Below are 144,179 nucleotides of genomic sequence, written 5' to 3' on the forward strand. Positions count from 1 at the left end.
ACCGTCTGAAAACACAAAGCACAGCAGGCCTCTTTGGTCAGCTACTTCAGACAGGGTTTCCAATGATCAAAGCCTGTCACTAGTCACCATTCAGAGAACAAGGAGAGAGAGGAAGAAAAAAAAGTAGTAGTACGCAAACACAAAAACCTCTATCAGCTTTTTGCAGATTTCACATTATTTCATGTGTCAGTTGAAGAACAGCGGCACAAGACTCTGCTTGTATATATTTTTCTATTTTTGTCTCCCCACCATCAGAGGAAGATGAATGATTAATGCTCCGTAGAAGTTATGGCAACAGCATTCACACACATGAATGGTGAAGTGATGACATGGGACAGCAGTATAAAAGGACTCTTAAACATCTCTGCTGCCACTGCATTGTGGAATTGACTCTTTACAAAGAAACATCAATAAAGCAACCTAACAATCATTCAATATTCATTAAACCGACATGAATTTGCTCATTTGTTTTCCACAACCTTCCAAAACATAAAGATAAATAATATAAAAGCAGCTGTTGGATAAAAGATCAGAGCAAAACAATAAAACATTCTTAATGGATGAGTGCAAATTATTCACTTTTCAACTTTTTTTTTTTTACTTCATCGTTTCGCTTCCACAAAATAAAATTCAAATAATGGAACAAAGAAAAAGTATAAATGACAGAAAGAATCAATCATTTCCTGGACGATCTGGTGTCAAGAAGCAAGCATGATAAAAAAAAAAAATACTTTCAATAAGAAGTTCCTGCACAGCAGAAGATAACTGGAGAAGGAAAAGAGATATCGCTGCTCTTCCTTCCTGTATCGTGGCAAACACACGAACACACAAACTCTCCGTCCTCCATTTCTCTCTTTCATCATCTATTTCTTTCACTCTTTTCTGAAACCCTATCATCCTCCTCCTCCTCCTCCTCCTCCTCCTCCTCCTCCTCCTCCTCCTCCTCCTCCTCCTCCTCCTCCTCCTCCTCCTCCTCCTCCTCCTCCTCCTCCTCCTCCTCCTCCTCCTCCTCCTCCTCCTCCTCCTCCTCCTCCTCCTCCTCCTCCTCCTCCTCCTCCTCCTCCTCCTCCTCCTCCTCCTCCTCCTGCATCCGCTCTGCATGCAACCAACATTTCTTTCTCACCAAGAGGATTAACTGCAAAACTGTTGTGCTGAACTTCGTCACCGCGTTCAAAGTGTTTTCTGGCTTCTGTCCACATCAACACGGCGTTGCCACCGTGACGCCCTATCAACACTTCCTGTTAAACCCGAGTTCACAGCTGCTATACTCTGCACAGAAAGGAGCTCACAAAACTCTTCCGTTACTTCTTGTGCACCCACACCGACGAGAGACTACGAGTTAAATGTAACACTTCCAATTAATTCAGAATGCGCGATACTCCTGTTTAACCATTAAGCCTCGAGGACACTTATCGGCTACAGCAGAGAGAAACATCCAGCATATCGACAACCATTGTTGTTCTCTTCTGGCATTTCCCACAATGATGAACTGCCACAGTACCAACGTACATATCTGCTCATATCAGCCATGAATTGATAAATAAAACGCCTCACATTCACCGCGTCCAGCTTCTCCAATACAAACATCTGCCTTTGTTTTAGTCTTCCATGATTATAAAGTGTTATAAATCTTTGGGTTTTCAACTACTGATCCGACAAAACAAGATATTTAAATTAATTAATCAATTACACAGAAAATAGCTGATTACTTGATAATAGAATAATAATTGGTTGCAGCCCTAATAAAATTATTTAAATATATATATAATTTAGAAAGATAATTTCTCTGGTTTGCCAAATTCTTACTCAGAAAATCACCAATAACAAGTTCCTATAGTGTCAAGTTCATGTGTTTTTCAGGATACATCTCGACGTTATGTGGATGCTCAAAGCTAAACGTGTACGACAAACGTGTGACTCAGCTCAAAGTACTTAAGCTCTGATAACAATAATAATACAAAACACTTTAAGGGTCGTCTGCATTCAGTTTTCACAACAGGTCATGATGCAGGAATGAAATGGCACTAATCTTTCTCCGTTAAAACTCCTTTGGATCTCGTTTTGGGAAACAACAGCCCTTTGTTCTGCTGTGAGCAACACCAGCGTCTAAAATAAGGTGTAATGTCCCGCTCTATGTCACAGTCAAAGGTCATTGGGAGAGATCCACAACTTTCACTGCATCAGCAGCATCACATTGTTACACAATATTTACAGGCAAATAGCACAAACACCCACGGAGTATATTGCTACCTTATGGACAGATGTGTCTGTTGAGTTTTTTGTATTTCTTTTTGTTCTTTTTTTTACAAAGGAAAACTACAGCCCATCCTGAACTGGCTTTGCGTCCAAGAGCGGATCCAGTATGGGTTGCCAGGCTTAAAACTACAATTCCCAGGCACTTGATTGTAACAAAATGTACAGTAAAGTTGTCCACTGGGTCAGCATGCCTCTGATGCGCAGAGAGAAGGCAGCAACATTCAAGGTTAGACCCAAAACACAAAAAGCCCTCAACCTCCCATAAGAAGAAAAGAGCGAGCATCCTCAGCATGCATATCAAAGTTATAGTACTCTGTGATATACTGTACATCGACAAATTAGCTAGTGGTTGGCACTTGCATTTACACACTATCACATGCTGCTAGACCTCTGTGCAATGCTACAGTAAGGTGACTGACACACAGCTTTAAGCAAAACTAAGAGAAACTGGTTTTCAATTACCAACAAAACCCTAAAATAAATAAAGACTATATTACAATGACGGCAGATGCCAGAGAGGTGTGGAAGCGAGCGGAGCGAGAATGAGGTAGAGACAGGGATTTACCACAAGAGGAAGTGAGGAAATGTAACTGAGAGATGTGTGGGGGGGGGGGAGAAAAGAGGAATGAGGCAAGAGCAAAAGGGGAAAACAAGTGGAGGAGCAAAAGAGGGCGTGTCAGGTACGGGTCGTTTGCTCAATAGCTTGGGTCAGTCAGAGTCGGACGGTCGTCTGGGTCTGCGTTGAAAGACTTTCTTCACATCCGCAAGCGGTGGTGGGGGTCCGTAAAGGGCGGGTCAGAGTCATCCATGGGCAGCACCAGGCGCGTGCCCCTCATCACCAGCTCGTGATCCCCGCACGTCAACTCTCTGTCCAAGTCGTCAGAGATGGCGGCGCCGGCGAAGGCCGGACCGCCGCTCGTGTGGGAACCTGACGCGTCTGTGCTGACTGTGATGTCGCCGTAGGTCAGGTTGATGTCGCCGTCGGTCAGGATGAGGTCAGAGTCGTCGTCCTTCAACTGGCACTCGTTCTGGTGAGAGGGAAGCGGAACGATGCAGATACTCAAACCAGAATACAGCAAAGGATTTACCAATAAAAGATCGATTGTTATCAATTCAAAATCTTAAGTTTCAAACTGGACTTCATGATTCATCAAAATAACTTTTTTTAAATCGGTTAATTCTGGATAATTCTTAACAAAACACAGCCAGAAATAGCTTCCGTATGAACCAGTGTCTGACCTCATAGGCCTGAGGGCTGGTGAGGAAGCGGGCGAGGGGGCCGCAGCAGGGAGGCAGCGTGGCTGTGAGAGGGGGGCCGCTGTGAGTCAGGATGGGCTTCAGGTAGCTGGAGAGGGGGCTCGAGTCAAGGACGCATTACAGAGAAAACAAGCATAGAGAGCGAGTGGTGAGATGCAACAAACATTCCTCAAAACTTAGGTCATTTACCTAAAATACACGAATGACCTTCATAACACACAGCTAATAAAAGAGACCATTTGTCTTTCAGTCTGTACATGGTGCTCCCCCTGCTGTCGGACACGGTGAACTACAGTAGTCGCCACTGCACTGGAGCAGGTTTGATGCTACTAGCAGTTATTTTCTGATGTTTATGACATTGATTAAAAACTAGACCGTTGCTGCCAAAGGATACTTGTGGTCGAAGTTGTACCAAATTCTGAAAAGCCAGGCACTTTCTTGTTTGGTGCTTCTTCTCTCTGAGCCTTCAGTGATGCTCACCTGTAAAAACACAGAAAATGCAATGTAGGTGTTTTTCTTACAGTCACATTACAGCAATAAGGATTTCACAGGGGCCACACTTACAGGGTTATCTTGATCAGAGTCCACTCCCACTCTGTTTGAGGAAAACAAACACAGTTATAAACTGTCGGAGCAGAACACAGTTGTGAAGCATGTTTCCCCTGTTTAGCGAGTTCCTGAGCAGCAAGTTTGCGTGTAAAGGTGGTCGTACTGTAAAAAGCCTCAAGCTGAATGATTCTTGGAGTTTTAACCTGATGAACCAGTTAAACATGGAAGTCATTACATCTGGACAAAAAAAAAAAAACATTTGATAAAGTAAATTTCTCTGACATTATCTAAAATTCAACCAATGTTAACTGCAAGTCCAGCTTTACCCCTGGAACGGGTTAGATGGTTGAAGGAGAGGCCTACCGAATATGCTGGCAGGACAACATCTGGGTGGTGCCACCTCCACAAACCCAAACTGTAAAGAAGACCACGAGCAGAGTGGTGGAAAACATCATCTGACGGGCGTATGTCGCCGTGTCTCTGATGGACAGGGCAAACGTCATCGCGCCTCGCAGCCCTGAAGAGCAAAGTACGGAGAATTTTACTCACAAACAAGTATGCAAGTTCCTATAAAAAGACAAATCTGGTGATCTCTGTTTACAAAACTGTGTCGGTTATCTTTCTATCTACTCACAGTGAGCTGCAAGAAATTAGAAAAGTGCATCCACAGGGTGCCACTAACCCGCAAACATCATCATGTGCTGGAAGTTGGATCTGATCTTGTTGCGTCGTCCCAGATTAAGAAGGAACGAGAGAGGGTAGATGTTCGCAGCTCGGCCCAGGAACACTGCCACCTGAGTGGGAACGAGGTCAAGGAGAGGACAACAAAACAGAGAGCCAGTGAAGTCTCCTCGGCCTGTATCCTCTACGCTGATACTAACATGCAAATAGGCAGCTGTTGCAAAGGGTTATATCAGGCTTTGTGTGCCCCAGATAGTTTCACATGCAAAGGATACAAAAGCTCCGACGATGAACATGGGATTAAAGACATGGCTCTGGAAGGTGAACAGGGTCAGACCCATGTAGGAGAAGATGAAGTTCTCTGCCAGGAAATTTAGCACCTCAAACAGCTGCAACACAAGAGAAACATCAACTGATTAAAGAATTCTTGACACGGTCACTGATAAACTCCACCGTTAACCTTTTTTTTTTTTTTACCGTCAAAATAAAAGCACAGACTTTGAAAAAGAAGAGAAAGAACAGTGGTGTGGTTGTAGTGCAGGTCTGACCTGTTTGGTCCTGTCCTGGGAATCAGGAGACAGGTTGTTGAAGGTGTAATGAGCCTGAGTGATGCCACAGAACAGCACAGCGACCACACCTGCAACACACCAGGAGGGACCGAGATACAGGGTAATCAAGTCCTTTATCTGATCATTTCTTATAGACTGGCAGCAGATTAAAGTACAGTGAACCATCATAACCATGTCTGTTTCAGCATGTTTCAGCATGTTTAAGTGTGTGTGTGTGTGTGTGTGTGTGTGTGTGTGTGTGTGTGTGTGTGTGTGTGTGTGTGTGTGTGTGTGTGTGTGTGTGTGAGCGCGCTACCTGTGAAGCCACAGGCTTCAGCCAGCAGGAATGTGCTCCATGACATGAGGAAGAACAGAGCCGTCTCCAACAGCGGGAAATCCCTCAGCTTGGTGAACTTAGTCACGTACGGACAAGAAGTCAAGGAGCTTAACGAAGACACTACAAAATGAATTCATATTATAACAGGTTTCCTTTTCTTTCAAACAAGTGAATTTGGAAAAATCTTGTTTCCAAAGCAAAGTGATTTTGTTAAATTGACTCACGGCTTCTGATGGAGCAGTTGTCCATATTTCTAAGGAGGAAGAGGATTCCTCAAACAAGAAGAATACATTGTAAACAAGTCCCATTATCGACTCATTGTTATACCATTAGTTCTCGAAATACAAGGTGGTTTTAGTGATGTAGCATTGTTTACGAAACATCATTTATCAAATGGTTACACTAACAACTGAGCAATAAATTCAGACTTAATGTAACATGTAACTACTTATGCAGTGTATGTATGGATAAATAAATAAATGAATAAAAGATATGAGAGCAGTGACGACCCCGGTGGCCACTCCCAGAGCGAAGGAGCCGCTGAAAACTCCGAGGAACATCCCTAAAGACTTCAGCAATGCCATGACCTCAAACGTGTTGTCCCCTTGTGGCTGGTAAGCTACTATAGACCTGAAAGAACACAAGCGTACAGAGAATGTAAATCATGTCAAACATTACGATTAATAACTGCACACTGGAGGTTTACAGAGTTACACATTAAGGTCAGGAACTAAAACTAAAAACACAGTAAATGTAGAAGGCACTTGTATCATATGATGTAACTGCCTAACATGTACTGTAAATAGTCTTTATAAATACAAAGTCCACCCCTAGAGCAGGTCTCCTCGTAGAGGGCCCTTTTTTGATAATATTCATGTATTTAGCTTCTGTTGATGAAGAGCAGGCTTTCACAGCAAACAACTCTCACTCATGCAAGTTAAGATAAACAGAAAAGCAGAGTGATGTAGAGAAACAAACGAGTCTCTCTCTATTTAGATAGTTCAGTGTTAGTACTCAACTTATAACAAAGTGGCTGACTTGAGAGTCTGCTGAAGTGATATTACAGTAAGTAGAGATGAGTAGAGATACGTAATCCATTCGTTAGACTGCACGCAGGTTAGTTTGAGGTCAAGCTTTCTCTGCAAGGGACACGTCACTTGGTAGTTAAGTAGCGACACTGAACAATCCCAATAAAGTCTAATTAAAAGAACAAGATGATACCTCTCAGCAAACTGCTTCGAAATTGGAGTTTGGGATAAAAGGGATTTTGTGGCAGCAGAATTATTTAAAGTTCAGCAGCATAGCTGTCAGTAAGAAAAAGTTATTCTTCAAATATTTTGCCGTTTTGCGATAAAATATACTGAAAGGGATAAATTCCCCCTCATCATTCACAGCCCCCACTCACACAACTAACCAGCAGGCATTTTGTCTTTCAGCGTCCTGCCTCCATCTTGGCTCTTTTAATAAACAGAATCTTAAAAAAAATAATGGGAACGTGTTTGTCGCTGACTCATCAACTTAAAAAAAACGGTTTACCAAAAAAAGCAAAAGAATGTATGAATAAATAAATAAATAAATAAATAAATAAATATTCTGGATCTCTGGTTGAATAAGGCAGAGTCGAAAAACAAATGGCCGTTGATTCATCATGTTTGTCCCAAGGCACTGCAAAGGCACACAAAGCCACGCTCTACTTAGTTCACCCCGTTCAGTGGGCTGGTCAGAGTCTCTCCACAGGGACCGGCCCCTCCACTCTGCCTGCTATTATGATTTACAATTCTGTGGAAATAATAAACAGTCCCATGCAGAGGAGGAGGGAAAAAAATGCGTGTTAGCTTAGAGACCACCTTGTGTTTAGCATTGGCGTTAATGAGAAGCTGTTATTAGGTTAGTTAAAAAGGTCACTGGCTGATCGATACAAAAATCATGACTTGCACTTTGCCATGTCTCTGGGCACATTCAAGCTGGTTTGGGACGGATGCAGACTCATGGTTTGAGTGTGACGTGATTTTAAGGAGGACTCACGAGGACAGAACCACGGCCACTGCATCGTTGAGCACACTCTCTCCAAACAGCAAAGCGTACAGATCCACGTCGACCTGCAGCTCGTTGAAGATAGCCAGGACCGTCACTGTGAACAAAGAGCAACACGAGCCAATGAATTTGGTATTCGTCCATGTTAGAACTGAAGCCATTAATGATCCACATCACTGAGCAAGACTGAAGCTGTGTTTCAAGTCTATACTACATAGTAACACTGTGAAATGTGAATGATTAACATATAGATTGCTTTTACTTGTACTTTGTAGAAATAGGAAATAAATGAACAAACTGCAATCTTGGAATTTAGAATGACGAGAAACTTAAAGCAATAATATTTTTCATTTATTATTTATTGAATATATCTTTTCTAAAACATTTCCCGAACCAGCTTCTCCAATGTTTGTTTTTTCCACTTTTTCCCAGCTGTGGATCACATCTCCATGTCAGTTATACTTTGTGTCGTGTGTCATTTCTCCAGTGAACGAATTATTCTTAGTCTATTATATTAAACTGGTTTTCTGATGAGTTGTTTGTGTCCTGTTTGCTAGAATGTGTGCTACAAGCTTTTAACATTTCAAAAGTGAATCCAGGTTATAATAGGTGTTAGGCCTCCTCCATTTGAAAACGCATATGTTTTGCTACGTTTACGCTGAGCGTCCACAACTACGCCGGAGTTTTTCCAGCACCGAGGAGTTTGAAAACGCTCCCGAGGACGGAAACTCCGGGTTTGCCTCTTCGTGTGGACGGTCTGAAACGGATACGTTTGGAAACGATGACGCCCACACACGCGTTCGCTACTTGATTGGTTCTTAGCAGTCACGACGTGTCCTTCCCTGATTCGTCACGAAAATCACAAACAACAACAGCCTGATCGACTACCAGGTTAATTCAACATGCACAACTGATTACAGGTGTTGCTGACCTTGTTGTCTTTACAGCAGCTGTTGAGCAGTTAAAGTCTGCATTTTCGCAGAGAAAGCAGCTGTTATTGGAGCAATTAGTCGTATTTTTTTTACTAAGCAACCAATCTGCTTCCTGTTTACACCGGCACCCACCTGCATGCCCAGAGTACGTGAATAGTCACGTGATATTCGTTTTCAGGCGTTTTAGTACGGACGGAGATCATTTAGAAAACGATGCTGAAACAGCCGCGTGGACGGAAATCGTTTTCATTTAACACTAGTGTGGATGTAGCCTTACTTGTAAGTAACTTGAATGACTGACATCGAGCATACATACCGGGGTCGGTGGCTGAGACAATGGCTCCAAAGAACAGACAATCGGTGAAGAAGAAGTCTCCACCCAGCTGTCCCACCCGCTTCATTAGCACCACGCAGCCGTACATCAGCAGCCTGATGGAGCAACAGCAGGTGGTTTTACACATCATCATAAACAACACTGACTTCAGTGGCATTAAGGGAACTTTACCACCAAAGTAATTGAGATGTATGAATACTGCTCTGCTGCTGGCTCTTTTGTGGCCATATGTTAGTTTACTATTCTTACCCAATAACAAAACAGGAAACAACTGTCCCCATGAAGGCGTAAGCCAGGATGGATCCCATGTTACGGAAAAAGTGTCTCTGAAAGACAAAACGATTGAACAACAGTCATCTGATCTGCATCGAGACTATAATCACCATTCGTCTCTCAAGACGTTGGATTTGAGCAAAAGAGGACATCAGGAGTCAAACGTGTTAAAAGTTTACACATTTTGTCTTCGTGCAGCGGCAGAGAGAGAGCCTAAAATACTACTGTACCCTTTTCAAGCTGTAGCCAGCGTGGAAGATGATGGGTGGGAGGAGAATATTGAAGAACACTTCAGGGTCAAAGGTCACCTGAGGTAAACACAAAACAAGTGGTATCACATTACAGAATTAAACATAAAAAGAGAGAAAGTTGTTTGATGAATACTTGGATTATTGGATGAATTAAATAAGGTGACAGATCATAAATTAAACATTTGTGTCAGCATGAAGTAGCTCACATGACAGTCGGCAAAAAGTTATTATAATAGCATTTAAAATGTTTATAGTACATCTCTCAGAGGGCAGCATCCTGCCACTTATTTCATCAGAAGTAATACACTTTAAAAAAAAATAAAGGTTCCTTATCAGGCTTCTATAAAAAGAGAAGATGTGGAGAATTCATGCTGCATAAAGATACAAAACCACATCATATATTTTACTAAGGATGCAACTAATTATTACTTCCATTCTCGATTAATTGATCAATACTTTTGTGGTGAAAATGTAATGTTATCGAATTTCCCAGAGCTGAAAGTCTTCAAACTGGACGTTTTGTCCAAAAACAAAAAAAGTTCCAAATCATTTCCAGTTTAGTTGATTAACTAATCAATGTATCTAGTGATTGATTCAGCTCTACAGTGTACAGTTGCAACATGACCAGCAGAAAACCCTTAAAGTTGACAGATCTATAGTAATAGTACAGTAATGTGGAGACTTTACAGTATAATAGTGTAGTCAGTTTTTGTGGTCAGACATAATGAAACATTTCAAACATTATTGACGGTCTGTACCTTTCTCAGCATCTCATTATCTTGTATATCGTTCACCTCGTTGGCACCGATCTCTCCTTTCAGAGTGTACTCGTAGAATTTGCCGCTGACGTTGACCAGCAGGGTGGCGGGGCTGGCGTTAACGTGGCAGCTCATCGTGACGTTGCTGATGTCCCGAGGAACGTGGATGCCATAACGCAGGACCACGCCGACAAGTACGCCTGTGAGAGAATAAAGGCAAGACGGAGAGGATACAGAGGGGAGAGGCGATTAAATGTAACGCCGTCTATGGTTGCAAAAAAGAAGGCCAACATTGATGAGGAGGTGTCACTAAGGGAGAAAGTTAATGGTCCTGTCAAATATTACCAGACAAATTAGGAATATTGTGTTGGGATGAGGAATTCTCCATTACTCTGGCTTAACAGGTGATTAGACCTGTAGGAAGAAGTTGAGTGACATGTCGCCAAAAACCTGACACAAATACAGTAACTGGAAGGTATAGGCGCTGACAATCAAGCACAGGTTGCACATGCCAACTGTTATCAAGCAGTCAAATGCCAACACGGTTCATGATGACTCTGTGCCATTTAAGTGCTCCAGTAGGCCAAGCCAGTTAGCCTGGACACATTTAAATAGACACACACGAAGAACAGAACATTGGATCGGGCAGTGGTGGCCTAACGTGTGTTTGTCCTATCAGGTGTAGGAAGGTTTGTATGTTGGTGTCTGAGTGAAGGAGGGATCAGTCAATCACATATTGTGCAGCCTGCTCGACATAACGTCCTCCTCGAGCTCATGCATCCTTGGCCTCACCAGACCACAGAGTGGAGAAGTGAAATTTTGAGGGTGGCTTTTTCATGGCACGGTGGCCATAAATACTTGACTGCTTGTGTGTGTAATGTTCAAGAACGAGCAGCCAGGTGTTCATATTACCGTAAATAAGCGTGTTGCCTAAAATGCGCCACAACGTAGCAACGTATTCGGGTTGGACGAATGCACACAGACACGCAATCGTATTTAAATCTAATTATTAGCACAAAACGACAGTGATGACACTGCTGCATTCCCTCAGTCACGCTGTGCAGCGTCTCACCATAAATCATCGCCAGTCCAGTCTCGTGCAGGAACCTGAATCTCCGGTGTTTGAACAACCAGATGGTCAGGATGGTGAGGGTGAGGAGCATGATGAAGATGAGCAGGTCCGCGCTGTCCTGCCGGTGGCTCTCCTCAGCCCTCTTCTCTGTAACGATGTTCTCCATGGCACTGTCCTCCTCCTGAGGTGAAGATGCTCGGCACACACAGATGCTCACAGACAGACTCACGAGCACGAGCAACCACAGCGTCCTCGTGGCCCTCCTGGCACTGTTGACAGTCAACTTAAACACCATTTTCGGCTACTCGGCGCTGAAATGCTGCAATGTCGTCGTAGATAAAAAAGCAAACTTTGTGCTAAAATGATTCACGGACTGGGGGAGAGCAGGAAGACGACAGCAACAGAGGTGTCGGTTCTGGCCCGGAAGTGAAACTATCTTTTTCCAGAAAGCGTACTATGTTTATTTCGGTGTAAAAGCACCATGGCAGGATGTCGCTAGTTTAAAGAGACGTTAACAAAACAGAACGTACCGTAAATAATTGTGTGTGGTTCAAATTAACAAAGTTAAAATTGATTTTGCTGTTTTTCACGAAACATTTCCATAGCGGATCATACTAGTTACAACTGAGGACTCTTATTATGAAATTGCAATTTGTCATCATTCTCAACAGGAAGTGAGATAAATATATGCATTTCTGTTATATTGTTCAATTTGGCACTTATGCGAGATTACAATTTTAAATTAAACTGAATTAACGATACGAAGGCGTTTTTGTGATGACGGATTTGTTTAATTTACAATACATAAAGCACAACTATAAAATAAAACAGCTAACTATAATTAAAATGAGTTGTCAAATAAATAAGTGAGATTTAGTTGAGTATCATCTATTTTTTTAAACGTTTTCCGTTTGTTATTTTCCCCGCCAGAAAGTCTGGCGATACAAAGTACAAGATGGGAATTAATGTAACGTTCGGGTTTATCGGACATAATGTATTAATAATGGCTATATACCTGAACCTGAACTATTGATAGTCCTTAACCATTTTTCTGTAATACATAACATTTATAGATTTGATACAAAACCTAAAATAAGGTGTATGCTAGTTAGCTAGTTTGCCAGTCAATTAAAGAAACACCAAAAGACTTTACAGGTGAAGACAGACAGTAGTCAGTGACGTTACAAATTTCCGAGGAGTACCTGAATGTAGCAAGTGTCCACTGTCGGCCATGCCCGTAAGCTTCGTGCGACGCTAGCTGGGCTGTGTTGTGTTGTTAATCACAAACAACATATCTGAGGATTATTATCATCGTTTGAGAATATTTATGCACCTGCACCGTCAAAATTACAAACACAAAGATGACATCTAAACTGAAAGGTACGTTTAAAGCTTGTGCCGTCTAAATAGCCCTACTACTAAGCTAACGATAGCTAGCACTCTTTTGTAAACACTGCCTCTGCTAATGCAGTTTTTAACAAATGAAGTCATTTTAATAAGAAATGACACGGCAAAATGACAAGAATTTTGTTGCTTCAATGTGTGAACAACAGTGTTCACAACTCAAAGTTTTTAACGATAGCGGTTTTATCAATGTCGTCTGTAGAAATATACACAGGTCGCTACAACCCTGCTGACGTTATAACTGGTTATTACCTAATATTTATAATTAATTATCTAAATTCACCCGTCGTTTGCTCTGACATTAAGTTAGTCGTATTGCCACTTCATAAGGTGTAAATCAAGGTAATCTTACTGAACTAGTACTTGATTTAACGTTACACACTGCAAAATACACAGCTAAGTGATTAATACTAAGATATATCAAACTAAATGAGTCTTATTGAAATATTACTAATGTGTGAGATGTCTTAGTGTTGGTTGTACATATAGTGGTTTTAGTTGGACGACTTTGTTATTTACCAGGAATCAAAAGTGAACTAAAAATAAATATGTGATGTTTTTGTATGTTCTTTTATATTATCCCACAATGCAATAGACTGAATGTATACCAAGAGGATGTAAAACAAGAATCATGCATGTAACAATGCAGAATATACATTTATCAAAAATGTAAAACAAGACAACATTTCAAATAAGCTTTCCAGCAGTATTTCTTATGTTATTTCAAAATAATCAAAGAGTTCCCTCATTTTATTACAGAAACCAGATAGACTGAGCTGTATTGTTTGTTTATTTTGTACTCTGTATTTTTATAAATGCATACCAACCATCATGGAAGCTACTTCACCACTTGGTGTGTTTTCCTCCTACCAGGGAAGGTCGGCTCAAAGAATAAGGAGGACGCTCCTTATGAGCTGGAGAGCCAGTTTGTCCTGAGGCTTCCATCGGTGAGAAACATGCTGAAACATTTTCTAAATTCAAATGTGACCGTTTGCTGAAAATGATGTGGATTCATCTTTTTTTTTTCTTATACAGGAGTACGCCTCAACAGTGAGAAGGATTGCCCAGTCGAGCAGTATGAACATTAAAGACAGACTCACCATTGAGTTGCACCGTGAGCTGATTTATTAGTAGTCGTAGTACCGCATCACTGTCAAAACACCAGTTTCATTTGTCTTACCCGATCATCATCTCATGAAAGCTGATAACGTTTTGAAATCTAGTCCAGAACATGTCAAATGTATTTCTACAGTGAAACTAAGATTTTGTCATTCTTTGTAATGTGTAATTATGGATTCACTGATATATTTTCTACGAGTAAATAATCTAAATTCATACTATTAAATTGTTAAAATAATCTCAAACAATGTTTTGCACCTGCATGTGTTCTCTCAGTGTTGAAACGACAATGGTTACTAATGTCTCACACCAACGTGTCATTATAACCAACGATGCTATCCTTCTTATTTGTAGCTGATGGTCGTCATGGCATAGTCAGAGTAGACCGCGTCCCTTTGGCCTGCAAACTGGTGGATCTGCCCTGTATGATCGAGTCTCTAAAAACAGTGGACAAGAAGACGTTTTACAAGACCGCTGATGTTTGCCAGGTAAAACACTACAGTGACATAACATTTAGGACGTATGCCTCATAGGAAACATCCCTTGTTCAAGTATAGGATGACGATTGTGAATTTAAAAAAACAGGTAGAGCAGCACCTACCTGTTAGACACCAGTTGTAAATAAAAAGTACTTTAAAACATTTATATTAACATTAAAACTAAGATTGTGTGAGAGCTTGTCTTGTTTGTTCTAATACTGTAATACAACAACTTTAATTAGCAGAATTCAGAGTCATTTACCATTCATTTCTCCATCCACGGGTCAGATGCTGGTATGTACACTAGATGGAGACCTTTACCCTCCTTTAGAGGAACCAACTGGAACCGACCCCAAGACCAAGAAGAAGGACAAAGACAAAGACAAGAAATTTGTTTGGAACCATGGCAGTAAGTAGACGAAGCTGTCGGTGCTAAAAAAAAAAACGTGGCACGTCAGCAGCGCAGGAGCATCATTTCCCCTCCACAGCTTGATTGAGCCATTTTAACTTAACTAATTCTGTTGTTTTGGTCTCCAGTCACCTGCCCTCTGAAGAATACTCGCAAGAGAAGATTTCGGAAAACTGCGAAAAAGAAGGTTTTGACATTTTCGTTTTGCCATCAGCACTACCCCCCCCCTCCCCTTTTCCCATCCATCTCTTTAGCATCCTGTCTGATGATCCATCTCCTTCCTAGGCTCTCTTCCAACAAGACATTTACATTTCATAAAACTGGAACTGTGGTGAAAGTGAAAACTAAGATTTACATATAAATAAAACCTTTCCGTCTTAGTTTGCCCCAAAGGCATTTTGAAAAAGCAATTTCACTATAGCTTTGATCAAAGTGAAAGCGAGTGTGGTTGAGCACTACACTTCTACGTTGTCTTCTGAATAAATCTTCCTGAAGGTGCACAGCCGAGCCATATTGATTTGGCCCCTTCTGTTTTTAATCGCTAATGTGCTTCCTGGCATGCCGCCAGCTGCTGTGTGTCTGTCTGTGTGTGTGTGAGAGTGTGAGAGAGAGAGACACACACAGGAAGAGAGCGAGAGATATTCTGCTAACATTACTTGTAACCTAATCTCTTTCTCTCTCGCAGTACATTGAATCTCCTGATGTGGAAAAGGAGGTGAAGAGATTGCTGAGCACAGACGCTGACGCTGTCGGTGTCCGTATCTTTTTCAGACACCTCACAATATTTTGCACGTCCATTTTGCAAAGCCAAAAAAGAGAACCTAACAGTAGTGTAGCCAAGCAAAACAGCACTGGTGTTTATTCTCATATAACGGCAGGAAACAGCAATATAGAATCAGATGGAGATTTTTGACTTTAGCTTTTCACACACCGAAGGTGGTTTTTACTGTTTTGTTGTTTTCGGACAAACAGAACCTCGCGCCCATCTAACGTCCAAAATAGGTTGATCTAAGGTCCTGACTCCTGTCTGGCTCACCTGACTTGACTCTGTCTTAATGCCTTTGTGAGAGATGCACTTTGCGAGGAGGCTATTAGCGCTCTAATGAAACTCTAAACTTTCCTGACAGAATAAGAGCACAGCGGGGCCGCTTTGAGTGCCCGCTTGCTGTGTGTTAATTGAGATGGACTGTTCATTATCATTCCTTAGTTGCTCACAGTGAAGCGGGATGCTAATGATAGTTTTAGCGTTTGCATGCAGCAGCAGACATACACACACGACACACTAATTAATGTTGCAATTGAGGCAGCTCCTGTGGAACGTCATTTGGTTTTTACCCTTCAAGTCTACTTCAAAGAAGAGTTTTGAAAGACCACGAGTCTTTGAATGTAGGACTTCTGAAAGTGGAGGGGGTGTTGACCTTAACGCACGGTGATCAGGGTGGGAAATCATAGCGGAAGATGAGTCCAAGGAAGCAGATCAGCACGGCTCTCTGGCCAACCTGGACTCTTCGCCCGGCACCTCGGGACACAAGATGGGTCATGGGTCCTCTGGTAAGGGAAACATGTTATTCATAAGTTAATCATAGCGAGTGAGCTATCGTGGTGTCAGAGTGCAGGCCGATTCCTCCACTCAGTTAAAGCTGTAAAAGGGCTGCACATTGCTACCAAGACCCCCGTGCCTACAGAAACACAAAGTAATAAAGCCTGGTGGATACGCTATTTTTGAGGCATATACAGATATAAATGATCAATAGTTTAAAGATTTGATAAGATAGATCTTCTTATATACATTATTTAACATAAACATGTTTGATGAGGCTCCCTTAGAGCATCGTCCTATTAGTTGGTCAAGCTCTACAAAGCAAGGTCGGTTTCGATAAACTAGTCTGTCTGTTTTCGTTCCGGTTGAAGAATGTGCAGCTACTTTGAAATGGCCCAGATTGACTTGCTATAGACTTGTACAATGATTTCTTTGGTACTCTCCTCACCTTGCCAGCAACGGTTTCCTTCTTCCTTTTCAACATGCACACCACCCGCGTCACAGTCGATGGACTCTGCCCCAGTGGTCTGAAATGGAAATAGAGCGAACCCAAGCATCAGTTACTCTTTGGCTTCAAGATTATTTCCCCCCCCTGGATTCACCAGAAGACCACGTTAGCTCCAAGGAGCATAATAATTGCTTACACTCATAGGTCCTTTAGTGAGGGCTGTGCATGAGTTGCACAACTAATATTTCTTTACAAAAAAGTAGTAGCACAGTATTGTATCGCTACTTCAAGAACAGAATTTGAAAACCACTGATTGACATCTTGCTATAGGAAACAAACTACAGTTGGTTCATGCTGTGGTGACTTCTACTGAAGCGCCTTGTTATTTGCCATGTCAGAGAGTCTGTTCACATTAATCGTACCTGGTTTATTGCCATATGAGACAATATCCCTAACTTCTGTTTTTCACTAGACTGTAGTCTGTGTGACCTAGATCGAATCCCAGCAAGTGTTCCAGCTATTTCCATCTTTGTGTCCACGTTAATAACACTAATGTGCATTCCGCATGGCCAGCCCAGCGCGACGAACTGAGGGAGATCTTCAACGACATCAGCAGCTCCAGCGAGGATGAGGAGGACGAAGGGGACCGGCACGAGGACGAGGACCTGAATATCATGGACACGGAGGATGATCTGGTCCGACAGCTCCAAGAGAAGCTCAACGAGTCCGATTCTGCACAGCATGAAAGTGATAGAAACAACCAGATAGGTGAGCGGATAACATGGTTCCTGCACAGAGCTGGACAATTATTTCAAATGTGTTTGAAAATGGACAGGTGTTGATTTAGGTATGAAAAAAATGTATCTTTTTATAATTATGGATTATGACACGTAGTCACTCATCAAGGAAAACTTCCAAAGATTTGCTGGTTCAAGCTTCTCAAAGTTCTCTCTTTTATATCATTTTAAATTGAATCATTTTGTGTTTTGAACTGGATATTGTAAACTAAGCACAAGTGGATACTATATGACCTATGGATGTTTTACCATATTGTGGGAAGTGCATGTTATTCTGGAAAGTGTGTGTGTGTGTGTGTGTGTGTGTGTGTGTGTGTGTGTGTGTGTGTGTGTGTGTGTGTGTGTGTGTGTGTGTGTGTGTGTGTGTGTGTGTGTGTGTGTGTGTGTGTGTGTGTGTGTGTGTGTGTGTACCTAGGTGGAGGAAGTAAGTGCAGCACTAGAATTAAGCAATCTTTCATGCTTGCTTACTTGCATTTGAATGCTGATTTGTTCGGCCAACTTTCGGTCTTTAATGTTTTTCAGTCATGGCCGAGAATTTGCTTTGCTGATTTCAGAACGGACTTGTTTGCTGGTAATAGTCCAACGTGAAATTAAATCAAACCGCCTCAGATACTTGTCAAAGCAGAGATAAAGAAAAATAACCGTAGCCAGGTGTTAGGACTTGATCGCAGCTGAGTTTTCTAGGTCAGACGACACACACACACACACACACTCACACACTCACACACTCACAAGTAGCCGTACTTTCACTTCAATGCACGTGCTGCTCGCTTGCCCACAGAGATGCAAACACCCACAGCTCTCCTCAACTAACCAGTCTGACAGATATTGTGGCTCAGCGTGCAGCTCAGACAGCTGTCCAGCCTGACAGCTCAATGCTTCCTTATCTACATACATGGAGCGGTCGGTCAGCGACGCTGCCGGTCAGCTCCACTGTAGCAGCCCAGCAGAGCCTTTCATGATGTTCTGTCATCCCTGCAAAGTTGTGATAAATGGGACTGCAGGGACTCCTCCCTGATGGATTTTGCGTATTCGACGGCCTGTATCAGAGGATTGAAAGTCAGTTGGAGGAAGCACAGGATAGACACAATTAGCTTGGAAGATAGTTGATGGTACGTGGGGCCACAGGTTGTTGTTGTGAGGCACTATCACTTTGGCTGGATTTAATGAGAACCCTCTGGAGCCCGGAGCAGACTGATTTAGTTGTGTCTTTTAGTGCTTCGGCCTGCTGGCTCACATCTTTTTAAATGGATTTGTTGTTCCCATTAACCGCAATTTGTCAACTGAATTGGAGGCATCCTTGTGGTTCAACAAGCTACGGTGTATGATCTTATCTTCATTGCTTTGTCAGTGTAGGGTTGCTCTGAAATGATGACACATCATCTCGCTCCAGCTTTTCCTGTCTCCTCTTCTCTGCACAAGGAAGCATAAGCAACGCATTTTCTGAGTGACAGTAGAAACGTGTTAACCTCCCGCTGTGTCCCCGCAGTTATGGAGTACCAGTTGCAGATCAATAGCGTCAAAACCAAGCTTCAGGACACCCGTGCCCGAAAGAAACAGCAGGAGGAGCTCATCATGAAGGTGGAAAACCAGGCCCTCAAAGTAAGCAATGAACACACTCTCACGCACTGTTCACTTATTCAGAAACTAGGTCTGCGTGTACAGAAACATATAAAAGAACATGCGGATGAGCTTGGAGGCAGAAGTCTTCATGCAGCAGAAGTTCTCTCAACAGTGATGTGAAAACAGCGTATTTATTTGATTTAGTTTTTTTTAAAGCCTTCTCCCGTCGGCCCTCTACTATATAAGCATTCTATGTGGAAAATTAATTGTTCTGCCTCTTTGGCGGAGACTTTACAATGAGTGAAACGCGAGCAGACGCGGCCCTTTTTACGTTGCCATTTAGAGCTCTCATTGCGCCGTGTTTTGGGACCGTCAAAGCCCGATCTCCGGTCGTTATTATCACAGTTCCAGGGAAAAGGTCAGCTGTCTCTGACTGGCATTCCAAGTGGCCTTTCTGTCAGAGTGGAGATGGTGACATAAGCAGTCCAGGCCGACACATTTAAAGCCATCACAATTTAACGAGGCTCAGTGTGTCGACTCGGAACAAATCTTGTTTGTCTCTCTCTCTTCTCGCAGAACCGCTTCCAAGCTTTGTTGGATGAGATCATTCAGCAGGAGGAGCGGGAGATGGAGCAGGTGAGAACCCTTTTCCTAAAAAGCCAAGGACCAGACGCCTCGCTGTCAGCTCTCTACAGCTTTCAGCACTTTACACAAATTTATCTTGTATGAATGTCAAATACCATGTTAGCAGATGGCATTGTGCTTGCTGTCCTTTTTTAGAGCCAACAATTTTCATGCCTGATGGCAAATTCAATCACGCAAAATTGAATTTGTCAGTAGCTACCAGCGGAGTCCTTTTTGCAGCTATGGCATAGTGGCCGCCCACTGTCTTGCATTGTTGTTTGTATTGATAAATGAAGGCAGCAAATGGATGTGAAAAGACATGTTAATCATCATCCACTTACCCTCCAATTACACCCCGGGGCTGTCGGGCATCAATCACCACTTCTATTTCCTGCTCCCAACAGCTGGCCTCCCTGCAGGAGCAGCTGGACTCACTGATAGAGAAGTGACCACCAGGGGGCAGCGTCATGTCATCTTCAGCCTCACGTACACACTCATGAAGAGGAGGAGGAGAAGAAGAGCCTTTGTCGAGGGAGGAGAGTGTTTATTAGCTGAGTTGCTGTGTCATTTCTTTCAGTTTATCGTCGTCTCCATACAATAGGCATACAGCATACTGATTTATGTATTAAAAGTCAATCTTTTTTTTTATTAAGTTGGCAAACTCTGTTGTTTATTACTGTATGATCAAAGTATTTGATGGCTTCAACTTTGAATACTTAAGCTTGTCATGTTAAAGTAAATGTAGTCTTGATTAACTCAGTTTTTGTTTTTCACGACCTGCATGAAAGGAGCAGCAGTGATACACAAGTGTCAAAGAATTGGAAACTGTCATTATTTTTGCATTTGGCACAGATTTACATGTGGGCTGATTGATGTTGGTCATAATAAATGTCTTTTTCTGTAGGTGGATGAAGAAGTCACAGTGTCTAACGTAATGTTACGTATTTCCACGTGAAATGAAATATATCGACGCTATTTTATTTGCTGTGGGGATATATATATGAAACATGATTGGTTGATTGATACGGCGCTGCTGAGGACCGTTAGCCTCCACACAGGCCTCTCTCACCTGCCTTGTTAGACCAGAAGGAGGGTAAGGGTTAAATTAATAAATTATAAGCAGGAACATGCATCATCACAAAGCTGAACATGTTACAAACATATGGCGGTCGTATAGAATATGATGCATTACAGTATATAAAGGTTTTAATTCTTGCAACCTTAAACATCTACATCAATAAAATGCAACATACACAGAGCAGCAGTAATAATAATCCAAAAACATAAATAATAGTAAAACACTGACAGTTTACTGACTACTTTTACTATACTTTTAGTGCATTTTGCTCACAATACTTTTACTTAACTAAGGTTTTAAATGCAATACTTTTACCTGTAGTGGAGTATTTTCACAGTGTGGTATTATTACTTTTACTTCAGCAAAGGGTACTTCTTTCACATCATCACAAGCATGATAAGCACGGTTAAAGACTTGTGTGATTTTAAGGCTCCATAGCTTCAACTAAATTGTCTTAACAAGCTCAGGCAGCATGTTTTACCTTTTAACCAATCAGCAGACACGGCTGACTACAGTCATACTTGGCCCTAATTAAGAATACCAAAATGGAACTATAGAGCTGCCTAACTTTGGCAAATCAAACACTTTTTGAAAATAGTTTTTTTGTATTGATATGAATAACATGAGGTTATTACATACAGGGCTGCCTGTTCAATTTAGAGCTGAGATGATTAGTCGATTCATTGACCGACAGAACACTAATCGGGAACTATTTTGATAATCTATTAATTGCTTTTGTCATTTTTCAAGCAAAAATGTACTGTTTCCAGAGTCTCAAATGTGAGGATTTGCTGCTTTTCTTTGTCTTATGTGACCAGAAATGGACTGAACATGTGATGGTATTATCCGACATTTTAGAGAGGCATCTATGAATCGAGACAGTAATAGGTATATTCATCAATAATTAAAATAATTGTTAGTCCCAGTCCTAGCTCAAATGTAGTACTGTTGCTTCCTGTCCACTCTCCTGAGTAATGTAAAGGACTCGACAGCTGCGGCACTAAACCATCAGATTACCTTCCAGAATGATCTTAACTTGTTTGAGAGTGATCTCGGCCTTTCTTGTTGGCCCGGTGGTCATCTCTGCCTCTCCTCCTCCTTTCTGCAGAGATTGCCCACCAATCGCAGGGGCAGGCAAGAGATTAGCTCCTCAGATTAAAGTGTCCACCTCCAAACCCTGTCTAATCCTGCCATCTGTCAGAGAGCAGCTAACCAGCCAAGACTCTCTCTCTCTCTCTCGCCACAAGGCTAATTAGAAAGCCAGGAGAACACAGACCCCGAGAGGAAAAAACAAATCTCCAAAACACACACTTTTCTGACGGTTACTGCTCCAGGCAGAGAGACAATGGAGGAGACGTACCTTCTCAACCATCACGGAGTCAGGAAGAAGATTCTGGCAGGAGGCACAGGACCGCTGCCACACTTTGCACTTGGGACAAAGGTATCAAGTCACAGTTCATCTGATAACCTGAACAATGCTAGAGTCAAACTCAGCATGATGGAAAATGAGTCCTTGCATAATTGCCGTTGTGATGTATTAATATTCTTAGTCTATTTTTAGCCATATGTTGCATTGCCCACTTCAATTAGATTCTGTTGAATTATTCATAGAGTGAGGGAATGTATTCTGTATCTGGCTCTTACACACAGAGCAAACATTTGGTCAACCAAATTGCAACATGTTTTTGGCACTGTGTCCGAGTTTCTGTTCATCCGCTGGTCGCCGACTTTTTTTCCCTTCAGATCCAGCCATATGGCACCGAGCCTGGACACTGTGACAAACACTTTCCTTGACAATGCCAGCATGAATTTACCTGTGTGTGTATTACAGTGTGTGTGTGTGTGTGTGTTCCCTCCTTGGTGAGGTGATTCCCAGTTGCTCACACAGTTATGCCATTATACACAATCTGTCAAGCTATAAATAGAAGGTTGCATGAAGCCAGCCTCATTTTACAGACTGTTGCTGAAGGCTTTGTACGTCTTTCACATGCACACAAACAGATGGAACACATAATGAAAACCAGCATGTATGTATCACATAAGAAGTGACTGACGTATATGACAGCATTCAGTCAAATACAGTTTTCTGAAAATACTGAAAATAATCAAGGTTTAAAAAACATTATTGAAATTGTCAACAGCGGCACATCGTCAAAGTTGATTGCCAACGTTTTTCTCTTATCTATTGTATTTTGTTGTATCAGATGTACAAAACAAGGTCAAAAAGGAGCAATGAAAACATGCATATGTAACATACATGCATACATAGATTATTCATGGAATGAAAAACAATCCCCAGAGGATTCTTCAATACTAAAACTTGATTTGTTTCAAAGGACAAAGTAACATCCTAAGTATTTATGGACAAACCGTTGACCACTTTTAGATTTTCTATGTATTTTATTTCAGTATATTTTGTTGACGAATGGTTTAAATCATTAATTTCTACTCTAAAACTCTTCCTGTCCTCTGCTCCCACTTTCCATCCAAGCTGGTTTTCCATTTCCAGACGCTGCTGGACAACTTTGAACGAACGGTCATTGATGACAGTCGACTGGCTGGCAGGCCGGCTGAGATCTTTTTCGGAAAGATGTTTAAGATGGAAGTCTGGGAGACCCTGCTGGCGTCCATGAGGGTCGGAGAGGTGGCTGAGTTCTGGTGTGATGCCATTGTGAGTTGAATTACAGACTTTACACACACACACACACACACAGAGAGAGATATTAGGCCCCAGAAGAGGTCCTAATGAGTGTTCATGAGCGAGGAAGGGAAGCTTTTACTCTTCATTATGATTCACGCAAATCACCCTTCTGAAGCCTCCTACGTAGACACAACAGAGCAATCTGTGCAAAGTCTAGTGTTTTTCCTTCTGGAGAACATTTTTATTTGCAAGTTAAATTGTAGCCATTTCTTGTGATTTCCTTCTCGGACTGATTGGCGCTGGCTGGCAGCACCAGGGGGTTAGCATGATTAAGTGCTTCTATGTCTTGTTGCAGAACCATTTATGTTTTTGTTGATGAGTTAATTTTGCAGCACACAGGCTTGTACCCCATCGTGTCCAAGGGAATGAGGCTAATCGCTCAAGGGAAAGACCCACTGGAGGGCCAGAGACACATGTGCGGCATGGGAAACATGTTCCACTATCACTCCACTGGTTTCCCAGAGCTGGATGAGCTAATGAGAACTCCTCAATCACTTATATTCATCATGGAGCTGTTGCAGGTAAGCACCAGTGGCAACACACTGTATGTCGCACTGGATAGCAAAAAAAAGAGATGACAGTGTAAAGAACAATCAGCTGTCTTCTAGATTTGATCTTTTCTCAGATGTTAGCATCTGTAAAGATAAGCACATTGTAAAAAATAAATTGCATGCCTATTCAGCGCATCCTTTTCTGTAATTGAGGCACTCCAACAAACCTTTTGGGGAATTCACTGACTTAAATGACTTAAGTCAAGTTTCGCTCTACCAAATATATTCAGCTTTTCAATGATATTTCATGCTTGAAACTCATCAGGGAGTCCAGTAGCAGCAGTAAAACATCATATCTGTTTCAGATAGTTTCACATTGTTTTTCGGTCAAGTTGACAACTCTTCAGTGGTGGACGATGTACTCCACCTGTGCCATGTCTAGAACAGTAATACCACAACGTAAAAATACTCAACTGAGCAGGTCTAATCAGCCACAAAACTGAAAACACCTGTGTGGTTGTGCAGGCCTTTAATCTTTAAATATATCATGTTCTATCATATGTTTTGAACGTAAAAACAATTTAAATACCTTAAATTGAAATAAAGAAAAAGGTCTTTCTTTCCACCACAGCTGTTCTCTGTACCTGTTCCTTCACTTGTGCTTCCATCAGTGGAGTTTTTCTCCTGTTGACTGTTTATGTTCCATTGTGCTCTCCTCCTGCCCCTGCGGCTTCCAGGTGGGAGACCCCATGTCCTACCAAAGAGAGTCATGGATGATGGAAAAGGATGAGAAGCTGCAGACAGTGCCAATCCTCCACATGCAGGGCAATGTGTTGGTCAAGCAGATGAAATACAGAGAGGCTGCCAGCAAGTACAAAGAGGCCGTCCTGCTGCTGAAAACAGTCCAGTCCAGAGTGAGTGAAGGCTTAAGGAAGAAAGATTGGACGGAGGGAGAAAAACGAGTGATGTTCAGGCTTGTTAGTGAGGTTTCCTCAGGATTTGGGGTTTTTGGGACATGCAACTCCAGTGGGAGATTCCTGTTTTCTTGTTTTTCTCTGCTTCACTGTGTCCCTGATTACAGGCAGTAGGCTTGAGGGCTGGCAAAGGAAAGAGGAAAGAAGAGCAGTGGATCACTATCTTAGATGAGAGGAGGATGGACGAATAATGGAGGGAGAGTTATGTATGAGATAATTTGATAAGAGTGTTGAGGATTCTTTTGTGTGTGAGAATGATTTTTGGCAATTTAAGACATATTTACAAGTGTGATGGTGGAGGCTTTCAGATAGTTGGCCTGTGTGCAAACAGCTAGTAAAGCTCTGTTCAGCAGAGATGATGCTTTGGGTATCCTTCATGGTCCCAAAGTCATGTCATGTTTGAGTCTGTGTAAAAATATTCAACAGAATTCAAATAAATTATTAAAATATGTGTAAAAGACGCCAACAAACACAACTGATTATGTTCTTGTTCCTCCCTCTGTGTAGGAGATGCCGGGTGATATAGACTACATTAATTTGGGTCGAATGATCATCCCCCTGGAGTTGAACTACTGCCAGTGTATGTTGGAGCTGCAGGAGTATTATGAAGTTATAGAGCATACCACCGAACTGCTGGAGAAACACAAAGGTAAAAGAAGCCTGGTTAATAAAATCTGCCAGATTTAATTGTTCCCATTTATTCTGATTTCTAATTATTCCTTGTTTTTGGCACGGAAACATCTTTAATTTACCATTTCCAGGGAGAGTTGAGTGGCTCTGTCCAATCCATAACTTGTTGCTTTTACGGATTAAATAAACAAGAGATAACGTGTTAATTAGTGAGCTTTAAAGGTGTTGGTAGACAGATCTTTGGTGTCTTTGGACAGAGCCAAAATGTCAAAGCATTCTTTGCCAACATGTACATGAAAAGCTGCTCAGTAATGAGTAAAATAAGGGCCTGTACAGAGTTACAATCCCTGGATATGAACAAAGAGACAAACAAAAAGCTGATATAGGGTCTGATGCCTGTGCTCTATTGCATCGGTGGTTGCATGTTGCAGCTGTGTATTCTTTGAGAGCGTATAGGAGGGCTGTAGCTGACATTACAAAGGGCTTTATAGTTGGAGCAGCCCTCTGCATTGTTCTGTCATACCCATGGCTATATAATCCTAGAGGAGCACACATGCTGGCACAGTCTCCACTTCAAAGCCTTATGAATTATGCCCCTCACCCAGAGACAGAATCCACTGAGGCAGCCTTTATTTTATACTCTCTGTCCCTCAGCCCGGATTCCCAGTTTTATATTCGTCCTTGTGTGTGTGTGTGTGTGTGTGTGTGTGTGTGGCAGGAAGAGGTGTACAGTCGTGAATGTGTGTGACGATATGATGTCTGTGCTTGAGCTTGTGTGGCCGGAGGAGAAAGGGTGTAAACTTGTTTAAGAGTGAAGGGGTGTTGTGGAAATGATGGCCGGGAGTTTCTGAGCTCCACTGGCCCAGTAAGAGCTATCGACACAAACACAAAGCAGCTGCCCTCTTCATTGAGCTTTTAAGAATGATCCATCCCATACATCACTCCACCTTTCCCTTCTTCTCCTTGTCTCCTTTTTCGGTGTCTTTATTTCCCTTTTCTAATCCTTTTCTAGCTCTACCCGCTAGTGTAGTTGTTCCTCCTGTCATCAAACTCATGTTGTCTGTATCAGTTAAAGTCAGCCATTCTACTGCTGTTTTATCCCTTCAGCCCAGTTGTTCTTTAGAAAAGAGCCCAATGGTGGCTCACTGCAGTGTCTCGTCTTCTGCCAGAGGCAACAATGAAATCTGTTTAAATGTTGGCTGAATGACGATTTCGCGTAGAGGGAAATTAAATGCAGAGGAAGAGAGAGAAACTGAGCCATCAGTGGATATCGAACCACGCACATGAGCCTATTCTGTTTTCTGCTGAAACAGAACTCACAGCGTGGATGTGTGAGAATGTGTAGCCACGTGTTTTAAAGGAATAGTATGACACTTTGGGAAATGTGCTTATTCACTGTATTTTTACTTCATATTTAAGACCCATCTAAAGCGAATAAACGTCATGTCAAACTTTTAGTTTTAGCCAAAGTGGGGAAATAAGATGCAGTGTGTGTGTGTGCACTTTTTGTTTATTTTTTTGTTTTGCCAACTCGGGGCTTGTGAGAAATACACAAACTGATGGTACACACCTCCACACTGTCCTAAATGTAGACAAATCGCCACCTGAGCTTCAGCAGACAGAGCAGGTTTATTATTCAATATCTCAAGGTTAGGACATTCAAATGTTTTTTACCAATACTTTTCTCATATCTGTCTGCATTTGTGTTGATTTTCTGTTTCTCAGACTGTATGAAGGGCTACTACAAGAGAGCCAAGGCCCACGCTGCCGTGTGGAATGAAAAGGAAGCCCGGAGGGACTTCAACATGGTGGCCCACCTCGACATCACTCTGGCCTCTCTTATCAATCGAGAGCTGAAGGCCCTGTCAGAGAGCATGAAGGAGAAGTACTGGGAGGAGAAGGAGACATACTGGAACAAGCTGGAGAAAAAGGAGAACAAAAATGAAGACGAGGAGCGACGTGATGAAGATGAAGAAGAAGAAGACGAGGGAGACAAAGAAAAACAAGAGGACAGTGAAAGTGTGACCACAGAGAGGAAAGATGAAGCGGAGGAAGAAAAAGGTAAAGCAGAGTCTCCGTCCATTCTTTGTGCTGAAGGCCATAAAGAGGAACTCGGGGGAAATAAGATTAAATTAACTGAAGGAAGAGATGACGAAGAGGAAGCGAGCTCTTCTGAGATCAATTCAAATGATGCCACTAAAAAAGAGGAGAAGGACTGGCAGCAGATGTTACGACTGGTCATGTTGCTGCAGAACGAAGGAAACTTCCTCATTAAAGAAAATCAATTTAAAGAGGCTTCTGGAAAGTTCAAGGAGGCCATAGAATATGTGGACGTCCTTCGGAATATGGTGAGTGTGACTGATTACATAGTGAAGTTGTGTAAAAGCATGAACACAAGTAATTTCTTTTCAATGATCATCCAGGTGGACGTCAGGATTGACGTTAGCAGTCCACTCTATTCAGCGTGATGAAAGGATTGCATGTGACAGAAAGTAGTCCTACAAAAGGATTGAGGCTCTGAAAGTATAATCATCTGTCATCGTTTCCTTTCTTTTCTTTTTCCTTTTACTGAAAAACAGCTGTGGCATTGTATCTAGCGAAGGGAAGAGCAGAGAAAAGAGCGCTAAATATAACAGCACAGAGATATCACCGTGACAGCGCTCGCCTGTGCTTCTTTTCTCCCTCACTTCTGCCACGCCTCGCTGTCGAACTCCCTCACGCCTTTTACACACAACAAACTCCCTCCTCTCGTCAACCCACCCTCCTCCATCCTCATTTCACCTAATCTTACAATCCACCACACTTCGTTGTCCCGTTCCTGCTGTCACATTCTTTCATTCTTGTTTCATCTTTTGAACATTTCCTCTGCCATCTATCACCTCCTCCTCCTCCTCCTCCTCACCCAATCGACTCCCACCCACCATGTCCTCTCTTTGTGCTCATCAGGTGGATCAACAGGGCGAGGACTGGGAGTCGCTAGAGAGAGTGTGTCTTCCGCTGACTCTCAACCTCAGCCAGTGTATGCTGGAGCTCAAACAATACCAGCAAGTAGTGGAGCTCAACAACAAGCTGCTGAAGAAACATAAAGGTAATACATGTTAGTGTGAGGTTGAGAGTTTGAAGCAGGGGAGGAAACACAAAGATGTATTTTGATAAAGAAATAGGTGCATGACTATGTATAAACATGCTCTGTTTTCATTTTTTTTTCTTACACACCTTCATTTTTGAGTTTAAAAATATCAAGATCTGTTTCCAGTACAAATGACTGGCCCTCAGCACACGCCTGCCTTCACGCTGCAGCAATCCTTGATCTCTCTGTTTACCAGGAAAAGAAGAAACCAAACATTCACAACCACATTGCTGAGCCTCTCTTTCGTTCCCCCGGCACCCACCCATGGACATCACAGTCAAAAATGAATTCATTGTTTGCTTTGTTTCTGCTACGACTGAATTATTTATAGTTGAGGCTGATGTGAAATGGTTGTTCTTATGCTTTCCTTTTCCCTTCATTTACTTTTCTCCAACTTTTGCCTTCTACTTTGTCTGCCTCCTGTCTCACTAGTGTTCAGTGCAGTTACTTCATCCTCCCGTCGTTTACTTTACCCTCTGACTCCTGATCTTACAGCTGTGTTTCTTCTCCTGTTATCTTCACGGGGTCTTCACATGTAAATATTTCAAGCCATTCATAGGCCTATATTTTCTTCTCCCATAGGTAACTTTAAGGCGGTGTATCAACGGGCAAAAGCACATGCTGCTTTGTGCAACAAGGATGAAGCTCGGAGGGACTTTGATATGGTGGAGAAATTGGATCCAATGTTCAAACCCTTTGTCCGCCAGGAACTGAAAAAGCTGGGTGAGAGGGTACGCATTATGCACATCCGCCAGAACAAGACTTACCAGGAGACAACACAGGAGAAGTGGGGGCCTGGTAGGAGCAAGGCAAAAAGTGCAGCAAGAAAGAAAAAAGCCAAATGTGCACAGAAAGCCACTGAAGTAGAAAAGAAGACGGAAGACAGTAAGATAGAAGACAAGGAAAGCTCAGAAAAACCCACCCCTGCTGAGACCGAGGGAGTGGATGACGCAGACACAGAGAAAGATCCAGATGTGAAAGCTGAGCAGAGTAATAAAGAGCTAGTGAGTGGGAGAGCGAGTGGAGAGGGGTTAGATAATGAAAATATAGAGAGTGTCGTGGTTCATGAGGACGGGCAGGGTGTACCAGATAATCGAGCAGCAGATAAAGATAGCGATCCCGCGCCCACCAGCACAGGCAAAGATAATGTCGAGAGCAAGGTATCAGCGCAGGATCAGGTCAGAAAGAAGGTCAAATGCCCATCAGGTGCTGCACTGGGACCAGGCACAAGTCAAGGGAACAAAGCCACCTGTGATAAGACAGGAAATGGTGGCACTCAATCAGAATAGACCAATGGGTGGAATGTGTCTCGTGCAGAGCCAAAGGACCACAGGGGAAGATGAATAGACCTTAAACTAACGGCAATATGGATGCAGAAAGTGGGACAGCAGGATAGACAAGTGATAAACAGCTAAGCCTCAAGTCTCAACAGGAAATATTGATTCTGCCACATACAAATCCAAATATAAACACAAGGAGGAAAAATTAATCCAAACAGACTGCGTTTGGCAGTTAAGTTTCATTGTTCAGTTCTCAGAGGGATAACTGCAGGCACATGAGAAAGCACACTCAGACAAGGAGTTTGTCAAATACAAAGTTTTTATTTCTGTACACAAAGAGTAAAAAGCAGCCAGTAACCCACTTGTTATTACAGTAAAAAGCCTTTCTTCAGAAAACTTTTTATACAGATTAAAAACTCCAGAGAAAAGACAGCAAGAAGTGTTTGAGCGCTGGACATCGACATAAAATCAAAACCATTAAACAATAAACATTTGAATGATTAATGAGGTATATTAATGGTGATCTTAACAAAAAAAAATAAAAACTCAGTTCACCAGTGTGAGTGTATGAGTGTGTGTATACATGTATTAGTGTTGTCAACACATTGTTTGAGGTTAGATGATTCGTCGTCATGTGAGAGGGGACACATAAGCTTAGGTGCAATGATAGCATACATGTTGTAAAACAAAGGCAGGGGAGTAATGACCGTCAGCGTGTTGGCTACATGCAGTAACAGAAGTCTGGAGAGAGAGAGACAGCAGTGTCCCCCCGGGGTGACTCTTGCCTCTTCAATCACACAGCTTCAGTCACGCCACAGGGTGCAGGGTCTGTTTCAACGGTTGCGGGGAATATAGGAAGCCACTTCCAGTATAGAAATTAGTGCACGGATCGGATGATCACGCAGTGAAAGAGAGATGACTCTACTGCAGCTGGAGGACCATCAAAGTCACTGGTGTCAAAGAGCAGCAGAGTGAAAACGTGGGGACAAACTGTTTGTGTCACATAACCACCTGGTGTATTTATCTCAACCTGCCTCGTCTATATTGCCTTTAAATAAACAGGACCAGTGTTGACAGGCAACCCTATGGGGAGTTCCTCTGCTTCTTTTTTTCACACGCTGTCACTGTTGCATCACTCCGTCTACCCGCATACAAAGTGTGGAGATAAAAGTGTTCATCAATGTGTAATGAGATGTGTGAATAGCAATAAATGAATGAATAAACATTGCTTGTCGTGGCTTTTGTCTTTTGTTCACCCACGAGCCGAGGTCGCTACTCTTTGTTCTGACTTCTGAGAGTTTAAACCAGAAAACAATCTTCAGTGATGCTGGAGATGGATTCAACTGATGCTAATGACTATCTTCCGCAGCTGAACAGCAACAGGCCTTCAGCGGAGGTGGAAGTGAAGAAGGGCGCTCTCTCTTAAGGCTATTCATATTTGTATTATGAGCGGCACGTCACCTTTACAACTCACAAACCTGTGGAACCCGCGTCCTTGGGGACAGTTCCCTAGCAACAGTATCAAAACGGGCAGCGAGTGCTGAGGAGGATGGTGTGTATGAGCGCTGGGAGCCTGGAGGGCAAGCCTGTAATAAATGCAGTACATGGGTTTAAAACTCGTGAGTGAGGTCAGAGTGTCATTTAAGGTCTTAGATGAATTCCTAATCCCTCTGTTTTCAGTGAGAATGAGGCGGTATGATTTGCTGAGAAACACACAGAGCAACAGCTTCCTCGTTTCAGGCATCCTGCTTCTGGAGATTTCACTGTGACAGGACCATCAAAGTGGATCTCTCCCACCAGCCCTCTAGCAATGGACTGTTTTTTTCTGTCCACCCTTTTCTCTCTCATTTCTCAGATCTTCAGAGCATCACAGGCTCATTCATAAAAAGCCCTATTTAAATGTTTTCAACGTATGGATGCTCTGCTCTCGACACTTTTCCATTGTTCCTGTTCCTGTTAGTAACAGTGTCACACAAACACACGCGCACACGCGCTCCTGATGCAATCTAAAAACACAATGAAGAAAAGAAGTCCAGAGAGACGAACTCTGGTTTCATATGGACTCACTTTGGTTTTAAGGCATTCAATGACTGTGCTATGTCTAGAACAGAACGCACCCTACGGCCCTGATACAATGAGGGCAATGATATTTTAACCACTCGTCTTTTTGTACATCTAAACGCAATTAAGTACACATTAGCAAAGGAAAATTAGGCATGTAGAAAGAGGGTTATAAGGATGACGTCTATATAGGACCTCTCTTTGGGGGGTGCCTCGTTCCCCCCTGTAGCGTCTGGAATTGGCCTAGCAGAGAGAGAAAGCAAGCTTCAGCCTTGCAGCACTATCGCCCGGAGCTCTTTCCCTCTCTTTCTCCGCACACAGCGGGAGAAGATCCCAGAGTCGACGCCCGCATGCTGATATTTATCGGCAGACATTTCCTCAACAAAAGCCAGTTTCAGCCACAATACAAATTGGCTCAAAACTGGGGAGTGTGGCTAAATCCCTTGAGCCAAAGAGATGAAATGGATCTGCATTTTCATGGAAGTGTCTGTATTTTTAGTGATGCAGCATGGCACGTTATTGATCATGGAGGGAGCCATTTGCTCACAATGAGGAAAGCGTGAATTGTAAATAGGGAGTGTGTATGTAGCAGCATACGTGTGTTTGTGTGTGTGTGTGTGTGTGTGTGTGCGTACGGTGAGTGCAAGTGGCTCTGTGTGAGCGTAAAGGGCTCATTTAAGAAAGGGGAGCGACAAGCAGTTTGAGAGGATTAGAGGAACACAGTGTGTGCATACAGAGGCGCTGTGCTAGCGGGCACTTTGGCTGTCTTAAATAAATCATGGATTTAACTGATGATGTGTCTTTCTCACAAAGTAAATAAGCTCGTTGTGGGTGCTGTCAACTCCCTGACAATCTGCACCACGCAGCCAGATGAATTGCAGTCAGCCCAGCCCTGATCTAGTTTACTAGCAAGCTTTGACGTGCCACCTCCCTTCAAAAAACAAAAATAACAACCATGATAACACATTCAAGGAGAAAAAAAAAAACGATACAGGCATTCTGACAAAACAAGGGGATATTCTTCTTATTCCTTTTTTTCTATTTTTTAAAGTTCTCCTTAAGAAAGGTCCAATTTGTGCTGTGGACATATAAAGCTTCACACCTTCTAACAAACTACACAGGTACTGGTTAGCACAGTGTCTTGGCTGGGCATGTTCCTTTACTTTAGTCTCTCCCTGACCTGCTGCTAATGTTAGTTTCCTTTGGCTCGTCAGCATGGTGTCAGGCTGCGCCACAGTAGTGATGAAGCACAGCCTGGCCAAACCGACATCAGCGTGAGCCTTTAGCAGTTTGCATGAAAAAGGCATTGAGTGCACAGATTCCAGTAGAGGGTTAGCTCTGGGTATCATAGCTGCTGCAGTGGTCACAGGGCCTGCTGTACTGTGGCCTGACCTCAGCCGTATGGAGCTCCTCCCTCTGCCATCAGGCTTCCTTTCAGGCTTTCACTCCAGGCCCGCTCGGGGTTAGATGTGTGAGGTGGTGCCTGAAATTAGGAAATAGGGGGGAGAGAGAGAGAAAGAGAGAGAGCGAGAGAGAGAGAGAAAAAAAAAGCTTTTACAATTTTAGCAATGCATGCACAAGGCTGAGGAAAGGATATTGGTTATAACTGAGGAGGCTATAATTATGATAATCCCTTTCTTTGTTCAAGCTACAGGCTTTGGACGGCCCAGCAAATTGTGTTTTAAATTTGACGGGACGGTTTGCAAAGTATGTGACAGTGACGCTTACTTTCTCTCTCTGTGCTACTGTCTCTCTTTATCTTACTCCTCCTCCCTGCCATTTAATCTCCCTGCCCCCCCCCCCCCACCCCCGACTATCGACCCACAGCAGTACATATTTGCTCTCCTCTCCATCGCTCACTCTCCCGCGGGTGATAGAGGAGCGACGAGTCCGTCTCTGAAGCGCGGGGCGCTCGGCTGCTGCGGTCCGTGCAGCTGTAGCAGAACTCACCCGGTTCTGAAGGGAAGACGTTTCTTAGCTGCTCGATGACTTCCTGCAGCTGCAGCACCGTATCTTGTTCGTGCTCCATATCATCCCCTGACACACACACACACAAACACACACAGACGGTTACACCTCTATAAATGGTTAGGCGGGGGATGGGAGGGGAAGATGCATGGTTTCACATTCAATGTGTCAAGCCCACATCTAGCCATGGCCGAGCTGACCTGCTGCTTCAGTGTCAGTGGTCTCTCTGCTGGCCGGCTCCCCGTGATGACCTCCTCCAGAGACGGGAGAAGACAGGGTTGACGGCTCTGATCCGTTGGCTTCCGAGTCATCTTTGGGCTGTTTTTAAGGAAACGCTGATTAACGTTCAATCCAAATGTTTGCTCACATCCATCACGTTTTAGGCTGCAGAGACATATTGCCTTTCACATGGAAACTAATTTCATAGTTTATGGCACTCAGCCCGCAGCTCTCCACTGGCATCCCTGAACAGAATTATAAAAATGTCTCACAGCTGTTACACAAAATCACTAGGTTACTGTGATTTGTGCTTTGATAGACTTAAAAAGACAGGGAATTGCACTGCACACATCGGCATTGCAGACAGACGTGGGGGAAAGTCTCAAATCACAATCAAAGATGTATAATGTAACGCAGTTGTATTCCCAAATATCACATATATGCAACCCACCATCTTTTGTATTGTTTTAGCAACACTGCGGTAATACTCGGGAGGTGAGTAAGTTCAGTAGTTGCCGTGAAATCGGGGTGTCTGCAGAGATTGGGAGGAATTCATACATAAACTTACACAGACTACAAAGGCTGATTTTATTTTTTGAGGAAATGAAACTGTGATATTGTCCTTGGAGAAAAGGAGTTGAACAGCATTATTTTCAGCCAGGAATGTGTACGTCCTCCTCCTCCTCCTCCTCCTCCTCCTCCTCCGTCTTTAACCTGAACAAGAAGCATCCTGCATCTCCTTTTTAAGTGCCTTTCTCCCTCGTCACTCACTCCCTTTGCTTTCTCTTTATTCAGTGACACAATTTACATCTGAACTCCCGCGACTAACAATTTACACTTTCTCATTTTGTGTCAGCTCCCACTCCGCTATCCATCTCTTTCTGACACCTTTCCTTTAGACTGCAGTAAATCCTTTTATATAACGCTCAGACTGTCTAAAGGCCTTTTTCTCTTTCTATACTGTACTTTACGTATTCCCTGCTGGTATTTCAATCTTGCCATAGTATATTGCCAAAGTTCGAAATTTACATTCTCAGAGCAGTTGTCATGTTTTTTTCCACGTCTCTTCTTTTTTTGTCTTATCCTTTTTTATACACTGTACTGAATTTAAATGAAGTACTCGATGTACAATCTGTGATGCATACAAATGTTAAAAAACCATTAAACTTGAGAGCCACAGTTCAGTTAGAAATATAGCCGAGACAGTTAGCCAGAGCCCCTTAACAGAGCAGATGCTGTTGATGATGGACACATTAGTGACTATAGGGATCCAACTTTTGACCTTCCCAGTTTATGAGACATGGACGTCCACAGCAGAGGAGCCCGGACAGCAAATGACCAGTCACCTTTAGTTACAGGTCAAAATTGAGTTAGTTACCATTAGTAGAGCCCTAGCAGAGGATCTCAAGCAGCGATCAGGATCAAAGGGAATTAGCAGATCACAGATATGGGCAGGAGTGTGACCATGCAAGAATCTCAAAGCCGGCAGTAACATCTTAAAATCAAGGGCAGCAAGGATTGGATTGACAGAGTTGCTTCTCTTAGAACGTGTTAAAAGTGTGGCAGCAGAGTCTTGTATAAATTAGATTTAAACTAATCTAGATTGGATTTCAGCCTCTTATTAGATAAAGCTTGCTAGTGCTTGGGAGAGAGAGGGGAGCAAGAGGAGAAGGCATCCAGTTGCTGTAAGCTGCTCAGATAAATACTACTGTTGGTTCAGGGGAAAATGGAATGATACTTATATAATATTAATTAATTAAGTATTTATATAGTATAAGTGATAATATAAAATATCCTAGTTGCTTGTCAGTCACTCTTCTCCATCAAAGTGAATGAGCAATGTGGAAGGCTACTATCCTTTTTTTGTGGATTTATTATTCTTAAACCTGTATTTCTTATTTTACACCCCATGCACAATAAGTAAAAGTATTAATGGCAAAATATACATAACTCTTGCACCAACAGCACTAAGGCCCTTTAAAACAGGGCGTCGTCACATCCTGATTGGCCAAGAGGGGAAATGCACCAAGATGTCCTCAATTCTTAATTAAAACCCTCCAATCAACTCAGGGGAATTGTGACATTCAGCTAAAATAAATTGAGAAAATTGAAAGAAAACAAGCATCAAAGATTGAAGGACGGCTACAACTGCTATTATTGGTGTATTAATATTGGCAGATTATTACAGTTGAAGCGGCGAATTTCAACTATATATTGCAGGGTTTATCAATCTACATATCTAATTATTCCCAAATAGTTTCCAAAAAACCCCAATTATTTCACTTAAACACTTCCACTTACATCCATATGCTGAGCTAGCACAACCTTGAGACCGCAGGTCAGCTAAACATGAAATTCTTTGTTTCCAAACTCAAATTAACAAAATGTATAATTAATAATAGAACTTTGTCTCTATTATGTAATTACACAGTTTCTTCCTGGAAAGTTTCTTCAACTCTCTCCCTGACACCCCACCACCATGCCTCTCACAGAGGTGTACCTGTAGCAGTAGCTCCCTGAGCCTGCAAAGCTGGGACTCCAGCTGTTTGTTGTGGTCCTCCAGGATCTGCATGCGGGTCTCCAGACGCGTCTTGTGTTGTCGGAGGACCCGTGCCTCGGCCAGGAGCTCCTCATCCTGCTGCCCTTCCTCCGTGGGTGAACCTGGTCCACCCTCTCCAGCCTCAGTCAGCATGGGAACCGACGCCGCCTCTTCGTGCTTCCACTTGAGCCTTCTGTACTCGCTCTGCAGCACCCTGAGGACCCACAGTGGAGGACAGATGGAGGGAAAACAGTCAAGCCCACATGCTGGTGCAGCATACAAAACACGTAAACACAAGCAAAGGTATTTATCCAGCTTCCACCAAGGGGATAATGTATTGTTGACATTGTAGCACACGGAGAGCAATCATTTTCATTTTGCACATAAGCTGCAATAAATCATGTCTTCTATCTCCTGCATGTGTGATACTAAGCGTCAACTGATTGTACACCGCACTGTGAAGCGTTACTAAAAAGCTGCCCGTATCACAGTGTCATCACGCCCAAATATCCAGTCCAGTGGATCAACCCTTGTATTGTTTTGACAATAGCTTTACTCCCACAGATTCCAATGCTGTATGTGTAATAATAATAATTGGAAATTTAACACTTTTCTTTCTGCTTTAAATTGTTTTTCTGTTCTTTTTTAAGCCGTTAAAGAAGACATGAAGTCTCCAGTAGTAAAAAAAACAGTGTTAAAGGTGTTTGTTTCTGGTATTGATGTATTGTTCAGATATGAGCCACACGAGAGCCACAGCAGCTGTTATAAACTAACCTACAGTAGCCACTATAGTCATAAATAGGACCACAGAGCACACTGCAGTGTCATTACTGAGCTGGGTCAAGGTTTCAGGCACCCAAAGGGCACAAGTGTATGTGTGTACGCAAGCTGGATGTCGCTGTGCGTGTGTGCGGAAAGGTCACAAACGATTTGAAGACGAGAAAATTATTCGTTTGAATCATCAAGGTTGCCTCTGGTACCCAATTAAATGGATAGGAGAAATGAATTTTGCGTCATTAATGGAAAATGCCTGAGCCCCTTAACAACTAGGACACAATAAATTCAAATTCAAGCATTAACATCCGAACTAATGTGTTGAAGAGCTGCTTTACACTCGTATCACAAAAGTCCATCCATAATGGACTCTTCCTGTCTTTTCTGCAGGACACCAACAGACTGTCAAAGTGCGGCGTTTCATTGTTATCAACACGTTATTTTACAGAAGGTCTGCAAATGGCAACAGACACGCTAAAGGAGTGCAATTCCTCCGAGTAAACATAAGCGTATTTGTGTTATTGTGCCTCTGGAGCTTTACTGATGCAACTTTACTAAACCAAACTTTTACATCTCTGCTTCATGTCTTGATCTAAATCTCATTCTAATCCATAACCAAATCCAACAGAGTTCTTAATGCTTATTTTTCTTGGATGTTTTGAGGTTGGTGTTGATGTGAGTTGATGTGTAATCAAAGTTCAGAAGCATTTATTGTGTGTGAAAACAAACATGCCGCGATAACCCCACCAGCTGAACAAAATGAAGAAAAGAACCTGGCTCTAGACCCGGTGCACCATGTCCTGAGACACGTGTTTGTATTTTCCTGGATACAGACCTGTTCTCATTCTCCAGGCGGGCCAGGGTGCATTGGAGCTGCTCCTTGTCCTGGTGCTCCAGGTGGGCCAGCAGCATGTGCTGTCCGCAGGGTGAGTCATGGTCCAGGGCTGGGCTGGAGTGACGCAGGAGGTACTGATCTTCATCCCTGAGTCCCCCACACAGGAGACAGCACACTGAGCCACCAGCAAACAGCCACCAGCAGCACAAAGCAGAGCCAAGGACGGCATGTGAGAGCACACGGGCCAAAGCAAGGCAAGGCGTGCGGGACGAGGAACGGTATTGCAATCAAACAAGTCTGGACGGAATGGGACGGGACACTATGACAAAGGCATTGATCCAGGTTCACAGTCTAATAATTAAATGTCCTGTCATAAACTTGGCTCACCGCAACATTCAAAATTCACTCACATGTATTAAAAATTGAAGGTGGATCTTAAGATACATCAAAATATATTGCCCAAAAAATAAACAATTTGTTTCATGATGGAACGAAAAACTTAATGCACAGACTTATGATTGCAGACCTACGGCTGTAAAACAATAGATGCATTTGTGAAGGTTTGGCAATTATTTTAATGGAAAGACTGTTTATATGTTATGATTTGGGCTATAAAGCAAACTATTTTATTGAGCCAAATTATACATCACAGAGGTATTTATCGGCCTACTTCAAGCACTTTTGTCTAGAGATGGAGAGATCCACCTTAGTTGCAGCACACCTCTGCTACAGTTAGATGTGTTACTCAGGGAGTCCTACTTTGATGCATGGGTGGGTTAACGATGATCCAGCTGGTCTGTGAACATATCTCAGCAGGTATTCCTCAGAAAAGTTTTTGATTTCATCTCATTCCAAATTTGTATTTACTTATTTAACGGTTACATTTTTGTAAATACCATCACCACTTACCCACATTATTATAATTACATTTAATGGTAGTGTTGTTTACCTCAGTTGGTTTTATATCACTGAATTGAAAGCAGTTTCACATAACATTTAGATTTTTATTACAATTAAATTAAATTAAGTATCTGCTATTATAATCAAATGAACCTACTTTTTAGTTTGCTTACATTAGCTCGCCAACATTACTGTATATGTAATGACGAAATGTTGACATATATAGGTAGCTTTCCTATAATAGCAAACACAACACATTGATTCTGATATGGATTATTTTGGACCCACTTGTGAATGACTGAAGGCTCCATTGTTTTATGCATCTAAGGGTTATTCTCATGTCCGTTACCTGGCAATAAGCAAAAAGTGAACTCAGAACAATGCACACAGGTGGAGGGTGAAGGCTACACACGCGGCCAGCGTGAATCAGGACAGGAAACAGTATGATGCCTGCCAAACACCAGCTGGAGGCACAGATAGCACAGCAGCATGTTCAGAGCCGTGCAGCAGGAAAAACAGAGAGGCACTGACAGACAGAAGGACGGATTGGCAGATTAAGAACAACAAGATACAATGGCACAAGAGCGGAAAACAGCACTGCTACACATAAAAGAGGTAGAAGTGAAGTGTCATGCATACAAACACACTCTCGGGCATCGATGTATAGACAGACATGCAAACATTATGTACATGCACAGATATGAAGACATTTTTGTGACAAAGCTCCATCCAAGCGACACTCAATACATGCACATGGCAACAAAGACATTGGGAGCAGGCTTCAGCGGCACTTATTCCAGAAGTAAAAAGCACTGCTTAAAAAAAGTGTTGCACTGCGTAAAAGTGGTGTAGTTTTATCTAAGCCTCAAACTAACTTTTATTGTGGTGTCAATCACAGCCTTCTCTCAGAGCGCACACACACATAAGTCACACATCTAAAAAGGAAATAATGAGCACACTTCACAACACACACCCACACACACACACACACGCACACGCACCTAAAAGACCTGATAACACTTTGAACAGAGCTGATGGGCAAGTAACCTTGACTTTAAAGTGCAATGAAAAAGAAAAACTATACAGAGAAGGAGGAAATGGTTGGGAGCCCACACAGATGTCAACGAAATAAGACACACACAAATACTACCATTACCACTCTGTCCACCCAACACTTTCCACAATGACGACTCACCTTGTTGGCCACCTCATTCACATCAAACATCCACATTCCTCTCACTGCTGTTACCTTGCCACCACCCCGCTCCTCAGCCTGCTTTACACACACACACACACACACACACACACACACACACACACACACACACACACACACACACACACACACACACACACACACACACACACACACACACACACACACACACACACACACACACACACACACACACACACACACGTCTCTCTCTCTCCTCAGCAGGGTTTTGTGTATCTACCCACAGCCACGTACTTTAATCACAGCAGGCATGTGCACGATGAAGGGGGACTGTGTGCACGCTGCTCGCTGTGGGTCATTTTCATTATGTGCCTGTCATGTTACCCAATCTTTCCCTAGCAGTCACACATATATGCACGAGCCTGAGCACACACAGAAACAATCAATGTATCAGGAGGAAGGACTTTGCACACACAACACACACACATAATCACAATGAAAGGCTCTGGTTGTAACGAGGGGGGGGGGAGTAGAGTGGGCAGCATACTCACAGACTTTCATCGGGAGACAGGCTATCTGTGAAGAACGAACAATTCTGGCTCTCCATTTCAGCCAATCTAAAGATAAATATATACACACACCAAGAACAGCGTGTGACACACATATATTTACACACACATTTATACAAAAGAAATACAAGAGAGTGGATGAGTCAGAGCAAATGCAGAAAAAAGCAAAAGCAACAGATTGATATATTCAACCACTGGGGAGTGAAGATAAAACAAAACATCAGTACAGTTTAGCTTTTAGAATAAGACCATGGGCTTTTAAAAATATGGACTGCAACTGTACACAAACATCTGACTGACACGAATGCAGAGAGGTAGAAATGGTAGAGTTGGAGCTATACAAGTGTGCACAAGGAGGGGAGGATGAAATTCTGATGAAATACTGTGCACCGTCTATCAGCAGTAAAAAGGTAAAAATATGCTTCTATCCAGCACCACGGACAGCAACTGTTGGTGTGCGTGAGGAAGCAGCGAGCGAGTTGCTGTGTGGCTTTTCAGGACCAAGGACAGCGCCTCTAGTTCTGTATTATGTCCTGCTGACTGTCAGTGGACAGCTGCACTGTGCATGCTGCTCTGTAAGCTGTTCCACTACTATAACCCAAAGAAATGCTGCAGTGGAGGGAAAAAAGTGGAAAAATACACGGTGCTTTTATTGTTTTAGGTTTGATGGCATAAATAAATAAAAACACCATGAGGCTCTGAACTGCTCCCAATGGTTAGACCAGTGCCGTACATGATAGCTTGCTGCTATCGGTGTACGAGTGTGCGTGAATAAGAGGAACATTTTAAAGCACTTTACATAAATTAAGTCAATTTACTAAACAAAAAGAGAGATCCATCGCATAAACACAAACACAACATTTAGACTGGATATGGCAAGAGTTTAGCATATGCACCGTATACATTGGCTTCTTCATATTAAAGAGAATGTGAAGTAAACAAAAGCAGTCACACACTTAAACTACTCCTACAATATTACTATTTTGTACACTAACACTTACTTAAAGTGTGAAACTACTTTTCTTTACTACAGTTGAAATCTTAGTCGTTTGCACCTTGCTTACTTTGGCTGTGCAGCTGCATTCTTTGTTGTTTCATTGCTATAGTACAAATAATGTATTAAGAGACAGTTGTAAACAATTATCAGCGGTGCTTTCTTTGTGTATGTGTTTGTGTCATCACTAATTCATTGTTAAAGCATGCATCAGTAACCGTGTATTAACACTACTCTCTTGCTTCCTCTTGAGGGAAAAACCTTTACATCTCCTACCCACATGTACAGCTTCCACCTGAATGCACAAGGCCACCTCGTTCTCTGACACCCTTTAAAAAAGAAATGTAGGACGACATGTTCTAAAGAAGATACAGGTTGAGTGAAAGTGGGAACACCACAAAGTTAATTCATAAAATACTGCTGCAGTCCTCTGAATATGACATGCTAAGATATGTATTAGTGTTGGATGATCAAAGGGTGGGTTTTTCCTTCAAGTAAGGTAATTAAACAGTGTCGAGAACCAAACCACTGATGTTAATGTGGCTGCCCACATACTATATACATGCATGCATACACACACACACACACACACACACACACACACACACACACACACACACACACACACACACACACACACACACACGTGCTTCATGAAAGCAGCAGTCTTAAATCTACACTGCAGCATTCTCAGTACACACATACACACAACACGCTCCATGCTGCATCATCTTTCGCAGAGTGTTGTCAGCTGAAGGGCGGAAGAAGGAGGGGTGAGTGATGTAGAGGCTGTCAGGAACATCCACATCACATCCCATCTCTCTCCAGAGTCTGATGGCACCATAAAATTGAGAATTTTAGGATTTATCCATGTCCTGTTTCAGGGGGTCCGGCCTGTGAACCTGACCGCTCGTAATTCAACCTGGAACACTGTTCATCAGAAAGCCTTCACAAACCTGGAGTCTCAGTCAGGGACAACAGCAAATGAGAAATGAAAGTGTAGAAAGTAATAGGAAATAGTAGCATGGGTATGTGTGTGTGGGTGGGTGTCTTGTGCACACATTTGTGTTTAGCATCCTGCATGAATGTAAATGGATGTGAGAGGAAATGAGAAACGGGAGAGAGAGAGCGAGGGTAAGAGAGGAGAAATCCTAACAGAGTTCTAAGAGGTTTTTCAGTATCTTCCTCCCATCTATCCTCGATAAGATATCGAAGCAGTGCTGATGAAAGGAATGAACTCTACTCCTGCATCAATACGGGGGGGGGGGGGTGTACAAAGAGAAAGATGATTAGGAGACAGAGGCAGTCTCAGTGTTTGACATGTCTGCAAATCTGGCTTTTCGAACCCCAAACATCGAATATCTTATCTCCCTTGAGATGACTGAAGACTGCATTATTGCCATGGATTAACACATCCTTTTTTGGCTGAAGGGCACTTTGATGCACACACACATACACACACACACCTGTCTAATATGTCATCAGAAGGGGAAGAATTTCCGACACCGACCTGCCAGTGATGACACCCAGTATTTTGACATTGCCTTGAATTTCCATTAGGGTTCAAAGTGAGCGGAGAGTTACGAATAATACGGGGAATGAATTCAAATAAGGAATAAGAGACAGACAGACTGCTCTGTCTACTCTTATTATGATAGTGCTCAGATCATGATGGAATAAGCAGAGCGAACTCACTCAATACTCATTCATTTTGAGCCAGTATAATGTCTCTTTGGCACGCAGGATCAAAGGAGTACTGGTCAATGAACTAAACATGGAAAGGGGACAAGATAAAAACTACAATTGCTACCTAGTGGTTGTACGCCTCCGTCATGTTGCAGTTTACATTCATGTCATCACTTCATCATTTTATTCTGTTGAATGCCTCTCGTTCGACCCTTCACTCACACACCAATGGCAGCAAACTACTGAGCCAGGCGCCGGCCTAACTATCCGGAGCAGTATTGACATGTTGTCATGCGGAACCAGGGATCGAACCGCTGACCCTGTGATTAGCGGCTGCCCCCAATATCATGCTTTCCAATTCAAGAAAGCTAACGAAGGCCGACCAAAAACTACCACCGAAATGGATCAAACTGCCTAAAGTCTCAGTAAAAGCTTCACAGGAAAGCCATTTAATAAAGTCTAACATACATACTATTAAATATACATATATTTAATGAATTCAATGAATGCTTAATTAAGTTACAATATTCACTCATTAACAAGTAAGTTTAAAGGATAAGTCTGGTGAGAGTGTATTATTCTAACAAATTATACTTCTGTGCTATTGTTGTCCAAAATGATTGAAAACACATCAATGAGCCTGACATGTTTCTTCATAATTTACAGTTAATTCAACTGCCAAAAATACTCGCTAGCGCACCAGATCTGTGGCTGAAAGCAGTCCAAAACAAAAGCAGTATTTACTTCTCTTTGAGTAACATTTGCTAAAGCGACAGCTGTTATGGCCAGGAAATATTGAAAGCATGTATTCACAACCCATGTTTAACGATTTAGTAGTAAAGAATGAGCTTGACGCTGTGAGACAGGCTGGATAAGTCACACAGTAGGCATTGGTCTCTCACAGACAGAACATAACACAAATATAGAATATTGCCAGCATTTATCTTTCAAAGTGTTTATAAATGTGCTCAGAAGACATATTAATATAAAAATACAACAATGTTATATTAGAAAACATGCATTATCTGTTTCTATACCAGTAACATATGATTCATCTGAGCAGTAAGTTATTAAAAAAAGGAATACATTTCAACTATCCTTATATCTTGCTTACAACTATAGTGGGTTATACATAATTTATAATTAATAACAGAGCTTAGAAAAAAGTGTTTTAAGACACTATCTGAAAGCACAGCCCTGTGATCATAGATTATTGTCTCAATACAGAAAAGATATGGTTGAGAAATAAAGATGGCTTCCTGAGATGATAAAAGATGAGAGGCTTGCTATGAGTAACATAGCTAAGATAGTTTATAGATACAGTGGATGCTTCTAAAAAATATATATTTAGCTGTAGGAGATGTGGGTCTGTTGTTTTCTCAGCAGGCAAAGGATGACAATGTGTCTCATTTCGACTAAATCACACCAGGTTTCCATTTCTTTTGTTTATTATGGCGAAGGACTTTTGGCAGCTACAGCCTTATGCTGGTTAAGATTTATGTGATCAACATGACTCAATAGATGTTTGAAGCAAACTGTTCAGTTATTAGCAACACATATAAAACGATAACAGAAAACATATTAAAGAATGGAGAAGAAGAAAGGATTAGAGATGCAAGAGCATGAGATAGAAAAAGAGGGAGTAATAAATGTGTGGGTGGGAGACAATAGAAGAGGGGGATCAAAGATAAAAAAAAGCAAAAAAAGGCAAACAGAGAACAGGAGAAAGGGAAAAAAGGGAGAGATAAGAGGGGTAAAGAGGACAATTGCTCCTGCTCTCTTGTTGGTGTCTGTTCCCTCTGTTTTGGCAGTGTCTAAAGCAGTTGTGTGGAAGAGCCTCAGGGAAGTAATACACAATGGCGCGTGCACACACACACACACACACTGCAGGCTCAGTGGAAATATGTGTGTGTCCAGCTCTGCAGCACTGTGGGAGAGTCCAGTGCTGTGCCCCTGTTTATAACCTGTCAGACAGACACTAATCCACACCAACAGCTCCCAGGTGACCAATGGGCTCACTGCCCTAGCAAGTGACAAGCCGCTAGGCACGCTGAACCCCGCTGACCTCCACACACACACACACACACACACACACACACAACCACCAACTGCTCTGCTTATGTGCGGCAGCCAGCGTGTGTTCATGTGGAGAGTAAGAGGGAGGGAAACTGCTGGGCGGTCGGCTTCAGTCTCTACCGTGGCTGGAGTACAGAGCACAACGTAGCTAAATCAATATTTCAATCAGTGTGTGGCGAAGACTAAAGGGTGAGGAGAGGGAGCAGAGAAGACGGGGGAGGAGAAGAAGGTGGAAGCAAGAGTGGAGTGGATAGAGAGAAGAGGAAAAGTTGATTTGGAGAGAGCAAAGTGAGACGCTTTGGTGGTGTGCTTTGATATACAGCACAGCACAGTAGACCACGTACCTGCTGGCATAATGTTCAATCCTGCTGTGTGTGTCTGCATGGGGCAGCTTGGGTGAGGAGCACGGCCTGGGAACAACAGAAGCCAAGCGTTACTACCTCACCATGGCATTTCTAACACTCTCCAAGTACGGATGATGTGGTTGCGTTATTAAAAAACACTTAATTTACACAGTTTTACCTGTGAACACAGTTAGGATGCAAGCAAGAGATGTATGACTTGTTTCAAAGTGTTACAGTTAAGTACAACTTTGGGGTGCTTCCCTCACATTTATTTAAGATCATTAGTTAGTTGCTTTGTAGATTGAGATTGTATACACAAAACACATGATGGTCTTAAAATGTGATGCATTTCAGTTGATTAAACCACTGGTTCCCTACATGTTTGGCTTGTGACGCTTTATATTCATGCAATAACTTCATCATGAGGAGCAGGCAATTTAAATGTCTACACTGCCACTGTGTCTTCCTACCCTGATGAAGACATGCTTCATGTTGCAACGTTAGCTGCTGCACATTGTTGCTATAATTGCGTGCAACAGATTTCCCCACTCCAGACCCAGCCCCCTGTCGAGGCATTGGTTTGAGCATCCTTATTAAATAAACAGTTTCTGCATTCATATGCAATCTGTAGGCAATGGGACAAGATTTTGGCATCAGAAGTGTTTCTGTTTGCAGTCCGAGTAGTGTTGACCAATCACGTTCAAGCACGCTTTGGCTGAATGCAGGTAAACAGTCCACGTGAAGTGTTGAAATGCAATCTTGGAAGCCATCGGCTATCGTCTGAAGACGATTTAGATCTTTGTTGGTATAAAATGATCTTGTAAACGGGGATCTTGTGAAACAATCCGGTCGAACACGTCTTTAAACCCAAGTTGCTTATCGGAATATAAACAATGAGCAGCGCACGGAAAAGGAAGTCTTGGTCCGGTTATTGTCTGGGGGGCTTGGTAGGGACAGGACACATATCAGTAGCCGAGAGGCTTATCCGTCGTCAGAGCGATAGCTGATGCGTTCAGAGATTGCATTCATTCTAATGATAAGTGTCATTCAACCAAAGAGTTATGTTCTCTTCTTAGGTTGTTTCAATTAAAGAGTTTTCATGTGGAGGTACAAACGAAGAAGAGAGCAAAGATTTGACAAACATTTTGTGTTGCAGAAATGTTGTTTCTTCTTCCCTCTGTTGTTAATAACATGGCAGACTTTCAGATTTATCTTAAAACTCCCTTGACGGGTCCCCAGGCTAGAATCCACCGTAGTAAACTACCACACGAGGTGTACAAAAAGCTTTAAAGCAGCAACATTTCAACCAGCTGTAACATTGAAATGCTGCTTATACATGGAAGCATCAGAAATAATTATACAATAATATACAATAGGCATTATAAAATATAATAATGTTTACTTGGCTTCAACCACTGGATTCATGTAATAATTTTACGAGGTTAAAAAAGGTAACCTTGCTGTGACACAGTCGGACAAAATATGGCCCGATAATCATGCTAAATCTCCCTGGGTACTGCCGTAGCCCTCAGCTATGCTTCTTGATGAGCTCATGGATTTTAGTCTCATCGCTCTTGTATCTGAGCCAGACTGAGATCACAGGAATAAATAACATTATGTTAAATTCTGAACACAGAGCCATCCTTTTAATCCATCTCAGCACAATAAGAATGCCCAAAAATTGTCAGAACATGAGAATTAGCCAACAACAGCGGGAGTTTGAATGGGTGAACGTGACAGATGACAGAAAAGCAGAGAGATGTCTGTGTTTGTGTGAGTGTTTATGTGTGGGACTCACGTCTCCGAGCTCTCGGCTTCCAGCACAGATTGCACTGGCAGGTAACCTCTCTGCGGGTGCTTCGTGAAGTACTGCTTTGACCTGAACTTATTCTTCAGAGTCTTGGCAAAGTCCCTCATCTTCTCTCCCGAGGTTGTCTGGAGTTGTGATTTAGGAGGGAGGGGTTGGGGGGTGGGGTGGCAAGGTTGGAGTTAATTACACCGCTTAAGATTTCTTGAATATGTTGCTTTCTCCAAAATTACCTCATCTGAAATTTGTCCACTCTGTCTCAACACTGTTTTTTCTCATTTTGACTTTAGGTGACTAACTTATTCCTCATTCTGCTTTCTCATTTTTTACTGCTCTCTCTGTTTCCTTCCTTCATGTTCTCTCTCTGGCTCTCTTGTTTACCGCTCTCTATCTTTATCATAGTAGAAATCTATGGATGCCTGCGTGCCTTAGCGTTGGGAAAAACTCTAGCTAGCTATTATAAAATATTGTCTAGTCAAAAAAAAAGAATCATTGTACGGATGGCGTTTTGCCACATTTTACAGCTCAGAATTGATTAGAGATTAAATCTGGCACAATCTCAGTCCACTCCAGCACTCCAGTTACACCTACTCCTTTGGAATTAACTTGACTTCGGAGACTGTGCGTGCTATCGCTTAAGACTCTGGTTTTATTGAGGTTTAGTGCACATGTGCTCCAAATAGCACTTTATGTGTGCACTATGTGAGCCAAAAAGGATGTTACTGTTGAGTGGCAGTCAATCTCTGCATACTATGGATCTGAATGAGGCAGTGTAAGCATACATAACAATGTATACACTTGGAGATCTTACAGTGGAGACGGGGCTAATCTAGGTCTGGCAGCAGGAATCAGGAGATAGTAGTTATTTGTCCCTGGAGCCTTGGATTTGTATTCCGTTAAAGCACTAGATGTTTGTCTTACTGGTGTGTAGTACTCCATGATGGGGTAGTGCAGCTTCTTTCCCTTGGTAGTACGGCCGGTTAGAAAACATGTCTGGCAGATGTCCACATTGAACTGCTTCAAACTGCGATACCTGTCAAGATCAATATAACAGAGAGGCTGAACTGATGCAAGAGAATAAGGCAGAGTAGGGCGTTGTGTGTGTGTGTGTGTGTGTGTGTGTGTGTGTGTGTGTGTGAAAAATAAAGGGCTGGGCATGTCTGTGTGTTTAATTGATGTGCTTTTTTCACACATCCTTCTGCTGCAGACAGGTACAGTATGTGCTCCATTACGGCAACCCATGTTAGTGTCTCAAGTAATGAGACAAATTATTTTCTGTGCCAAATATTATGGAAATGAAGAAGATTGCATAACAACAGGAAAAGCATCTGCACACTACAATCTGTGCAATAAAACTAATTTTTTGGCAAGTTTTCCGTCAAGGACCTTCAATCATGATGCTTGAAGCCTGCTTCAATAAATTAATATTATTGCACAGATTGGAGCGTGCGGCTGCTCCTATTATTTATTATCTTACATTGTGTCTTCTAGCATCTGTAACAAGCTTTTATCTAGTTAGCAGCGAATCTTATATATAATGAAAACACCAGCTGCCACTATTAAAATCTATTTCTTTGCTTCTACTGTTGACTGTCAAAATGTCCCCACCTATTTGTATTAATCCAAATTATTAACAAGTTAGAGTTATAATGCTAACTATAAGACTTTTTCTTGGATATATTTTACATACACAATGATGAAAATACCCAGTTCTTTTGCCGTATAATGCTATTCAACTTGCAGGAAGTTAAAGTTAAAATTTACACACCCTCATAATGACAATAACTGTACAATTGTATTCTACCTAACATGTTTTTGGGTTGTGTATGTGCATTTGTTCCTCATTTATATCCTCTGTTCTTCTCTTTTCTGTGCAATAGCCCACTGTGATCACTGTTAAGTTATGCCTACCTGAAGCCCTTGATGGGACACTGTTTGCAGACGTAGCATTTGGCCTGGTGCTTGGTTGACTCTGCAGCAGCCACACGGTGGAGGACAGGCAGCCAAACCATCGACTGGGGCTCCAGGCTCATCCATTCCAGGAAGTGAGACACCTCAATGGCAGGTTTCCCTGGGGCCTGGAAAAGGAAGGGGGAGGGAGGAGACTGTAAACAATCCAAATATAGACCAACAGCAGGGCAAGTACACAAAGTAATGAGAGGAGAATCTGTGCTTCCTCTCCAAAGGTGGTCCAGCACTGAGCGACAGGAAATCAAAGAGAATACAAAAGGAGGAGGAAAGAGAGGGTGAGAGAAGATGTACAACACTTTGGGATATATTTAGCTTTTATGCAACTACTTAAACAATTTTGAAACAATAACTTATGCATCTGTGTGTATACTATATGTGTGTTTCTATGTCTGCATGCAGTCCGTCTCTCCTGCAGACACCCTTGTTGAGAATTCCAGAAAGTGGGATAAAAAAGGAAGTCAACCTAATAAAAGAATGACTCGCCAAGCACTGAAATCCGTGATGTGCTAAATTCTCATTAAGTCTGCATCAGAGATGCATTAAGAGGTTGATTTCCCTGGGGCTTCCTCCACTGCTCATGCAAAGCAGCATAATAAATGTGTGTGTGTGCGCACTGAACACACAGACTGTGAGGTGTACAGAGGTATAGAGTCTCCCGGGTATGAAGGAGCTCCTCTCTGGTAGTAAAGTAGCCAGCTCCATGTGGGAGGTCAAATAGCAGCTGCTAGCATCCCAAACACCTGGAACTAGCACTGACTATGCTGAGCACGCCACCGCATCTCTAAGCAGCTCGCTGAGCAGATGGGATGCTTTAAACATCATGGCAAAAGTAGAGTGATAAACATGCAGTTATCCATCAAAACTCTGTGCTTTCTGCCCCATACATCCACTTAACGACACGATTCCCTTCTCATAAAGTATAAAAATATGTATTAAATTAGTTATTTCTCATGTTGAATTTGACCAAATAACCTCTGCACATACAGTCCTATTGCTCTATATGACAATCCATCTGCTCCTCTGCCAGCAGAGTCTAAAAGTCAACGTCCACAAGAGGTGCTAGCAACATCTCAACAAACTGACTCACTCATTTGCAAGCCAAGTGATGAACAGGCAAGCAGGTCAACCCCCCATTTGCATTACATGGATATTTCCTCTTCAACTAAATGCCGTGACATGGAGAAAGAAATTGATTTTAATCAGCTGTAGCTGATACAGCAAGCATGGACCAGAATAAAATGTGTATAATTAGGATCTGCCTAAAAAATGTGGGAATTAAAAGGATCGCATAGGCCACCTTTTAAAAAAAGCTGTGGTCTGCTCCTATCAACTCCCCAATTATCTGGTGTCCTCAGTTAAATGTCAAAAGGTAAAGTTCCTGCAATCTGTGCCAAACGTAACTCTTAACGCATTAAGAACAAGCTAAGGAGGGAAAGACAAATCAATTCATGCTCTGAACATGTCTCCTCATTTGCTATTTCTCCGTCGGCTACTGAACTCTGTGACCTCACTTTATCATATCAATATTCCAATAGATCCGATTCTATGAGCAACTTAATCATTTAAACTTCTTGGATCTCACTTACAGTCCATGTATGGTTGGAAACATCATGCATTATCTACCACTTTATTTCATGTACATTAAAAGCAATGCAATGCAATATTAATGTGAAGTATCGTTTGTGAGGCAACACTGACTAGTGTAGTGCACTCCGCTGATGTCAGTAAAACACAATAGGCTTCGCATATCTGACATCATCATTTTTTCATACTTGGCTTTTGATGGGAATCTTCAGAAGGCAAATGTTTGACTTTGCAACTCAAGTTTTTAAGTTTCTGCCTTTATTATTCCGTTTCTGTATTTGTCATTTTGTCTTAGCACAGACAAGTTCGGTTCTGATTTTCCAGAGGTCAGTCATTATTTTCGTACCCGGTAATTAATAGATTAGCGGGTTTGAGATACAGCAGTATACTGTAACAGCATGGCAATGTGGGATTTGAAGGTCGACTTTCAAACTTATTGTCGGAGCAATCAAGCCATTGATTCAAGGACTGAAACAAGCATCATCAAGTGTTACAACACTCCCCAGTGGAGGTCAGCATGTTCCTTGCTTCCTCACCACGCGGAAGCAGCTGCGGACGCTGGGCTCCACGTTGCTGCCCCCAAAAGCAGCGACTTCACCCAACTGTCGGGGGATCTGGATGGCTTCATGGAGCAGCAGGCTGAGGTGACGCTGGTCTGTCAAACCTCCAGGACCAGACACCTGACGGAATAAATCTGCAACCACCAGAACATACAAAAAATACATAAAGTAATGCATCAATTATGCAGAAACTAACTTGTGTGTAACATCATTAATTGTGCGCTGCATTTGTATGCATGAACAATTGTTTTTACTATCATCATATCTGCATACACTTCTACGCATCTAATTAAAAAATGTTTACAAAGAAAAATTACAAAGGCACGCATTCCCAATTTAAAATATGTGGCAAATATGTGGTCTGCAAAATAATGGCATAACTTTAGCATAAAAACAAAAACAACACATCTGCTTTACATCATTCATTTCCGACAATGAGCCTCCAATCTCGGACAACTGGTTTACCAAACCTAGTTATATGTAATGAAACTCACTTTAGTGACATATAGACAGAGACAGAATAAGTATTAATGTCCTGGCTGCTGGTCTGCTTGGAGATGAAAGAGCTGCATTGAGTGGAGTCTTGTCAGGTTTTGAATGAGGCCTTTACCAAGCTAGCTGGAACTCGCCCGTCACTGAAGAGATGAATGCTGACAGGCGTGTGAGGCTGCTGCACAATGCCTGTATAAGCAGCATCCCATGTATCCCCCTCTCTGTGTACTTATTCAACCCTACAGGGACAACACTTGGCTTTAACACCTGCATGTTAAACAGCCTCCTATTTATAGTTCTCATAAACAGAGCTGAGGCGTGTTTGACATTTTAAATGTTCACATTGAGCTGTTTGATAGAGATGAGTTTTGGACATGTTTTATGGAGACATTACCACGGTATATAGGCCTATTACATCTGAAACATGCAGCCTGTAGTGTTGCAGAGTCTACTGTGAGATAATGGTTTATTCCTGGAGTTGGCTGCACAAGAAAGATTATCTGAATATCCATTACTAAGTTTGGTTGTGTGTGTGTGTGTGGTGATTAGTGATTAGCCTGGGGTTGCGCACTGATAGTTTGAGGGATAAAGCTTTTGGTAAAGTGAACATCACTTAACAGGTAAACACGGCTTTATTGGAGCATTAGTAGGTCAGTTATCGTATCTCCTACTAATGACTCACCACCTCTTAGACCTATCAAAACGTCCTGTACAACTATCTATGAAACACATCTATGTTCCCCCGCTCAATATCTTCTTAATAGGTCACATTTAAGAGACCTTTCAAAAGGTTTTGTGTTCTCAGCTATGATTTTTGCCTTAGTCAAATGTTCAATGTATGTTACATTGGGTATATATGTTTAAATCACCCACCTACAACTAAAAACCTATGTTATACTCCTTAAAATCTACGACCTCAAATGTGCGTGCAAGAGAGTTTTCTTGACAAGACATTAATTCCTTCGCAATGGCTGAATGGATTTTAAACCATTCCAACTGCATTTCAAATGTCCATCTCCTTTTGTTCTTCTGCAATTTGAACTATGGAGACAGCCCTTACCAATCTATTATAATGAGCACCCATAGGACCCTGGGAACATATGAACGACCCCCTTTGCAACTGTATGGACTCTTTCTTCTCTCAAATATATAATCAGAAACTTATATGGTGGATAATTTCATAAAAACTTTCAAATAGCCGCCAAGTTTTTCTGATCAGAATATGAGAGGCAGAAGCCAGTGACAGACCAGCAAGGAGTGCATTTGTCAAATGAGGTGTGAAAGCAACACATACGGATGTCTGCAAAATTCTGCCTGTGCGGTGTACGACAATGTCAATCAAATATTCATTTTTGACTCACTGGTGATGATGAAATAAACACCCACCATCTGTATCTCAAAGCGGGTTGATGCAAATGCTTCAGATTTATTTGCAAATATTATTCCAGTGACGTCTGGAGTTGGCAAACACAGGATAGTCAGTGAAATGACTAACTGTTATAAGGCCACCACATGTTTACCTGAACATGGAAAAAAAATGGCTGACTCAGGTCAGGGACTATTCAATTGAAGGCAAATCTGTCTTTGCCGTCTTTAAGAGCTGACACAGATGGTGTGCCAGGCTTGAATAATCCTTGCATGGGTTTGGCAGAGTTGTCTCTGATCTTGTATTAACTAAAAGCTGTTCCAGGCATCACTTCAAATGCTCACTTTCCATTTTACCTATATTTACACGATGACTTCTACACTAAATATGTCTCATATTAAATCGGAAAAAAAAGTCGGAATGGAGCGCCTTAGCTCTTTGCGAGTTGACTGGTGAAATGGGAATGGGAGCTATAGAAAGACAGGGTAGTCAGTGAAATGACTGAAATGAATGGTGTCTTTGGCAAGCAATCCTTTTAAGGCCCCCGATGTACTTTGTAGAAGTAAAGAAAGCTTTCTCCCTTAAAGCAGCAGATTCATTTCCTCCATTAGACGAAGTGGATGTCATTATGTAATACTGGCAATCAGGGCCGTTTTGTTTTGGCTCATTGTTTGCAGTTGAGGAGATGCATTAGGCACATGAGCAAGCATCAGACTCACATTTGTACTTCTCTTGGACGTCTGCATTGCACAAGCTCACCAATCCCATCTTGAAACTGAGAACGCGTATTTTGCCATTACGAGCACTAGTGGAAAGAAAGAGAAGAGGAAGAAGAAAAAAGTTGTGAGGTTACATTTTTTGAACTGTGAATGAACTCAAATCATGTATTGTGTTGCTGTAATATATTCATACACTGGCTGGGCCCTAATGTGAGGGACAAAGTGAGGAGGAATTATGTGGGTCAAAGCAGTACAATACAGGTCAGTGTAACAGTGTGAAATTGTATTAGAGCACATCCAGAGTACCTAAAGGCACTACAGTTGATGAAGCGTTTTGTTCAGATAGATAGATAGATAGATAGTTACTTTATTAATTTCGCTACAGCAGCAATTATGGTAAAACTCAATACAATAACAGAGTAAAAATATTAAATATCAAATGCACAATATATATACAATAACAATAACAGAGTAACAATATTTTAAATATTAGAGGGGCCAGAAGAGCAATAATAAGCTCACAATGTCACTTACAGACAATTACATGCATGCATACTGCATAAACACTAAACTACATACTCATATCTAGTATTTTTGAGCTGTCCTCAGCTGAATAAATAGAATAAACGATCACTGGCCAATGGCAAGGCCAGTGAGATGGATGCTGTTGTGCACTGACTTGAGCCTTAAAGGGTCTCATTCGCTTTTTTCCAGCTTGATATAAAACACACAAACACACCGTCACCATTCGTGTTGACATTTCACAGCTCCAGTGCCAAAACCTCCTGGAAGATTTTACTGCCGTTGGCAGAAAACTCCGGCTTATCGAATTAACATTTTAATAGTTAAGTGAGAAATGAAGAACATCTCATTCATCAGAGAGCGTCAGATCAATGAAGTATAAAATGTAATCAAAGAGAGAGTGGAATTTACAGAGCTGGGATGTTGCCTTGAGTGTGTTCAAAAACAAGGTAGGGACACTGTCTTTTCCCCTGTTAGATTCAGAGCTGGAGTTGGTTGAGAGGAGCTCGAGAACTGCTGTCTGTCGTGTGCCATCTTCAATATGCACTCTAGTGCTGATCCTCAGGGGACATGTCACTCCCACACACCCTGCTAGTGTGACGCCCCTTTTGAACGCTGTAATATACCGTGATGCAAACACACAAACAAAAATGGACACACAAACGTACGCACATCTCATTCAGATTCACGGCCGCAATATATTGGAAAACAAAAATCAATTACTGAAATGTATGCAGAGGGTAAACTCTCTGATTGTCTCTCATTAGCAGCGAGTAGTTAAGAGCTACCGACTGAATTTACAACAATGGTGGGGCTATTCCTGTAACTCTGCCTCTGCGCTCAGTCTTTGGTGAACGGTCAATCAGGAGCAAAGACGGGGTGAAAGTGTTAAAGAGGATTTGTTTTTGCGGTGTCGCAGAGGACATGATTGGCCCTCTGCCTGGACATTGTTACTGGAGCTTTAACCGCACTGTGGCTCTTTATAGATGTGTACAACAAGCGATTGAACCACTTACATCAATCTGCAGACGGACTGTGCTAGGACTGTGAGGAATAGTTAAATATAGTTTTTATGTTGTTTACAGTGGCATAAGATTCCACATAGTGGTTCTCTGTGTGTATGTGGTGCTTATTTACCTAAAGCTTCATTAATTGATACTACCATCGACTCAAATGGCCTGTTGTAATGTGAAAGGGTCCCTTTGCAACCACAAGTATTACAATGCCGGCTCTGCAGCATTATAAGACATAAAAGGACCATCATATCGTACTATATATCACTGTCATGCATTAACTGAACACACATTTCTTGCATTTAAAGCGACCCCAGAGAGTTGCATGCTCCTTAAGTAGCAAATCAGACAATACAAGGAATAGATAGAAATAGGAATCCACTAAAGGAAAGGTCCCAGTCCAGATTTACAATGTCGCATGTACAGTAACAAAAACACAGATTGAGTGCAGGTGAACTCCATTCACCACATCTGAACTTTATGAGCATTACATGACAGAGATGAGTCTGTCATTTAAAGGAGTGTTGCTACAATTTAGCTGTGCACTCTACAACATTGTCACCTGACTGAATTTATGCCATTCTGTGTATTCTTCGTCTCTGTCAAAGCCTGGTTCCTACATTACCCACGTTGCAACTTGATGAAACTGCCCAGATGCTGGTGTGTTATGCAAGTAGCCGCTAATGTAGCCTTGTTAGCCTCAAGCAGAGATAAGGAGAGGGCTACAGAGGTCTGGTAAGATCACTTCTTTCTTACTCCATATCCCTTTTTTTATTTCCTTCAGTCCCAACCCCAGTCCCAACTGAGCCACAATACAGTAAACAGTAAATAAGCAAGTCATCACTGGAGGTAAAGACACTTTTCTCAGGAGTTGGTGGAGACAAAATAAAAAGCTAAAAGGCAGATAAGTATTCGTCTCCAAAGGAATCATATTCTGCTTGATGTGTAGACACTAAATTAGCCAAATATCATATAAAAACTTTGTTCATAAAAATACTCAATGCAGCTTCCAGCACAAGTAGATTTGAATAAATACCTGGAAACATCTCACCCTAGCTCACCCACCTGTCGTAGACGTTGAGCAACCAGTTGAGACACATGTCGACACAAAGTGGAATGTTGACAAGGATAGACTTCTCCTCCTCCAGCCTCTCGTACAGAGCCGTCAGGTTGTGGATCATCTCCACCACGTCCATCACATGCTCCCCCTGCTGCAGCTCCTGCTCCCGAAACACCTCCACGAGGCTGCTCAGCGCCACTGAATCCACTAAACCACACATGGATATATATTAGTAGTTTAGAACATGCTGGAAAGTATTTTAACTGCAACACTTTCATTGAGAACATGTGTGTGTGCCGTTTTGATTTGAAGATTTGAAATAAATTGTAATAAATAAATTATAAGATTTTGAAATAAATTGAACGGACATCGGTTGCAGCACTACGCATCCTGCTCTGTGTGTGTTTGTGTGTTCAATAGTAAACGTCCAGTCATCTATCATCATCATCATATCATCATCCTCACCTCAGCAAACGAGAGCACAGGCGACAGCACAGTGCTTATTCAACCTTTTTGCCCACTTACGCCCGACCAGATGTTGCGAGAGCAGTGACACAAATTTGATTTTGCTCTTCTAAACTAATTTGATGGCCCATCCCTAGGAGTGGAGCTAAAAGGGTGTCCGTGGATGCCAGGTATAATTGGATAGCACGATAATGAGGTAGAACAGAGAGAGGAGATAACAGGAATATTCTCAGGGTTGTGAGGGAATCACCGAGAAATGTATTTTTGATGGGTTCTTTTGCAGCACTGCTCAATCATTCACAAAGTGTGCTGAGAGAAAGAGTGAGAGCCCTGTTATCAAGGCAGCTTGGCAATTAAATTCTGTGACGATATCAACTAGTAGGGTGAGATAAGAGAGCGGGAAAGAGAAAGAACAAGGGAGAGTCACTGAAAGAGGTTTTTCACAGTGGTCTGAGCATGCTGAGTTTTTATTACAGCAACTCGGGACTTAAGAGTAGAGAGAAAGGGTTGGGGGAAGGTGGAGAAGGAAAAGGGGGTAACATGAGGAAGGAAAAGGGTCAAAATTGGCCACTTGCAGTGGCAAATATGGGCTCATCTGCAGTCAGCAGGTGTTAGAGCACTGCAGGTGATGGAAGGTGTTGTGAGAGCACAAAGAGGGAGAAAGAAAAGGCCAGGTTTGAGGAAGGGAACAACTGAGAGAGCACAGATTTTGAGGCATAAAGAAACACAAAATTCTAATGAAGAAAAGCATCGGGAGAGTCAGCATAGTTAGAAAAATGGGAAGAAAGTGAGAGGGTCTTGCCCGAGTAGGATACACTATTGAGTGTAAATATATATACACACACAATTGAGGGTCTGCGTCGGTCTGAACTTCCACGCATACGCATTTCCCGATCCACACTCAAGTCCAGTGGATAGCAGTAATGCACTACAACGTTGTTTGCTAGACGTTCAGCACCATTTGGCTGTCTTTGTATTCCTCTAAGACAACTTATTTGAATGTGGGTAACAGGGGATCTTCTCGCATAATATCTTTTCAAAACAAGCGTCCACTTTATTCTTCTTGGCAAACCAGCAAGCGGTGCAATACATTGGGTAGTCGCAGACCCCTGAAGGAGTCCGCTTTCATGCCTCAACAATGGAGCAAAAAAGAATTGCCTTCTCCGTCAAACGGAACAATTAATAGCTAAAATTACCAAGAACACCAAAGATCTAGGCTGAAATGAAAAGGAGGAAGGAATCCGGCAGTCGAGTGGTTTCCAGTGGCTCTTGAGTTTATCAATACTTTTGATTTCTGCATTGAAAGCCAATGGCAATGGAGAGCATATTTTCAATTACATTTCCAAGTAGTGTAGAGAGGAGCGATGATTCCTTTGACAACTCAATAAAGAAATGCGCCACAACTAATCGTTATATCTTATTCCGGGAGAGAGCTTGTCATCGTGGATTATTGATGGTACAGGATAACAGTGTATCATTTAACCAGCCATCCCAGCACTGCAGCCATGAAATACCATCGATGAAATACTGTACATACATCTCAGAGCCTTCTGAACTCTCCGCAGCTTCATGGCTGTTCTGTATGCTGAGAACTTGATGTTGTTCAGATCCGCTAATGGAGGGAGAGAGATGGAAAGAGATTAGAGTAAATGAAAAGATGGGAGAAAACAAACCCATCCTGCACCACTCTGCCATCGAGAAATTACACATCATTATATTTCTTCCCGTTATCAGTTCATTGCAGAAGTCATTAGTGGCGTATACGTTATACTGTATGTGTATGTGCGCATGCATTTGTCCAGCTGAGCATGAGTATGTGACAGCGTTCCTATCTCCCCTTGAAAGCTCTCTGTGTCCGATCAGATTAAAAGTAAGACAGATGATGTTGTTTAATCACAATTAATTAAAGGCTGAGCAAAAAGCAATCACAGCGCGAGCAAATTGGGCCTCGTAAGTTAAAGACAGTAGAGATGTAGTCCCTAAGGTGTTTGAAATACAGTGCCTTTAATTAGCCGTGTGACAGGGCCTTCAAAGCAGGAGCCCACTGGTGCCATGCTGCTGGTGGTGCTGCAGCCCAGTGGGGGTCCTGGGCCAATGAGCGCGACTCTGAGTGTACTTTAATTGTCTCCTTACTCACCCAGTGCTTGGTACAGTTCTGTCATCTTTGGATGGTCCCAGCACGTTGTCTGGGCCTGATGGCTGGTGGAAACAGAGGGCAGAGGAATTTGTGAAACATGCAAGAATGGAGGTGCACATTTGCAGGCTGGAAAGATCAAGGAAAAAACATTTTAGTACAAATGAGCCGAGGGAAGCCGAGACAGGCTGGTGAGGCAGACTGTCAAAGAAATGAGATCAGAGGGTAGTGAGAGAGAAAGAGAAAACTGAAAGGGCAGGATAGGGCGACCATTGTTTACAAGAGATTTCAGGCCTGCAAAGTGCAGACATACGTCAAACATGATTCAGGTTCAGGCATCAGAGTTGCATACCACTGCTGCTCTGCTGGAGATATACTACCAGTGACTTAAAAGGTTTCACTCAGTGACACTACATGAAATCCCAACCCACAGACACACACATCAAAAATATACACTTCAGATTCCACTACTGGCTCTGTGGGCACAGTCAGAAAGAAATATCCAATAAAAAAGGACAAGCGCAGCAGAATAGATGAGAAACCCCAGAGCGGGGTGTATGCCAGCATCCAGGGGCCTTTTAGCGAAGCACTCATTGGTTTACCTGCACAAGCGCTCATTGATAGTGCTACTCAGATACTATTCACATCCCTGTTGGTACAGTAATACAGCCCATAAAGAAATGACCATAGAGACTAAAACAAGACCCACAAGGTTCTGTTGCACATGATTAAGAAACTAAATACCACTTCTATAATGGAACAAACTGTACAAACGCTTGCACAGTTACAACACAAAGATATCCTCCCCTCGCCATAAACACACACCTACACACCTACACACACACACACACACACACACACACACACACACACACACACACACACACACACACACACACACACACACACACACACACACCTACACACACACACACACACACACAGTTCATTTATAAAACCAGCTGCAGTCTAAGGTGAAATAGTAATGATGAGGTAAATAGATAAACGGATGATTGCTCAAGCAAATAGGGTTCACAGTGGCTCAATAGAGTTCCTGAATCATTTAGTATGTATATCTGCTTTGTTGTGGTAGCTCTGTACAAATGCTTTGGCAATGGAAATATCTTCAAAATGTGAGGCAAGAAGTGCTTAAATTTGAGCTGTATTTTGCAGTTAGAGATGTGATTTGATTTGTTTCGAAGCATGAAAGCTGGTAGCTTTCTTCCAGGCCTCTGAATTGCTGCCTATCTCTGATATTTTCAGTGATTCAAATACTCTATGTCTGGTGCTTTGCCCACTGTTTTCCTGTATGGAAGAGTAGCCTAGCCAAGCCAATCAGAGGTTTGAAGGCGGGAAATTATCAATACACATGGTGAAATGGGCAACAACTCTTATATAATCATAATTCTATGATCAACATACCAAACGTTAAGTTAACTGCTCCAAGCAACTGCTACCCCACTTTCTGTGTGGATTGAAAGTTATGTCAATTAAACTGACACATCAGTCACAACTGATTTTCTATCGCTAAATAACCCCCTCTCCAGAAAAGAAAACATGAACGCGATGTAAAACTGAATGAGACAATAAAAACAAATCAGGCTATACGGCTGGCACTTCTTAATGTTTCACCAACGTTTTGATGTGACAGATTGAACCATTTGAACGAGCCGGTCACAAATACCACCAGCCAATCACAGAAGTAGTTTTGAATAACGCTACAAACAGCCAGTTTCAGTACAGTTTGACGTGCACTGGAAACAACATAAATCTGAGTCAAACCGTAGAGGAGAAAAATGCAACCAATGGGCAACACAGACAGTACAATGGTCATCCCCAACTGAATCCAGCCAAAGTACAGACATTCCACACACAATGCAGAAACTGACCCTGAAGTTGCACTTACTTGATGTAGTAGGGCACTTTGTTGGGGGAAATGGCACGCTCCCACGGTATCTGCACTGAACCTGTGCAAACACACAGAAACGAAATCAATTTCAGAACTGGGCATGAAAAGCCATTGTGCACTTTTACAACTGTAAAGCCAAAGAGACATGTCTATTGTGTCGGGTTTCCACAGAGTGCTGGTTTGTTTGGCACGGCCGAATACAACACGGGAGGCAGAGGAGTCGGTGAGACGGGGTGACTGCAGTGTTTTAAACCGACCTCCAAACTGGACCACAGAGGGTCCAGCAGAGGATCAAAGAGGACAGACTGCCCTGGAAGAAGCAAGAGGCACACTGATACAGAGGCATACACGCACACACACACACACACCAGTCATTGTCCATTATTGTATCTCCACATGGCACAATGCAGACGTGTGTGTTGCTGCTCTGCATATGTGAAAAACACTCACACGCACAGAAGACTGAAGTAGACTCACGACTCCAGAGGCAGAGAAAGTATGCAGATCCTTTACTTAACTAAAAGTACCAATATTACAACGTAAAAATACTCAAAGTCCAGGATTCAACATACTACAGAAGAATTATCATCAAAATGTACATAAAACGAGAAGTATTCCTTGTGCTGAAACATATCCGATTTGACTGATATATTATTGTATATTATATCGTTAGACTGTTAATACTGACGCATTAATATAAAAGTAGCATTTTACTGTTGTAGGTGGTCGAGGTGGAGTTAGTTTAAACTACTTTATAATTCAGTTCGGTAGTTTAGTCCAGTTGTTCCCAAACTGGTGGCCGGGCCCCTCTAAAAGGGTCACGAGTTCAATCTGGGGGTCATGAGATGATTGATTGGTTAGTAAAGAAAATTAGTTATGCAACATAAAATCGCCTTAGTTTTCTTGACTCTTCTTTGGCTTTTTGGGAGTAATTATTGTTGATTTTTGTATCTGAGCCTCAAACAGTTGTTTAAATGAAACGTTTCACCGTACACGTGTGAAACATGACACGAGCAGACACTGTTTTTTATAAGGGGTTAAAACTAAAAAGGTTAAAAGCCACTAATACTAACGTAACCCATTTTAAATGTTAAAATCTAAATTTGCATAGCTGCCAGATAAATGTATAGTAGTGAAATAGGTACAATATTTCCCTCTGATATAGTAAAGTAGCGTAAAATGGAAATACTCAAGTAAAGTACCTAAAATGTAACTTAAGTACAGTAGATGTACACAGTTACATTCCACTACATCACAAATCCATCTGTGTAAAATAAGTGCCATATTCAATAATCCATATGTCTGATGTGCTATTTCAAACGACATACTGAAATAAATGCATGTTGATGCATAAAGAACCGACACAGACTCTCCAACAGGGCGCAGCGGGCTGAGCTGGCAGTTGAGTATAGTGCTGTATAAGCCCCAGTGTGGCATCTCTGAGCCAGCATGACAGCAGTAAAAGTGGATGAGGTTTGGTGAGGACATGAGGTTTGGTGAGGACATTGGAAGCACATAAGCGCACACACCGCTTCAGATGCACGCGCACAAGGAGCCCTTCAACACAAATCAGTTTAAATAAGGTTTAAAAAAAGAAATCATATTTTCAGCCCTCCTGCTGCATCTCTGTAGCCTTTGAGCCTTTGAAGAGCAGCAGGTAAAAGAAGACACGGGATTCACAAATATGTATCTCCGCTGAAATTAGAGCGGATCTGATGAGCATCGCTGGGGATTTCTATCGCAACGGTGTGCTGGATCTGATGAAGACAGACGTACACAGCCTGTCAGCTCCATCTCTAACCCAAATACACACGCAAAACATGCATGCCGTGTTTTACAGCTTTATCGTAAAAAAGTGTAACACACCTAACCTTTTCATCCCCCTACACTCTGAAACAGTGTCTTGGCACAGCATGGCACAGATTGGTGCAGGTACCAACTTCAAATAGCAGTAGAGGACTCTTACTGGAAAGGAAGTGCTGCGATCCGGGGCCAAAGTCTCTGTGTGCATCCTGGAGCTGCTTCAGCCGCTCCTCTATGGAAGCCTGAGAACAAACACACACACACACACACACACACACACACACACGCAGAGTTAAATCAAAGAGAATCGTGCTGTACATCTGTCTATGCTAAAAATCCCCCAAAGAAAGAAAAATACGCACACAGACCACCTGTTTCTCCTCCATTAGTTAACTACAGAATATAAATGATGTATTTTTCCTCTACTGGCCCTCTTGAAGGACTTTGAAAGCCTTTGAAGAGCGGCAGGTAGGAAATGAAGACAGAGATTACCAAGTAATATATTTTGTTGAAATGAGGACAAAGGCACCTGGTTTGCAATGCCAGTGTGGAAAAGATGATGAAATGAAGAGAGAGAGGGGGGGGGGGGGTGCAAAGCCGCACACGAGTAGCATCAATAACCATGCAGTCTGAGAGACTAAATTAAGTTTGTAAAAGCATTTCATATCAGTTACTGTATGTTTCCCGCTAAATGGGATTTAGCCTGCCTAATCCTGGTTTATTTGAACTGTATTGGATTTGGCACATGAATCGTTTGAGACAGTGGGAGGTAAATCCACTCACGGTGAGGTAGAGCGACAGATAAAGAGAGGAAAAGAAAGGAGAAAGTGTGAGGGGCCTTAAGACTTCAAAGAGAGGCACAGGCAATGAGTTAATGTGTAAAGTTGGATATATTAAGTTGGCATTTCTCTGTGTACACGTCATTGCTCCCTCGGCAGAAAATAAAACAATATAATCTGGAGCGTGATTAATATTGGTTGGGTCTAATATAGAGCATTATCAATGTGCCGTGGAGATGTTGCTGCCAACAGTGTGGTGTTGTACAATCTATTTGTTGTACAGGCAATTCGGGTTACCATAAGGAAGACAAATGACTGAATTATCCATGATCGACAAATATTAGCAAATCAAATTTGGAAATGCATTTTCGCAGCGCAGCCAAAACCAACAGGGCACAGGATGTTGCTGGGATTTATCATTTTAATTAAGAGAGAAGTAGAACACAGAGAGGGAGACAAAGAAACAAGGTTCCTCCAATCTGCTTGTTTTCACAGTGAAAGATAGCTGGTCAGTGCATCTTATTGTGTTGAAATTAATTAATGTGGAAAAGTCGAGATAGCAGATCGACCGGGGTGCAAGCAAAGCAGCTCAGAGAAGGCTTTTTTTCCTCTCAAAACCATTTGCAACACCGGCCGCATCATACGTCTCTTGGGATCTACGATCACAGAAACTCCGAACAATCCAAGATCTGGGAGATGAATATCTGCTGGTGACTATGGATACTGAAAGCCTTTTTAACAGTGTTGATCAAGGGGGCAATTAAAGGGCTTACTTCTTGAATCAAAGACCAGAGGACACACTTCCAACTGCAGTGCACAGTGCATCAAAGATTCTGCAGAAATTGTGCCGTAAAAGAACATTTCCATGAAGACTCTTCTTACCTCCAACGCAAAGAAACATCAATGAGGAGAAAGATGAGTCGCAATTTCTGTTCTTTCATTGTAGCTCGTTCCCAACAATCCTTTCCTAAAATACATGAGACTGTGGAGACAATTTGTAGAGGATATCTCTCGCTCTCTATAATTCAGGCTCCACAAAGTGTGGCATTGGAATTTAATGCCCATCTGAGTGCTTTTACCTTTTGTTTAAACGTCACTATGCATCGTGACCCTCGTGAAAGAAACCTTTCAGGTGCTTTAATTGTAACAGAAGAGAGATATGCTACTGACAAAAATAAGACTGACAGATGTTTCTATTCATATGCCAGATGTCTCTATTCAGATGCAAGCTCATTCCATCCCACACATTAAAAAAAGGCTTGCATATCACTCATTATAGCTGCAACTGTAGGATATAACGTACCTCACTGGAACAAAGAGGACACTTGATCTGGTTTGGTCAAATGAGTATCCTCAAATGGATCAACACAACTAGAAATAAACACCCTAGAAGGACCTTATACACGAGGAGTTGTTTTTAACAAGACACAAGCCACGAGTCCCAAATACATACTAATAAATAGTTCTATACAGCAATTACTACATGACTGTTTTAGCAGTTATAGACATGAATACACTATAACTAACATGAAATGAAACAATAAATGTAACATCAGATGTCAACGTTGGAAAGCTGCAACCAATTAAACTTTACAAAGAGACATCAAGATATATCGTTTTTTTTAAGGTCTTTTTAAGAGCTTTCCAAGATGTTTTATGGCGGCTTTACATCCACCCACTTTTTTTATAGCTGTCAGCTGCTCCTCTATTTCCTTTGTGCATTGAAAAGTATGCATCAACAGCACATGCAAGAATCAACCGTGTGCATGTCTGGTTTGTGTAAACAGTATTCATTTTTCTATTGTAAAACACCCTCCACTCTAACAACCTGCTTACAATCAGTATGTAGATTTGGGACACAGTGTGGGAGACTACAGCCAATGCTAGCTGCTCTGTTGTCATCAAAGTCATTAAGATACGCCATCTGGGGACCATGAATGTCTGTACAAAGTTTAACGCTACTCCTTCCAGAAACGGTTGAGATATTTCTGTTTGGACCAAAGTGGTTAACTGACCAATTGACAAACCAGCATTGCCCTCTGTAGCAAAACTAGTAACAACTAACTGCTACGTACAATATTCCAATCTGAGCCGAGATTTTGCGGTATATGACTCTGGCCAGCTGTGATTTGTTGCTGCAAACAATATCAGTCCAAAGCAACTGACACAATTTTTCTCACAAAGAGCTGAGAAAAAACTGGCCAACAAATCAAACCCACAGCTATTCTATACTATTTCAGGACCACCTAACACGAAAGTCGCAAACAGCACGGGAGCAGTGAGTGTGCAAAGTGGAAAATTATTTCTAGGAATTGTTGCAGGGACGATAATCATCATGTTCAGACGGCAGAGAAACACAGACAGGAAGAGTGGCAATTAAAACATAATGATGAGGCCATCAACAGCAGGCTGTAGAGAAGGTGTCATGAAGGTTATTTAATGGGAACAGGGGGTCTCACTTGAGTGGATGCTCCTACAAGTACTACAGAGGTTACTGATGGAGGCAATGCTCACTAGATAATGCATCCATACATTCAGCTAAGCATCGAGGGGAAGGCAAAGTCCACTTCAATGAATTCAAGGCACTTTATCCTTGACATTTTTAAAAGGCTTTGGGAGTAAATGCCTTGGATTCATTGAAGAATTGCCCGCTTCATGCAACTGTGTATAAATGTAAGTTAATGTATATTTATTCATGATGCATAACAATACCAAAGACGTGATCTATACATGTTAACATTTAAACATTCTGATCAATAGTTGTACTATATAGTGCTCAACTCATCGCATAAATTAGGTGCTGCTGAAAAACAACTGCTTTTAGAAAACAGATCCATGATGAGACTGGTGTATTTAGGCTGTTTGATGTGGATACAAATGTATCTAAATATACATTTTCACATTTTAAAATAGTTTTAGCAGCTCAGATAATCTCTGTAAACCCCAGCCCCTCGAACTGATGCTGGCCTTATGTTAACAGCACATTTGGTTAAACATGTTTTAGCCCTTTTACTACATACATTTTAACTTCATTTATTGTAACACTTGTTACATTTATTAACTGACCATTTTGCAAACATGCTTGTTATAGGAAATTGGATTCATTTTCAATGTATTATTCTTTTATTCTTCTAAATTTACTTTCATCCTGATGGGTTACAAAACATAAAAAAGAGTCAAGCATGTGATAAATTTGAAATGAACTGAGAAGAATGCAAATGAATCGCTGCCCTTAAATTATGGGTGTCCTGGTGTCAACTTTCTTTTGTCTAATAACAGCAAAAAATACTCCAAAATATACTTAAAACTGTACAGTCTACCATCAAAAGATGAGCAAAACAGTTAAATGTACAAGATTAGTTTTTTGGGAGCTACAAGTAAAACATGCATGCTTGTGTTTTTGAGTGGCATATATGCCTTTATTCAATAGCTGACAGTAAGGAGATGACAGAAGATGAAAGGAATGAGTGATGGGGAACGAACAACAGGAGACAAAGGTTCCCCTCTGGACTTAAACCTGGTATGTTGCAGTTTATGGTCGGAGCATCAACCCACAGGCCACCATGGAGCCCCTTGACGTGGGTGTTTGATCTATGTTCAGATTGGTGCTACTCACCTAACTGGACGTTTTTTGATAATTCACTTTCATATGAAGCACTTAGTTGAGTGCTTTTCAAGATCCCTGAGAGTAACTGGCATTCATCTATCCACTTGAAAAATGATCTGATCAGTCTTTCTAATAAGAGATTTTGTCATCACACACATGGCTTGTTATCCGTGCCTAAATCACACCGTTGTCCTTCACAAGCTCAAAAAGACATAGAAGACATGTTGCAAAGCAGTTAGAGGCCTGGCGTGTGGGCACTATTGGAGAGTCACAAAAACTCTTAATTTGCATTAGGACCAACCTAACACATGGAATCACTCCCGAATGTCTCCCTTGAATTTGACTGCTGGAAAAGCTGCTGCTGACAATGTCAAACGGACAAAGCAGACCCAGCAGTGAACTCTACCTGAAGCACTTTCCATCTGCTGTTGAGATGCTCCAGGGCGCGGGCGTTCTCCATCGACAAATGGACATCGGCGATAGCCAGCTGGTGGGCCAGATCATTGATGTGTTTCATGCCCTCCTTCACTTGGGTTAGCTCCTCCTTAAATAACTGCAGGAGTGTGAGAGAGAGCGAGACAAGGGTAGAGACAGGGGGATGGTAAAGAGGAAACAGCAGAAATATTAAACATTTTATATTCAGACATAGGCCACCATTAGTCTGAACCCAAATTAAATAAATGTCAAAAATCAATTGAAATCGTATCCGTTTTTGCTTTCAGCTCTGTTCCGTCTAGGAAAATATTTTGCAGCAACATATCAACATAAATCAAAGTGCACCAGCCTCTATCCATAGTAGATTTTACACGTGAACAATGAGGGGAAACAGATAATGTATACAGTACTTTTTTTTTAAGGACTGGTGTCTTTATGGCATTACACACTTACAAGACTGTGAGTGAAAGGTACTATAAGGCATTCAATACCAGAGAGCTGCATGGCAGGAACTCCAGCACACTCAGCCATTTGACAGCCTGAAGTCACTTGTTTTTTTTAAAGATTACTTCCCTGCATTTCTTCCTCAGTGTGTAATTTGAATGGCAGGATGTGAATTCAAGTAAAAACATAAAAATAATGTTCCAACCCAAATACCCAAATGCACACTGCATATTGAACAAGTTGTAACCCTCTGGAAGATTCACTATGGAGATATAAAATTCAACAAAATGGATTATTTTAATGGCAGGACATCAATCCTTGATATCTGTGAATGTGCTTACTGTGTTTACAGACCTGCGGGGACAATGTGGAAGGCAGAGGCAACAAAATGACAAGCAGCAGTATTAAAAAAATGCCTCACTGTTATCATGTGTCAGTGCGTGCTGTGAGTGTAGAGCAAAAATAGTTCATTTTGTCAATCGAGAGGAAATTAATCTGCAAATATTTTTATTCTTAAAAACATTTTAGGATGATCTTTTTCTTAAATGTGAGGGTTTGCTGCTTTTCTCAGTTTCATGTGACAGTAACAGAAACTTATTTTGGTTTTGGACTGTTGATTGGAAAACAAGATGTTTGAAATGTCACCTCGGGATTTTGTGACAGGCATATTTTACTATTTTATGACATTTTATAGACCAAATGATAGAAAATAAGCCTTAATCGCAGCCCTATAACATGTGTATGCAAGTGTGCATAGTGTATATGTATGTCTCATTTGCATGCATCCGCGTGTGTGTGCTTTTGTATCCGTCTGTGTGTAAATGTGAGTAACAGATGAGGCCAATTGACAAGCCTGCCCTAACCACCGAGCTGAACATGTGCTGTCTGTGACAGTGACATCATTATTGTGAAGGGCCCGCACTTCTAATGAATAGCGCCACAAAATTACATGTAGCAGCGGCACATTGGCATTCCATAATGACTGAACCAATGACCTGCGGTTTGTCTAACATCTATTCAACTGGGGGATTGCCATCTCACCGTGTCAGTTTGAAGTGCCACGTCCTTGTCAGCATCTGTCAGATCACAGCTACTCTATCAGGGATGTGTACACAGGCAACCAAAACAAACCTTTTAAAGCAACGCAGCCTGATACACACCTCTCAGTTATTCATTAGTAACATATCACTGCTTGTTTTTTTGTGCTAACAAAAAAGCCTGGATGTCAGTGTTTTGGTGTTTGTTTACAATGTGTCACAATGTTTTTTTTTTCAGGGTAAGCCTGGGGCGATTATCTCAAAAGAGACAATCAAGTTGCTCCGCAGGTTAAAGCAACTTATATCTGGAATTTATGATAATGTGTCTGCGCGTACAAGCGTATGAGAGCGATAAGGAGAAAGAGAGAGCGTGAATGTGAAGCAGCGTGGTTTCCTGTGTCTACCTTGGTGGCGTCTATGTGATCCTGCAGAGAGTCGATGAAGAGATCTCCGACGGGCTCCCAGGCGTCTCTCACCCCTTCTGCCTGCTCCAGGGCCACTGCCAGCTCCTCCATCGCCGCCTGGACCTGAAGTAGACGCTCCAATGTCCTCTCCATGTGTCTGGGGGTTTCGTTGAAAACATGACAGTTAATGCCTCCAGCATTACAATTTGGAGGTGCTGCGAGCAAATAAATCTATCAAACTCCATTCAGAGCTCCATTGTGAGCTCAGAATTTTTTTTTGCTTTAAAACTTGAAACGCATTTTCTTAATTGTTTTCTGTAATGGATTATATTAGCCAGATTTTGTAATCAGGTTATGGTAATTGTATTACATGTAATGTATTGCAGCATAACCACGCACTCACAATCACAGGGAGAGATAACATTCGACTGCATAGCTCGAATAGCTACACTTTCTCTTAAATCTTTTCACGTATTTAGTTTATAACAGTTAGTTTAGAGGTGACGTGTCTCTTTGATAGAACACTAAAGTCAACTATAAGTACTTCACAATTGCACATAAATAAAGTGCTTTCCACCACTGCGGGGACCACATTCAATCTACACACAGAGTAAAAGAAGTGTCTGACCTATGGCGATCCACACAGCGTGCAGTCAACTTCTCCCACAGGTCACTGGCCACGTTTGCCTGCTTCCACACTGAGCGGCTGACGTTTAAGATTCGCCGGCGTGGAGACACCTCTGCAGAGGGTGCGAGAGGTTAGACGGGGCCACGCATAAAAGGGTAAAAGCATAAAGTTGCAAAGGGGGAAGTAAAAAAAAAATAATAGGGTGTAGAGGAGAGCAGGGGTCAGGGGTCAGACAACAAGAAGAGCAATGATTGGAGACACCGACTCTGTGAAAGGAAAGACGGAGGAAGGAAGGGAGCAAAACATGTTGGACACATAAGGAGAAAACAGTAAAGTAGATTGCTACAGTATTTCCCAAGAGGGCAGTGCTGAGAGCAAAACTTTAAGAAAGAGGACGTGTCGGTGTAGAAACAGCAGAGCTTGCTGTATTATTGATCTGAGCAGATGGTATAGTAGAGCTGGACCTAATTGGCCCCGACCCAGACACTTTCCCTAAACCCAGCGTGACACCAGAGGACGGATCACTGCTAATAACTATTAATGGCAGATTTCACCTGCATGGGTCCTACCAAATGAACTCCGCGGGGCTTAGCAGAGGCAGGTTGTGAGTATGATATTTTGGCTGGCGCAGCAGTTGGCACAGAGTATGAGGGGAGCAGACCTTTTCCATCAGTCAGGGTCTCCTCTGGCTCCTGGAAGGGATGCTGAGCCAGAAAGGCCTGGGCAGACTCCAAGACTGAGTAGATGAACGGCCCGCGAGACTTGACATCCTCCATGAATGCCTGCCGGGGGAGACAAACAGAGAGGGGAGAGTGTTTCTAAGTGGAAGAGAATGAAAGACATAAGCCGTTTTCTAACTAAAGTGCTGGTTGTTGCTGAGGAGCATGAGTCCTGTAGGCTAAGCTGAATGTGTGTCTACAACTCAAATTAAACTAATATTTAATTAATTAATTACATTTTTATTGTAAATCATCCCTGATGGACAACACCTCCATGCAGGACACTCTAACAGCACTGTGCAGCCCCTTCAGTGACCGGCTGCTTCACCCGCGGTGTGTGAGGAAGAGATACCGCAGGTCCTTCCTTCCTGCTGCTGCCAGACTGCACAACCAACACTGCTCCCAATAGACCACACATAACATATAGGAGATTACTCATTCATTCATTCATTCATGTGCATAATCATAATCAATATCAATAACAATGTACGTATGTGCAATATCAAGACTTCCTATTTCCTATCTCATATGTGCAATAATGTGTATCCAACCACTCAATCTGATTATATTGTATTTTCAGCTTTTGTTTTTTTGCAATTTACTTATTTATTATGCCTTTAATGTTTGACTATTTATTAAGTTCCGAGCACCGACAACGTCGGGCCACGAGGACCCTATTGAAACTGTAGGAATTATTATTATTTTTCTCTCCAATGAATCGCCTTTTTGGGGGCTTTATCATATTCAAAAACTCAACAAAGTTGGCATGCCTAATCAGGACTGGTGAAATATTCGATATTTTATGGGTCCCATGCTCGAATATGAGAAAATTGCTCCCTAGAATTTAGCCCCCTCATCCCGTATGCCCGATTAACTTGAAATTTTAAAAACACATGCAACAGAATGCAGTCCCTACAAATATTCAACAACGCAGCCCCAGTGCTACGTTTGACCGTTCGGTATGAAATTTGGTAAGAACATGTATCACATAAAGACTTTTAAAAAAGTGTCTGGGACCTTGCTCTAAAATTAACAGGAAGACAGCCATTTAGATTTTTGTGTGAATTTCCCTTGCCACTCCACTGGACTTGCTCAAATCTGTCCCAAACTTGCCATACTTGATAACAGTCATGGCCTGAGGATGTCTACAAGCCAATTTTCACTCATAGTCATAGCACCACTTACTGGCAACAGGAAGTCAGCGTTATGTGACAAACGGAATCCAATTTACATGATGTGGTCGAATATTACACCAGTCCTTGATATAGAGCGACATAATGCATGTTTGCGCGTGTTCTCTAGCACCAAGTAGTGGATACAGGAACTAGTGGAATAGGTGCACTACATGATTTCCAACATCACACACTCCACGCATTAAAAATAGGTCTAACTTGTGGGAGCGCTGTCTGATGGTTGCAGATATTTATGGCCGCGTCTGGTGGCGTCCCGCCAGTACCCCCGGCGTGCAGGATGTGAGGGCCCGTACATCGCTGCTTGCAGCTTTAATTGTACTTGTTTTGTTTTTATTTTCTTGTTTTGTTTTTTACCGATGTCTCACTGTCCACTTTGCTGCTGTAATCCTGCAAATTTCCCCACTGTGGGACTAATAAAGGATTATCTTATCTTAAATTGGTTATCCTGACTGTTATTGGGTCAGTTCTGACATGTTATAGACTAAAATATTAATAATCAACATATGATTGACAATAAAACAATAGTTAGTTGTGGCCCTAGTGCATTCTAGCAGATCTTACTTCTAATGTCACACATTTCAGGGATTATCAACAGGAAACTACCCACAAACTGAAACAAACTTCTTTTGTGGGAAATTCCATGATCGGCAGTATAAGTGTTGATGCTTTGCTTCAACAAATGATGGACAACCGACAAATAGTGTTATTTATAGTCCCATCTCATGGGAAATCATCTACTTTTTTTCACTGTCAAAAAAGTAGATGAGGCGCTTAAATTCTAGATTTATTACTGTACATGTGGAAAATTTTACAAAAAAGTGAATGTTTCATGGCAGCTTGTCATTCTGAAGACTTGAAAAGGCTACCAGACAAACTGCAATGGCCAATGACCTGAATAAATTACCCTGACTCCATTTATCTGTAATTCCCAGTGATTCACAACACGTCCAGGAACACAAAATTGAGTGTACGTCTGGCCTCCATTATTCACATTCTGCACTGGCGTTTTTATTGCTCTAGATCAACTGATATATCTCTGGTGACCATAAGTAGAAATACCTGGTACATAAAATGTGGCGGCATGTCCAGCTTTTGCAAGTTGACGAGGATCGCTTGAACGCAGACCAGCACACAGTGGATTACTGGGTAAATGTGTTTTGTCCATCAAATTTGGGCAAAAGAAGAACAATTCTTTGTTGTATTTGTCGGAGTTTGTCAGCCCATTACCACATATTCATTTTAGAAATGCAGACTTTGGAGGATCATTCATTGGGGAAAAAGCCGGCAGTTACAGTTTACATGCTAAAATAAAGCGTAACATTAGTAAGTGGAGAAGACTAGCCACCATAGACACAGAGCGCAATTAAGTCCCCCCCCCCCACACTGGAGGGGAAACAATTCATTGCTCACTATTGACGTTGTATTGTGTGAAGGTTCCTCCTTGTCACTTTTGTCTCCTAGCAAACAACAGGAAAAAGCCTAAAAGCTGCTGTGTGGTGGGATACACTACCAACAGGGAACCCAGGACTACGTTTTAATAAACTGCATTAGCAGGAAAATGGGGAAACTGTTGGGATCCTGACACTCAATACGACTAACGTTACGTGTGAAGCAAACATTTTGTCCAAACGTCAGTTCAGCTCTGTAAGTTACGTTAAAGCATTTGGACAGCATGCAGCTTGTGTTACAGTGGAATGTGGATAAATCAGACAGCTGTACAGTATTATGTTTGCAAGTGCGTCAGCTAACTACTGTAACTAGCTAACACATAGCTAACATCAGCTTTTCACTTTTCAGAGTTTGGCTACTGGTCAAACCAGAACAAGTAAGGTTTTAGCGAAGAAAAGTCTGAGTGTATTTAATTGGGCAAGGGTGTGTTTAATTATTTTTAAAGTTCACTTTTATTATGTAAGAGGAATAATGTGTTATTTCTTTATTTAAAAGTTACACAAGCTCCATTTAAGTTAACACCAAACCCACACACATGCAAGAAACATAAAATGGCATACATGAGAGAAAATGAGTTTGAATACATTGGTTAAATAGGAATCACTGAACATACACACACACATACACACACACATACACAGCTAAGATCAACTGAGACCGCATGAGATTACATGGCTGTCTGCTTGCACTGAGAGCCCAGGGCACAATTGGACTATTGGGAGTACTGGTCAGTTTGCCGCCACACACACAGAAGAGCCAATTAGCTGGAGAGCCCAGCTCTACTGGTCCACACTTTAACAGCACTCCTTATGCAAGAAGACACATGTACACACATACTATATACAGGCCTTCACTCCACCACTGAGCAGACCCGCCTCCCCAGAGCCTTGAAGAAAGCCGGTGTGTCAACCTTCTTCATTCTTCTACACTAATCTCTGTTCTGTATGAAACACTCTGCAGGTGTGGAAATTATTGCCAGCTCTCTTCAAAGTAATTTATTTAGGTGAAGCCAGCGTGCTCAATCCTTTTATGCTATGAAGAGATTACAATTTCAGCTGAAAATCGAGATTACTCGCTGGAATTAGCGACGTAGTGCGGTGCAGCAGTGACAGTGTTTCAGCCTCAGGACCAGAGGCCGGTAGGCCTGATAACACCCAATGAAACACCAGCAAACACCAGCCGGCACCGAGCAAACATACAAAAGTGTGTCACGGTGGGGAGCTGTGGCCCGAGATAAGATTCCCGCTGCAACAGTCATGGAGAAAACTCTTTCTCTAATCGCAAACCAATTCTCTCTTCTTCCTCACATCCTCTCCTTTTCCTTTACCCTCTTTTCATCCTCTCTAGCTCTCTTTATTCTCTCCATACTCTCTTTAGCTGCCCAAAGATGAGCTGAGCTACGGATTCCCTGAGCCAGCTGTCATGTTAAAACTTTAATTCCAGCTAAATTTCACACTCGGAGGCTTCATCTATGGTTGAAGGAACATTAAGAGCGAAGCCTTCAGATCAGATTAAGATACATTATGCATGGTGAGTCAGGGGGGGGGGGGAATGACTTCATTGACTTCATTTCATCCAAACATGTTGATGGCATTTCTCTTACTCCTCCCTCAGTGTGCTTCTGTCTACACAGGGGAGGAGGAATTTTTATTTCATTATCCCTGTCGCATGAGGCAGAGAAGATTCTGCAGCTGCTGCAGATGCACAAAATCCCTCCCATTGCCGAATTCATTCACTTATCCAAGCACCCAAACACATACACACACACGCACACAACCCTCACAGACATATCTTCCCGCCCAAATTCCCCTTCATCACCACCCCAAATACACACACAATGTACATGCTCCCAAACCAATACACATGCAAATGCACGCACACACACACACAAAATGCAGCACAGCGAGAAATCATCCCACACTCAAAAACGACATCAGAATAAATCCACTTAAGATCAATAATTCACATTTCTTAAAACGCTTTAATTCTCTATAGAAAACTGGGATGCAATTTCCCTCCCTGCTTTGTCGGAAAAGTTTTAGAGCGACCAAACGAGGCAGTCCGAGACATCTCAGATTATAAAGGCGCTGTGTGGAAAATGGAACATTTTAGTGAGGAAGAAAAAGAGGGAGAGGAGAGGAGAGCAGGCATGTTCAACAGTGACTCCTATGAATGACTTAGTGATATTTAAGGCCTGTGCATCACGAAGCAGCTCCATCAATGTTGGAGGGATAGCTGTGGAAAGAGAGAACATGGACTTCAAGCATGAAAATAGTGTGCATGACAAAAGAAGGATGAAGAGGGAAAAGAGAAATAAAGAGGGAGCGTAAAGGGGATAAAAGCAACTGCAGGATTGTGAATAAGTGAGAGTGGTGTTGTTACTCTGTTGTCCTGTTAATTGGGAGGATGATTTCACAGCGCACCTGTCGAGATGGGAGTTGGAGTGGGATTAAACGGGAGCCACAACCCTTCCGCTGTCGATACAAGTCACCTTTCAGAAACACTGCACAAACTGACAGCACAGAAAATTGGAAAGAGGGTGGAAAGGGACACTCTGCTGTACTTACGGAACCAATTACAAGTATGTGTGAATGTAGGCTACTGTGTGTGTGTGTGTGTGTGTGTGTGTGTGTACATGCGCGTGCGTCTTCATGTCTGAACCAGTTCCAGCTCCTGAGATATATCACGCACAACTAAGGTGATTTACCGGGAAATGAAAGAACATCCTGAACATCCCAGGTGGTGTTTCTCCAAATACTTTCTGTCACACAGGACCAAGAATAACATAACGCTTACCCTTCACACACACTCCTTTAAGTACATTTTAATGTCTTCATTTTAATCTTTATTGTTCTCTTGATTTAGACATTGTGGTAACTCAATGTGGATTCATTCAAATAATAACAATAATAAGATTTAGCTATGCGTCAGATTCTGCTTGTTGTCTGGAGTTATTTTTGAACAGGCCCCTGACAGTAAGACAGGTGCACACAAACACACACACACACACACACACACACACACACACACACACACACGCGCCTGCTGGGCAACTCCTGTCTGTACCAACTTTATGAGTCTTTATGAGTCTCCCCCAACACAGCTCACACAGGGCTATATAACATGTCAATTAAAAAAGGATTTCAGTGGAGAGACTCTCCTGCCTTTAAGACACCCTGGGAATTTTGTTTTTGTCCCACCAGTGGGAGTCTTTAACACACAAAAGCCATTTATTTTAGTTTGATCTGCCCGATGAAACAATAAAGATACTGATATAATATTGAAACTCTCTCAAATGATGCTGTCAGCTTGCTAAATACAGGAAGTCTAATATGACTGTATGTATTTAATGCTACCAGTGACCAGAGGCTTTCTGGTCAGTGTGCGTAAATGCTGTAGCGGCTCAAAGACCCTTCACTCATATGGTCCACCCATTCAAGTTGTGCTTCACAGACATATCTCTGACTCCCTGGTTAGTTTTGTTGCACCTGTTAATTTACACGTGTAGTTTGGCGCTCTTAGCAAAAGACCCAAACCAACTTTATCCATAAATAAAGAGGTCTAATTTGCCAAAATAATAGAATACACTTGTGTGGGTGTGCAGATTCTTTCAAAAGAGAAGGAGCAACCGTACGAGGCAAAAGCACCTCATTCCACTGCAGTGAGTGATGAAGATGGGTAAGAGACTGGAGGAGCCGAGGATAATGAGATGAACCCCTGTATAGTGGTTAAAGGTCTGCACATACACACAGAGAATTGATCTCAACACGATGCATACCAGTTATCAGTCTTGAAGAGTTGTGGCATCACACTGGGAAACACTGGCTAAATGATATCAACATATAACAAGATGTAATTATCGTATTCACTACATAAACTTAGACTCTTTAAGTCTTGTTGGGGGACTTGCTGAATCACTCTTAATTTCCCTCCAAAGGATCAATAAAGTTTTGTATTATTCTATATTCAGGGAAGAGTGAAATACATGATTTTTGTCACTGCTCTGATGAGGTGAAATATATCTTACATTATATTTCCCGGCTAAATAACTTGCAACCAAACTAATATCTGTCCGTGTCAACACAGAAGAAGCTTGTTGTATGTTGCAAATATTATTCGGCCTGTGTTCCTGAAAGGGAAAATAAACAGACAACATTTCAGTTGAACTCTTGAACCGCAGAATCTGTTGACAACCAGAAAGTCTTTGATCACAGATTTTTAGAGAAAGTATTAGTTCCCTGCCCTCAATAGGAAGAAGTACATATTTATTGGAAAGATAAACAAGCACTGATTTGTGTCGTGATCAATGCGGTCTCAGTCTCTGAGTTTGTGAGCTTGTGTGCCCTTCTATCCACACAAGCCCTTGAAGGGATTTAAAAGCAGTTCAAATCACTGAACCATGAAGGAGTTATCTGACAGGAGGAGGAGAAGGTGGTTCACTTCTCTGTCAGCAACTCTTACTGTAGTTCCCTTAAGCCTTGAACTTTATTATTTAACAAAATAAAAAAGTTAAAATGGCTACTAATCCTGCAGTGATCAGTGTTGAAAGGAGCACCGGTGACGAAGCAAATAGCGGTGTGGTAGATGACATCTAGTTTATTTAGAAGATTTTTGGAGGCGGACCTGTAGATTACATCACCATAGTCTAGAATGGGAAGAATTGTCAATTTAACCAGGGTGTGCTTTGCAAAGTGGGTAAAGGAGGCTTCGTACAGGAAACCAATTTGATTACTTATAGGAATCCACAAATTGGAGTTCTGATCCATCCATGGAGGAGATTTGGAGAGGGCAGGCAGGTTGTGGTAAGCGTCTGTTTTGTTTTGGTCGTGTTTAAGAGAAGGTGATGTTGGGCTGCAGGGAAGTCTGGGTGGTATTCAGGGAGGAGCTAGATGTGTACAAGACGGTGTCGTCGGCATACAAATGGATGTGAGAGGCACCTGCAGAGTGAGCAACATCATTTATGTAGATTTTTAATAAGGTTGGACCTAGAATGGACCCCTGAGGAACACCTTTGGACAAAGACAGTGGGTCAGAAAGGTAACTCTTAGCTCTCACTGTACAAGCCCAGAAAAATAGCTGTTGAATCATGCCAGACCACATTCTGTAAGATATATGTCCTTGAACATGTCAAGCAGAATTATATGGTCCACAGAATCAAATGCCTTTGCCAAGTCAACAAACAAAGCCACACAGTATTCTTTCCCATCAATGGCACATATGATGTCATTTAAGTGTTGCAGAGACACGCTCATGGCCGTTTCTAAAGGCCGACTGCATGGAGGTGAATATACTGTGGGACTTCAGGTGGTGGGTGAGCTGTTTGTTGACCAGTTTCTCAAAAACTTTGGAAAGGCAAGACAAGATGGAAATAGGTCTGTAACAGTTGAGGTCTAATATATCGCCCCCCTTGAAGCGAGGGGTGACAGCAGCCAATTTCCAATGTTGGGGGAATACACAGGTCTGCAAGGAGAAGTTGAACAGATAAGGGGGCTATGATAATATGAGCTAATATAATTTAAGGAAGAAAGGATGTAGAGTATCCAATACAGCTGAAATATGAGGATCCAGTTTGAGCACCTCAATCTCCTGTGGGGTTATTTGGAGGGAGGGGATCAATGCTTGGCGCTGAGTCAGCAGGGTTGACGGTAGGAGTAGGCGTAGCAGCTAAAAAGGCATTACCAGCCTGAACAAAATGTTTGTTGAAAACTATTGAATAATGAGAAATAAAACATCTGATAAAAATGCTTGTTTGTAGCCTTTATTCAGCACACATATTACTGTGTTGACGGATCGCCATCACAAAGAGATGAAGCATCTAATCCTCACCTGGCTCGGTGGTGATCAACACTAATTTATTTAACAAAGAGTCGCTGGATTCTTAAAGAATATCATGGCTGTAGTGTGCAGATTGTGTGTTTGTGTGGTTTATGTGTTTGAGGTGTCTTATAATGATCTACTGCCTTGTTGTTGTTGTGCTTTTGGACTTCATTCTTCAACCACTTTCTGATGTTTTATAAATGATTATTTGATTAAGCGAGAAAATAATCTACAGATTAATCGAGTTGCCGCCCTAGTTCAGTCGAGTCAACTGAGTGCAAACTCATTCCTGCATACCTGAGGCTGGTGCTGCGCGCACAATGAAATCATGAATGGAAAAAGAGTGATTTTCTCTTAATAAAAAACAATGCCTCCTTGAAGCTTATACATTACAAACTGCCAAAACCAAGCCAACAAGATGCAGCAAAGCTTGATGTTTCTCAGGCGTTCTTGTGTAGTTACTCAAACAAGGAGTCATGGCTGCTAGTGATGGAGACAGAAAACAGAAAGCACCTGTAGTCGAAGCCACCCTCATTAAGGGGCTGTATTTTGAAACAACCAACAAAATTCAGTAAATAGCAAAGCTGTGCATTTCAGTAGGCCTATTTTATATGCATGTTATAAATATACAAATATCCATTAGATGGTAATCTGCATGAGGAATAAAGAAAAAGAAGAAACTTTTAGTTGTAATAATCATCAGCTTATAGTCGTCAATTTGACCCGGACAGACTTGAGCCTGTAAATGGTTACAACTGTAGTTAAAAGTATTTCTTTATTTTACGGTGTCTTTAAAGTCATCTTTATTTATGCATTTAATAAACCACTTATTTCCAGAAAAGATGAATTTGCACCAGACTTGGTCCTTGGCACTCCCAACACACACTGCAGTGCTCAGAGCCCCACCTCCATCAATAGTAACGGCGAGCTGAAACTTGGAGAAAGCACTATTGATTCAGGCTGGACAATAAATTCAGCTTTGACCAATATTTGTGATATCTACAAACTCTGTTATCTGCAAACACCTCTAAAAAAAACAACATAATACCCGACTACTCCTCATCTCACTTTACCATGGTAACTGTCTCCAGTAACAACAAATTCCTCCACTTACCACCCGCTACAAAACACTGCTTCCAACCCCCTGCCTCTGACATCTCAATGACATCACATTGCACAGATCAAAGCACATTACCCTAGGGACACCCTCAATATATGTTTCACACTGCTCCCGGATGCATATATAGGGGGCTTTAAAGGGCACTCTGTACTGTAGCATGAGTATTGTCCCCTCACACACAACGCCCCAATTTTTCTGAGTACATGTGTGTTTTTGTGCGGGTATAGACATGACGTGGATATCTATTTACCCTTGGGCAGAATATAGACTCTATCCCATCAGTGTTTGTACTGGGGGTGTAATATCTGCACTAAAATAAAAGGTATCATAATCCACATTACCTGGTGGAACTCCCTCTGATGCTGGACGGCCCCCACGTCGCCTCCTATGGGCAGCTGCTCCGACAACTCCTCGTCCTTGGCGGTCAGCCATTCTATGATCTCCTGCAGAGAGAGCTGCAGCTTCCCGCTGTTGTCGGAGAAGGCCTCCAGCCGCACCCTGCCAACACACACACACACACACACACACACACACACACACACACACACACACACACACACACACACACACACACAGTTAGCTCAGCAAATGATCTCCAACACTCCAACCAAATACTGCAGATCAACTTTGGTCACAACTAGGGATGTCGATTAACCGATCTAGGGATGTCGATTAACCGATCTTGCCGTAACCGCAGTTACATAACGTCACAATTTCATTACTGTAAGAATAGTAGAAACTACGAAATCTGTGGTGTCCTGATTCCTGCATTGTAGCCCACGTGGAAACGAATCTCTTATATCTGCCAAAAAAAAAAGACTTTTGAATTGGCCAGTGTGGGAGCATTTTGGATATCTAGCTAATGTACTAAGCAGAACAGTTTTAAACTCAGCAGGGAGTAGTTCACTACGTGTTACTGTTTACTTATGCGGGAATATCATATTACAAACTGAGGAGGACTGTGGGGGAGGGGCTGTCTCTCTCTGTGTGACTCTCTGTCTGTGTGGCCTACATTCTGTATAGCCTATTCCAATAAAACTATTAATGATTTTAAGCAGCCCACTATCCATAATGCCAACACAGTATTAGCTTTGTTAACATCCAAAACATAAAATTTCATCAACCTCTGAATTTAACCTTCAATTCTAATCCAGTAATGATGCATGTGTCGTTTAAAACAGGCATTTATTTTTAAATCAAACAGAAACATCCTAATGCAATGTCCTATTCCACTAGAGGACCTTGATTGACTCTTCACTGTTCTTAATTTGGGCGACTATATCAAAATGCAGACGTCGAACTGTCAGAAGACACATTGTTGACACTGTGAGAAGGTTAACGATTTGCTGTCCCCGAAGGCCACAACTTCACCTTGAAAGAGTTATGAAGGGAACAAATAGTATCACCTCACTGATCATGTCCCTCTGGACAATTCTGTATCTGAATGCTGTATTTGAACAAAGTCATGATTTGGCGATAATGGGGTGGCGATAATGATGATATGTGATAAATAATAACCATTAAAATGTGTAAATGTAATTATTATTATTGACCATTTGCAAAAAAAAACTCCCCCGAACTCTACCAGCTCTACAGCGCAATACAAGAACAATTCTGTCTCGCTCATCATTTTAACGTCTTAGTCATCATGACTAGTCAATCATCAACCAGTGAGGATTCTTTTCTCAGATTTTAGCTCTGGTATAAATCAGGGATCCGTTGTTTTGAGAATTACTTAGATGTTTTAGATGCAAATCTGCCTAAATCTGAGTGGTAAAGTAAGCAAGTACGTGCAGAACTGGGTGTCATCTGAGCCAAACCATGCATTACCAAAATATAGGACACTATACAGTATGTCTTACTGCAACAGTGTTAAATCACAATGTCACAGCAAAACAAGCATGAAGTATCTTGTGGCACGTACTAGGTGGTGAGAGGTTTGTGTGTTGCTGCAGGTTTGTTTGCGTAAACCAGGAACAAAAAACAGAGAATGTATCTGCTTGCCACCTGCCAGCAGCGTGAGCAATGTCTGAGGCAACTATACTGCTCATCAGTGGCACAGCTGGCACTGGAAGGGTGATGGGAAAGCGGTGTAAAAGTGTCCCAGTGTTTCAATTACACACCAGAAGCCAGCACTCAAATAACATTTTTCGTGCACATCACAATTTGCCAGCACTGTCACATCAGAGACGACGAGTGGGAGTGAGCGCAAGAGGCAGAAAGAGAAACCGACCGTCTAAGTGTCACTGCTCATGACTATAAATGAGGGGGAACATCTCAAAAAACGTAATTGGACTGATATTCAGATGAAAGTGTAAGTGAAGTCAGCAGAACACTTTAGGATTGAAGAAGTCTGAATGCAGTCAAACACAATAATCACAATTTTGCAAAACATATGGTTAACATAAGCAAATCCTGTGCGGAGTCCAAGAAAAGACTCACGGCTGCACCATTAGCATGCAACCATCAGCAATGTCACGTTAACAAATGTAAGGCAATTTGAACTGAAAATTGGCACAGATGAGCGCTGACACATGAGGGATTAGGTATCACGTCAGGGAGGCCGGCTGCAGAAGGGCACGAGGGAAAAAGCTTAGCAACTTTAAGGAGGAAAGATGGAAAGGTGAAATCAAGCTTGTGAGTCGACTTTTCAGAGTTGATAGGCCTCTTTGTTCAACCCCGTGTCAGGAAACCTGTGTGAAGCAGACAACGCTGCCCCCATAGCCTCGTGTTGCCCCCCCCCCCAGCTTAGCTTGCTGTGAATCTGAGAGGATCTAGTTTTCTGTAGCCCCTGCAGAACCGGCTCTCAGTCCATAACAAGCGTGAATACAAGCATTTAAATACAACACAAACACACACACAAGCATGAAAGGTTTCTGACTCAAATCAGAGCGAGCCCGACCCTCAGATACGTCTAAGTGAGGCCATCCATCAAAGGATGACCCTGGCACTTTAGCGGAGAAGTTTCAAAGCGCAGCACACAGTACACTTACCCATTACTGCTTCCATTACACACACACAGAGGGTGAGACAAATAGCGCACTCCCTGCGCTGTATTAGAAATGTCGTCACATGGCGGGTGCTGCCAAGAACAACTCTCACCCTGCTAAGCTGTGAGGAGACCAGGCTAAAGGTTTGCCAGTAGAGGAGGCTGACTGAAGCTATTCTATCTCCAGTGGAAACATCATGATATCAGTTTAAGTGCTATTTATGGGGCCAAGTTCTGCTGGGTTAGAGTAGGAAGATGCCAGTGATTTTGAGTGTGTGCTAAAGTGGAAACGGGTAGGGTGTGTGTGCTCCTCTATCTTTGTGAAGGGTGATTTGAGTTAGACATTAAACAAGCATTTATACATTTTTTGGGCCACTTTGGGCCCGAGCAACAAGCTGTTAACGCAACACTGACATATTATCACCTTCTTGAGTTGATATGATGAATTTGTTGAACTGTTGCCCACTTGAAAATCCAAAACAGACATGAAGCAACATTAACTGTCATTAAAAGTTGGCCTCTCTTTTGGCTCTGTGTTGGTTTCAGTTATTTCCTCAGGTAAAAAGTATGCGCCTTAAAACAACGTTGATGTGGGCGATGAAAATTAACAAAAAGATTGAAGTTGCAGGTCAGAAACATAAAACAATGAGCTGAAAGATGCTGCAGGGTCAGATGAATATTATCTGTGGTTTCATCACTACGAGCAGCACCTCTCATATTAAGATATAAAAAATAAAAAAGGATTGGTGTAAGGTTGGGCAATGAATTTCCACAGATGACCACATCAGAAAATCACACAGAGTCAGGAGTCAAACTTATGCAGATACTGTCTGTCTTGTAAAAATAAAATGCATTTTTTTGGTGTATTTTCAGCTGCGGATTTCAGCAGCAGCGGGGTTGTGTGTTAACAAGTGTCCATATGCAGTGTAATGGCAATCACCCAATGGAAAAGTGTGGCTTATTGGTGTGTTTTGAACTGTTTCTGGACAACAATATAGTTATGCATTACAGACGAACAACCCATATCAAAACGAATCATGAGCGGGATCATTTCATTTTTGGTCTTTTCTTTTGATTTGTTGGAAATATCACCAGACCTTATCCTTTGAGATGCAGATCAGGGGTTCGCCAATGTCAATATGTCATGGAAGGTCATTACGAATGGATTAATGAGATGCTGTGTGACTTGAAAGACAACAGGACCGACTCGACTCGCAGAGTCATCTGTCGGCATCACAGACAACAGTTTCAAGAATGAAAGACAGCCAATCTCACCAGGGAACTTGTGACGTCTAAACCGGGAAAATAACGGTATTGTCATAATAAACATTGTTGACTTTTTAATTTCCTGGAATCTTCAAGCAAAGGACTCAGAACTGATCAAATAAGTAGCCCAGCGTGAGAGAGACCAACCTTCGTTCCGAACGTGAATACACTAATTAATGTATCAATCAATCCGTGTGTCCTTGAGAGCGACACTGAACTGCTATCAGCTCAACACCGTCGGTAGCTGTGGATAAGAATCATCATGTTTTGTGTGTAAATATTAAGGGTGTTGCTGTTTAGAAAACCTTGAGTTTTATATTTAGCGTTACTCAGTGTTTTCAGAGTTGGGAAACTCTATTGCATGCTAATAATCTTCACATTTCTTGACGGTTAACATCCAAAGTAAATAACATGGTCAAACAGAAATCCAACTCCCCAATCAGTCGGAGAGATTACAGAGAGAGGCTTAGTGCTCGGTTCAATGATTAATTAATGCATAGGAGATAGGAGCAGGGCTTCTGCTGTTTTAAGAGATCGGAGCCAGCGAGTGTGTTGCCTCGGGGCCCAGAGAAGTTTTGAGCACAGCCCCATTCCTATCTCCTGTCTTCCCCCTCTCTTTGTCTTGCAATTGCAGAGATGTTGCGCGAGCTGGGGAAAAAAAAATGCAAGGGTGTGTGATGGGCCACGTTGACACAGCAGCACTGTATTTAGTTGAAAGATTTAAAAAGGTGTGTGTATGTATGTTTGTTTTTTTATCTTTAGGGATGCCACAGTGTGAAAAGCTTAAATCACAGTAGATTAAGATGGACACATTTATTGTGTCATGTTGTCACTCTTAGCTAGTTTGCTAAGATTAGTTTCAGCAGGATGAAAGAGAAATAAGTGGGACCAGGCTTTCTGTTTTGTTGCATTGCATTGTGTCACCACAGCGAGGAAGTGCATAGGAACCCTGAGGGGCAGATGATACCGTACCATGATACTACAACACTTTTATCATAAATAGACCTCAGATTGGATACGAACAGAACCGTTTTGTTCAAATCCTTATATTTGTTGTATTGTTTGGCAACTAAATAATTTGGTTACGGTTAGGGAAATATTTAAATTTAATATTTAACAAGATCATGCGAGAATCATAATGCCAAACTGTTCAGACTGTAGCCCAACCAATACTGTATTTTTTAGGTAGATACCAAGAACAATAAATGAGAGTTTAAAAAAATCCAATGACAACATAGTATAGTTATAGATAGTACTTTTTTAAACATGCACATTTGTTTTGTTTTTTCTTTACATAGTTTTTTAAGACATAAGTGAGATTTTAGTCTCTGGTGGACAAACTATGTGGAGACGTTTCTAAATGATCTCAAATCTAGTTTGGCATTTCTGCACTAAAATGAGTTACCAATACCTGCAATAAGCTTAAAACAGTCCAACTTAAATTCAGACCAAACTGCGGGTGTGAAATTGTTGTTTTGAACGAATGTAGCCCATACTGTAAGGCTATTGCATGCCCCGGTGGTCTCAAATGGCATCAGTAGGTAACTGAAAGATTTTAGCTCTAATATCAATAAATAATGTGGCCTGATAGCTGTAAAATGCAAGCAGCATGTTCATGTCTTGCCAATGTTCCCTGGGTTTCTCACTCGTTCTGCTTCCCTTTTTTATTTCCTGCACTGTAGGGGTAGTGTGTGTTGCGTGTGACGCATTCAGGGACTTCTCTTGTGGTGTAGGACTTTACTGATGCCTTGCCTAAAGCGTCTCTTCCAACAGCCACCTTACTGAAATTTGTGGGAAACACATTTGGCGAGTAACAAGAGCAGACCAGCCACTGGGGCCGTTCCCCACTACTGGACATACTGTAGGCGTTTGAAGACGTACAGCTGCTGATTGATGCCCACGGGGAGGACTGTTACGCCTCCTCGTTACAACTATAGATGGAGATTTTGCATGCGTGTAGCTTCAAATGACAACAAAAAGTTAGAATATAAGTTTGACATAAAAGCATTTTAAATGCAAAATCACATGCACATATCAATACCCTGAAATGTAGAATCAGTGAACTGGCTAGGCTGAAAATAACTCTGCTTATAACTTGAAAAGAAACCATCTTAATAAGAACAAGGAGTCCTCCTCTGTATCTAAGTGACTCACTGCTATAATTACATTACCACATTCAAAAACTCCCTGTGTGAATCATGAGCGCCTACATATGACACTCACACTTACAAAACAATTTACTGACACAAAATCTTGATTGCTTCTGTAAAGTATGTAGAGATTCCTACATTATGCACAGTTAGCACACACATGCCACGAGTGTGTTTCTGGTTTAAGTGATTCATGTATTGATGAGGACGCTCGTACTAAATGAATCTTGTCCAATTTAATTACATTTTTTAGAATAAAAAGTTCTTCAAATGCAAATGCAGAAACATTGACGTGTAGAATGTGTGAGATCACCGACACACACCCGCAGTGTGTTTTACTATTTACTGTCAAATGACTTGTAAAACTACATGTTTACATTGTCACCGTAACGTGAAGAAAGAGGGGATATTTGTATGTTCAGGAATGCGTTTAAAGCAGTGTTAACTAAATGTATACAAAATGAAAAATACAAAGTAAAATTTGTATTTAAAATTTAAAATGTTGAAAGTGAAAAAATAAATTAGTTTTGGTAACTAAAACTGTCTTTATTTTACAGTATGTAATTATTTTTACGGTTTAATTTATTAATTTACAGTATTATTAGTAAATGAATGCAGTGATGTTACAGCAGTCCAACATTTGCGGTTTAAAAAAATACAATAACCTGCTACCGTGATAATAAGTACAGCAGTTATAGTCATAACAATGCCGGTACTGTGGTTATTACTGTAAAAATAACTACAGTATTGTATAGGTACTGTGAATAGTTTTACAGTAAGCATACTGTAAAATGTATTACAGCAACTTACTTGCTAATTGCCGCTAGCCAGTTACTGTACATATCACAGTGTTCTTGTTACAGTGTGTGTGTGTGTTGCTCAGGTTTATTGTGAGTGTCTTGTGGGTGAGTGTCCATGTTTGCATGCGTACGTTCAAGTGAAAAGCTCTGTAGTGGCCATGATTATGATAATATGACTCCTGTCCATCTGGAGCAAAGGAGGAAGTAGCGAGACATTAGATTATATTATATTATAGAGCATTTAAGTCTGCAGAGGGGGAACAAAACTGTACACCCTCACATTGTTGTGGACATTTATCATATTGTTCTTTTAGTTATAACTTGTATCGCTTAAACCTGAATATATGCAAACGAGGCCAACAAGACTCATTTGAAACCAAAACAGTAAATGTCATCATATTGAAGGTATGTTCATGTCTGGCTTGCTGTAGTGTCATCCTGATCTCACCACTTAACCCTCTTCTCACGAAAACATTACCAAGGCCACCTAAAAAGCAGGAGAGTCGTAGTGCAGAAAGCAGGAAGGTACAGAGCTTCTAGCAGCTACAGCAACTCAAGCCTCCGCCTCTTTCTGTATAACCTCCATATTGGAGCGTCTTAGTAGTCAAACGTTATGGCACGTGTCATATAACTGCAACGTCCCGGGTTTCATTCCTTTGTTGCATGTCATACAGGTCTCTCTCTCTCCAACATTTCTTCACTGTCATCTGCCAAGTAAAGGCGAAAATGCCAAAAAACAATCTAAAATAAAGAAGTCCTCAGCCAAATGAAGAAAAAGTAATTATCATTACCACAATTGTTGTTGCCGCTGCTGCTGATGTCAATCTTACAATTATTCTAATCATAAATGATAATGCTCCCATTCAAAATATGTCAACATATTCACCTATAATTTCTTTCAGTGACTGAGTTAAGGAGGAATTATTTTTCGCTCTCCATTTAATCTTTTCTTTCTCTATTTATGACACAATTTGTCAGTTTTTCTTTGTCCTTATGCAGGAGTGGTACTCAGTAATTACTTGCTTTGCCTGTTTGCCTGACTCTGCTGTGTGTTCTAATAAATTCTGATAAATCAGTTAATTAGCGTAGCGACATGTGGAGGCAACATTTGTGTGTTTGATTTCATAGTGCGTCGTGGCCTTGAGACCTTATGTTGCAATGTGTAAGTTTTGTGGTAATTTTCAGTGCTTAAATAGTTTTTTCATGCCAACACCATATGGAAATGCTCTATTATTTTCATCACATTGGCTCAGACAAGTTAGTTGTTGGATGTGGTTGGTTAACATTAATACAACTTTATTATTTAGGAGAGAGGAAGTTAAAGACAAACTAATCAATAAATCAGCTGCTGGCCAAAAGGTGAATTAAGTTAAATATCCAGCAACCAGCTCTGACACACTTTATTGGGTCTTCTGTTTCCCCTTGTTTGGAATTGAGACACTTAAACTTCTACCTGTGAATCAGCAAAACATTAATGACGCCTGCGGCCCACGGTTTCATTTAATCTGAACTCCTGCTGCTAAGAATTAAATGATTCTGCTTGTTCAAAAAGAAAAGATTGTGATGACTGGAAGCAAATATGGCCCACTGCTTCGTGGGATAATGAGTTCACATTCATTTGTATACTTTGTGTTGATGTCAAAGACTAATTAGCGACAGTTTGTATCTTCTACTCTCCTGCAGAGACATTTTAAGGGTTAATTAAAATTATTTTCTTTGTGAACCCTGTGTGCAAAACAGCAGCACAAGAATACCAGATCAGAGAAAGAACATTGCTGCTTTCACCCTAAAGCTGATAGACAGGTTTTAATACCTTGATTAACACCACGTAACAACAAAATCTATAGTTACTGTTTGATTATGCTGTTAAAGGTCAGTAATGATTAAACCGTCAAACATGCCAATTAACGACAAGCCAATCGAGATGATGAATTACAAAAAACAAGCAGAATTCCTTTGATCAAAAAACATATTGATCAGGGCTGATGACAAGCATTAAGAATAACTTTATAGAAATAGCCAATCTTCCAGCTGATGGCCGTGTTTACTTATGTAGGTCATACAGAGGCGTCAGAATTCAAATGAGACGGTTTCACAACCAGTTAAAAGTTCCTCACATTAACTTTGAATAACAGAGTTATTAAAAATGTCACCAAATGGAACCTCAGGTAAACTGAAAAACCTGAAATGTAGGTCACATTTGAAATATTTGGCCCCAGAAGCTCAAACCAAATCAATCAGTATTACAGTAATACCATGAGACTGAGCAAATATGTGTATGGCATCCTGGGAAAATGATGCCGTTTTCATACCCTGAAATAAACCACTGAATCCCAAAACGATTCTCAGGCAGCAGTGAAAGCAAAATCCTTCAAGCGACTAAATGATTGATGGCCCACACACACCTCCAATTACAAACCCCCCATAGCAGCATCAGGTTTTCACCCCTGACCTTGAACAATAGAATTGTCGTTAACGTGTAATTGGAGCTCAATAAGTCCTGCAGGCATCTCTTAACTTGCCTGAGAGGTATGTAGGCAAAGTGGAGCACAGAACCACCAGAGGGCAATGCACTGAGTCTGGGCTGCCTGTGGGGGGGCGCTAGCAAGGGAAAGACTAGAAGAATATAGCTGGAGGGCATATAAGCAACAACAGACCAGAAGAGGAGTAGAAGAAAAAGTAAAGACTGAATGAGAAAATGAATGAGAATAAGACCCTGAATGAGGAGCGTATCAACAGATATCTGTACTTGTGAATAGAGACAGGAGCATTGTTGTAATGACACAAACAGTCTGAGGCAAAAACAAACCCAGAGGTCTCCCTTTGCCCTCAGACAGACACTGTGCGTGGGCGGCTGGCTCGCTGCAGTTATCCGAGCCATGCGGCAAATAAATTCATAACATGCCACCAAGACACCCACACCAACAGTCGGTGGGCATTCCCTGCAGTGCAAAAGTGGGGGCTCCTCCCCATGTGGCACAAAGTAAATCTCCACACACAATGCGTTATATTGTTAGCCATGACCCTGTCATCAACTAAGTTACGTGGGAAATGCATTTGAAGAAGTCATACCGTTTACCGACCGCTGCTGCTACTACTACACTAGAGGAGATTTGTGATGATTCAGCGTCAAGCTGCCGTGTGTTTGACTGCCATAGAGTGCAAAGTACGGCTGGTCTCAGTGGAAATACGGCTTAATCACATCGCTAACAATAACATACACTGAGCAAGAGATGAGTTACAAAAACACACTGATAAGTACATCCCATTTAGCTGACTTTAAAAGGAATAGTCCGACATGTTTTGGGGAACATGCTTGTACGTTTCTTTGCAGAGGTGAGGAGATCGATACCAATCTGTGCTGTGAATAAGAAGCGGCAGCCGGTTAGCTTAGCTTGACTGGAGGATGTAGCCATGTGCTTCATTTTCTCCTTTGAGAAGTAAAGCTGTGTACACTCCAAATGAACACAAATGAAGGAATGTAAAAGAAAATGCCAGATAATTCCCTGATTGTCCATTGAGTGAATCACACAGCCATTGACACTTTTCTCCACCGAGTAAATAGCTTGAAGTCACTGAAACCACCCACACTCTCATACTGTATTTTCTTACACAACAGTTACAGATGGCTGAATGGCCTCAGCAATAAGCTTGCAGTAATATATGTCTCTTTTTTATATATTCATAATCAGTCAGCGGTGATTATGAGAGACAGCGCAAAACAATGTTGCGGCCCATTTGTTTAGTGCTATTATCTGAATCCTGCGTAAGACATTAAACCACAACTTGGTCTAGCACAAAACACACAGCAATAAGAACAGCATGTCTACAGCTTTTCGCCCATGGCATCAAAGCACTGTTTTGCAGTCAATAACACATGCTACACAGCTGGTGAGTGTTTGTAGAACGGCTCACAGTTTTATGATTTTGCCTACTTTCCATACAAGTTGCCAAAAAAGTGATAAAGTCCCTAACCTTCTGTTATCAGCGCCGAGTCCAATTAGCTGAGCGACACTGTGTCACACTGATAAATTCTCTGTGGCTCTGCCATCTGTAAACATTTAGAGAATGTATTTTGTGCGCTATTAACTCCTTATCTTAATTTGTCTGAGTTTTTTGTTCAGAAATGGCTGCTTTCACGTCAAATTTTGGAGCGGGGATTATTCTTTAGCCGTGCGAGCACCGGGACTCTAGGGATGGCAGTGTTTTTGTTTATTTAGTAATTTATTTGATATTGCACATTTTGTGGCCATTTTAGTTTCAATAAAAACTTAAATCTTTAAGAGTCACTTTTTCTCGGCTGAGACAATAATAGCGAAGTAAAGTACAATATGAGCGAATAATGACCGCAAGTTTGTGGAACGTTTGACAGCATGGGTTGTCGCCAGTGTCCCACCACCGTTTGTATGCAGCGGATTACAAGAGCACCAACCATGACAGCCACAATGGGACGCTTCACACACAAACACGCCCCCCTCCCCCGTCTGCAGTACTAATTAGCCAATATTAGCATGCTAACATGGTCAATTAACACGGTAAACATTATACCTGCTAAACATCAGCATGTTAGCATCGTCATTGTGAGCATGTTAGCATACAGATATCACCATCGAGTTCAGCGTCACACAGCTTCTTGCTTGGATTGAGACTCTTGTTTAGAAATGAGTAGTTTAAGAGCACCAAAGAGGAGTGCAGCATACTATAAAAGGTATCATTTAGGCCTACAACAGTTTAAAGGATAGAAGGAAGCCGCCATGACTTGGAACAGAGCCTCAACCACCTGTCAATCAATGCCAGATAGGCCATTACAAAGCCGGTCGTCTGCACTTGTCCAGCCGCTGGCAATAAACGCAGTCAGACGTTTCCTCTGGACAGCTCCCACCCTCAAGGTTAGACAGCTTTTCAGTGAAGCTCTTTCTCATTCATTCATTCTTACATTCTTCTTTGCCTCTGCTCCTCCCGTTTCCCTGCATCCCATCTCTCCTCTGTGATGATTTAATACCAGCTGTCTGCTCTCTCTCTTCCCCTCCATCCCTTTCTCTCTCAGCCTGATGAAGTCAGAGTGCAGCTCTGATATAAACATCCACTGCGGGCCATCCATAGTGATCTCATTACACGCGGCTGCAGGGGAAACTGTCTTAACCAATTTCACAGCTAACCTCCCCCTCCCTCCTCCTAGATACATCAGGGTCAAGTAAGCAATTAAGGGGCCAATTGTCTAAACAGGATGCCAGTTGAATAGAAGGAACAGAAATGATGCGGCAAGTTTCCAATTAAGCATCAAAGAACAACGCCCCCTAATTGTTTTGCACTGAGAAACCTCTCGAGTGTGACTTGTGCAATGGCAGTATTAACCCATAGTATATCAATAATTAAGCTGACAGGAAGGAATGCTGAAATATGCATTATCGTGTGACAGCACATTATTAGACAATACGTTTTTTTAATTGCCTGAAATCTCACTGTGAATGGCGACAAGAATCGTTGGAGGAAAATGGAAAATAAACAACGAAAGAGACAGTATATATAAATGTTAGACCTCATTAGGCTCCATGTCCCCGTGTGACTTAAACGCACACATATTAGCACAATGTCTCACCACAGATTCAAACAAGAACAGACAACTGCAACAGTAATTAGAAGTACAATTCTCACTTAATGTTCAGGTAGAAAAGTACTAATTACGTGGCAATTAACAGTCTGTATAATATAATAACTTTGATTAAGCCAAAAGCCGTCAGACTCACCGAAAGGCTTTTATTATTTCCATTATATATCTCTATACTAACTGGGTGTTTGGCTAATTGACAGCAACTGGGTTATCACATGAGATTTGTTTCCACATTTGGTCACTGTGACACAGGAAGTTGTTTAGTTTTGAAAAAAAATGCTCGGAGTACTTCAGTAGACCGCAAATTCGTGAATCTTAAAAAATAAGGATTACGTTTAGAAAAAGACAATGATGGCAAGTTACTGGCTTACATACAAACTGCTTAAAGATGAAACTGATCAGATCTCTTGTATACAAAAAGCGTCTTGGCTCTACAAACATCCATTCTTCCAGACCTTTTCAATAAATGCCACTATAAAAGTCCTCTTACCGGATGTTGTGGGACTTGCGTTTGATCTCGTTCCAGCAGAGGTTCATTTCTCCCGTTTGGTGCGGACCGCCACCTCTCAGTGTCCTGCACTCGGTCCCCTCCTCCTGGCCCTCACCGTCCACTGTGGACTGGCACGGCACACAGTGGCATCCCGGCCACGAGGGCCGCCCCGCAGCTAAGGACAAGAAACAGCAGGGGGTCACGCAGGTCAGACGATTTATTTGACCTTTTTTGGATTGAGTCTGCTAATAATTAATATTCAGTTCTGATATATAAAGCAAAAGATGGTAGGATAAGAACAACTTTGACTTTGGCGACCTCAGAGGTTTATCAAACGAGACGTTGTGGAAGACAAAACAACTTATTGTTAAACTAAAGTTCACTCCATAAAATGTTCAACTTTTGCCACAACGCAGCATCATCCATCAAGGCACTGCACGGGTCCATCAAATACATTCAAGCACATGTTTCTGGTTGATTACTTTGCAACATGAATGAAGAGTTTCTACCGTTTACTTTGCAATCGTTGAGCCAAAATATAGATTCTACAGTGACAACTTTCCAGAGCAGTAAAAACCTAACTAATTCTAGTATTATAAACTACTGTGCAGTGCTGTAGTGTCTGATAAGCCTTCCAACTTGTGGTCTCTCGGGTGCAGCCACTGTTTTCCGTCTAAACACCCACTCAGAATGAGCGAGCAGAGAGCAACTTACTGTACCACACCAATTGTAAATGTTATTGAGTCATGTTCCTATAGACAAACATGTACTTTATAGCTTTACATATTCACATTTGAACACATTTACACCAACAAATAGAAATCCTCATTGACATAACATTCTCCCTTTTGGGAGGGGAGCAGCAGGTTTACTGTTAGTTAAGACCTGATCAATGATAAGGGAAACATTGGGACACATGAATCTTTAACATGAATGATCGGTCTAGTCCATGACAAGAAAATGAAAAAACTGTGCAGGGCATAACCTGCATTTCTGATCTAAAAAAGAAATAGGTCAAAATGAGCTGAACAATAAAGCAGCAGGGAGATACCTACAGTCTACCTCGAGGTAACACACCCACCTTGTTAAAGAAAAGCACCAGACACACACACACACACACACACACACACACACACACACACACAAACACACACACAGGAGAAGTCTAGTCAACAAATCAGAGTCAAATTGAATAACTGTGTCCTGTGTGCAAGATAGAAAACCTGAATCATGAGACGCCAGCAGTTTCATCCCATTATTCCATTCCATTAAACTCAAGGAAACAAACGCTGACAAAAAGCATCTTTTTTCACAGACTTTTAGAGTGAGGGGGCATGTGAGGCTAGACCTGAAGAGGTGCAATCCCCTTGATGGCGCTGTGGGGGAAAAACATATCAAGGAGGCAGCCCACACATGCACACACACACACACACACACACACACACACACACACACACATGCCACAATAAGTGTCAGAAAAAGCTTTCCCCGGTTCACAGGTCATGATAAATCTTGTGTTTGGTCACTGGGCTGTCAGAGGCTTCTTGTCTTTTCCGTTCATTTCACAACCTTTACGTCTGCAGCAGCTGGGCCTCTCAGTGAACACCTTCAGCCTTATAACACACACACACACACACACACACACACACACACACGCCGTATAACCAGGAGCTTCCCTTGTGCTTCGTCAGAAGGCTCTTATCACATCGTTTTTTTAAACTGGTCAATCCAATTCTTCCCTGCTGGAGGGCTCAACCTCCAACCTTTACAACAGCAGTCAGCCATCCATCTAAGGCGAGACACACACACACACACACACACACCTACACACACACACACACACACACACACACACACACACACACACACGCACGCACACACACACACATACACAAATTGTATTCAATTGGTAATAAAGTCATCAAAACACAAGTCCTTAACCATTTACTGGGATAATTTGTGGAAACACTAATTGTACCTTACGAATCTTTTGTTTTTATATCACCAATAGTTCATTCAAAATTGTATTTAAACGCATTTAACATTGTTTCATGTTTATTCAAGCTGCGATAATTAGTCAATTAGTCGATTTGAGTTTCTGGTGCCAGCATCTCCAATGTGTGGATTTTCTGCTTTTCTCTATTTTATATTATGTATTTATATCATTCAGTCTTTTTTGGCACCATTTGTATTGTAACTTAATTATATATAGACTTTTTATTTATCACGTTATTGTTGATCATTGTTGCTTTTCATATATATTTATATAATACTTATAGATACTATTTTTTACTACTTGTGTACATAGCATTGTTGTCTATTTTGTTCTTTTATTTGTTCAGCTTTGTTGTCTCTCTCTCTAGCTGTGAGGTCAGTTTCTGTGTGAGTACATTGAGATGCAAAACAAATAAAACAGTCAAATTCCTTGCACGTGCACACTTGGTCAATAAAGGTGATTCAGAGCTGAATATCTTTGGCTTTTGGACTGTTGATCGGACAAAACAAGACATCTGAAGAGATCACCTTGAATTCTGGGAAACTGGGATGGAAATATTGAGATGTATTATAGACTAGTGATTAATCGATTAATAATTAAAATAATGAAAAGAAGAATCAATAAAGAAAATCATTGGTAACAGCCCTAATGTTTACTTTATATGTAAAATGTAGTTTCTCGAGGATTTCACATGTTGAAAATGTACTTCGACTGTAGAAAGCCATCTCTGTTTGGTAGAGGATCATAGTTAAGAAACAAAAAATATTTTTTGTTGTTTGACCTCCCATTGCTGTTTTTCTGGGTGGGATCATTAACGGTTAACCAACTCACTGTTTACCTTTGAGCGCTTCTCTCTCGAGCTCAGGTGGTTTGTCTAAAACAAATTGAGTCTGAAATGAACGAGGAAGAAAGAAATTGTGTTGCAGTGTCAACATTTGAGTGAACGACTCCCAAGGTACGGGGAGGGGAAGACTTGCAGCGGACTCATCTCCTTTCTTTATCTTCATCCTTCCTTCTTTTCACTCCTCCTCCTCCTCCTCCTCCTCCTCCTCCTCCTCCTCCTCCTCCTCCTCCTCCTCCGTACACATTCATTCTTCTCTCCACCTTTCGAGTTTGTTCTACAGACCACCTCACCCCAGATTGGCCAAATGCATTTTATTTTCTCCAATTCCACATGAATCATTACCATCTCATTCCCACTGCTGTCTCCTGTTATCTCTCCGCTTCCTTCCCTTCCTTTTCTTCCTCAGACAGCTCTGGTTAGTGTAGGTGAGTCTATGAATCAGCCCTTCTCTCCCACTCTGTCCTGCTCTCACCGTCTCTTTCTCTTCGCTGGTAATCAGAGGTCATGTGACCTCACTTGAGCTCAAATATTCACTCAAAACGCCTTTATATTCTTTGTACAAAGTCGATTCCCCTCACTGCTGTGTTTGTGAATAAGACATGGAAATGAGGCGGCAGAGGCTCCACACGAGACAATGATGTTTAAGAAATAAAAAGGCAGCATGATTTGTTTGTTTGCTTTGGAAAGCTGACTCTTCAAGATGTGAAATGGAGTTGCACAATGACAACCATCAACCACATCACTGACAAACACCAAGAGGATTCCCTGGAGCTGAGAGATAGCTCTGAGAGAGGTTTGTTTCTGGAGAGAAGAGGTAAGCGAGTGACAGACAGCGCTGTCTGCGACCTCATATCTCTCTTCTCCTCCTTCAACTGTTTCTCAGATACCAGGGTTTCACATAAAGACAAACTCATACATCATCGTACCCGGAGGAATGCATTTATAATCTTGCTTAATATTACAAAAATGTTATATTATACATGTTCAAAATGTATCCTGCAAGTCACATTAAAAGCAATCACAATAGAGAAATGATGTCCACAAAAATCACGTCAAGCAAATGTCTCTATTATCTCCGTCTGGTAGGCACACATCAGCATCACGCAGGCATGTATCAGCCCAAAGTGCAAGGTGGGTCTGTCTCCAGCTTTAAACTTCAAAAACATGACTCAAGCTTTAAACATGCATTATTTATGGCCTTGATCGGATATGGCGTTGCTCAGTCAGGCGCGTGTGCTGCGTGTTTTCAAAAGATGCTTAAAAACCAGCAGAGATTTCACTAACATGCCACAAAGTGACACAGACAATATTCATCTTACTGCGACGGCTGCGACTCTCACCTCCATGTACTCTTGACTGTTTCCTACAAAAATCATAGCTTAGCTCTTTTAAAAAATTGCTCAATTATGTGAACAGTGCAGACAGAATATCTGCATATTCATCTCTCGAGCCAAGGCAACCTGGAAGGACATTTTACGGACAATATGTGAATTTCAAATCAAAAGGAGCTGAAGATGATAAAAGATAGCACACAGAGCTTTGCTGGATTTCAGAGCAAAAAAGAAAAGACAGTTCAACTGTGCAGATAAAGCATCAGAGGATCAAAGCCACTGTGCCGCCACACCATGTCTACATGTTGATATTAATCTGAAGGAATCGAGACTGTAGCTGAGATTTCCCTGAGAAGCAATAAGATAGCTAGGATTTACTCTCATTAGCAGCTCTCTCACAGTGTGCAGTGCCTACCTTAAAAGTACAGCTGCGTCGTTAACATTCCAGTCTTCGACTTGTTGAACTTGTTGTACGGGTAATTGAGTGTTGACAATATTTACCTCGTCTGTGGATGGGCTTGGTGGAGAATCAAGAGATACGCTGCATGCAGAGATATATAAGAAACAAACAGGGAGAGAGTGGGAGGGAGGGAGGGAGGGAGGGGAGGACAGACACAGGCATGGGGAAAGATGGGTGACCTAATAAGCAAAAACTCCTCTCTTGGTCAAAGACTTCTCTGTGCTTGTACATTCCCGCTCACACCTACATGGCCCCTCCCCACTCCTCAAGACCGAGGGGAAGAAAAGGCCATCTGCCTGATGTCCTTCGACCCACGCACACTCTCTGACCAGTGCACAGAAAAACCTGCACTAACGGTTCTGGCTTGCAGTGCTACAGTACGTTACCACATACAATTGATAATAGCAGATGACGTTTTTAATGTCACTTTTCTTTGTTTGGATTTTTAGCCACGCTAGCAGCATGGCTGTAGGGATAGCGATGACGGGCGATCAGTCTGTCGCTACACCAGGTTGATCCAGACGCAAATATCCCAAAACTATTGGACAGAGTTGAATTTTTTACAGGCAATCATGGTGCCCAGAGGATGACTCCCATGGACTTTAGTGATTCCCCGACTTTTCCTCTATCGCCACCACGAAGTTTTGTGACTTTGAGTGAAATGCCTCAAAAACTACTGGATGGATTGGCATGAATTTGGTATGGGAACCACTGATCTAGATTACAGCTATTAGAAACAGGAGCAGGCAAGAAGTTTACCAGAGTTCATGACTACAACATGTCCTTCCATTCATTTACTTATCTTCTTAGGGACTTTCCTTCGGAAAAATAATTAAATAAATAACATATAAATATAGATGGAGTGATGATGTACTGAAATGGAACTAATTTCAAACTGTAATTGCGAACACATCCTTCTGTCAGCGAGCTTAAGCCAACAACGATTTGGAAATGCTTTTACACCCACAATTACAAACACTTAACAGAAGTGATAAAGCCCATTATGCTCTGTCCAAAAGAACTGGCGAGCGCTGATACGGACGCCCAAAACTTCGGCGGCTGGGCTTCACTGAATGTGGTGAGCACTGATTTAACTTCAACAATTAAATCCCAAGCCAACAATGACTCCGTATCAGTGTCCAGGAGGCCTGCTGGTAAATATAGTCAGGCAACTGTACTCGTGCATTGGTGCGTGTGTGTGTGTGTGTCTATGTGTGTGTCTCTGTGTGTTTACTTGTGTCCTGGCTCTTGGCTGTGTGCCTAATGGGGGTTAGTGGAGGTTGGACCACCGCCTCCCTGCTGCTCTGTCCTGCTGTCCCACAGCCCCTCAACAGCCACCAGTTAGAAGGGAAAGGGGAAAAAACACACACACACACACACACACACACACACACACACACACACACACACACACACACACCCTCCAGCTCTCAGTCCCTTCTTTGCTGCTGATGCAGGATGAGCGAGCTGAGCTTCCCCTCACAGCTGCAACCGTCACACACTGCTGGAGGGACTGGAGAGGCTCCAATGACACAGCACACACATGCATACTCACATAGGAACTCTTCAATACCGTCTATTAAATAGTAGGCATGCAAAGAGACACACACTTAATGTAAGAAGAACTACATCAGCTATACCCTCCACACCCCTGCTGGGCGCAGGCAGGTGTCAAACTGTTACTTTTGCCCCTTGAAACATTGCCGCACTCTTCCCGAGCTCGACTCCATTTATCTGCAGACATGTGGCACGGTGATTTGTGATTGGAAGCACCCAACAGAACAGCAGGGGAAAGGAAAGAGTTTCACTTCCCCTCTTTCTCCCGCCGTCTTCCTCCAGCGCTCCCATAATGACTGCACATTGTCATGCATGCAGTGTTTTGCCCTTCAACGGCCTATTTCATGACCTTGCCTACTTTATTATCCTTTCAATGACAAAGGAATGTTCCCCAGGAGCAAACATGGCATCTACACATATATTTATATTTACACGGTGCCATTTCTTTTTTTTTGGGGGGGGGGGGGGGGGGGGGGGGTTTGAAGCGAGAGCTCGGCGGTGAAATAAGAGCTCAGCTGACATTACCATCATTACTGCTGGAGGTGGAAGTGGGAAAGTCTTATTTGAACACTTTATAGGACGCTCATTGTCTTGATTGTAGCATCAGGTTGAGGTTGTTATGCTTAGGTTTTCATTCAACAGCACAGTGAGTAAAGTGCTTCTAGAGCAACTGACAATCAAAAGGAAAATATTATTCTGTGATAGATTTAGTTTTGTGTGTATGTAGTGCAGTAATCGGCTTTACAAGCCAATACACTGGGAGAGTTGCTGGTCACCAAGGTAATTATCCCCACTGCTAGCTCGTGAAATTTCGTAACTGTATATTTTGTATTAGCTTGTTCCACCTCTTCAATAAAGCCATATGAAGTTTACACTGAATGAAATATTGAAACCTCTGTTTCAGACAGACACAGTATGTTTTTATGGCTGCACCATTTCATCAAATGTTTTAGATATCTTGTGCATCATTATGCACATCAATACTTTTTATACAAAAGAACTAGATTTTCAGTGCTTATGACCATCACCCGTCACACAGCGCAGCACAACTATCATTGCTAGTTTCAGACCAATGAAGTTGTCTTTTTGTCTTTTTTTTTGTCGCATTACTATCTTGAGACAGCAGAAAGGAATTGCGCCACAGACCAGGTCTAAAGTCGGCGCAGTGTTTTCCTGATATTTAAAGGGAACATTATTCTGACAGTAAGAAGGGCCTCACAACACGCAAACTCTGCTGGTTACAAACACAAGGACACGCAGCAAATCTTTCCTCCTGAGTTAAATATGTCATTGGTGCATTTGCTCATATGCAGTCAAATGGAGTTGTCCCTCTACAATATGCCAGGGACACATTAATTCGGCACCCCCCTGTAAATGAACTGCGACAAATAGTAAACAGAGTGCCTTCATAATCAGTAAACAGAATATGAATCTCATCGATAAAATACAATTCTAGGGCTGTACCGAATAGTTGGAAAGCTTTGGAGCGTCATTCAAAAAGTTGACATTCAAATTATAAAACAACAATTAAATGCTGCGCAGCTTTTTTCATTAATTCTGTCTCATTAAAGGTTTTCTGTCTATACAGGGTACAGAAAAACTAGTTTATCTTCAGCAGCTACACTTTTGTAATTGTGTTCTTGGTAATAAATCTTCTAGGACCTGCAGCTCGTCCAAAAGGCTGCTGCCCTCACGAACACGAAGAAAGTTCAGCACATTGCACAAGTCCTTGAATCACTGCATTTGCTACCTATCTCTATTCAAGGAGTATTATTATACAATTCTATAAAGCAATAATGGTCTCAGGTCTAAATACATCTCTGATTAACTTGTACGTTATGAAGCATCCAGACCCCCTCAGGTCATCTGGGACAGAAATGTTCCCCAAAACCAGACGAGGTGAAGCAGCTTTTAGTTTCTATGTTGTCCACCTGTGGAACCAGCTTCCTGAATACCTGAGGTCTGCTGTAACCAGTCTGCTTAAATCAGGGCTTTCCAATCAATTAGATACATAACAGTAAATATATGTATTTGATTCATTTAGCTTTTTGTTCTTGTTGCTTTTTAAAATCCAATTTCTTTCTAATATTTAACTACGTATTGGCTGTTTCTCAGTTTAGTTTTTTATTGCCTTTAAAATGGAGTTTTTTTCTTATGGTATATTAAGTATATTTGATACATTTCTATGCCCCTGTAAAGCGCTTTGAAGTGCCTCGTGTCTGAATGCTGCTCTACTCTAGAGATAAAATGGCTCTGCCTCCACCATCCCCTGAGGTAAATATCTTCAGTCGCACTTGCTGCTGCCCCTATGTTCACCTGCTTGTCTACTAACTTTCTAACTTCGGCTGGCATTCGGTGCTGAGCAAGCAGTCTACGGTGGGTTTAAAGGAGGTTGGTGCAGAAAACAGCTGCCTGCTGTGTCTGGAAACAATCATCAGGTGAAGTGAGAGTGAATAAAAAAACAGAGCTGTGGCCACACGACCAACACCATGAGCTAAAATAGGCTAAAAGTCTCCTTTAAACTGGAGGGGAAGGCAGAGTTGGGCGATAATCTTCTTTGGGTTTGTCATTAGTAGAAACACCTTTTAAGAAGTCATTTGGTTCATTATTAAAATAAAATATTGATTAAATCAGATTTCAGTTTTCATATTCACTAGAACTTTTGACTTTTTGTTAAAGAACCAAATATTTTCTGATGCAATTGTTTATCCGGTTTACTGATCATTTAACAAGGAGAGTTTCGTGTTCATCCAAGCCTTTGAACTGCTTCAAAAGACAATAGCCAAACATTTGAACTAAATTAACATGACTTTCACTTCAAAAAACCAGGACACGCTGAATAACTTCCCCAGCATTTGTTTTGCTTTGAAGAAAACAAGGCTTTTAGGCCTCAATAGTAAGCACAAATTACTTGATAAGATGGACTTGTTTTGCAGTGTGCCCTGAGTGGTCTCTGCTTCCCTAGCAAGGAATAGATTACAGCAAAATGTCCGCTTTACTAAGCTGTTTTGTTGATGCCACTGGTACAGACAGCATCCTAATGAGCTTATTGTGAGCACTCCCCATTCTCATTTCATACAGTCAACTTGGCCTCTCCCGCTGTCTTTTACAAGAAAATTGAATCTACAGCTGTGTGACCTTAATGAAAGATGAAAAACCTCTTATGCAATCTCACACACAGCTTATTTAATCATAATGTATTTCAATCTGCGCGTGTGGGCACGGTGCATGCGAATATCCACCTTGAGATTCACGTGTCATCTGTTTATTATAATTATGTTAATGAGTAATGAAAAGAGCTTCACAGGGTTCAAATTTACGTAACAGTTTGAAGTCTTTGATCTATTTAAAGGCAGCGGATGACAGTTGAGGTATTTCATCCTGTATCAAACAAACGAAAAATAGCTTCTTTGCTTTAAAACGAATCCTGAAAAACGACAAGCAGATAGGAATCAAAGGTACTAATTAAAAACAGAAGACCACAAGGCTTGAAATTACTGGTGAAGGAATTTGAAAATGAACTCTTCATATTTTAGGCTCATTACTGAAGCAAACCCCCCCCCCCCAAAAAAAAATGGTGATTCATTTAACAGATTGGAATACTTTTCTCGGATGAATGATTTCAAGCACACCTGAAGACAACTGAAAAATACACGGACTGAAAAGGCAGAGGAACGCCTGTCAGACTGAGCAGCCAGATGTACAAATCCAATTCTGCTGTGGGTTTTAAAGATGATACAACTGCTGATATCCAGTCCATTATAACTCAAAATAAAGTGCACTAAATGTCCATATTGTAATCCCTGTAAAACAAAGTGATATAAGTAATGCAATGTTGTGTTTAAGATGCATGCAATCCTTTCAGTCTGCTGTGGTGTATACATAATGTGACAAGGCAACTGGCAAGCAGAGCTGGAGTAACACACCACTAAAGAGGGTTTAAAACATATCAGTTCAAATCTTAAACAGATCTTTGTAGTCTTTGATAATTACAGTGGAAACCTCTCAGTGATCACGTCTGTCTCGGTCAAATTGATCACTATAAGTGGATGATTATTATTAAAATAAAATAAAACATGTTACCCTATTTCTCATGCAGAATACCATCTAACAGACATTTACTACGGACGCCTTCGCTATTAACTACATTTGAATGACTATTTCAAAACACAGTACATTTGTTTCAAACGCGGCTTCAACCACAGGTGCTTTCCTGTCAATTCTGCCATATAAGCGATTGATCACTGTAACGTGATCACTATGAGCAGTTTTAGCTGTATATCAAAAGGCATTTTAGGAATTAGCCAAGTAGTAAAAGCGCTTATCTCAAAGAGATCATACTCATAAAGGCAACAGCTGCATTGTTTGTGCAAAAGAAAAAGAAGAAAAACCTCAGGGAAGTCAATAAATGAAGACAGACCGTTGTGTTTCCAATACCCATTTACTGACAAGTGCATCTGCTGCGTTTAGACTTAATTAAAGAAAATTAACACAAAGAAATGCACATGCCGCCTTACAATTACTGTGTAAGCAACGCTGATTAGAAGCCAACCTTGTCATTGCCTCCTAACAGGCACTGATGTGTGGAGAGGGAACGCCTGGTTGAGAAAGGAGGTAATTTAGCAACCCCAATTGAAATCCCTACTAATTAAGATGAGTTTTCTTCCACTGCAAAGACGATGAGATGAAATATTCAGTTGGGAGAGAATGCATTTTCCTAGAGTCAGCTGAAGTTTAACACAAAAAAGTTCAAATCTTTTTCCTGTTTTCTGGTTCATCACTCATTCCACATGCTGCCACAATGGCGTGTTCATCATGCTGCATATATTATCACTGACTTTACTGTACTTCCTTGGACATATTTATTATAATATTATAAAGTAGGTCAGAAAACCTTGCAAGTTTATTGTGACTAAACACCAGATGCTAAAAATCAGGCCATCCATTAGTTCATCCACCCTTCCATGGAAAATGTCACAGTAATTTGGTTTAGCGATGTCACAGCAGCCAACAACATAAAAAATAATGCAAATGAGGAGTCTGGGTTTTGTTATAGCCCTGTGTAGCATTTAGGATTAATAGTGCATGTATGAAACATCTGGCAGTCTCTTTAACTGAGGCAGCTAAACTCTGCATTTTCTAATCTAAAGTTTTAATGATTAAAATAACAGAGCACATAAAAAGCACAAAATAAAAGTAACACTAAATACGTCCTTTAATTTGAATTTCACAGGGTACTGCTGACCCTGTCAGACCCGACTACCCACCGTTTACTGGACTTTGGTTCCAAGCAATGCCTTTGGACTCCTCATTTCAACAGCTTTGTGTATTTAGTATTTGTTTATTTTGGTACAAGCTGGGCTCCAGCTCAAAAATTCAGCTTTTATTTATCCTAACATGTTTTTAACTACATTCTGTACTAGATAGAGTTGAGAAGGTCTGAATATTCAATTTGTTTTTAGTATTGGTGCCAAGACACTTGAGTTTTGATGGGAAACTCATTAGCTAACAACCACAGATTAAGATCACTGTATGTAAAGCTAAATCTGACGTGTAACGCTCGCTGCTTTTAACTTGTCACATTACCTGCAAGTCATTACTTTTTCATTGAGTCCTTTTAGTATTTGTCCTTTCCCGGTTTGATTAGCCACCATTGTAACTCTTCACACTTTCACTTTCTGAAAAGTCCCTCAGACTCTTCGATAATAAGGATAAGTGTAAAAAGTGTGTTTCAATGAAGATGAAACCATAAACAAAATAACAAAATAAAGCCTGCAGGCATTAGGTTACCTCTTGCACGAACGGTGCTAAGGTCTCCCCTGATGCAGGTAACCTAGAGGAAAGGTGTTCTTTAATATTCACTCCATGGTTTCAGAATCCACAACATCAACCTCAATCAGAAAAGTTAAGAAGCAAAGAAGTCTCAAAAGGGCCGAAATACCAGAGTTTCTGGTTGAATCTGCTAAAGTGAGGTCTGCATTATGTCAAGGAATAATCAGAATGCCCTGAGGTTACAATTCTCCATCTCTCGTAAGTCTTAAAGAAAGAGCGTCGTCACACCCCGATTGCCCTTTGCGATGTTTGGCAGCCACTGTTGCTGCCAATCCACTGTAACTTTGACTCTACAGCATTAGCAAAAATGGCTGAACCAGAATCTGACTATTCTTTGGTGGGAGAAGCTGCCGAAACTGGGGATGAAGGCGGAAGTGAAAGGCCTTCTAAAGCCAACAGAGGGTGAGTATCAACGGGAAATTGGGGCTCTACTGGAGCATCTACCCATCCTTCGTCATTATCATCATCCTCCTCTTCCCCAGCCAGTACATGCACCTCCTGCTCAACTGCAGGCATATCCGAGCTGACATTTACGAAAGGCTTGGATTCCAATTCAGCAAGCGAAGGTTCGAATGCGGTCATTGTAAAGTCTGGATTTTCCAAAGACATGATGAGAGGTCACTAGTGATGGTTGTGATTATAACATAAAATACCATCCAAGACACACAGTTAAAAAAATACACTCAATAAATAGTTAATTAACAGACATCAAAAAATAAGACAATAGCTGAAGCCCTAAATGAAATCAATGAAAACTGTTGAATAGTTATGCAAATTATTCAGTATTCTTTCCTGAGAATTAAAAGGCAAGTAAGCAAGTAACCTCTGGGGGAGGAATCATGAAAGTGACGCCTTTGCAACATATAAGTTAGCGTTAGAGATTAGTTTTTACATTTACCTTTTTATTGTGTTAACTTCTTAAAGTATTATCTTTTATGTGACTCTTTTACTGTTGGACTCTTAACAATTTAGTTGTTACAATATTGTTTTCACAGTTTCACAACTACTTCCAGTAACAGAAATCCTAGATCTTTGACCTTTATTGGAATTGTGTTTAGCTTGCTGCATAACTGTGCACCTACACACCGAAAGATTTACAGAGAGACAGATACACAGTAAATGTGTGACATGTTACAAAAGTCAGAACTGTGAACTGCTAAAAGATATTCCTCCAGATTCCACTGAGAGAGCTTTTGATATCAATGGAGAATAAGGTATAATTACTGAATATTCACAGTAACTGCATGCAGTGTCGGTATGCGCTAATGATGAGCATTCATGGTAATAAAGGCGGCAGAAAGCTCAAATCAACAGGGAAAGAGCTTTAATGGATTCATCACTCCTCCGAGGCTCATTTGAAAGCACAAACCTCATTATAACAGCAAGAAAAGGCTTTTGACAGGGTCTGGTGTGACATTTGGCTCTCTGTTTAACTGTCCACACTCTCTGGCCTGTCAACCATGTCACTTCCTATTTGCTGAGGGAGCCATACAGATTCCAATAGACGAAATCTGGTTGACAGCCTGCTGTCCATTAAAAAGGTGACAATGAATTCCACAGAATATTTGCAGCCCGCAGCGCGAGCTGCAGCATAAATCAGAGATTCACTGAGAGAGAACAGCACTTAGCAGCCGCGCCAAAAAGAGGAGGAGACGTAAAACACACAGGAGACATTCAGATTTAACAAACACTGCAATAGAAATAGAAAATGTAACAATGATGCTTTGCCTGTGTCACAAAACCCTGGGACACAAACTCTGTGGTTGAATAACTATGTAATTGGGACAACCGCAAATCAAGTGTGAAAGCAGCTGTTTGCTAAAACAGGGTCATGTCTGTTTTCTTCTCTCTGAACACAAATAAATTAATTAAAAAAATATGTTTCAAGAATCATTTACATGCAGCAAAACAGGACAGACTACATGGGAAAACACTGTGATGAAATTGGGACAGCGAATCATCACCAGTTGAAGAACAGAGGGCTTAACTTAAAATGAGAAAATGAACGTTGTAATTTCTTCAAAACCTAACCCCAATAGAAAGTCAGGCTCGAGTCAAATCAATTCTTTAGCACTGTATGCTGCTGATTAGTTGTAGACTGCAGGTAGGGGAAAAGAAAAGGAGAGAATAATTTGTTTCCATTAGATGAATCTAGGGTGAATTTCAATGCACTAATGAAGAGCTAATGATAGAGGAGAGTTTAAAATATTCAGGTAGCACTCATCATGAAACTCTGAGACCCGCATTAACATACTCTCACTGTCTTCTTGTTACCCTTCTTTATGCCCTCAATTTAAAGTCTATTCATATTTGATTAGTTCAGAGATACAAACCAAAGGGGAGTAAATCCTCTTTTAGATGCACACAACATTGGCAGTATATCACGACACGTGGTTGCAAAGCTGGTTGGAAGAGAAAAGGCTGAGTAGGCCTTGCGAACACATTCCCAAACAAACTGTCCTTTCAGTGGCGGACAGTAGGCAGAGAGCTGGGTGGAAAGAACTGACCTGACATTTAAGGCTACTGAATATACTGTCGCATAAAACTGTGAATGAATCATTTCTCCTGAGTTTGGAACAAGATGGTACGTTCCAGCAAGCCTTGTGATAATGGCCACAGATGACAAAGCGGTGAAGGCTGTTAAATGATAAACAGCGGTCGGCACTAACAGTTTCAGCGACGGCCTGGAGAGAATACATTTTCAAACAGGTGTCGGATGTCGGGCCGGTAGAGACTAAAAAAATATTCTGTAATGGAACATTTCCCAAATCCTAAATGTGATAAGAGAGTCGCATGCCATTAAATTGGAGTAAATTGAGTTGCTTTTTTTTTTTTTTTCACACACCGATGGATGTTCGATCTCACTAATGGAAGAAATAGATTATATCTCAATTCATTCTGTCCAATTAGTATGAAAAAAATAGCGCCGCTGAGTCGAAATATGTTGTGCAATAAAATAACATGATGATAATGTGGAAGAAAAAGTATTCAGATGATTTACCGACAGTAAGTTAAAAAAGCAATGTGACAATATAAAAAATACTTAATTCTAAGTAAAGTTAAAAGAACTTATAATGCAGAATGGTTACTTTATATTGTCATACAAGCCTATAAAGTTTTTTGATATTATACTATTATTACTAATGAACTTTAACCACTTTACTGTTTCATAAACTGATCGGTTTTATGTAAAAACTTAATCTGCACACTAACAAGTAACTGTATTTAGTCAAATAAACTTCTTATATACAGTCTTTGCTCATGACGCAAAAAAGCGGTGTGCATAGACCCAAGTTGAAACAGGAAGTCTATCTGTAAACTGCGATAAATATTTACAACGTTTGTGTAACATTTATTCCATTTGCGCTTTTTTACGGCATGTTGTAAGTTAGTTTGGCTAACCTGTTTAAAACTGACTGCTTGTGCTACAGATCTCAGTAGCGAACTTGTGGAGTACAATATTATTATTATTACCAATAGGAATAAAAACTAGAGGGTCGAGACATGCACAGATGCTAGTGTGACTTGCTAACATGCTCACAATAACAATGCTATCATTTACACAGTTTACGATCTCAAGGCCAATTCAGACTACGCACATTATATTTTCTCACGCGTTCATTTTCTTGTTGTTCAGGCAAAAACAACAAACACAGGAGCTGTTCTTGCTTCGCAATTTTCTTTCCTAATGCGCATGGTTCTTGTTCTTAATTTTTATGGCGGTTGACAAACAACTTTATGGTGCATTACCGTCACCAACTGGAGTGGAGTGTGGATCTGGAAACGCACATACGTGGAACAGCAGAGCAACGTGCCTGCAGCGGACCTCTGATAGCAGAAAGTTTGCCCGAGCTCGATTGTGGTATCATGCTAACATTTTCTAATTAGCACTAAACACAAAGCACAGCTTAGGCTGATGGGAATGTCATTCATTTGCAGGTGTTTGGTCATAAACCAAAGATTTTTAAAATAAGCGGATAAAATAAACTGGATAAAAAGTCAGGTTACAATTCATCCTAAGGGAGACATGATTGCCGCTCTATTTGGAGCAGACAATCATCAAATAGTTGCTGAGACATTTCACTCTAAAATGTCAGCCTGCTGGCAGTGCTACAGCAAAAGTCAGGGGATCAAAAAAAAGTCAGTAGGATTTATCCTCTGGGGACCGTGAATGCATTTAAAACATTTCATTGTAATCCACCCAATAGTTGTTGAGAAATTTCAGTCTTTGCGAGAGCCATGCAGCTAGTGTGGCTAAAAACTATTTACTTTGTTACATTAAACTAGTTTAAATACACAATTTAGTTGCGTAAAATGGAGCAAATTGTACATAAACATGATAATATTTGATTTGATTATGATTGGATATCAAACAAGAGTCAGTGCTGCCAATGAATAGAGTCAGGCAATCATGAGTGAGCTCATTGTATCTTGGGACGGCCCAGGTGGCACAAGCAGCACTGTCAGCTTTCACAGACACCTCCCACCTACAAAGCCCCTGATTGACAGTGACACATTTGATCTGCAGCCTGACAGTCACCTGCGAAAATGTCTGTATACATTTGCTGCTCTTCTCTGAGCAGCACACTTTGCCCTCTTAGTGCCAACTCATTGTCAAATCAGAACACACACAGAGAGCATTGGGGTTGACACTGACAAGATCTCATGAAATAATGATGGTCAGATTCCCAGCCAAACCTACACAGAGAACTCACACGGGACATGGCATCCATCCAGGTAGTTTCTCATGCATGTACTCCAACTTATTATGGAATATTAAACAACAGCAAACAGATTCCATTAGGAAAACTTCTCTGGAGTTTGATCAAGGTTTTCCATATGAACATGCAGATTTCTGGTGTCAAAGGTTGCAGCCGCTAATGCTTGCTGCAGTTCCTGGCGTTGCTACTAATGAAAGCATTGCTGAAGGAGGACAAATAAATGGTTGAGTACTTTGATTAGTGGTTCACAGAGTGCAATAACCACAGCCACTGCTTCCTATAAAGATCTTTCATTTATGACTACACCACTGTGTTTCTGCAGTTAGTTTCTCCACTGACACCTAAAGGAGACATCCTGTGACCAATAAATAAATAGATGTTTTTCACTTATCAGATTATGTGGTTAAAACCTGCATTTTTTCTACCTTTTCAACTTAATTCCAGCCACATAAATATTTGACGCGCCACACATACCGCACCCACAGATGATGGAAGAAAGACTTAAAGATCACTGTGTCTTTTTTGTGCTCCAGTGAGGATGGAGTCCCGATGGACAGCAAGTCCTTAATCAAGAGTCTAACCAGACTCGTAAACCATCCTAAAAGACGTCCCTTAGGCACCTTGCTGGGTTAACAATGCCATCACTCTGTCATGATCCTGAATTAAGATTTTACCACATGCATGTAATTAACATTTGTATTCAGTCCCACGACAATATTTCATCTTGATTAAACAAATATTGGGCGACACCTCCGTGAGAAATGCTGTCTTTTTTTTTTATTGTTTATTTTTATCCAGCCAAGAGCAGAAACTGGATTAAATAGAGGGGATTTTCAAAGCAGAAAACAGGACAGGGAAGGTATTTGTGGAGCACAAAAATAGCAAACCCCTATAAAAGCAAGTCCACTCTCTTCCCCCCCTCCGAGAGAAGAATCGAGGCAGTGGCCCTGCCTCAGTTGTGAGCATTATCCACAGTGGCACATACAGCTTTTATGGGCCGGCCATCAGTGAGCAGGGAGTGAGGAGAGAGCTGGTACATGGTGACATGTGTGATTTATTTTTGGGGGTTTTTACCTCTGAGAGGCAGGTGAAATAGTGAGAAAGTGATGTATTGTGACTCCTAACTTTGAGTCTCCAATTAATCAAGCTTAACCATTCAATTAAACAGAAAATGAATTAATGTTCTTTTTATTAATTAAATTAATTATGAAAGAAAAGCCATTTAAATACAAGGATAGAGGAGATTGATAGCAGAAGAATGCAGCGAAGGGTATGGCGAGTTTGCCAGCATGAGCCGATGGGATCATAACTTTGAAGCTACGACAGCTTCATGCCTGAAGCCAGCTGATGTGTATACTCTCTCTCAAGAAAACATGGGAGCAAGGGAGGGAGAGGGGACTGTGGGAGAGAGGCTTTGAATCTCATAGTGCTGCCATGCAGCTTCATGGTTGGTACCCCATCAAAGAGCACAGAAAAACATGCTCTGCTTTCCCATTAATCTGCACCACTTCCTTTTTTCTTCTCCCTTGTTACCCCCCCCCCCCCCCCCCCCCCCCCCCCCCCCACACACACTCTTTTACTCAATCCCCAGGACGGCGGGAGATGTTAAAGGCGATGATGGCATTTTCTCGTGTCTCTCGCTTTCTTTTTATTCCCATTAGCGTCGAGTTGTCACAATATACCTGAAACCAGCGTAACGCAGAAAAAAAGACTAGCGGAGAGACGAGTGACAAGGAAAAGTGGGGTGATGAGGGACGCGGGGACCGTCGATGAGAACGCGGAGAGGGAAAACAACAAGGAAATAGTCGATGAGAGACAGAGATCTGAGCGAGAGAGAGCTTAGCTGTAATCAACGAGGGCGAGCCCCACTGGAGGAGGCACAGCCTCTGAAGAAACAAGTCAAAACTTCCAGGAAAACTACTCACTTACACAAAAACCCTCTCACAGTATGGGACACCACAGCAGCACATGTTTCAGGGTGAGCCGACTGCCTGTGTTCAACTTCACACTGTTTTCCGGAGAGCCATCAGTCACGTTATTGAAAGCATGTTGTTGTCATGGCGACGCCTCTACCATCTCTCTCCACCATCTCGGCCGTATTTCCTGTGGATGTTGTTTCGTTTTTTCCCACACACACACCCAGTCACACTCCGCCTGCCCCCACTACTTACCCTCAGTGAGTCGAGCTCGACTGTGGATCACCTGAGCGACTGGCTTTGCTATCATCTACCTGCCTCCACAGCTGCTATTTTGACTTGTCATAGCAGGAAAAAGCTCAAAAAGGGGATGGCTCTGTTCCATTTAAGTGACAAGCCAACCTGTGTCAGTGAGACGCATGCACGCACCTGGGATTTTCCAACTGTGACAAATCTAAATGTTGGCTACCCTAAAGTAGGATATAAATAATATTGACCGGAGCGATTAGACTCTAAACTGTCTATGGGCCATTTTGACATATTAAAGTAGCAGCTGTAAATCATGACATTAATGATGGGAAAATTCCATTTAGCGGCTTCAGTTTCAGGGAGCTGCTACTGTGCATGCTGGCTTACTGTCACGGCTTACTGAGACACACTTGAATACAACAGAGCCGTCTGTTATTAGTAATACCTGACAAGTCAAAATGGTAGAACGAAGACACTTCTTTATTTTCAGACGCAAGATTCTATTTGCCAAGCTTGCAGGTCAAAGCTGGAGAAGAATGAGCTCTGACGTCTGAGCTTGCATGGAAATAGTAAGCACCGTTTTTGATTTATTGATCACAAGGGCTTCAGCTGAAGCAAACGAGAGGCAGAACGCATACTTGTAGAGGCTGATCCAAGTGTGACCAACGTGTTAAAGGGGTCAGTCAAAGTGTTTAACGTATGGTTGAACAGAGGCTGAAACTCCTTCACCTACACCTCTCCTACTTCAGCTTTAGGGGGGGGATCAAGTTTGACAACTTTTGCATCTTCCCAAAACTTTTAAATTCTTTCCACAGCTATTTCTGTCACGTTTTAGCGGTGTGCAACAACATGAACCCTTTTGCCTCTAGATGTGGTGAGACTTTACATACTGTACCTCGGCCTTTTCTGCGGTCTTTATGCCACATTGCCTCTATGTTGCCTTGCGGCCCAGCCCGAATGCCTGTACTCCTCACTAACTTCTATGTCTGTAGTTGTGGTTTTGTCTTTGCCCTCAACATTTGTTTACCTGCACGGACCAACATTTGAGTAAAGTCTGTTTTTATTTAATGTGCCTTGTCCCGGGAGTCTGCTTTTGGGTCTCAGTTCATTAAATGCAACAACTGTACGATCCAATTCGTCTGAGCATGTCTCTAAACCAAGGCTACATAAAAATGTCAGATGCTAAAGGAAAGCAAAACAGTTTCACTCTCACAGCAGCGCTTGAGAGGCCATTCAGTAGCAGACTGCAGGCTAAATACATCTCTCTCCCTTGGTAGGTTTGGGTGTTTGTGTGTTGTCTGGCAGACTGGTTAAGACATTGGCTGTCACTGGGATTTCTGCTCACGCTATTCTGCCTGGCATTATTACACCACCCATCACTCAGGCCAACAGTGTACATTATTCATGCCCCCGTAGGAGTTCATCAGAGGCTGTGACCGCAGGTGCTGTGACAGCGCTCTCAATCACAGGCGCCCACGCCGTCTGCTCATCCGACCCCAGCGTGACACGGCAACCTATATAGTCCAGTTAAGTTCAGCTGTGGAATCAGGCCCAGAGCTGGGTGTAATTGACCAGCATCCATTCACAAGTAAATCCAAAACATAAAGTAATCTGGGAACTACCTTCAATGGAGGGTCTCTGAGAAAGCCTGCGGGTCCGCGACGCCCGCCACACAAATAACGACCGGCGCCACACATTTCAGCTCACGCTTGTCAACTTCAGCACACTCCTGGGTAACGGATAGCCACGGGATTTTATTAACTTGTTTGTTCAATTTCACAGAGCCTCATAACTCCTGCCGCCATCACACATGCGAACACAGACCCTTTCAAAGCAGGCCTGTGAGCCGAGATGTGCATTTCCACCCTTGCCGCTCAGATGTGTCCTGTCATCCTTCACATCTTTCTGCTGACAAAGTAAAGAGTGGCCTGCAAGGCTAGTTACCTAACATTACTGCAGTTGATATAGATACATGTGATGTGTCACAGCTGTCCTGCCGCCCGAATCCACCGTTCAATCAGTGAGTGAGTCAAGGTGAGGGTCATTCATGACTCTGAGCCTCTCTCATAATGTGGGTGAGGTCTACCACCATCCGAGTCATTTCTCGCTGTGTGATACCACTCAAATCCTTGACTTATTACCTCACAGGGCGGCAGACCCAGAGCTGCTTATAGAACTCTAGGCCCTCTGTGATTAATATTTTAAGCCAATCACACCTGCATTTTAAATTACAAAAAGCAATTTCAGTAAGGCAACAACACATTGTCTTTAGCTTTTCAAACAGATAAGCTCTATAGGGAGAGCTAGCTTTGCAATTTCTCTTGGTATTCTCAACCTGAAAATGATCAGTTATACTTTGTAGCAGCCTGGATATTACACGTTACACTGCAACTTAAATAATTAAGTCAGCAACTGATCTATATGCATGCACCTATTAACACATTAATCTGGGGTGCTAATCAATAATGAATGGTAAAATATATACTGTCAGTTTGAAGAAAATGTCCGTGTGAAGCTGTGTGATGTGATACCAAACATTGAGTTGTACAGCTTCCTGCACAAGATAAACTGTAAGTTGCTGATAATATTTTCCCAACCCTGCCCTCGCCTGTCAGCGGGAAATAGAGCATCTCTTTCTTGTAGCATCTGGTGAAAAGGGTTCTCATACTTTAGCACATAAATGAATCCTGACAAAGCATATGTTGCAGCACAGAATAGTGAAAGATAATTCATAATATATTATTACATCTTAAAATTTGTAAGCTTGATGACTGAAAAAAAGAGGAAGCCAACACAGTCATAACACAAAAACAGACCGTGTTTCCTGTTTGTTTATGTGCTGAAAGTGGGATTTTATGACCTGCAGAGAGACAGGAAAAACTAATTTCCTACTCATGTAATTGATAAAGATTAGTGAACAAGTCAATATTTTCCCAGTTCATCATCATAATTAAAGCTCCAAGTATTCGTAAGTGTTCAAACTGTTTATTACAGTCTTTGTGCACATCAGTGTCCATGGCTCTGCATGACCTTAGCGTGTTCTCCTCACCTTTCAGTAATAATTCTGATAACAAGCTGCCTTCAGTGTCTCCCTCGCCTTCTGCTGAAGTTATGTTGGCGCAGACTTCAGACCTCGTGGAAATATATAAACGGATAAAGTAAATGAGCAACACACAATCAGTAAATGCCTCAAGAATGCAAAACATTAATATGCCCATTAGCCTCCAGCTAGAATCAACAGAGCTGTCCCCATCACCTCATGCAGATAACCTTCTCCGGCAAAGGCAACAGAGTAATGAATGTGTTGACTTCTGCAGAGCGCTCGTAGCGTCTGCCTACAACACTGTAAGCAGGGATTAACTTCTCGCTAATGAAGGGCAACTCAGTGCTGTTATTAGGACCGATGGGTACCAATGAAAAGACCCTCCGTCCGTCACCCTCACAATTACTGCACTCCAGGATTAGCACTAAAGGTGTGAAAATGCCTGCAGAATGCAAAGTGCAGGCTGATACTTAGCAGAGTGCATACCAACGACCATTACCTGACATCTATGTATGTGCCTTTTATAGGTGCACACATAAAAGCACAAGCTCACGCATACAGAAAAGATCAATGACTTCTCCCCCTGAGCCCCTTGTTGCATAGCTCCACTAATGGCTCATAACACATCAGAGTGGCACATACAAACACCGCCAAGCTACTTCTCAGTCACCTCCTGTCCATTTCACGCAGCACACACGATAATGGTCTTGCATGCATGAAAAGCAGGGCACACCGTGTGACGCTTCCCCGTCCACTACATTATGATGAGAGTATCATTCATTCTGGTGACGATATCAATGATTTTGGTTTTGCCACATCAGCTAACGTTCACTTGAGCCAGTAGTCGATGAATACGTCTGTTAAGTAAGAGTACAAATACAACAACGTAAAAATACTACTCGATTAAAAGTCCTGCATTCACAACTTTGCTAATGTTAAAAGTACAGAAGTATTATAAGCAAAAGTTCTTCTTCCGTGATACATTATTGTATATGAGACATTATTAGATTTATACTGATGTAGCAATGGGTAAGTTTTACTGTTAGAAGCCGGTTGAGTTGTTACTAGTTTTAACTACTTTATATAATTACGTAGATTAGAGTTTTTCCAACCTAGGGGTCGGGCCCTCTAAAGGGTCACAAGATAAATCTGAGGGGTCTTGAGATGATTAATGTGGTTGGTTGGAAAGAAGAAGAAAACTATATTCTGCAACACAAACCGGTTTTATTTTTTGGACAGTCCTCTAAATGTCCTCAAAATTAAACTATAAAATGCATTGTGTTTAACTGAGTATTTTCTGATCTGACAAATAACTCAGCCATAGCGTTGTCACATTATAATACTAAGGTTTTTTTGTTTAGGTTAAGGCACCAAAATGACTTGGTTAGGTCTAAGGAAAGATCATGGTTTCGGTTAGAATTACTACTCCGGTTACAATAAAAACCACGTGGCGAGGGAATGACTGCGGTTAAAGGAAGTCGACACTGTCGGCCGGCTTAAAACTGAAAACAGCCTCCTGAGTTAAAATCTGATATTTTGTTGAACCATCTATCTGCCACAACCTCAACCAAGACTGTCTGACTTTATAATCACGTCACCTGACTAACTATGACAACTGCTAGAGGGCTCTGTCATTTCATCATTTTGGGGCACTTGTTGAAATGACTAACGCTGTCATTTTAGCCCCTTGAGCCTTAAACAGCTATTGATATGAAACCATCTGAAAAAATAAGTGGAAATGTCTCTATGTTGTTATTAATGTAAACGCTTAATCTGCAAAGTAACTAGAGATGTAGATAAATGGAGTAAAAAAGTTTTTTTTCCCTAAGAAATGTGAAAAAGAAGTATAAAAGTATATAAAATTTAAAAAAAGTACAAGTACCATAAAACTGTACTTAAGTAAATGTACTACTGGTGAGGTAGTTTACTTGAAAGCAGCCCTTTTAGAAGACGGATCAACCTGCTCTAAAACACTGATGTTGTTTCAGTGTTCAGTGTTACTTCCACACAATAATGGTACTTATGCATAAATGATAATCACATTTCCTCACAGTGGCCCTTGGTGACATCGCTGTGACATCCACTGTGCTTATGTATAAATGATGTCCACATCTATTTAAGTGTTACTCACTAACCCACATGATGGCCCAATGTTCTGCACTTTTTCATAAATCTCTCTCCTTCACTGGACGGCACGTTACACATGTTTGTTTACTGCATAATCAAACTGACATTCATTTAACACCTGCATATGTGCATTATCGCTCTTGTGTAAAATAAAAGTTAATAACAGTTTTTTTTCAAATCAAATCATAGTTGTCACTTCAAGGAAGGCTGAAGTGATAATGTAATGTAGGAGTTCATTGACAGAGCAGCATGTTTTATCCTGGGACATATAAGTCATACATGAGCCACATGAATTTTTGATTTCTTCTACATTCATAGAAATACAAAACTGGGTTTTTATGTCGGCAGTGCACTCACATAATGACACAAAAACTGCATTCCCCTACATTTGGTTGTACCACAGAGACAGCCAGCATACATATTATTAGCCTTTATGGTCATCTGTCTGCTGAGTGTGTACTGGGAGCTAATTGGCTGCAATATGGCCTAAAACAAGCCTTTAATCTAACTCATGCTCTCCTAATCACGCTGCCCTGTAATACCAATATCAGAAATCAAATTAATGCTGAGAACAGGTCTTGCTGTGGGCAGGAAGGTTAACGTTAGGGGGTTAGGAAATAACTTCAGACTGAGATGAGATGTAATTTGGAGGACGGAGGAGAGGGGAAATGTTCTGAGGGAGCCGGAGCAAGCATCTGTCTACAACGAAGGAAATGTCAGGTCCTGTTAATCGTCTCTGAATGTCTGCCTTCTGACATGCATTTCATTTTATACGCCTGCTAATGTGCGTGAGTGCACACCAGACTGTACAAACATGCATATACATAATATTATACATGCAACATGATGGTGGCCTTGAGGTGCAAAGCTCAACAACACTAGAGAAAACACAACATATTTTTTTTAGGAAACACAAAAAAAATGTACTATTAGTTTACAATTTTTGTACAATGTACAATTTTTCGAATTGTGAAATGTTGTTTTCCGTTTTGTTAATGTGTTTCATAAAATAATGCCGCTTTTTTTTAATAGGATGCTACATCTCTAAAATGTTGCATTTTAAATTAGTTTTTTAAATGTAGTTTAGTGTTTTGTTTTTGTGTTTTGGTTTAATGTTGTTTTGTGTTGCACATCATGGCCACAGTAGGAAACGCATACAAAGCATCATCCTCACACACCACTCAACCCCTGTTTACACGCATAAATTCTTATTTCCTCAAATGGGAACATTGAGATGCAGCAAACATAAACACAACCTTACCTCCCACATATTCCCACACCGGCGCAAAGACGAACAACCATATACACAAACATCAGAAGAACGAGAAGCTGATCTCTGATCTCTGATCCTTCACCCAGCCCCATTCCCCGAGCATTACCCATCATTCTTAGAGGCGACGGGCAGAGAGAGTGAGGGAGAGATACATGCTAAGTGAAATGGGAAATAAAGGAGTGAAGAGGAGAAGTGGGAGATGTGACAGCAAAAAGGGAGACTAGTGAGAAGAGGGAAAGGACGATAGGGGAGTGCCACATTTGCTCATCCTCAGGCCTCTGGAGTACAACACACATGCATGGCAGCCTCCAGCACATCATTGGACAACAAGGGAGGAAGGAGAACGAGAAAATGAAAGAGGAAGGCAGCAGATTCAAATGAAAGATGAGATAAGACGATCAAACTGTGACAAGGGAGTAGAGGAGCGGAATTACAGAGCGAAGGAACAGCAGACAGAGAACGTGATGTGGAACATGATGCTCCCAGAAGCCACTGTGGTGGGTCTCTGACACACTCAGGGACATTCAGGGTGGGCAAGCAGGCTAAGCTGCCTTGAACACAGATTAGCAGAGAGCCACACGAACAGTGAGTGATGTTAACACTGAGCTCTGCAGTGCAGAGTTGCTTCTGCGGTCGCATGAGGGTTTTAAAAACCTAAAGCACTACCGTGATGTTGACATATTTAGCCAGTTTCAGATGCACCAAGTAATCATGTGCTTTAGCTTTATTAACACACGGATTACGATGTAAAGCAGAAAATGAAGACGCAAAGGTTATAATATGTGGGAATCAGCAGAGACGGAGGACTGATGGGCTGGGAGCTTTGGAGGGGATAAACCTTGGGGAAGCATGTTGATGATTGTGCTTCATGCTATTTCGTTGATTAGCATAGGAGTACAGTGGCGAGGGCGCTGCCACATTAGCTCATTGTCGCACACACTTGGCTGGGGATGTTCTGTGACACAGGAGTGCAGCAACATGAGGCGAGGCTAATTCAGCAGTTGTGCAGATGACCATGCACATGCCTATGACAGTTTGCTACACTGGTTTGTATCATAAAAAGTATGGAATAGAGTTGCATACCGTCAATCACCAGCTATAATGCAGCAGCCCACAGATTAGGGAAGAGGAAAAAGCAGAGAGGAAAATCTCTCTCACTGACAAAGTATAGTAAACCCTTCTCAAATGTCTTGGAGCGAGATAACATTTTAACAGGCTGCAACTCCAAAACCAGATCCCTTATGTGCAGCAGATGAGGCGAGACAATGTTCCCTCATGCCACACCAGTTGGATGACCGAGTGAGCACTGTGCAGCGCTAATTTCCCTGCCAGCCCAGGGCATGGAGCTGGGTCTACGTCCTCAGAATCGCTGCAACCTCATTGGGTGTGTCTCGTCTTTTTTCTGTCCGGCAGCTACCTTTTATGGCCTTCACGAGGCCCCCCCTCCTTGTTCCCTCGCCTCCCTCTGTGGTGCTCTTAGGACAGCGCTGAAGCTCAGTAATTTGGAGTTAGAGATAAGGAAAGGCAGAGGATATTACTTGTGGGTAGACAGTGATTGAATCGGATCCAGAGGGTCAAACACACCTAGACTAAATGAGAACTCGGCGGAAACCCAGGACCCATTTATTTAACTCGGAACAAAGGCAGAGTGTAGGGGGACGTGATGATGAAATGCAGCGTAGCAGAGCTGGAGGGGAGAGAAGGGAGGAAAACAAAAAGGACGCCGTGGCTTGCATCTCTTTCTGCGATCATGTAAGCCTGATTTATGTGTAGGAAGGAGACCTACAGGGATATGATGTCAGTCGGGTCATTTAAGGGCTTTCTGGAAGCAGGAAGCATGCAGAGACATAACAGTAGAGGGACAGGAAAGAAAAACAAGAGTGAGAAGAGAGGTATTAAATGAGTTACACGGTGCATTTCCATACACCTGTTTTTATGGGTATCTGTACATAACAAACCGGGGACTACTTCCACACAATCTTTATCCAAACAAACATTTAAAGCAGCAATAATTTACTTTTTCACAACATTGACATATTTGTAAAGTTAAAATGGCGATCGTGGTCACAAACAGTGGCCTATCAGACATCAAGTAGGCAGAACAACATTAGCATTCATTTGGAGTCATGTGTTAGGTCACCCAATGATTGTAAAGCAATGCTGACTCTCCTTTTGGATCTATTTTGTTATCCACCAACTCGTGAGAAATATCTGCCTCTTTTGATACTAAATGCTCCACTATGTTCCCCAAGTAGTCGCTAACTTTGTCTGTTTGCTGACCAGGTACTGTACATTGGGTTTATCAGAGCTTTTTTGTTGAAAACAGGGCTTATGAGAGCAGTAAGAGTGAACCATAGCAGTAAATCATGGGCGATAAATAAAACAATGAGCGGAAAGACAGTACAACACAAAACAGAGCTCAGCATTAGAACTCCTCTCACATTACACGTATAGTCACAGTGCAGCTTGAAGAGGTTCTGTCCTTACACACTGCATGCCTCTCAGCTCATCAGTATGTGTAACCGACTTGTTCAACAGCAATGCTACGCTTTGCAGGCAAGACAACATTTCATACACAACGCTGATTTATCCTGCGCTTTTCTTCGCCTCACTGACAACGTACTTTGAAATGCAGTTGCTGAGTTTGACACAGTTCAGAAGACAACACCTGGAGCCAGAATCAAACCAGTCAATGGGCTTAAAAAAAATGCTCTGATCAAACCTCGTGAGATTAATCCTGAGCCCTCTGGCATCTCTGTTTGTGTGTGTGTGTGTGTGTGTTTTGAGAGTGTTGCATGCTTGGGTGGAGAAAAAGTCTCTTTAACATGAAAATTGCACACATGAGCGACCCCAGAAATAACCAACACGCATGAAAAACTATCCCAAAAGACAAGACCACATAATGTCAGAAGTCTGTGTTTCTCTTCACCCAAAAAAAATTCAAAAGGCAGGAGTAGTCTGTCTGCACGCTTGATAGCTTACCCAGCGGTGAAGACGTGATTGACGTGGCTGCAGGATCGGAGCCTCCCTGGAATCGAGCCAACGCTTGTGTGGCTGCCCTGCGCTGTCGGAGGAGGGGTGGGGGAGGCCTGGATGTGGAGTAACAGCAGCAGCAACCTCCTCACACAGGGTGGAACCTGCAACACAAAGAACAGGGTCAGAAAATCCTCCCCGGTGGACTGAAGGAAATTTCATAAGAGGCTGAAAAAGGAACACCATTTAACAGCTGTCTTTTAGAGTTCAATCCTGTATTGTTGCTGGGACAAATGCCAACATCCCTTCGCAGCTCTCCCTTTTCCTACAAGCCCATTCAGACCCGGGAGCAAAACAGTAACAGCAGGGGTTTTAAAACGCGTTGACACCGAGCATAAAGTAAAGGTTTCGCCTAACCTTTGAGAGAGATAGACAGAGTTGGGTGGCTGGGCTCTAACTCAGCAAACCTTTGTGACGCTGGCCCAGTTGTTGGGCTGTTTATTATCAGCAGACAGCACACCCGGGCCTGGGATATAGGACTGCTGAGACACTGAGTGCAGGCCGCCGGGAAGAAACGGGGACTGAGGCGACGCAGGAGGAATGCCAATGAGAGAGATTTCATTTGCTACTCTGGCACAACGCAGCCCTGCAAAGCCACTCAATCCAGGCCTCCGGTTTGATGGCAATGTTAACAGCATTTTCTCTGATTCCACGCCTCACATCCTGACCATTAACCAACACTAATAACCACATTAATCTGCTTTGATTCGACCCGACCATGCAGTTTGCGGTGAAGACCGTGCACAGACTGGGGTTGGAAACGAGGGCTCTTAAAAAATAAAGAGGAGGATATTTAGAGAAAGTTTGACAGTTAACAGGTTGCCTTAGAGGTGTGTTACATTTCCAATAAATCTAGAGGGAGCAGTGCAGAGGTTGGCAGGAGAAAGGAGAGCACTCCCTAACCGTTCAAAACAGATATAAAAGTTTAATGTCAAGCTTGCAGCAAGCAGCCAGCAGAAAGGGAAGGAGCTGAACTATTTTCAGAGTAGTAAGTGGCATTCATAATTCACATTATAGTTTAATATGAAGAAATTGAAGATTCCTTCGTACATATTGTCTTCCTCTTCCTGTCTGTAACACTCGACAGCATTGATGGCTGAGCTGCAGCCACTGTGTGTTTGTATGTTGCTTTACATTTGTGTGAATAATAATAATAATAATAATATTAATAATATTTCATTGGTTTAATGCACTCAATATGCTGAAATCCTGCAAAGGTCGAAAAATGAAACAGCATGACGCGATATCACCGGCAAGAAACAAAGTGAGAGACCGTTTTCGTTTTCAAATCAGACTCGAACAATGGCTATTTCAATCTGAATAAATGAAATCTTCCTGTTCACTAAGAAAATGAGACGTGATAATCTGAGGGTATTAATATTATCAAAAGTTACCATAGATATTCATTCAGTTACAGCCGGATCACCCAGAGGGAGGAAACAGCAGGGAGCAAAAGAGATAGAGGCTGAGCAAAGAATGTGGAATACAGACATTATCCATGTGAGCACAAATAAAGCAAGACAATGTGAGAAACTACATCAAGCTGTTATTATTCAACTGATTAATGTTAATTAACTGAGGAGACAACATTGAAGAAAGATGTTATTCAAAATGTGAAAATATTAATAAACAACCACATTTTCCTACTTAGCCTGTAGAACGTGTGCACAGAAGGTGCACACAGACGTCTGCCAATGCACTGAACAAAACAACAAAACTAATGTCATTTTACATAAACATGCAACTTGGATTGAAACACAAATGAGAGCGATAAGCCATAACCACAGTAATGGCAATAACAGCTCCCCCAAAGAATAAATGTCCACTTTACTGAATTACACAATAAAAACACAAGAAATCACTAAGCTCAGTGCTGCTGCTGGAGACAGAAAGCAATACTAATGCTGCATGAGGAAGATGTTCATGTGAGTGGACGAAAGTTCAAGGCAAGTATCAAATCTGAAGCCTCTTCTGTCTGTTTACGTGAGACATCAAAGTATATCAATTGTTCCTCTAAACTTACAGGTTATGCTGGTGACAAAATAAAGAATCCCAAGACAACGTGCTCTTATAAAGTTCATCTTCAATATGAGATTCACAATTTCTGTTTTAAACACCCGTTTATGATAAGAGCCTTCTTTATTCATATCCCTTTGATATACTCACAGAATGTGAATGAAGGTTTTGATTTTGTATCATGACTGGTTTACTGTTTCATGGTAAACCAAAGAAACATGGTGGCAGGTATGAAAAGTGACAAACTGAAACTGGCTTTTAACTGAAAAGCGAAATGCAAAGAGACTCCTCAACAGTAATGTGGAAGAGCTCCTCCACTGTAGCGCTTTGCTTTGCTTTTCTTTTGCCTCTCTTATCCCAGTGGTTAGTATTAAGTCATTCTCAGACCTCCCATTTCATTTGACGTTTCTAATGACTGAGTCCTCCTATGCAGAGAGACTAAGTCTGTATTAGCCTTTATTCTACTAGTTTCATACATTCTTTATTTCTCCATACAGAGCTTCCTTCACTGACCTCTAAAAACCTTATTGATGAAACTCTGAATCTGATCTAGTTCTGTACTGGACAGTAAAATTCAAACAAACGATTCCAAATCAATCATTTAGTATTATTCTATTCAGTTTTAAGTTTTGGTAGCTTGCATAAGACTCATGAATGTTGAATTCAAAGAAAATATTTGGTTTTTTATCTTGATACAAATGGTGAAAAGATCTGATGTTACCATCCGGTACAGTGGAGGATATTTATGTATAAGTGAAAATTAAATCCCACTTTGTTTCTGACAAATGAAAGAAACCCTTTATGAGGAAGAACAAACTGAAAGCTAGTGGAACAGAAGCAGGACTTCAGCTCCCTATAAGTGTGAAGAATGTGTTAAATAAAGATATGTTTCTTCAGTTGTGCCACATCCTTCAGCAACTATGTACAGTCATTAACAAACTACTTCTTGTCAATCATAAAATATGAGTGAGTTAGAATACAGTGTAATTATAGTTGTGGAAGCGTCAGTATTTATTCATTCATATAATCATTCATGTATATAAAGAGGCTTCCTGTAATCCCCATCTTTAACATTGGATCACTTTTTGTATGTAGTTAGTAAAACTTGTTTTGATTATTCATGATATAATGCATACATTTGTTGATCGGACTTGATGTCAGTGGTGGAAATAAACCAAGTACATTTACTCAAGTGCAATACTTAAGTACAATTTTGAGGTACTTGTACTTTACTATAGTATTTTCCGTTTTTCTGCTACTTCATACTTCTACCGTACTACATTTCAGAAAGAAGTATTGTACCTTTTACTCCACATTATTTATCCGATAACTTACTAAACTTTTTTTTTTTACTAAAGTAACTTATGTTACTTTGCAGAATCAAAAAAATATATAAATAGAATACTATTAGCTTAAACTACCCAGCAGTATATGAAGTAATTAAAATAAGCTCAACCTTTACCAGCTGCAAAGTTTTGATCCAATAATATAATTCAGAAATGAACCGCTCTGCATAATGAGTACTTATATATTTAGACTTTCGTACTCAAACTTAATTAAAAATGTAAATGCTTGACTTGTAACTTCTGAGTATTTGTGATATTGCTGATATTGCTACCTGAATACTTCTTCCACCACTGCTTCGTGTGTGTGTCTGTGTTTATTCTCCGTGTAAATGTCAGCTTCTTTACTGTTTAAATGCATCATACTGTGATTTTCTAAAGGAGATGTGCTGAAATTGCTTTGCGTTTTCTAGTGGGAATGCACTACATAATTAAAAAACCTGGCAAAGGGCTCAGAATGTTCAGAAGAGCCTGTAGAGGACCCTCAAGGATCTGCTGATTCAGTCCGGAGCCCTTGAAGACTTATCATGAATCGTCACGGTGGACAGTGGAATATCGTTAGTTAGCAGTCGGTAATCAGCCCTAAATTGCTCCGCCCATCTGGATTTCTCCCGATCCTCCTGATTAAGAGTCTACCACTGGGCTTTTTATCAATGATTAACATGTTGTTGGGAAATATAAAAAGTCTCTTGACAATATGTATTTTAACCACTCAAAGAAAAACTGGTACTGTATATATAGATATTGCATGATTGCATGTGTTAGACAAGGTTGTTTTTTTTTTAATAACAAAAGATAATTTGCTTCAGCAAAGTGAAAAGCCAAATGTCACGTTCTTGACATATCTATACACACATACTGACAGGCAGCTAAACAAACGGAAAGCTAAAGAGAGCGACAGTTAGATCTTAAGTGCAGCTCTGTAACTCTTTCACACTGACACTGACATGATGTATTACTAAATACCAACATCCCCTTTCTGTTTCCTCCTCACTGACCCTGAGCGTTTAGCCGCCTCAAACAACATTTCAAAAAGGGGATTCAATCTGTCCTGGCTCTCACGGAGGACACCAGGTTGTCAAAGCATCTCTCTCCATGGTGGATAAGGGGGCACTCATTGCCCAGAGCAATTCAACAGCATCCTCCTGCCAGCTTTCCCATACCAGTTTAGTCGTATGAGAGTTTAGTCATATAGCTGCAGAGACTGCTCGTCAATTTAAATAGGACAGCACACCGAGGTGCTCTTCAACCACACAACACAATTCATCATCTACGGCGTTAACCCCCAACTGTCACATTCATGCTGCCCAGATAATGAAGCATTTCGTCATTGGGGATGAGTGTGCACAGTGTGTGCGTGTTCAGAAAAGTCTGTTTCAGAGGCACGAAATAGAGAGCCGGTGCTTTATAGGTTTGGATTGCCATAATTTAATCAAATTTATTGTAACAGATTGGATATAAAAATGTGGTTGTTGGTCACAAGAAACATCTATTGTCAATCCTATTGACAAAAAGAAATCCCAGACACACACAAAGTAATTAAGACGTATCTACACAGAGTTTGAAAGGAAGTATTGCCTGAGAAAAGAGCAGAATTTAAAGTAGGAGGATTGTCAGTATAATTTTTCCAGTGAAAGAGGAAGAAGCAAGGAAAAATGGAAGCACAAGTAGAGAGACTAACACAAATACAAAGTACATTAGAGATTTAATAATCCCTGAACTTGGTTGCACCTCATAAACTAACTCATATGTAGAGATTAATTGTTACTAAATATTTTCACCCAAACTGCAAAGTGTACAGCAACTATTGTCGAACAGATGGACAACGCATCTCCACTTTCTCCCGCTGTACAAAAAAGAAGCCCAAATATCAGAAATCTTGAGATTTCGACATCACTTGGAGCCAGAGTGATGCGCAGTATTGATCGGGGGGCTGGCGTCGCGTATCGAGCCAATCGCAACCAAACACACTCACAGATCGTGAGCCACCTATAGCTCCACGGTAGCTGTTTGGCTGTTTAAAATCAAACTTTTGACACACTTGAACATACATCAGCGTGATAAGAACTGCCAAAAATGACTGCAACCATCTTTGGCAAAAATGTATTTGATGTGTACCTGTGACATATACTATGTATACAACAACTAATACTACTACTACTATACATATTTATTCAGTATGCCGAATTCACTCACTCCTTCACTCATTCACTATTCCGCACTGTATATAATGATACTCAATAGCTTATTTATTACTAACAATCATTTTGCATAGTTAATTTTGCATAATTGCTCATTTTTGCATCTATAAAATGTGATGCATTACAGTAGTCGACATGCCATCGACTCAAATGAAATGGTAAACTACACAAATGAGTGATTTTTAGATACAGCCACTATTTCACTTTGCATAGTATACAATAGAAAACAGCTTCCACCCAAAACAGAAGATGAAAGTTTGATCAACAACAATAAAGAAAAGCAAGAATATTGGAGAAATGAACACAAATTCATGATAAAGGCAGGGGGAGAGAAATAGGGGAAAGTGAAAATAGGGAATAAGGAATCGAAGATAAAGAGCATGACAGATGAATAGGTTGGATATTCTATATACTGAGTGAGAAGTGCTGAACACATCCAACAAGAGAACCCAGGAACATGGCAGCAGTCTTAGCCCAACACTTCCCATTAAGACAAGGTGTGTGGGATGAGAACTGAAATAATGGGAGGACTTCCTGTCATTCTTACTTATTTCAAAAAAGTATGTCAGCAATCGTGAAGCAGGTCCCTGCAGTCAGTGTTTGGAATGAGAAGTATCTTTACCATTATACAGCAGCTGGGTCCCAGAGCGCACCGAGTCTTAACAGGACAAAGCTTTAGTGTTTTAGAGTTATCAGCACAATAAGTGGCCAATATGATTCACCTGCCACCAACAACCAAAACTAAGCTGCTGAGTTGAACTTTAAGTCTATTGTGGGGTTATTTTGCTGTAATTTGGTTGTTAAGATAACATTATTGTCACCAGTGTGGTGGCTTCTGCACTGCTGAGCAGCCTTAAAAAGAGCCAGTAGTGCAGCTTTGTCTTATAGCTGGTGGCCTGCAAACATTATTGTATTTTATAAATCACTTTTTCAGTTCAATTCAATACTATTCAACAACTACATTCATCCCGAGTGGGGTAATTAAGCACAGGCACAAAAATCTCAATTTAACAACCACACACACACACACACACACACACAAACAAACACAGTGAAGTACAATGATTAGATAAAGAGCATATAAGTACAATATAATGGCCAAACACACTTTTGTGTACTTTTGATTGGGGCTGATTTTCATGTTTTGGGTTAGAGGTTCCATCATTTAAATGTCTTACTGTTAAATCTTACTGATACTCTATACAATGATATTTAAGACAAGACTTTTTCCAACTTTTGGGGAAGCCCATTAATCCCAGGATCGGTGGTTCAAAAGGTCAATGCCCTCATGCACAAAGCCAAATAAACGGCACACTCAGTTTGCTGTGAAAGAACTTGACTGGCCTGCAGAGAGCCCTGACCTCAACCACATCCAAGATCTTTGGGATTCAACGCAACACCGACTCTGAGCCAGACATCAAGAGCTCAAACTCCCCGATTCTCTTGTGGCTGAATGGGAGGAAATCCCTGCAGCCAGGTTCGAAATCATTTGGTATTACTTATCAGAGCAGTGGAGGCTGTTGCAGAAGCATATTAATGCTGGGTTTTTTTTTACATTTAATTGAGACATCCACATTCCCCTCAGGATGAAGCGTAATCACTTTGATGATCCCTTAACTCCTCTACCAACGTCGGCAGGGCAACATTTGGTTCATGATCAAATACCTGAACTAAAGATTTCCTTATTAGCCCCATCTTCACTTTGTGTTTAGTACTAATCAGAAAATGTTAGCATGCTAAGATGCTAAACTAAGATGATGGCCATGACAAACACATGTGTTAGCATTGGTCCCCAAATGCAGCAGGATGGGCTGTAGACTCCAGTGTGAAAATCATCTTTCCAGCTTCAGCTTCAATCAATGTTTGCAGTTGGCATGTTGTCAATCTAACCATGCAGCAGAATAATGCAGAATATTCAGAGACAGCAACACACAGCAGAATCCACCTACACAATAATGTCTGCAAAACATTTTAAACCCAAAACATATGTAAACTTTAAAATTGAAAATCCTGAACTGCCATAATTTAAATGAACACGATGTAGCACTTCATCAACAGCAGAACAAATCCACAGAACTTTCTAAACCAGCTCATCTGTTTCCTTCACCTTTCTTGTCGACAAGAGTCAGTGTTGGAATAGAGTAGAATAACTATCTCCCCACAACAGCTTGGTGCCCAGCAGAGACGACGAGCCACGCGGACTGACCCTCTCTGAGCAGGTCCTCTCCATTTCGGTGTCCTTGCTGCCACCCTGCTCTCACATTGCTGTCACTCCATTATTCATACCCAAGCATGACCGACATTCGACCAAAGGTAAGACAGGACAGTCTCGGAGTTTCTTAGTGCCGCTGAGTTCATACAGTAGTAGCAGCGGGGGTTTGCCCTCGGGGGACAAGAGACTGATGAATAACGGCAGTATGATGCATCCCACTTTAGCACGGATGGCTGCAGTGTGAATCAGAATCATAACCCTTGCAGTGACCGTGCTGCGCTTTACACATTAAGCTACAGGATTACCAGCAGAAAGTTTATTCCAGCAGTGATGCAGTGGCTGGAGTGTACCATGAGTCTGCTTTTTAGTCCGGTGAGCGCAGTGCATCTCAAAATGCAAAAGCATTCTCTGTGCAATGAGAGAAATAGGTTTCTCCAGAGTGAAGAAATTACAAGACGTGACTGGTAAAAATGTAGAGGTGAATGTTTCCACCCACCTGCAGCTCATGGGAGCCGCTGATCCTGTTGTGCTTTGATGTTCTAGAAGTTTTCATTCCTTATCTCAGGTTTCTCATGAAACCACAACTGCAATCTAACCTTTACGTTACTTATTCATGTGACAAACAGGTAAATTGTTGTGCCTGATTGGTGCTATTGTCACATAATCAGTAACACAATCATCACATAATTCATGTCTGAGAGAAGCAATCCGTGTTTCAGGCGTGGTGCTAATTTCTCTACATTTTAGAAGGCTAATTCATTATTCTGTGCTTGGTTATGCGATTGTGTACGTAACATCTAGGATTCCAGTTGTGCAGCACAGCCAGTAATATTTCACGTGGGCAGTTACTGCTTCAGTTGTCGCTTCAATCCCACATGACTCTGGGAATATGTTGACTGGGCCCCGGGTCTGCTGCAAGACTTTGCTTGAACTTTGAACGATCTCAGTTTCCTAATGGGAACACACTATACGCTGCCCATGTATCCAGTCAGACGTGAAGTTTTAGCCCCTGAGTGTTTGGCGACTGGGGCTCTCCAGAGGGTTAAGTGTTGAGATTACTTGCGGGCCATCTTCTCTGGTAATGAACCCTGTCTGTGTACCAAGATGTAGCTGAAGGGGTGCAGTAGCCATAGGAAGCCTCCTCCTGCTGATTGCCCATCTTTTTTTTTCTCCACTGGGAGACACAACCACAAAACTTTATAGCTCCTTATGAATAATTATGATGACACCTTGTGTTACTGCAGCCACTGATAGTCCATCGTTGATATCATGGACAATAAATATGACCATTAAATTCCCCCACATTAACAGTGCCCCTGATACACAGCGATTGAACAACAACTTAACTGGGAAGCAGAGGTATATTAGTGTTGCCCAACTTGCTGTGTGGCTGAACCCCACTTGTCACCTCTTCTTTAAACTCTCACTTAAGGATTCAACTTTTCTGCTGCACAACTTTGTGAACCACCTCCCTCTCTGCACAATCTCCTTGTAGCCCTCAGGCACTGTTCCAATATCAGCTCACCCCGCCCACAACCCTCCATTAACCATGAGTAAGACCATTTTAAGGTCTCCTAAGGTCTGTCTGTGCTCAGCGTGGACTCTCTTAAAATTGAGCTAAAAAAGGTTTTACAGTGAGTTCTAACAATGTACTACACAAGCCTCGACACAGGCAAGCCCCTCATGTCAGCGCTATTCATTCAGATACCGTAAAAGCTATTAGAAGTAATTGCATTTTTTATGAAGCTCCCAGAGAAGTGTGCAGTGTTTAATCAAGGCTTTCATTTTTAGGAGAGGTCACAGGCTTTGTGTGAGGTTGTCTTGCAATCCTCCTTGAAGGGTCATCCAGGTCTATTACCCTGCAGGTCAGCATCACGCCGTGCCCTTATGATCACAAGGAGGACTCCTTTCTCTGATACCCCCTATCTTGTGTTATAATCACCCACCCTGCTGCTGTAATGGGCTTTATGTTGACTGTGGTAGATTGGCATCTCGCTCTGTTTGATAGGTTACAACTTGCTATCTTGAGGCCGTATCGACCTGAATGGAAGGGGTTAGTATTTATTTTATTGTATTGGTTTATTTGATAAGAGACAGTGCACATTAATAAAAACATGGCTGTAAATGCACCAGAGTTAGCCAAGAGGCTATTTTTCATCTGTAGTACTGAATTGTATTTTTCTAAATGAGGGATAGATGGACAAAGAAGAAAAAATGAAGTAATTATGGTGGTGTTCGATAGCTTTTAGTCATAACACTGCACTGCAAATTCCAACTAGTTAATGCTATATGATCACAATCATCCACATTGACCTCGCTGTGATCCTCTGGAACAACAAAACCCAAGCATCGCAGTAGGAAGCGTACAGCATAGCTACATCATAAATATTTACTACCCACGTCCAAGGGCATAGGAAGCAGGGAGAACACAGGGGACACATCCGCTTCAGTACTAAAGAGGATTAAGTTGTCCCCTGGAAAAATCCAAAACAAAACAAAAAAGTATCACTTTGTTGCGGATTGTAAACAGGGATTTAATGGTGACATCCTTCCCCTAATATAAAGCAGAAACACCAACATACTTCCCTCGTCACCTCAGGCTAAGAAGAATTTAAGCTGCACTAATCAATACTATTCATATTAACAATTGTTCACATAACAATGAGTTATGTCAAAAATGTTATTCATTGTAATGACACTGCAGGGAATTATCACATAAATCTGCAGTTTCCATCAGCTCAGCCCAGTATCCCTGGAAATGATGTGCAACTCCCAACGCTGGCTGGAGGATGGACGTTAAGCATGTCCAGCTTGTAGCACATTTAACGTTCATGCAAGAGGCAGGAGTTTGCTGAATATCACAGACCTACCAATAATGTGTGTGTAACTATAATCTTTCCCGAATCTTAACATTGGTTTTGTTGCCTGACCCTACTATTTTACTTGCCATGACCACAATATTTCCATAACTAAACTATACCATAGTTGCTATGTGCTAAAAAGTACAAAATGTAAGAGTTAGCATTAGATATTTAAAAAAAAAAAAAATCTGCCATTGAATGAAAATTTGAGTTTGCAGAATTGTCCAATATTAGTTTAACAGGCAGGTGTTTTCAGCAAAACTGATTGTACACTACCTGCTCAGCACCAAACGGCCAACAGACAATGTTAGCGACTACCTGGGGAAGAAAGTGGAGCATCAACAGAAACAGGTAAAGAGCAAAAACATGTTCTCAGTAGCTGGTGGAGACCAAAACGGAGCTAAAAGAGAGTGAGTATTGGAAATTCAAGAGTTACTCAGTGTCTCCAGGATATGTAAATTATGCAACTAAGTACAATAGGTGCTAATGACAAATTATTTTCAAACTATTACATTATTTGTGATGTGGACACAACTGTTACGACCTGAAACATTAGCTACAAACAGCAAACATTCATCAAGTGTAAAGTGGGATTCAAGCAAGTGCTAGTGCCAAACCATCTGAACTGTTCTTATTTTTCACACTTGGTTTTCGCACCACTCCACAGTAGCCAATAGCCACATCACCCACATATGCAGCAGAAATATGTCAGTAAACCACTTATAGTTAATATTAATTTTCCTTGCAAATGGGGCAGAGCTCCCCCACAGCGTCTTTTGTTCATGTTTGCTATACAACAGGAAGGCATCTTAACTCATTCACAGAATAATAAGAAGCGGTGCTTGATATATGCCGAACACAGACAAACAAACAAAGCAAGTGTGAAGTGCTTGTCCAGATTCCAGGAATTAGCTGCCAAATATCAGTCATCTTCCTCCTCCACAGCACGCAACAAAGTGACAGAAAAAGATCTGAAGTGTTGTTGCGGTATGTGTTGAATTAATGCAGGGGCCAAAAACAGACAAGGGCAGAGAGAGAGGGGTACAAAATAGTGAGATCTAATTGCTAAGGAAACTGCTTCAAAACAATGAGGAATACTTTCATCTTATTTTTTGACTACGTTTCAAATGCTTTTGACCAGACGAGAAAAAAGCCCCTGAACTGATCTGATTTAAGTTAAACACTTCTGCCACCACACACACAGCCAATGTTTGACCCTCCTTTTAATAAGCACCCCTCTCCGAGTGATGGGATGATTATTATGTCTTTCAGGAGGAAAATGGATGAATGTGTCTGAGATCACTTGTTCATTCACTTATGTTCTGCCTCCCCATATAATATAAACTCAATAGTCTACTCTAGAGTGAGCGGTACTTCATTGGATCATTGTTATTTTACATCATTATTGACATGTGCATTGTTGCACAACGGTAATTGTTGCTTTCATTAAAATGTGACTCAATGCACTGTTGGATCGTTGGCAGAAAATACATATACTTTTTGGTTATTAAGAGGACACATGGATACATTTCACAATCAGACTACGGACACTTAAATAAAATGACAGTGGGTAAATATAGCCTGCCGAGAAAATAGGGAGTGATTTTCAACACAACCGTAGACTATTTCTAAGAGGAAAAACTGCAAATGAAAAATAAATCCTACATCTATCAACCTCGACTGCTCTCCTTCAAAGGCAGCCCATATGAAAGAGTGGCAATCCTACCACACATTTTTAGGGACACACACACACGCAGACATTTTTCCAATTCATACACAGATTTCTTTCCATGTGGGATTTACAATCCTTCTCTTATGTTTACTTTCTAATGTCTAAATCCAATCATGGCTGTCATGTTGAATTGGAGATGAGCTGCTCCTTATCAGAGCACTGCACCCCCTTCCACCACCTCCAACCTGAACCTGTCAGGAGTCTGGCTGAGGACAAACGGATGCCAGCTAACCTTGTCCTTGTGCCAACTGTACACGCTGCCACTAAAGCATCGATGTAACGACACTTCGTGTGGGGCTGTACCTTGCACAAATCACCAGGTTATTTTCCCAGTAAGTCCGTCATATGTTGCCCAGTGCTTCCTCTTTTACGCTTCGGTCCTTGAAATGACAGAGTTCAGTGGGAAACAATGGCGGAGCTAAGCTAAATGTGGCTGAGTTATGTTGACGGATACATGGCTCCCTCAGTCTCCGCAGCAGCCCACAGCACCCATACCACATCCGCACAAAACAAAGTGGCATTATAAGATGGATGATATTTAGGATATTAGCCAGGGTTAAAGAAAGAAAACCAAATGCAATCAGGGCATTGATTTCAGGCAGAAAATGTCTATGCAGAGATCGATTGGTAGCAATAAAAAGAACATTAATAAGGGAGCTTACAGTGTTAGTGCTCTACACCAAAACAGCATTACTGTCCGTTTATTTTCAGTTCAGAAATGCAGTGTTCAGATGGAGGCCTTTCCAGCCCCACTTGTTTTATTAAAAAAAAAACATTTTTCCACACAGTGTATTCCTGTGGTGAGGCAGACAGATCAGCATTACTTGGATGCTTAAATCGCCATTCCCTCTGCAGAAAAAGACTATATTCAACTGTCACCAAGTTAGGAACAAGCTCAACCACCAGAAAATTACTACCTGTCCCTCTGAGTCATTACATCCCTGTTTTTACTCCTATAGCATCAGATTTTAGAAGTATTTGTATCTTGTATCTTTGTATCTAAAAAAAGTGGTCAACCCTCTAGCAAGCTCTTCTGTTCAAGCACACCGGTAGATTAAAGGTATCTGTCCATCGTGTACCTAGAGCCAGGAGAATGTTAGCTTATCTTAGCAAAAAGACTGGAAGCAGAGGGAAACGGCTAGCCAGTTCCGTCCAATGGAAACAAAATCAACCTACCAGCAACGGTAAAGCTCATAAATTAAGAAGTTATATCTTGCGTGTGCAAAAAAATGGTGCGTAAAACTCAGAATTTGTGGTTTTACGGGACTATCGCGGCGATGATAGTTCCGTAAAACCACAACATAACCCCCCAGAAAAACCACAACTTCAAACAAAGTTAAGTTAACGAGCTTTAGAGGTGCTGGTAGTTGTTTTTAGTTTAGTTTATTTGGCACAATTAAAACAATTCACAAACATAACATAAATAATATCACAGAGGCAGAAAACTCACTGGGCTTAATTGAAGCCTCCACCTAAATAATATTAAAATGTTACAATAAAAAAAGAGAACACAACATTAATATACATAGTGATACATCTGTAACTTAACTATCTGACTTATAAATAAGCTCTGGTAGCAGATTTAAATATCAATGTTACACTTCAAAGTCCTGCGCTATCAGTGAGACGTGAGACATAACACAGGGAATAACCCTATGAATGAGGGCCCAATGAGATCCACATATGCTTTTCTCATTTAAATAAGAAATACAAAGCAAGCAGTAGGAATGGTGCTTATTCTACACCCCTGAGCCAGACATCTTCAGAAGAATAGACTTCCTCCACTGCCAATTCAGCAAAGCCTGCACAGCAAATTTCACCCAGCCATTTTGCGCTCTGCTGATAAAACACTTTGAAAGCCCAATGACACAGACAATGCCTTCAGATAGGAAAAAGCCACGTTTTGTACCCATCTGTTTTCATCAATGTCCCAAATACAACCAAGCCTAACAGAACAGAAATACCCTACAAGACTCAAGCACCCACACAATTGAAACACTTCGGCTGGCCTGCACGGTTGAAGTAGTCCTACTAATAACCTGACTCTGTTTTGCTTCATAAAAGGACTCAAACTGTGTGAGCGTCGCCAGCACTATCTGTGATGAGGTCTAACAGACATGTGATGGGAATCTGGCACAATGGCACTAGAACCCTGCACCTGTCGCCCCTCTCATCCACGCCCCACTCAATTTTTGTCAATGGATGTCGCTCACTTCATTTCCATGTCCCACTCAAGCTCTTTATTGATGAATAAAAAGACATCAGTGGTGAATAAAAGATTGCTTTTATTGCCTCACGCAAGGGAAAATGAGATGGATTATTGAGTCAGGAGGATCCCGTAAATTACACCAGGCCTCCACTTCATTGAGTTTTACTGATCTTATGAGGGACCTGCCTTAATTTTGATTAACATTTCACATCTGGAAGCCTCGTAATGTATACAATGTCATCATCTACACCACTGGAGCACAGAGTCAACTCACAAACTCAAGACCATTTCCCCTGGTAGCCTGTCTGAGGACCGATATGAAAGGTTGTTCAATTAAAAGGTACTTTGGGAAATCGTCTCCGAGCCCTGGCTGCTCCTCTCGACACCCAAAGGCTCATTAAAACAGGGAAGCTGTTGGGTGAAACCAGCAAGGACAAACACACGTTCACTAAACACCTCCACTGAGCAATGATTCTCTAATGATAGCTATATAACCTTAGGCAGGTCGTTTTCTGGCCTTTCCAAAACCAAAAACACAAGAGCAAAAGTGCAAGGAAATGCTTTAAACAGTGTGTTTATTTGCTCCAATCTATACTGTCCTTTCGCTCAATATCGCCTGAAAACAGTTAACGTTAGCCTAATTAGCTACGTTAAGTAGCAGCAACAGTTGGTAAAACCAACAGTTGACGGCTGGAAATTAAGAGCCTGATTTTCAAGGACCTGTTGTTTCAAAAACCAATATGAATGTCGGGCAGTACGCTGCTGTTATCATTGTAAACTGTATATGTGGTGAAGCAACAGGCTTAACAAACAATCTCAAGTCACTTCTCTTCTGGTCCCAGTTGATGACACCTTGTAATGTTAGATTCAACAGCATTAAGGACTGAATATGTGGCCTGAGAAAAGAAAAACCTGTCACTGTACTTTCCCACTTGAATTTATAGCCACAAACACATTATTTCTGTTTGCTTTCAGCTCTTGTCTGAGGCCGAGTGGTGAGGCAGTGCCTCCCGTGGAGAAGGAGAGCATAGCACACCATCGCCCTGCCGGCTCCACTCAACCACCACGGTCAGCTCCACCACACTAATCCATCCAACAGCCCCCTACTCTGCGCCTTGTCACCCTTTTCACAACTTCAAAACTGCTTCACCCATTACCCTTGGGCAGGAGCTGCCCTTCTCTGGACCACACCGACATTCAGACACTATTTAGAGCCATTAGGCCAGCAAGGTCAGCACTTAGCTTACATTTTCACAGCTTCAGGCAGCACTGTTTCTCTCTTTTCTCTTTTCTTTCACCCGTTATTGTCGTGTTTTGCGGCACACTGCACAGAGGGCAGTGAATTGCTCATTAGCTGGGGCTCTGGTGCCATTACATGTGCTGAAAAGGGGAAAGTGGGGGGAAGAAAGCCAGAACATTCAAAGCAACATTTATAGTCATCACAGTTACAGCATCTGACGAATTATCTAGCACTGCAGGCTATCATAGCAATCCCGTGGAGAGCATCTTGATTCTTTAGGGGGATGATGGAATAAAGGCCAAGGATCTGTCAGTTTAATCACCAGGAGGCACTTTTTGCAGGATAACACTGAATGGCAACTATAACGACAGACCGTCATACAAGTTTTTCCAGTTTCCTTTTATAGAACAGTCAAGGTTCATACATGTCTCGACAGAGAGGAGATTGACTCGGTCAGGAACAAGACTTAAGAGGGAAAAGCATAACTTGTCAAAGCTGTCAGGCATTGTTCAGGGCAAAAATGAAATACGGTATCAAAAGTCCAGTGCACAATCCTTCAAAATAAAAGACCTCAGTAAAACATCACGCAAATAACAAAAAGAGCATCCAGAGATTATCTACAGAGACAAATCATCTGAGCTTGTCCCCGTAACAGTCAATGTGTTATTTAGTTTAGTCTGCTTGAAGAACAGTATGACAGGAAGCACGACTTTCTTTGCATCCATCACGGCAACAGTCACATTTAGTTTGTTTACTTTTTGCTAACATGACATCTTTATTTCACAGCAGAAATATATCTATGCCAAGGCAGAGCACTGCTACCTAATCATCTGGCATTTGTGTGATGAATAAAAAACAGATGCAAGTAAGTACTGATTATTGTGAATATATTATTATATCATGTTGAAAAATGCGTTGAAAAGTTGTGGAAGCAATGTGGTGGAAAGAGTTATAGAAAGATAATAAGAAAAAATATTTACTTTTAATTCTTCCCTTTGTGTTTTACCAGGAAATGTGTTATATGTATTATATTGGATTTAATTCCTCCTCTCCTCTTACAGGGCGATGATGTGTTTTTATAATGTAGAGTAACTGAAATGAACTCAGCCCTGATAGCTCCAGCTGGGAGCAGAATATTCAGTAAAGTAATTGCATTAAGATAACATGAACATTTTATTTGCAGTGGTGTATTTCTGTTGGGCTCTGCAGTCATGTCATGTGTATCTGTTGTTTCTTCTCTCCTCCCTGTTCAAGATGTTTGCCAATTGATCAGTTCTCCTGGAGCAAATCCCAGCGTCACATCCCCGCCGAGCAAATGAGCAGGCTGTAAATTAACTTTAATTTCCTAATGACAAATGCAATTCTACTGCAGCAGGGGCATGACATTCATATTTGATGAGCCACTATATCTCACTTCAAAAAGGTCTCAATAAACCAGCTAGCACGCCTTTTGTAAATATACAACACTGCACCGAGCAGACTGCAGCCCCCTCACTGCCTGGCAACTCCCCACAGGCTGCTATTGCTCATTCACAGCTCTGTGAGATGTCAGGGTTTGGCGCTTATGAAAATTGAACTCCAAACTCATCTTTACCCCGGGCCAAAAAAAAAATGCTGAACAATGCCATGTCATATTCACAAAGCGGAGAGACTAATCTGTGAAGTGAAGCAGGCGTCAACAAACCTAACTGTCACCGCTTGACGTATTGACCGAGGAGGAGACGTGGTGAAGAGGTATAAAAAGGAAAATGTGTGTGTGAAGGAGAGAAATGGATAAGGAGAAGAGAAAGGGTGGGTGATTGCCATTATGGAATTCCACCAACATTTATTCCAAACATTAATTTCACTGTGCTATCAGAGTCGTTTCAGGGTTTAGGAATGAATGAAGAGCAGGAACAAATTGCTTTCAAGTTCTACAGAGCATTCCCTCTGGACGGCACAGACTGGGACGCCTCTCTCTCTAATTAAATTCCCCTGTTGTGTTTAAAAGCGCAAGCTGTAATTACAACATTTAGTTTCATTTAAAAACACGTCGATTTCTCTCCTCCTACACGCCACAATTTAATTATATTCAGCATATCTTGCAGTCCTGTAAGGAACAGAGAGTTGCTATAGAGATGACCACAACTGTGCTGTGCTAGGAAATCCTTCAGAATAGTGAGTCTTCACACAGCGAGCCAAGCACACACGCACACACACACACACACACACACACACACACACACACACACACACACACACAAACAAACGTACATACAAAACTATATGCTAAAAAGCACAAGGGTGAGACTATCTCTCTATCATTTTGTGCTGTAGATGCATGCAAATATGCCAACACGTGTACCAACTGCCACATTGTCAACAGCTCAGCCAGCCAGCAGCAACAAACAAGCACATTATTCACTCAGGTGCAAGCCTCTCGCAAAGACACAGGGCCACAGGAGATGCACCTTTATCACTGGGAGCAGAAAAGACATCCCCACTCCTCCTGCTCCCTCTCTCCCCGTCTCTTCTCCTGCCTCTCGGCGTTGGAGACCCTTTTTCTGATGTAAGAATGGACTGCATTCCTGGTCTGCAATACAGATGAGTTATCCTGAACAAAGCCAACAGGACACATTCTCACTTTCTGACCTATTTCCCCTTCACTCTCTTCACTCATTAGCTATAATCTCATGTAGCAACTGCTGCAAGTCCCGATGTGCTTCCAGTTGTAGCGCATTTAAGAGTAGATGCTTAGATGAATATTCAGAGTGCAATTCACCGGTCATGCCAGTGATTTACTCTCTGCTTTACAAATCAATAGTTATATTAGCCAGCCATCGGCAGCCGGCTGAATAGAGGTCACAGATATTACAGAGATGGGTCTTTGTGTCATTCACAATATACAGGAATATGCTTCAGCGGCTTACGATGCTCAGTTTAGACATGGCTGCTTACCGTTTGATAAGCAGAGAAAGCACACTCATCAAACAACCACTTTTATGAAATCTCAAAGCGTAACACTGAGAAAATGCCCTCCAAAACCCAAAACATCTCTAATGGAGATCTTCATACTTGATTCAGATGTATAAACCAGGATTTAAAATGTAAAATCGACTGAGAAAAATCTTAAAAGCATCATTTGAAAGCTGCTAATCCCCATTTATGACAACTGTAGAGCTGGTTGTGTTTTTGTAATGATTATATGTATGGTTGACTATCAGGAATTTCAAAACTCTGATTATAGTTAGAGAAGCTCTCAGTACTTGGATCATGTAAAACCACTATGTGCAGATTTGTTATGTGATCTCTAAGGCGATTCTGATAGCAAACTTTTATTTGTGTAAAAATAAATCAATCCCGGTGGAAATTGGTGCAGGAGATGTGTTGCTCTCTGCAAATGTATTGTTAGTCTGCATTGCTGCCTCCCACAGTGTGGTATTACCAAAGTCAGACGTTTTCTAATTATTCCGATAGAGGGATGTGTTTCATAACCAACAATTCATCATATCGGAACACAAATGTTTGAAACAAATTGGCAGTGGAGACATTTCACTCAAAACCATGCATGTCAACCTCATGGTGGCGCTAAAGGAAAATCCACAGGATTTACATAGAAATGTGTTCCCCTGCAGCACACTCCAACAGATGTCCGAAAACCCCTCCAACACTACACAGCTCCGATGTCTGAATTGCGAGAGCTGCCTCCCATCATTTCTGTAAGTTTTTGACACCAACAATCCAACATCTACTACCACTCCACCCAGTGACTGACCAGGGGTGCAGAGGTGTGAACGTATACAGGTTTTGAAAGCCCCCCCCCCCCCCCCATTCATTGAACAACTGCCTCTGTCATGTGAACACAAGTGAGTGCAACATCCTGAATACCCTCCAGGACAGACTGCATGAAAGTGTGCTCCACTAACTCCACATTTAAAACAAACATAGCATCCGTCTTCATGAAAACCAACTTTTCACCTCACCTACGAGTGTGGCCATTAAGGAACAGTTCTAAAAAAAAATGTTAAAAAGGTCAAACATGATGTCTTTCTCAGTACACTGCAGAAATAACACATGCCGTGCTGCTTCTGAGCCTAGAGCGCTGACATTAACCCCACCGTCCCCACCCACGACCCTGTCTGGGGGTCTTGTATGGATGTTAAAAGTTAAGACAGATGATGGGGATAAGCGTGTGCAGGAAGGCGTTCACAGGTTTAACACTCAGGGAGGTCTCTGTGCAGCATGGAGCCTGACAGACTCAGGGAAACATGGGTAGCTGTGCACATATATGTGTGTGTGTGTGTCTGTTGGCTTTACATATGCGTGTTTCTGTCTCTATGAATATCTACATGGTCAAAAGGTGTCCAAAGGAGCCGTGGTGAGCGAGTTATGGTGTGATGTCAGGTCTAATTAGCCAGCCTTGCCTTGGGCTCACTACTCACAGACCACTGGGACGAGGACGATGGGAGGGGGGGGCGAAAACGAAAAGGCCACATGGGGACCACTCACCACCGTTTGAGCTTCATCTTCACAGCTTTCTCACTAGAAACGCGACAAGACTTTGATAAGGGCACACGCACCCCACTCAGGACCTCGTCTCCTCCTGCTCCTTCATGCCGCCACACGCTCCACTCCTCCCCCCCAACACACAGCCTCTCAAAGCACTTAGACGAAGACTCAGGGAGGAAGAGGAACCAAAAAAAAAGTGTGGGTTGAAATTTAGTCGATACTATCTGAGGATTCAAAAAATATGTTTTAGGCTCTGCTGTTACCGTGGAAACACATTTGTATCCATGTTAAAGGGTTGATTGAAAAGGTCTCATCTTAGTGGAGAAGTGGTTTTCAGCATTACATATCTGATGAGAAAGCCCAGGAATTTTCAAGGGGAAGGTAGTGAAATATATTTGGTGGATGAATGCATGTTTTTCATGAGATCATCAAAAGACTCTTTCAATTTTAACCACCGTAACAAAAGCCTCTTCTTTAAAACAAACAATACCTTTATTTGAACCAGAAGTCAACCACCGCCTCGCTGTTGTCTGCCTTCGCCAAGCAGTCATGTTGCAGTTTACATTAAAGTCTGTCCAAAACGTCATCACTTCGTCATTTTATCCTATTAGACATTTGTGTGAAATTAGCACAATTAGCATATTCAATTCTTGAGTTATGGCCAAAAACGTATTTTGTGAGGTCACAGCGACCTTTGAGCACCAAAATCTAATCCGTTAATCCTCGAGTGCAGGTGCATCTTTGTGTAACCGAGATATCATGTTCCCGAGAATATTACAGATGGACGGAAAACCCGAAAACACAATGCCTCCGGCGACAGCTATCAGCGGTGGCTGTAAAAGTCAACAGGTTAACACTGAGGTGTGTTTGTGTGTGTGCGTGTGTGTGTGTGTGTTGAAATCTCAAACACTGCAGCCCAGAAACTCAATCTTTCATGACTCCACCTCTAAGAATCTGTCAATTCTGTCTGCTACTGTATTCACAGGGAATACAAATACCTAAAATAAGACCATTCCCTCTGGCAGTTTTCATTTCATCTGCTGCCCATGTGTTGCCCTTTG

At 41.7% G+C, this 144,179-nt stretch overlaps 4 protein-coding genes across 4 annotated transcripts; 2 read left to right on the plus strand and 2 right to left on the minus strand.

Moving 5' to 3' along the window:
* Positions 1–1,095: 1,095 nt before the first annotated feature.
* slc9a6a (solute carrier family 9 member A6a) lies at positions 1,096–11,592 on the minus strand. The gene is made up of 16 exons (XM_079167222.1): positions 11,283–11,592; positions 10,211–10,410; positions 9,432–9,509; positions 9,178–9,254; positions 8,911–9,023; positions 7,654–7,759; positions 6,123–6,258; positions 5,608–5,713; positions 5,292–5,380; positions 5,019–5,132; positions 4,745–4,856; positions 4,426–4,579; positions 4,078–4,108; positions 3,908–3,993; positions 3,496–3,601; positions 1,096–3,284 (listed from the first exon to the last, which is right to left on the minus strand). Exons 1-16 carry the CDS (start codon positions 11,575–11,577, stop codon positions 3,012–3,014), a joined length of 2,076 nt encoding a protein of 691 aa, XP_079023348.1. The 5' UTR covers positions 11,578–11,592; the 3' UTR covers positions 1,096–3,011.
* Positions 11,593–12,502: 910 nt separating this feature from the next.
* taf7 (TAF7 RNA polymerase II, TATA box binding protein (TBP)-associated factor) lies at positions 12,503–20,574 on the plus strand. The gene is made up of 12 exons (XM_079168025.1): positions 12,503–12,662; positions 13,560–13,633; positions 13,722–13,800; positions 14,160–14,293; positions 14,573–14,693; positions 14,822–14,880; positions 15,379–15,451; positions 16,131–16,244; positions 17,255–17,449; positions 18,968–19,080; positions 19,618–19,677; positions 20,070–20,574. Exons 1-12 carry the CDS (start codon positions 12,644–12,646, stop codon positions 20,112–20,114), a joined length of 1,086 nt encoding a protein of 361 aa, XP_079024151.1. The 5' UTR covers positions 12,503–12,643; the 3' UTR covers positions 20,115–20,574.
* Positions 20,575–22,088: 1,514 nt separating this feature from the next.
* Positions 22,089–29,958, plus strand: LOC306702052 (uncharacterized protein; the record flags this gene model as incomplete). Its single annotated transcript, XM_079167545.1, has 8 exons — positions 22,089–22,184; positions 23,235–23,414; positions 23,777–23,965; positions 24,673–24,849; positions 25,417–25,558; positions 27,265–27,887; positions 28,486–28,627; positions 29,252–29,958. The coding sequence occupies 8 exons, from the start codon at positions 22,089–22,091 to the stop codon at positions 29,956–29,958; spliced, it is 2,256 nt and encodes a 751-aa protein (XP_079023671.1).
* Positions 29,959–33,353: 3,395 nt separating this feature from the next.
* Positions 33,354–99,122, minus strand: drp2 (dystrophin related protein 2). Its single transcript, XM_079167076.1, has 24 exons — positions 99,021–99,122; positions 94,435–94,609; positions 81,470–81,626; positions 71,492–71,612; positions 70,831–70,942; positions 70,203–70,359; positions 68,289–68,435; positions 63,660–63,738; positions 61,691–61,751; positions 59,788–59,849; positions 59,188–59,262; positions 57,191–57,392; positions 54,591–54,676; positions 51,990–52,147; positions 49,810–49,976; positions 48,820–48,931; positions 47,890–48,026; positions 46,092–46,157; positions 40,974–41,039; positions 38,346–38,492; positions 36,698–36,950; positions 34,179–34,296; positions 33,961–34,047; positions 33,354–33,493 (listed from the first exon to the last, which is right to left on the minus strand). The coding sequence occupies exons 2-24, from the start codon at positions 94,479–94,481 to the stop codon at positions 33,474–33,476; spliced, it is 2,637 nt and encodes an 878-aa protein (XP_079023202.1). The 5' UTR covers positions 94,482–94,609; positions 99,021–99,122; the 3' UTR covers positions 33,354–33,473.
* Between the last annotated feature and the right edge of the window lie 45,057 nt (positions 99,123–144,179).

Source organism: Pholis gunnellus, assembly GCF_910591455.1.
Source record: "Pholis gunnellus genome assembly, chromosome: 10".
NCBI lineage: Eukaryota > Metazoa > Chordata > Actinopteri > Perciformes > Pholidae > Pholis > Pholis gunnellus.

Excerpts from the sequence above, each read along its gene's own strand:
- taf7 (XM_079168025.1), top strand. Across the intron at positions 14,881-15,378 it reads GGAAAACTGCGAAAAAGAAG|TACATTGAATCTCCTGATGT; the intron begins GTTTTGACATTT and ends TCTCTCTCGCAG. Across the intron at positions 16,245-17,254 it reads GATGGGTCATGGGTCCTCTG|CCCAGCGCGACGAACTGAGG; the intron begins GTAAGGGAAACA and ends CCGCATGGCCAG.
- slc9a6a (XM_079167222.1), bottom strand. The coding sequence starts at position 11,577 with ATGGTGTTTAAGTTGACTGTCAACAGTGCCAGGAGGGCCACGAGGACG. Across the intron at positions 5,381-5,607 it reads TGAAGCCTGTGGCTTCACAG|GTGTGGTCGCTGTGCTGTTC; the intron begins GTAGCGCGCTCA and ends GGTGTGTTGCAG. Across the intron at positions 4,857-5,018 it reads TGTTCATCGTCGGAGCTTTT|GTGGCAGTGTTCCTGGGCCG; the intron begins GTATCCTTTGCA and ends GTTCCCACTCAG.
- drp2 (XM_079167076.1), bottom strand. The coding sequence starts at position 94,481 with ATGAACCTCTGCTGGAACGAGATCAAACGCAAGTCCCACAACATCCG. Across the intron at positions 70,943-71,491 it reads GACCCTGACTGATGGAAAAG|AGGTGTCTCCACGCCGGCGA; the intron begins GTCTGCTCCCCT and ends CACCCTCTGCAG. Across the intron at positions 59,263-59,787 it reads AGAACTGTACCAAGCACTGG|CGGATCTGAACAACATCAAG; the intron begins GTGAGTAAGGAG and ends TCCCTCCATTAG.